Here is a 105,745-nt window from a genome sequence, read left to right as displayed (position 1 = left end):
AATGCTCACATCTTTGAAAGGGGAGGTATCAAGAGCACTAGGTGATCCTGTGCCGAACAATTCTCAATAACGTCCTCAAGAGCCCTTGGGTGACTTGTTTTTTGGGCATGTCTTTGTCGATTGGTCTCGTATGTTCCCCGGCCCTCCTCTTTGAGCCTGGTTCTCTCGTTCTTTTTGCTACTCGGGACTCTAGCAAGCTCTCCATGTCTCGACTCAGCTCACTGATCTGTCATAGATACGAGAACATGGCATCCGACCCTAAGCAACTTCGGTACCGAAAACTGGGACAAACAAAGCCATATCGTCCAATTCCACTTCCGATGATTGATGGAATGTTTGCTTCAGAAATTGAAGGAAAGTCCTCAAGAAAGCATCGCAGTACTGCACTCATACAATGAGCTCCAAAGATGTATGGGAAATGAGCCTGGGTTCGAGAATGACTTGATTTGTGAGCTGACTGATTGGTTCAGATAACGTTCTGTCAAAGAGCTACAACTTCAGCGGCTACCTGATGTTTCCAGTACTCTGTGCGACGAACGAAGATCACCCAGAACCATCGGGTTTACTTCCGTCCCTGGGACGGATTGTCCATACCCTAGCCACCCCGAATGGGGCGTTCGCAATAAACGCCACCTATTTCTGGGATGAAGTATTGCTTCCAGAGCTTCAAGCCCTTAACGCCATCACCGAGATCTTTCCAACTAAGTCATACGTCATGGCGCACCCGTACGGCTCTGTGGATTCTGGACCCCGACTTTATATTGGGTACGACCCTGAATATCCGGATGAGTCGGACGAGTATTATTCGTTCCATTGGGTTGAGGATTCTGATTCTGGCCTTTTCTACCTGAGAAGGCTCGGGGTGGAGAGGGATGTTGTCGCAAAGGACGCCCGGGAGCACAAAAAAGACGACTCCATGGTCAAAGTGGAGGTTGTAGCGTATTCCACTGGTGAGTTAAATACATATCTTCTAGGGGCGTCCCCTCAACTGTTGACAAGATGGGCTGGCAGCGCAATCACGTCCCTGGATTGTGTACAACCCTGGGAGAGCAGAATCTCAATCCAAGGGGAAAGCACCTTCATCTGGAGAACAGAACAGCTGGAACGTCTAAGGGGAGGGTCCCTCTTAGACTGGTTCCAGACAACATCATATAGGGAGCGAACGGAAGGCGAGGGACGTTTAAGGGACAGATTTTCCCATGATGCAAGGTGAGTCCCGATTTCTGTGTTCTGCAGTAGCAGTCTCGTGAATTTACCCATCTGCCTAACACTGACTTTCGTGCAGGTTTACCATCAAAGCCAGGTGGCATATAAACGTTGCCCTAGACATTTCTAACCGCAGCCTGCAAATCATCCGACTTCCAAACCCCGAAGGCATTGACCAATGCGCCTCGGAATCCAGAAGTCCCTCCATTGGCGAAGATTGGAGGGTTTATTTGGCAGATGTCAAGGACTTGGTCTGCGATCACATTAACGGACAGTTGAAAGAACATCTTGGAGGCATGCTTGAGAGGATCCAACAGAAGCTCCAAGACTTGACCAAAGCCATTGCTCCCAAAGACAGGGCTCTTCTCGTACACAACGTCGAGTTCCAACGCCTGGGGGACCTCGTCGTCACTTTATCCTGCCGCGCGTAAGTGACTTGACTGCGAAGAAAACCTTGCCCCCGCTGTCTCTCTAACAGCATAGAAAACAGCACCGAAACCTCTGAGCAGAACGCGGAGAAGGAGCACACGCATTCCAAGTCACTCTCGAATCTCAATCACCCACAGTCAAAGCGACGTCGAAGAATCCGGTTGAGTCATATTGTGGTCCAAGAGTTCGCCTATTAGACCAAAAAATGCAAGAGGGATGGACAGTTTGGAGATCACCGTTTATAACTCATGAGCTCCGCCTTTTTCCAGTCCTTGAGGATGAAGATGATCCGCTCGTCTGGGACACGCCTCCAATGGTGTTCAAGACAAGCTTGTGCCCAACCCGGTTAGGGTGGATTGGTTCACGAAGCAACTCGACAAAAGAAAGAGATTACTCGCGAAGAGCAACGTTACTTCTGCGCAGCCCTCGAATAAGTTGTCATCACATCAGAGGAGGCCTCACAGAAGTTAAATCCTGATCACTCCTTACGTGTTGATGAACCAGCTGACTGGGGCTCAGTTCCGAGAACGGAATATCCACACAGACTTCGGGGAGAGACTCTGTAAATGTCACCAAAGAGGGAGTACCAGAACGTAAGGCATGGGCGTCCAGTTCTCATGACGATGAGAAAATAGGAGCGGAAAGGGGGGTGAGGAATCCAGATCAGCAGGTGAGAATGCATGAGAAGCGGGAAACAGAGCAGAAGAGAGGAGAAGAGCAAACGGCCATGGAGGATGAGACGACGAAGAACTTGTGGGCAAAGAGGCTTGCAGAGTTGGTGGCCCCAGAGAGAAGACAGAAGCGGAATGCGGAGCGTGCGGACAGACAGAGCAAACAGTTACTATAAATGAATTTTCAGGCAAATATGCAAAATAGAGCTCGAGCCTGTTCGGCCACCCACGATACTGAGTTCATCACGACTTGACACTACCTGGTAGGCAAGTCAAGTTCTCAAAAGACAGTAATGCAAATGAAAAGAAACAAGTCCGACAGACATCATAACTCGACCCACCGGACTCAACTTGACTCATTCACTGACCAGAACTAACACGACATGGTAGTCGAGGTCCCCAACCACACAGCGCGGGAGACAACCATACTCTTCAAGACAATTCATAGGCATATCCCTGAATCTTCATAAACATAACAGGCCAGCAGGAGGTCAGGGCTATCATCATCCATCCAACGACCTCCTAACTTTTTACTACCTCTTCATTTCTCTTCACCCTCCCAAGTTCCCACCAAAAAGGTATGTACTGTTAGCAACGGCAAAAAAGAACACTTGTCTATCAAAACCAACCACACCATCGCCATGACCATCATCATTCCAAAACTATCTCTCTCTCCCTTCCAGCACATTCTTCTCACCCTCCTCCCCAGTAAAAAAGGGAATTATCACAGCCTCAAATCCATCCTCCATTCGCGTCTTCCTCCTCCCCCATCGTAGGTACACCCCAGACACATCACAACCGGCAGCTGACCCATCCACAACCTGATCTCGCTCGACCAAAGCAGCAACAACCCAACAACCTATAGTAGTAGTATGCATGATGATGATGATGAGACGGACGCCACTCCTCCGGGATATCTAGAACAAGATGGGGTAATCAAAAAAGAATAACAGAAACCTGAAGAAAAAGAGACAGGCAGAAAAGAAGAATGATACTAAAGAAGAACAGTAAGAGAATTGGACCGGGAAGGGAAAAAAGACTCAAACCACCACCGCTCCAACACCATCCACACCGACATTACTCCGTACCGTTAACTTGGCCCCATCTCATCATCAAGGATCAATACTCTTCTTCGAAAAGGCCGATAACCCCCTCTTCCTGACCGTCGTCAAATTAAACCTTCTCTGACCATGCTGGCCCTGCGCAGAATGCGTCGACTCGATCCTGCTCAACCGCGCGGCCGAAGTGAAATCGTTCGACGCCTCAAAGCTCGGCCTGACGCGATCCATCGACCGGCGGACGCGATCGTACGAGGGACGAGCGCGGTCGATCGACGGCCTCGTAACCGTCCTCGACACCTGCTGTTCGATTGGAGTACCCGCACCGGATGTGGTCTCGAGTTGTGGCTGTTGTTCCAGCGCGGCGGCCGCCTGGCGGCGATTCTCCTCCACGCGCTCGCGCTCGAGCTGTTCCATCTCGCGCTCAAACTGCTCCTGCCTCTGCCTCGCCAGCTCCGCGCTCTCGCGGCTCTGCATGATGTACGTCGTCCCGTCGCTCGCGTTTTGCGTCCGCGTGTTATGCGTAGCAATCGACGGTGGATAGATGGGTCTGCGGTCCTCATCGACCGAGGCGTACTGTCCATGGCGCGACGGGCGATGGCGGCCGCGGCCCGAGAGCTTGCCGGTGCTGGAGGACGAGGAAGTTGCGGACGCACCCTCGGTGGTGCCGTCGAGCACGGCTGCCTGCTTCGCGGCGTCCGCGTCGGCAAACTTGCCCAGCTTGGCCTGCTCGCGGATGATATCCACATCGTAGGGGAAGCATTGTTTCTGCAAGCACTTCACTACGATGCGAGGCATGAGGCAGATGGCGGGAGTGATGATGAGGCACATCCAGAAAGTCAGCTCTGAGTAGATTTGAGGCGCAGCTTGGTAGAAGCCCTGAGCGTAGGTGAAGGCAGTCCAGACGCCGGTCCAGAAGAAGATGAAGACGTCGCTAATGCCGACGACCAGGAGCATGAGCCAATCCCATCGGTACGTGTTGAGAAGGATGTAGGAGTTGATGGTGAAGATGGCGGGGTGGGCGATGTATGCGCCTAGTCGCAGACGCTCGGCGACGTCCATACCGTTTCCAGAGGCTGAGGTCGTGATGACGACGAAGACGTAAGGAATGAAGAAGCTGACAACGGACTGATAGATACCATCGAGCATGTACAACCTAGGAGCCACAATGTTAGGAAACCAAATCAAGATTCACGCACGGGAGGCTAACACCCACCAAAACTTGGTCTGCGTCCACTCCTTTCGCTCAATCCCGCGGCGGTAGAGCTGAGGAACAGCCAGCGAAACGGTATCGCTCACATCCTGATCCAGGACACCCATAAGAATCACGGGTACAGACGTGAAGAAGAGGTTGAAAGCCAGGATATAGGTGTACTCGAAGATGTACGAGACGTCGAAGTTGCAGTAGATCTGGTACCAGAAGATGGCCCAAGTCCAGACCATGTTCTTGTAGAAGAAGTTGCTGATGGACTCGCTCAACCGACGGTACGACCAACGACCGTGAACAAGCACCAGGCGCTGCAGGAAGCGGAACTGGCCGATGGCATAATCGGATGACATCACGGCCTGACGACCTTCAAGACCGGCAATGCCAACACCGACGTCGGCCTCCTGGATCATGGCCACGTCGTTCGCTCCGTCACCTATGGAGAGGGTCATGACATCGAGGCCGTTCTTGACCATGGACACCACAGCAGCCTTCTGAGCGGGACTGACACGGCAGCAGAGCACCGACTTGCACCGCTTGCAAAGCAGCAGGAACTTTTGCTTGAGCACGTCGCTGAGCGCCCACCGGAGGGTGAAGCCGTCGATGACAAGGGCGTGGGTCTGCGCCGGCGGTTCGTGGTCCTTCTTGGCCCTCTTAAGTTCCTCATCGCTGCCCGTCATTTTGAACCGCTTGAGCCCGACGTTGAGCTGCCCTTCGAGGTTGGAGATGTAATCGTCCTCCGTCAGGAAATCGTCCTCATTGACCTGCAGGCGGATCAGATCCATATCGTTGTTGAGCAGGTTGCACGAGAAACCAATGTTGATCGCGGTCTCGACCTTGTCGCCGGTCAGCACCCAAAGCTTGATACCAGCATCACCCAGCAGGGCAATGGTGTCAGGAACGCCGTCCTGGAGACGGTCCTCAATGGCGGTGCCACCGAGAAGGCTCAGTTCGCACTCGATCTTATCGGCCACCTCCTCGAGCTTTTCCTCGCGATTCTCAAGCGCCGTGGCAGCCAAGTCATGCTCCTTCTTCCACTCCCGGTACTCCTCCTCGCTGAGTTCACGCTCGGCGATGCACAACGTGCGCAGACCTTCGACGGCGAACAGCTCGAGGTGTTTGGCCGTCTCGCGGCGGAGCTCGGCTTGCTCGCCCTTCTTGAGACGGGAGTAGATGACGCTGTCGGCGCCTTTGCAGAAGAGGATGATCTTGCCGTCAGGCATGCGGACGATGGAGCTCATCCTCTTGCGGCTCGAGTTAAATTCGATGGTTTGCAGGATGGGGTAGTGGCGGTCCTCGCCCATGACGTTGAGGTGGATCCCATTGTTGGACGAGCCCAGAACGGTGAAACCCATGTCACGAGCCGTGGCCACGAGCGCCGCCTCGTCTGGAGACTGGGCCTTGTACACCATCTTTGGCGGGTCGCCGGGCTGCTTGTCGGCGATGACGGAATGACACAGGGCCAAAGCCAGCATGAAGCGCTCGTTGGCCGCCTGTTGCTCGGGACCGTTCTTTCCAGCGAGGTCATCAACAAAGTCGGGGGCGATGAAAGTCAGATCCTCGTCGTGGAGATAGGGGTTGTCGTGCAGCTTCCGCAGCTCCCGGATGGCGCGCACTTTGGCCTCGGCGATCTCGGCACGGATTTGCTTGGCCTCCGCCTCGACATCGATGCCCATGCGCTTGTTCATACCAGCCTGGGCCTCGGTGTACGCTTCCCCATAAGGCTGACCGTTGATCGTCGCTTTCTTGAACTCCATCACGTTCTGGGTAAGGGTGCCCGTTTTGTCCGAGAAAATGTACTCGATTTGGCCGACATCATCGGAAATGTTCCACGACTTGGGAATGCAGGGTTGGTCAATCTTGTCATGGTACATGCCGACGTCACTGTAGATGAAGAAGGCCTGTAGGGTGCGGACGATTTCGAGCGAGATGTAAAGAGAGATGGGCACCAAGTTCTGGAACACGATGACGGCGGCCCAGAAGGTGATGAAGCCAGTGAGACCCGGAGTGCCGCCAATGGACCCGTACTCGAACCACGCCTGCGAGGCGTCCGTCTTGCCCCAATAAATACCATTGGCGATGCCCGTAATCAGGCACATAATGAGCAAGATGACGAAGTTGCAGATGACGTTGAAGTTGAGCTCCCTGGCGATGCGGGCGCGCTTACTGGGCGTGATGCCCGCGTTCATCATGATCTTGGTGTCGTGACCAGTAAAGACGACGACACCCAGAGCCCACTCGGTGTTGCGCAGGTTACAACCGCGCAACAGCATGTTGTCAATTGTGACGGGCTCCGACATCTCGCGCGGCTCACCATCCGGGTCCCAGGGGACCTTCTGGCGCCACTTGATGGCACCGTTGTACTTGTAAAGGTTCGGCTGGGGCGCCTCGCTCTCGATGATGAACTGGGCACGCTCGCAGTCGCGGGCATGCTTCAAGGCACGGCCGCACCGCAGAGCTTGGCGAACCTTGAGATTAGTCTCGCCATCCAAGTTCTTGGTCTCGACGTAGCAAGCACCATCCGGGTCCGACGTGGCCAGGATGATGACGTCGGCAGGCAGTTCGTCGTCATTGTAAATGCGCACAAAGTCCCCCACAACCAAATTTTTCCACGCATCCCGCTGGAACCTGGCTTTACCAGTAACGGGCAGTTCGGGGTTGACGAGGTTGCCGGGAAGTTTCTGGAGCATGATCGCCTCGTCCATGTTGGCTGAAGAGCTTCCGGGTTCGCGCGGCATTGGCGAAGGGACGGGCGTCATCTGGATCTCCTCAGGACCAGCAAGCGAGCGGCGGGGGTCGGCGAGGGAGCGACGGTGGGTAGGCGAGCCGACGCCATCACCCCAGAATGAGGTTCTCGTCTCAATCGACATGCGTGGATCGGGCCCAGTGAAGACACGGCGAGGGGGTGGTGCATCCTTGTTCCATAACCGCTGAATGGCGTGCCACAGGGCGCCAAACAGGCGCGTGTTGGCCTTCTTGAACCTCCGCCACAATGACACGTTATCTTCCTTCACGTTGACATTTTCCCAGCCGACGAGACGATGGACGGGCGCATTGTTGAGTTCGTTGTCGAGGATGGTTCTCCGGTAGTCTTCGATGGCGTCTTTGATGGCAGTGACGCAGACAATAAATATTAAGGGAACACTGTTGAGGCCAGGGTTGATGCCGCCAAAAATAGGGAAGAACTGGATTATTGGGGCGCGCCGTCAGCTTTGATCTCCGGAGCCAGAGCCGCTGTCTGGATAGATTGGGGCGAACTTACAACCAAGATAACAACGAAAAGGAAGAATATGTTGGCGACATTTTGAAACTGGAAAAACAGGTTCTTGGGGATGAAGGATAGCGGTGTGTATTTCGCGGTTCGGATCTTGTTTCGTGTGAATTGTTGGATGGGCTCCCCGTCTTCGTCCTGGAGCTCTGGCGGTAATGGGAGTCCGAAGTACAATTGTCTCGGTCCTGGACCGTCGGTGTGTTCATGTTGTTGCTCGGCCGGTTCCTTATTTAGGTCCTCGGGAGACTTGGACATGTCGGTCCCTCCTGATGCCCTCTTCTTCTCTGTTGACGAACCTCTGTGGTGTCTCCCCTTCAACGACAAGCGTTTCTTTGCACTGCTCTTTATCGTCAATTTCCGCGTCGCCCAGCGCGAGCGCTGCATCGTGATTTCCGGGCCGGGGCCATCGGCGCCGGCGGGAGCATCTCCGTCGCCGGGTCTTGATGGCTCCATGGTGGGAGTTCAATGGGCTGGCAGGCGGCGCCCAGTCAGGGTCGGATGGCCGCCACGACCTGGCCTCAATGGGCCCCTCGTACAACCCAAGGCACCGAGCTCCAGATGTTCGTGCTCTCCAGACGAATCAACAATCAATGGCGTCGTCGAGGCTCAATCAATTGCGCAACGGTTCGCCTCCAGAACCACGGCCGCAGTCCAGGAGTGACGGTGACGTGCAGCGCAGGCTCGGAACAGGAAAGGTCGGCGGTGCGGACGACAGCAACGACGCGACGGTCGGGATAGGTTCGCTCGGCCACGGATCGCCGGGCAGAAGATTCGTTAGGGAGAGAAATTGATATCGGTCGGCGGCGTTGGTTGAAGTCGGCAACGAGCGGGCCGGAAGGGCCGGGGTTTTGCAAGCAGCGAGAACGAGAGGACCATGCCCACGAGCATGGAACAGGCCGGGACTCTTCGCAGCGCGCAAGGCGGAACAGTCTGGGAAGGACCCGGCAGCGTATTTGCATGAAACCTAGACGGAAAGGGGCGAATACATGATCGGGCTGCTGAGGCCTGGAGCGTACACACAAGGCCGACACCTGATTCTGCGAGTTGCCTTGTGGTTGTTGTTGGAGCAGGTTGGCTGACTGGCATCCGCAGTTCCCGGTTTAGGGGCAGCGAAAGACGACAGTGTGTTGTTTGCGAGATGGGCTTGGTAACGCGGCGAAAAAAGCGAGCCACAGAGACGACGCATGCTCCAAGGACGGAAAGGATGGAAGGGGACAGGATGCAGGGGGGAATGGATCTGGGAGACTTTCTTGGCAAGACGGTGGACTGCCAGCGTTGGTTGGTCAGCGTCATTCATTTTGGGCATTGTTACGGCACGAGAGTGGGGTCCAGCGCTGGTTCTGCGCTGTCCATCCCCCGGCCATGACTTGCCAGCTTGGGCGTGTCCACTCGCTGCTCTCGCTGCTCGCCCTCAAGGTCCTGTCCGTCAACTTGACAGCCCGTCTCATCATCACTGCCCTCCCTCCCGCAGTCTCTTCAGACAGAATCTTCCCCGAATTTCCATATTTTTTCTAGCTTTACTCAGCAGCATCCCCCGACACAGCGCTGTACTCATATACCTGATGCAGGACAAGGCTTCCAGGTTGTCCATGCTTGGGACGCCGTGGCCGGATCTTTGAAGCACGTCCACAGCGCAGCAAGGCGCCAGCGCACAGCCAGGTCAAGTCTCGTCGCCGATCTCAACTCAGCCTTGCTCACGGGGGTGGGATTCCATTGCGAGGCGGCAGTGCTCCAAGTGCCGGTTTGCGATTACTGTGCACTTCTAAATAGGATCGAGAAGGCATGCGAGACATCGGAAGTGCCGGCGCTTCACCTTGGATGGGTTGGTGTCTCCTTTTTCAAGTCTCGAGTCAAGTGTGTTTCCCATCAACCCAGAACCTAGGTTTCTGTCCAAGTTCTGAGGTAGTACCGTGTAATCTCTGAAAACTATCCATACACATGAACCATGCAGCGGATTCGCAAGTTCAATGGACTCTGACGTTAACCTGAGTTCTGGCCAGCGGGGTCCTGGCGGAGACAGTGCGACGGGAATATCCAATTTGGGATTTGGCCATCTCGTCACGAACCGGCATCCCGGGTCGGAGCCCCATCCTCGGGGTTTGTCTGCGGCCCGGCGGCCGACTCACCGGCGGGAGCTGCGCGCTGAGGTGAGGTGTTGTGGTCACCTCGTCGTCGCCTGTGGGGTTGTTGGTGGCTTCAACGGGCGCTTGTTCTCCTCTCCAACGGGAAGCCAGAAGTGGTTTCGATTAACTGAAGCGGCTGACGTTTCGGACAGAGCGCAAGGCTGACGTTGAGTATGGGCACGGTGCATTTTTACGCCGCAGCGCCGAAATGCCTTTCGCTGTGTCGTCTGATGTTGATTTCTTCCTGCACAGCCCCTGAATCAAGCAGCCGCTGGCTCGTTGCTACTCCATCCATAGCCGTCCATACATGAAATGTCGAGCCGCTGCAGGCTGGGGCGCTGAGTCAGTAGTGAAAGAGCAATTTTTCTTCGCCGCCATGAAGTAGGAATTGATGTTCACGTCAGGGAGTCAGCGCCGTCGTCCACAGGTACATGCTTCAATATTCGCGGCCACTTGCAGATGAAAATGCGCTTCGCCCCGACAGCCGACAGGGGCACGTAAGTGTGTGCATACTATAGGTACTATACTGACGGAGAGCTGAGCGACGGGACCAACAGCAGCATTGTTCAGGAAATGACTGCCGCCACGACCCCCCGCGCCCAACTCGCAATCATCGCCATGCGTGAGGGTCTCGGTTCCTGGATCCGCATCAAGCACAATGGAGATCTTCGGAACGTTTCAGCTCTACCAGGAAACCCAAGACCCGGTGTGCAACAGCAAGCAGAGCAGATCCGCAACGGTGTTTGCTTGGCGGATGAAGCACGCACCTATTAGTATACACATGGCAGTGTTGTCAGAGGCTGCCCGGTCTCGGGTTCCGTCCGGCCCTCCGGTGTTTAGCAAATTTTGTACATTGTAATTCGTCAACAAGTCCATGGAGACAATGGGAGCCTCCTTGGTCGACAATGGCTTCCCGAGCTGACGTTGCCTCGTTGCAATGAACAAAGGAACCACCTCGTATCGAGAAATGAGAAAAAGACGGAAATGCCGCGGTCCTGTTCGTTTCAGATCCTTCAAGAAAGTCTTGGTGTTTCTACTTTGTACACTTGGCGATGCCGTCGGCTTTGTTAGTTTCCGGGTACATAGTGTACGTCAGTCATTTCAAGGGTTTTGGGGGGGCGATGATGGGTTGCTGACGAAAGCCGAAAGACAACTCCCAGGCAGCACCCGCCCGGCGAGCGATTGCCCCAGAGGTCATGTGATCACGTACCGTAACTTTCGGGCTGTGGGCGTCTCCATGACGCGAACCTAACCCATCGACGCGTCGAGACGCCAAGAGAGGGGAGATTTTGCTTGGCTCACTTTGATGCCTCCAAAACGAGGCACACGCCATAGCACCAGTATCCGCCATGTCCAAAAACTCCAGCATCACCAACTTCTTTAAGCCGGTGCCGCGTGTTTCTGCGAGCCCGCGGCAATCGCAGTCCCAGTCGCAGTCAGAGACTCCGACGCAGACACAGTCCACGGCATCCACAGCATCAAGTCAACCCCTGTCCTCGCCAACCCCTCCCCCTCTCCTCCCTCACACCTCCTTCTCACCATCACCGGCTCCTCCTCCACCACCGTCCACAGTCCGTGACCGTAACCAAGAAATCCGGGGGTCCGACGACGAAGATGACGACAACTTCAGTGACTCTGACGATGACCTATTCCCGGATCTATTCGCCCCAGCCCCCGCCGCCAGCACCCTCCCAGCGCAACCCCCGGTGACACGAAAGGATCCCAATCTTATGGGAACTCCTCGGGCAAAGCGGCCGGCCGTTGAATTCCATTCTTCCCCCTTGACCATCAACACCCGGCACAAGTTCGATATTAATGCCCTTCTCAAACATGCCAAGGTTGACGACGCCATTGAAGTGAGCCAACAACGCACTGCTGCTCTGCTTCAAGGGTCACCGTCAACCACGCGGACTGCTGCACCAGGAGCGGCGCAGGATCCATTGGCCGCGGAGACTAGCCTGCACGACGCCATGTTGAACATGTTGCCAGACCCGGGTGATAGTCAGGACGAAGCCACCCGGAGCAGATTGCTTAGGGCCGTCAAGCGGACAGAGGCAGGAGTTGGGAAGAAGGAATGGTTCTTCTTCGACAAGCAGCCCGAACAGCAGCAGCAGCAGACCAAGAGGACGGAAAACCAGCACGTGCCGGCGGCATTCCCCAAGTCAAAGGCCACGGGGGTCTGGTTCATCCTTGCCGACAAACACCGGTCTGAGGCTTTCGAAGATGGCTTGGCGTACAACGTCCAGTGCAGGTTACAGAATCTTCCTGATGAGATCTTTGAGTGGGTTCTTCGGGAAGCACCCTGGGAGAAATCCCGCCAACTACGGGATGAGTACGTGCGGCTCCTAGGAGCGTGTTCGGACCAGATTGAGCGGCAGCTCACCCAGGACATGGTCATGGATCTGTTCCGTGATCTCGGAGCGTCTGACCGAGCATTGTGGGGGCCAACACCATCATCATCATCGGGTGCAGAGCCGGAACAACAAGGCGCTCTCTATCCAGAGCAATCCCGATACCGGCTGGAAACCGTCCTCCGCATCCTTGAAGCCACGGCACATGCTGCGAACGGGGAGGTCTTAACACAAACTGTTTCCATACTCCTTCGTCTCGGAATCGACAACCTCGTGCGCGAAGACCAAACCATCGCGACTGCGTATCAAGACGCCCTCTTCCAGCTCATCTCCTCTGTCTCCCCGCGAGCATGGAACAGCTTCGTAAGCCTCCTTCTACATCACTTTCCCTACCCCCGCTCTCAACTAACCTTCCCCCCCTCCCTCAGTGTGGCGACGTCACAACCTCTCTCTACACCCACACCTCAAGCGCCACCCTCCGCTGGAACGCCGTCTCCTCCATCCCCCTCCTCTCGGCACGCTTATCCGAACTCCGCCGGCGCATGGCCCTCGTCTTCGTCTTCGACGACCCCCGCCGCGCCTACTCCCCCGCGGCCGAAACCTTCAGCATCCGCTCCGTGATCGACCGCCTCGAGCATGCCGACGAATTCCTCATCGACCGCTCCGTCACCGACTACGCTGAGCTCTTCGCCCTATGCGAAATGCTCAGCGTCGCGGTCGGCGATGGAAACCCCCCGGAGCCGGATGCAACCAGCCCCGAGGCGATACGACAGCACAACGCCGACGTGGACGAGCTGACCAGGAAGGTTAAGCACATGGTCAGCAACATCCACGAGCAGGGCGCCGCGTACATGTCGCGGATGGAGGTGAGGGGACAGTTGAAGGATTTTGAGAGGAAGTTGCAGCACGTGGTCAGGACCAGGCCGAAGCCGAAGGAGGATATTTTTGGGCTGGTGAGAGGGGAGGATGAGGAAGAGGTGGAGAGGCCGAAGCAGCAGGCGTTTATGAAGAGGTTTCTGGCTAAGGGGAAGCAGGCGGCGACTTAGAGGCCTGTGACGCCTCTGGGGACGGACGGCAGATGACTGATCTGTGCTTTTGGGGGATGATCGGAATGAATAATGGCCCGTGGGATAATAGAACGTAATATTGGTATAGGCGAGGTGGGGATATCAGGAAGTTGCTTGTTGCTTGTGTACTTTGCTCGAGGGCCCCGGAGGAGGAGGAAACCGTTCTATCGCCGCCCGACCCAACACAGACATATGTGCTGAATTATCATACAAAAAATATCGAGATACCCCCTTACTCACCATCACAACAACCGCCGTTTCCCCAGCTGGACCGCATGCTTACTTGGATTCCTCCATGTAGAAAGCCGCTCGTCTCTCCCCACGAGATGTCATCCTTCTCCATGCAATGCGCAATCCCCCGCCACTTGGGGCGTGATGTTTGACATCTCCCCGTCAATGGGCGGGGAGACCTTATCCTGGAACTCTTTACCTGTGTCCCCAGATGCAAGAAACAGAACTGCCACCACCATCGGTTGTATGTTAAGCCAAAAGCAAAGCCCCAATTAGGTACCCTCTGTTGAGTGAATTTAGTCATAGAACTTGCGGTTAGGATTCTTCCCGAACAGGGCCTCGCGCATGGCGGGCAGGGCGCTCTGCTTGAGTAGAGCCAACCTCGCCTCGAAGGTGTTGTCAATCTCGATCTTGCCATTGCCGCCGACAATGATGACGCCTCCGGCGCTGTTCGGGGAATACGTTGTCAGTTGTTGTCGTTGATCTCCAAAAGGGAAACACGGTGGATGGATAAGATAGGGCGCAAAACTCACCTCCCCTCTGGTAGATCGTTCTCCTCATCAATCTTCGCCTTGACCTCGCTCCCCGACTTGTTCTTATATTCCTCGGCAGCAACCTCAATCACCTTCTTCACGACCTCATAATCCTGCTTCCGCGCCCGAATCTGCAGCTCCGGCTCGTTCATGGCGACAAACCCCTCCACCAACAGCCCCTTCAGCACTTCCTGGTACTTCTCGGCGTCCTTAGTCGGCTCCGACAGCCGCGACTCGGCCGTGGTGAAGATATCGTCCAGCAGCTCCTGGCGGGCTCCCAGCACGCGCAGTCGGGTCTTGTTGGCGAGCGTCGACCGCGTGATCTGCTGCGACATGGTGGCCTGCTTGAACTTTTTGGCGTAGGCAGCGTCGATGGCGTCCGTCTCCTGCCGGACGAGCTTGGACTTCTCGATGGCGAACTCCTCGTCGGCCTTGATTCTGATTTCGTGCGCCTTTTCCTCGGCTTCTTGCCTGATGAAGGCCGTCATTTTGCGGAGCTCTTGTCCGACCTGTGAATAGGGGGTTGGGAGGGTTAGCGAGGATGCGGGACATGGTTGGTTCTCTCTTTCGGGCGAGGAGGGATTTCGGGAAGGGCGGAGGAGGGGTGGTAAGATGCGGGCGAGCATTGGAGAGGAAGGTTGGATATTAGGTCTTCCTCTGGAGGCGTTGTGCCGGCGGTAATCCATACCTGAGCGTCGGACAAGGCGTGAACTTGTGACATTTTGGCGGTGTGTTGGTATCGACGAGGAAGAAGGTGGTTCTGTTCGGGGAGGGCAACGAGGGGCCGATTGAAGAGATGAAGGACGGCCGGTCTTCTGGTGGTGATATGATTAGGTCCGGAATGACAGACAGTTCGGTGCCAGCAAGGAAGCAGTGGCAGAATCAGCCAAGCCAAAGGCCGTCGAGGGTCGAGATGCGAGTTTGGAAGAGTGCCGAACTAGAGATTGGGTTTTGCGGCGTGGTCGATGTCAACCACCAGCCTGGGTCTGGGACTTGGGATCCAGTTGACGCAGTGAGGGTCCCCCCGTCCCCGACTGGAGCATGGAGCTTGCGGACCGGGCTGCGGACCCTGCCGCGCCTTGGCATTGGATGGCGTGCACGGCAGCTGGGGCATCACCAGCCACATTCCAGCCCGCCCCACTTGCCCTATCGGACATTGTAGCCACTTTAGCCACGTGCCTCTTTCTCTTCGCAGGTTTCATGTGTGGCTGGGATAGCCGAGACAGATAAACAGTGTAATTGCACAGTACGCAGTTCTTTTTGTTGAGGTCGGGGTCCTGTTCCTGGTCCCACCGTTTCGCCCTGTTCCCTTGCGTGACCCCAGACCGCCGTCATCATCCATCATCTGTCCGGCCTGGGAATGCGACAACGTGCAATCTGGACCTGTCCAGGTTGAGCAGCCAGGTTTCCCACATTCACGAACACAATTTCGGTGCACAGGTCCAGGACTGTTCTTGACGGGACCCCGAAGTGTCTCGCTTGTTGCTTGCGCCGTGCCGGACTCGGAGTGGACTGCGTCCTTGTGTCAAGCAATTGGCCGCTCTCAGGTTGTTGCGTTGCTGGCCACCAACACCTGAACCTCGAATGCTCCCATAGCCGTAACCGCCGCGCTTCTGGTCCTCTCCTCTCGCAATCCATCCGTCATCTGGACACGTAATTGCCGTCGACCTGAATCTCTCCTCTAGCTACGCCGACTTTATGTTTCAATTAACAACGAGATAACCTCCGTGGAAAGAGAGTATCGTGAGCTCGCGACGCACGTCCATCTTCGTTGGGTCGAGCTTGGCGGTCTGCAGTCTGGTCCGACCTGCATTCCCGCCCTACCTGCAGCTCTCCTGCGACAGCATTCGGTCCAACACTCAGACTAAGGCGACCTGCCCTGGCCACGTCGACTGTCCACCGCCGTCTCCCAGATTTCGCCAATTTACAAACTCTCTCCTCATGCCACTACGATAGAGAAAACTGCCGGTAGCCTCTCGTCCCCACCGCAATGGGCCCTGCCGGCGACATATCCTCAGGAGGGAGCATCGCGGTATGTTAAAAGTCTACCAAGCTGTACATTCCCATGCGGACGCGACTTGCTGACTTGGTCAATTTAGCTCGGCATCATTGTCGGCCTCATATCCACGAGCGTTCAGAGCCTCGGCCTCACCCTCCAGCGAAAATCACATATCCTCGAAGATGAGAAAGGCCCATACGACCTGAGGCGGCCGCCATACCGGAGGAGGCGATGGCAGCTGGGCATGGCCATGTTCATTTCCGCCAACTTGATCGGGAGCTCGGTCCAGATATCTACCCTTCCGCTGCCCGTACTGTCCACGTTGCAGGCGTCAGGTCTGGTCTTCAACTCAATTTGCGCCTCGCTGATTCTGGGGGAGCCCTTCACCAAATGGTCATGTTGGGGCACTCTGTTGGTGGTCTGCGGCGCTGTGCCCATTGCAGTGTTCGGCGCCATTCCCTCGCCGGCGCACAAGCTGGACGAGCTGCTGGAGTTGCTGGCTAGACGGCCCTTCGTCATCTGGATGTCGCTCCAGGCCTTCTTCATCATTAGCCTTGCCGTGGCCACCGATCTTGTCAGCTATCTCACGACACTGATGCAAGACCACCGCTTCCGCCTAGCCCGGGGCTTTGCGTACGGAATCATCAGCGGCGCCCTGTCGGCACATACCCTGCTACTGGCCAAGTCTGCTGTCGAGCTGATCGTCAGGACGATAGCCGACGGCGACAACCAGTTTGTCCACTGGCAGTCGTGGATCCTAGTCCTCGCCTTAGTCACCCTCGCTCTCACACAACTCTACTACCTTCACCGAGGCCTGAAGCTCGTTTCTACCTCCGTTCTCTACCCGCTGACATTTTGCGTCTACAACATCATGGCCATTCTTGACGGTCTCATCTACTTCCGCCAGACAGACCTCATCAACCCACTCCGTGCATGCCTCATTACGTTGGGGACGGTCATCCTTCTCTCCGGTGTGCTCGCGCTTTCTTGGAGATTAAGCGACGAGCAACACACGCCAGGCGTCGGACAGTCATCGTTAGCCCCAGGCCTGGGGATGGTCGAGGACACAGACGCCGAAGACATGGAAGAGGAAGTCTCCCTTCACTCTACTCTCCTTGCCGCCGACGAGGGAGAAACGGCAGTCACGCAGCCAAGCTACCAAACATTTGCAAAACCGCAACCGCCCTCCCTCTCCCCCAACCTCTCCACCACCCCGTCCTTTGCAGCTCGAAATCCTCCTAGGGCCGCCTCAACCCGTCTCCTCCTTGCTGAAGAGCGCGCTGAGATCTGGGATGAACTCGACGACCGCAGCAGTATTGTCGATTCTGACTCCCCGAATTTCGCTCGTCGGCGACGATGGACCGGCGGCCCGCTCACACCGCAGCAGCGAGCGTCCCGCCGCTTCTTGGGTGGTGATCCTACATCTACGTCAGGCGAAACAGAACCGCTTCTTGCTACCTCCCCGTCGTCGAGGAGAAGTCCCTTGCTCCGCACCAAACGCCGGAAGTCCACGGGTTTCCCAGGCTTTACAGCGCGCAACAGGACTGCGACGACGGACTCTGCGGGGCCTGGTAGGAGTGTATCAGGAGGAATTGCGGGCGTGGCGAAAGGGATGTTGAGATGGTGGGGTAGAAACAAGGCGAGGTCGGCGTCCGCGGACTGGACTGGGCCGGTTAGGCGGAGAGACGAGCCGGATTTAGAGGCCGGTCATGCTAGAAGGACACAGGGTCAAGGGCTTGGAATAATAGTTCCGGGTTCGAGTGATACACTGGTTTGAATTCCAGATATCGAGTTTGGTTCGGTTAACATCATGGGAGCATTGGATTGGTAGCCGGAGTGATCTGTCGCGGCGTTTTGAGGGGTGTATAAGGGATGGGCAGTGATTTGGGTGGGATGGTAATTTCAGACAGAGAGACAGATACCCTTTAGACAATTTGCTCTCGGGGGTTGAAGCTGTGCTGGGCGGTTGTTGGGTGGTGTGCAAGTAGCGATAGTGATTCTTGGAATCTTGATGATACCCTGTATATTCACGACGTAGGGAATAATTTGTCAAATAGATCATGAACATTGAATTAAGCAATTTCCTCTCCAACACCCACGCTACGCCAATAACAATATACACGGCCATGACAAGGTATATATAGAGAAACAAAAATGGAAACGGAGCTGGCAGGAGACTAGCAATCAGGTATCGACGAACGGCAACCCGGCCTCTTACGGGCATCACATCCAACATGCCTCATTCACCGTCAACCAACGAAGCCAACTGGCCAACCCCTTTGGTATCCAAAAAAACGAAGCAGGCAAACCCCAAGCATCTTCCTCCCTTCATCATCCTTAACCACCGTCTCATCTTGACACAAGTACCCCTTCCTCTTTTCAGACCCTCACTCTAACAACCTTTCACAACCCGTTCTTCTCGTCGATATGCTGGAACCTGGCCCTCTCCTTGCGATCCTTGAGCAGGCAAGCCGTGGCCACGATGAAGAGTGCGTCGAAGCCGACCACGCCGAACAGCGCCGTGAAGATGTTGTCGATGAAGACGTTGGCGAAACCGGTGATGGGCGCGGCGCAACCCCGCATCAGGGCCGCGGCCGCGGGGCTGGGGCAGGTGGAATCAGTCACGAAGGCGGGAGAGGAGGAGTTGAAGTAACCGCAGCAGTTGAACTTTTTTTTTCACATCGTTAGTAACTGATGGTTGGGAGGATTTGTGGGTCCGGGGGAAATGGAGGGAGACCAACCTCGATCTGCATCAAGCTCTTGATGCGGTCCGACTGCTCCACGAACCGGGGGAAGAAGTCGTTGCGGGTCTTGAGGGTCAGGATCCAGAGGTACAGGCCCAGGATGAGGGTGTAGATCATGCAGACGACACACATCCACCCGGCGGCCTTGAGCCAGCGGCGGGCGGTGGTGGCGAGACCCGGCAGCGTAACGAAGAAGGTAATGAAGATGAAGACGGCGTTGACGATGCCCGCGGTCAGGGGGAACCCTTGGTACAGCAGGTTGCGCGCGGCCTGCCGGCCGTTGGTGGGCACTTCATCCTTGATGTTGGTGACGATGACGCTGAAGGACAGGATGAAGATGCCCATCAGCAGGAAGAGGAAGTCGGCGATGAGGTAGGCGATTTGGACCTTGTTTGTCGCCATGGTGGCGGTGTGGTGGTTGTGGTGGCGGCGGTGATGATGATTCTCGGTCGGTTCCTCCGAAGACAATAGTAGCCCCCTCTCCTTCCGTCCTCCTCTCGAGACCCTTTCTGCAGCTCCTCTGAGCTAAGCGATTGACGTAGCGTATACTAACTGGACGACCGGCGCCGTGGATAGACTCGCGATGCTGGCGACGGGCGGGAAACGGGCGGAGATTGACCGGCAATTCCGGCACCGCAGACCGATAAAAGGACGAAAAGAAAGATTAAAGAAAGTGTCGTAACGAAGCGAAGATGGTGGAAAGACCGGCAATGTCCGTCTCAAGACATCGAGGACACTCGAGACCGGCCGGAGACGATATGGTGATGGCGGTGATCCGGCACTCGTCCGTTCGACGGAGGCGACCAAGAGGGAGGGGGAAAGGGGAAAAGGAGAGAAGAGAAAGAATCGGAAACCCAGTTCCAAAGGAGAAAGGAAGGCAACGCAGTTCCCAAGCGTGAACCGCCCGCTAGGAGAATTAGAAAGGATACGCCCGTCTAGGAGCCAGCAACAAACGAGTGTGGGAGGAGAGGAAGAGGAAACACAGAGCAAAGCTACGAAAAAACGGACCAGCAACCTGAGGCAGGCCGCACCCCAAAGGTGGAACACGAGGGAGCGCTACGAGAGACTACGACGCTGCTACGTCAAAATCAGGGGCACCGGGCCCAAGCATGCCACCTTGAACCATGCCCACCGTTCGATCCCAAGCAAAATCATTTCTTCAAGCAACCCGCCAGGGTTCTTGCCCGCGAACAATGGGGGAACAAATGAGCACAATGGGGCGAGGTGAACGCTGTCGCTGCGTCAGCGTCGTAGCAGATGCTTGTTTTGCGAGGAGGCTCGATCCGCGCGCCCTGACGGGAGGCGTTTCAGATGGTGTCGGGACGTCGAGGGCTGCGCCATGATTGGGCGGAGCGGCATGGGTAAGATGGAAAATTGTGGGGCTCGTCCCTGGACATCCGAGGTTGAGGCTAGTGCCCGGGCCAAGGCCCAGGTCCCGTCAGAGAAGGGTGCCCGAAACTGAAAAGACCCAAGCGCCCGGCCGTTCACCGTTGCAATGGGCGCCAGCCAGGCGGTTTTCGGCGAGAGCGTCCGGCTGTGAGGTGACAAGAACATCTGGTGATTGACGTCGTCGGCGGTTAAGGTACGGAGTATCTATTAGTAGATGACGAAATTGTGATCTTGCTGATCAACTCATGGCTTTCGCGAGGCTGTCAACGATGCATCTGATACCTAAACTCCGGTAGATATAAGGAAGCGATCATCTTGTCCTTCCTGGGTTGGATGACCTAGATCTCCAAGGCTCTTCTGGAATTATCGGCCTTAAACTTGTCCTGACAAGCCATTCTCAGAGGTGAATCGCGAAGCCCCACTGTTCACAATGCGTGTGTGTTCCGAGACCAAGAGCTGTCGTTTCTGAAAAAGAGGCAGCTTTCCGGCTGCTTGTGGCGAGTATCCTCAGGTTTGCAAAAGGTCCGTCTCATCATGGCCATGAGCGGTGAGAACCGGGAAGTGGCGTCCACATTGTTGTAGAAATGGAGGCAATGACTCGGCCATTGTGCAGTTGAGGATGATATCTGATGAATAATACTATCCAGTGTTGAATTTCCCAAATTCGGTGATTGAGTGAACGGCTGAGGCACTCCAACACGTGTCGCATTCCGGACCTAGCGAAGCATGCAGAAATCAATCGTCAACCTCCGTCCGCCGAAGACAAGCGAAGCCCGACGGAGACGGAGACGGAGACGGATTGGTTGGCGTGCCCGGCCCGGTAGGTGGGGATCATCGCAGTCCTTTGGGCCAGATGCCTGCATTTTTCTGAGCGAATCACAGCGCGCCTTGCTTCCGTAAGAAGCAGTCGTCCTTCCTTTTTCTCTTCCTGCTCGGTCGGTGGGTTCCTTGCGGGCATGGAACAGGTCTGTCAGCCTGGAAAAGGAAAGACTTTGTCGAGGTGAGAGGCTTCATCCACTGATCTTGTGCTTGAAACATCAACTCCAAACTCTGTTCGCAATGCTTGGATCGTGAGGCCTAGATTGTGACAGTCTGGGCCAAATTTATCTGTGCCGCGTCGATCAGAAAATCAGAAACCACGTTTTCAGGGTAGTTGAGATTCCTCACAGACAGTGCGGCAAGCTCAAACCTCAGCGTCCACGATCCTGAGGAAGACCGCGTTCCCCCAACTTCGTTTTCACAGCGATTCCTTTCCGTGGTACGTCCAAGAAAAAGATCGAGAAGGTGTCCAAGAGTCGAGAGAGTTGAGGTTGTTCATGACCTCGTCCTGATCGGTGCCACGGTTTCTGTGGCACCTTCAGCCGTCCCTCAAGAGCGTCAAAATTAACTATCGATCTGGTGTTCATGCTCATGCTCAAACCACCATATCACCTCGCCCCCTTTTCGCTTGACATGCAGAACGCACGTGTTGGTCCGTTGCCAAAATGCTGTCCCTGATCCTTTGTCTCGCCCGTCACACGCCAAGCAGCTGCTGGAAGGATGGCCACCCCCGCCTTTGTCTGCATGCGATGGAAGGACGGGCACAGGGGAAACGCGGGAAGCAAACGGACACCCAGGCGAATCCCGGCCGACGATGGTGGCTTGATGCGTCCGGGCAGTCAGTTCTGCGAAGCCCATCGACGCGAATCGAGTCCAAACGGACGAGTTTCAATGTTATGTACCCATCTCTAGAAGTACATACCTCCGTCGACCAGTGTTGAGAGCCAAGTCTGAGTACCTATCTGTGTATATGGTTTACTCCGGACGGCATATACTGGTGCTCTTGCCTCTCCCTCAATCCACCTTACAAGCTTCACGTCTTTCCCTATTTGAATGGGTTCGAGATCAGACCTGGGATCACCATTGAAACAGCGCCTAACTAGCCACCTGGCGTGGGTCAATAGTTTAATCCACACATTACCTATGATCGATCCAGAGAGCCGGCCATGCTGCTGCTTGTGATAGTCACTTGCAGGCTGCAGCCCAAACGAACGCTGAGAACCTGATGATCCTCTCTGGACTAGTTATCTTGGATTTCGTCCGCGCGGTCCCTCAAAGCTTGTCTCACAATGAGCCCAGAAAGGACGGCATCCATCTTGGGAATCCCATCAATAGTTCTGGGCTGGAACACCCCTTTTCGCACATGCATTTGTCTGATTGAAATGCGAGATCACAAAGCCAGCCCTTCATTGGCCGGGGCGATCAATATTCTCTGCCTCCCCCAGTCGCTGAACGTGATGCTCCCTGTCACTTTTTCGCGGGGCCGGAGAGCGACAAAGAGCTGGCGAGATGCCGCCCCTGCAGGACTCGAGCCCAGCAGTGGGCAGATTGCCCGCCTCGCGCGACAAGGAGGCTCGACGGCAAAAGCTGGGGAGAGACGGACGGGCTCCACCCCACACCCATGGACCACACCCACAAACCATGGCTTCGGCGATGTCAAGACAAACTGCAGTCGTCCGGGGGCACTTTTCTATCAACAAGAGGCGCAGGCCGGATGCCGGAAGCATTACGCGCAGAAATTAGTGAGAATGGAGCCCCCCCCTCCGGTCACTGCGTCTCCGCTCTGGCCAAGGGGAGGCCACTGGCAGCCCGCGGGTTGTGAGGGGACGAAGGTTCGGGGCCCGCCACAGTCCGGACGGCTTGACGTTGCAACCATGTGAAGACCTGAGGTCCTTTTTTCCTAGTGTACGGACACACAAGAATCTGAAGGACGCACAAATTGGACCCGACGCAAAAAAGCACTGATGGTGGAGGTCCCGAGGAAGGGAAGGAGGGCGGCACGGGTTCGGTTTGCCATGGTTTTTTGCTGTCATTCCCCCACACAATCCTGGCTGGTAGCTTCTTTTTCCCTCTGTTTCGCTCTCCTCAGTCCTCTCTCGGTTTTGCAAGGTCCGTTTGCACTGGGTGCAGCTGGTTCCTGGCCGCCAATCTCCGCCGCCGCTGGGAGCCGGTACAGTACATCGCTTGACATTTACACTGTATGAGCTAGCGAGGTGCGATCCGCACGGCCCTTGGGTGCTGACGGGTTTTGTTGAACACGGCTGGCCCACCCTTGTCCTCACCTTCCCAAATCACCTGACGCAAGAGGAAAGGTGTCAAACAGAGGGACAGTAGAGAGTCAGGGAAGAGAGAAAACGCTGCTCCGGACAAAAGTTGATTCCCAGTGCCATGGCCGTCAACATCAGATCCAAATCGAGATGTCGACATGTGCAGCAAACAGATGCTTCGCCTGGGCCGCATCGTGGAAGTCGCGTTGCACTCGGCCCTCAAATCAGCTGCAGCATCGTGCAGGGCGCCAGTGCCTAGCGCGTCGTAATCTCCACTTTTAAGCCCCACCTGCCACCAACCCCCTTCCCTTCCTTCGCACCGTGCGGGCAGCCGCGGTGGACGCCACCCCCCGCCTTCGTTTCTTTAACTGCCTGGTCAAGTCGCGGCCCGCAGCCTGCGTGCCACCACCTCGCTATCCTCTTTTCAACCATTCTGCAGTTGCCAAACCTGTTCGGTCAAGGTGCGGCCAGGACTCGACTTTTGGCTCTTCGACTTCACGTCCTTGACACGAAACTTGACCTGCCTGCCATCCAAAAACGTACATCCCTCCCCGATCAATCCTCTTCTTCCATTTTTCCCCATCCTCCGAACCCACAACTGCTGTGCACACAGCAATTCCCAAAGCACCCGTTCAGCCCGTCCACTTCCCTCTTTTTTTACTTTTGCCAGACCACCTTAACCAGTCCGCGTTGGGACGCTCGCGTCACACCGGCTCGGCAGCTGGCACTATTTTTTTGTCAGCAGCAAGCAAGCACTGCGACTGGACGTGGAACCCCCCTTGGGCTGCATGCCACAAGCAGCATCTCGTCTGGAATCACCCAGCAAATAAAAAATAAGGCCTGGAATTCCTCGCCTGCCTTGAGCGGAACACACCAAACTCAATCCAGGCAACGCCCAACCGGGTTTCTGCGACAAAAGGCGACCTCTCCGCTCGACACCAGATCAAGCCTAGGCCCATCGGCACCAGAGCTCAAAAGAGCATCTCCACCATTTTGCCATTTCTGGTTGTTCGTGATACCCAAACGGAACAATGGCCGACATCACGGATCAGCACGACCAAACCTCTCCCAACGAGCTCGACGAGACTCACAACGTCGGCAACGGCAACGCTCCCGTCAATGACACGCGCGGCGTGAAGCGTGCCCGCACCAACGACGACGATGATGATGACGACGAGAAGGGCGGTCGCGAGCGCCGCAAGATCGAGATCAAGTTCATCAGCGACAAGTCGCGTCGCCATATTACCTTCTCCAAGCGCAAGGCCGGCATCATGAAGAAGGTATGTTTGTTTGGCGCGCTGCATCATCGTTTCCGCCATCCCTCCACCTTGCGCGTTTGTTTGCCTCGCCTCGTGGCATCTCACCTGCATCGAGTCAACTCGACCGCTGGTGCACGACTGTCGCGAGGGTGCACGCGGCAAAAAAAAAGTCGCGTCGCATGTCGAGTCGTTCGACAGGATAACTCGGTAGCCGTTCGCTGACCACGTAAACCCTGAGTAGGCCTACGAGCTCTCGGTCCTGACGGGTACCCAAGTGCTGCTGCTTGTCGTGTCTGAGACCGGTCTCGTCTACACCTTCACCACCCCGAAGCTGCAACCACTGGTCACCAAGGCCGAAGGCAAGAATCTGATTCAGGTATGTTCCCAACTCGCCGCGAATGACCTCATTCGCGTCCTAACACATGTTCTCTCTCTAGGCGTGCCTGAACGCACCCGAGCCCCCTTCTGGCGACAACGGCGTCGACGAGGGCAACCCCGACCAAGCCCCCGAGGAGCCCGCGGGCGCCCACGGGCTTCCACCCCAGCAGGGCAGGCCTGGTATCCCTCCTCAAGGACACATGCCGCCCGGCTACATGCCCAGTGTTGGGATGGATCCCCAGCAGGCTCTCGCCTATGGCTACGTGCAGCAGCAACGGGGTGCCCAGTACATGCCGCCTTCGGGACTCCAGCAACACGCTGGCCATCAGTCTTAAAAACAACCGCCATGTCGTCGACATTCTATCATGACTTCCGCAACTTGTGCGCAAAAATACCCAATTACTAATGCATCTGTGAATTGTCACATTCCCGACCGACTTCTCTGCGCAACGGGATTCGATGGATTTATCGAGGCCTCTTTGGTCTGGCGTTTCTATCGGGGTATCTCTTTTTTTTCCTCACTTATCATTTTTTTCTCTCTTGCGGTCTGTTCGGCGGTTATCTCGTCCCGATTTTCGGGGATTCGCGGAGACACTGCGGTCTTGTGACGAGATTATGGTGTTCTCAAGCGCGCGCGACGTCTTTTCGGCAGAGAATGCCACGACTAACTAGCGAGGGCTTTTCATGTCTTTGCTCTGTGGATGGGGTTGCTGGAGCGAGGGACCAAATTGTCAAGGCACCTGGGTCAAACGGGGCGGACGGGCTTGAGCATGACTGGGCGCACGGCAGCTTCGTGATGCTCGAGATGCCACCATCTGGTGGATTGTCTCAGTCAATCCATACAGATGATCTCGGGCATGCCTATGATCGGGATGACACTTCAACGATCGGCTATGAGTGGATGCGGCAGCATTTTCTTTACCGGGCTAGGAGTCGGGAATGGTGGTTAGAGAGAGGTCGGTCGGATGAATGACTATTCACTTTTTCGTCTCTCATCTCTCGAGCGTGCCATAATCCTCCTCCCCGTCTTCGTCCACAGGAACTGGGACGAAGCAAACAGCCATTCTCTACTCGATACCGGCCAGCCACATAAGGTTGGCATACGTCACGTAGGGTTCGGATTGTTTGACAGGGTGTTGGTTTCGGAGAAACAGGGTGGCTCGAAATGCCCTAGTTGACTTTTCAAAGGGGGCCTTTGGCGTTGCGTTCCTCGCCTTGTACGATAGTCTAACGGTAGCCTAACTGCTAATCTAAGCTTTGTTTCTTTGCTACAAGCATGCACCAAGTGCGTCTGTGTTTTGCGATGATGAAACGAAGGACTGCCGAAACAAGACCTGCAACATCAATGCTCCAGGAACGTCATTATGTTTCTCATTTGCCGGGGATCGATATAACTGCTGCCATTCGTCTTCTTGCTCCACATTTGTCTTTGCATGTCCATACGCGGCTTGTAGACCCGTTTGTTTGCTCCTGATGGAGACTGACTCAAAAGTCATCACATATGATGATGCCCGGTGAAATCAAGGTCGTTGCCTATTTGGGGCGTCCCATCCATCCACTTACACGGCGATGGAGTTGCCAGTTTGGGACGACTGCCTCTTTTGTACAAGGTGAGGAGAGTCAGTTTCATCTGAGGTCTGGGTGCCCGACACATATTTTGACTGAAGAATAACACTAATGAAAAAAAGGATGTTTCCGTTGCCTGTTCTTGTTGTTGTGTAGAATTAGGTTTTGGTATTCTCCCCATTCATTGTTTTGCATGCCTGGGGAACGAGGTTGGGAAATGGGTTGTGTAGTGATGTACTCCAGACATGTGGGCGAAGGGTGGAGATTAGTTGTCTACTTGAATATACTTGGGCCTATGACCCAGGCCGGATGCAGTTCGAAAGGATATTCCTATTACTATTAATTTGCATAGGCAGATAGCGCTTCCAATGAGACTGGCGGTGAGCACCGTGTCGCCCGCCTCGGTCTGGCGGCTGACGTCCATCGTTCAAGTTCCAGGCCACATCGTGCTCCTGGAATGAAGCACAGGAGCAGATATGGTTGTTGACCCGTCAAAACAGGTATAGAGTTCTGCTTGCCTGGTCCGGAACATGGATGTCGGCGAGGTGCTACGCGGCTCCCTCACTTCGATATGTGGGTATCAACAATGCGCGTCTTAGGCATTCTTTCTACGGGTAGGAAGATTGGTAGCTACCTACGCAAGTATAGAATATGGCACCTGCAGCACTCATTAAACCCCATCTTTCTTCATTAAACCCCATCTTTCTTCATTAAACCCCATCTTTCTTCGTGGCGTACAACAAGAGGCGGACTACTGCATACTAGGGCTAGGAGGTGTCCTGGGCTTCTACGGTAGTAGTTGGCCACGTCGCGGTAGCCAGCGGAAGCAAGCGAATGGCGGGGGTGGCAATGAGAGGACGAAGGTAGGTATTTAGCTGGCATAGAGGCAGACGTAGATGTTTAATATAGATAGGTATTGCCCAGGACTAGGGCAGGCGGGCGCTAATGGCCCGGTTCCAAGATGCTGGGTTGTCATCTGGGGTTGGACCTGCGAAGGGCCATCGTGCGAAACAGTGTTGTTACAACACGATGATGTCGGCGACGAGAAAACACTTGTCCTGTTGGTCGGGGGTTGGAAACAAATCGAATTAACTGACTTGCTTCCGGTCGTCAACAGCAGATGCCTCAGAGAAAGAACTTAAATGCCACATTGGATACCTGGTGCCCTCACAGAACAATCGTTTTTTGAGGCCCAAACTCGAACGGCACCTTCAGAACGCAAGTTCATCACCGAGCAGAATACTCCGTGGAGGTAGGTGGTGTGCACTTTGCCCCAAATCAAACATCTTTTCCATCGCCGAATCTCAATCCTGGTACTTGCCCAACAATGGAATATCCCGGCTCCATGCCGTCGGGCCCCCTCCGGATCCATGACGACGGGGCCTCCATGGCCGCGTCAAGTGCCGGACCCGGGGATCTGGGCTGGCTTCCGGATCCGGGAGGGTGTCGGAGGAGGAGGCTTGGCAGTCCGTCGGAGGTGGGGAACCCCCGCGGCGGGAGCCGGCGGCGTGCGTTGGTTTGAGCAAGTTTTCCCACGCTAAATAGCCAGCCTTGCCACAGCAAACTTGAATGGCTCACATGCCGTTCGTTGTGTTTCATTGACAATTTGATGGGGGAGTGGTGGCAGAATGGTAGGAATGGGTCTGGAAGTTCGAAACACCATCGCAGAGGACCGCGATCTGTGGAGGATGTACTTATGTGAGGGTATGATTGAAGATTAAAGGCGTCATCGGAAGTATTAATTTAAGCATCTACATGGAAGAACGTGAACATGACCATCCCGATACATACCGCTCTGTTGAAACTATCCCTCCGCCCGCGAAGGGAGGTGTGTGTGGATGCATGTTACATACAGAGGGCTCATCGGGTTGGTCATTCCCAGCGAGTGCCTCCTCAGTGTTCCGTTGGCAAGATCCATCTTCCCACACCGAGAGTGCCAATGAAGGTGCCTGCCAGGACGGCGAGGAGGTAGCCATAGTTCATGCTCATGACAGCGATCATTCTGAAAGTCAAGTCAGCCACTGTCAACCCAAACAAACATTCAACCATGAGGGTAGGAGGAAACTCACAGCAAATAACCAACACCAGCAATCACCGTATCCACCAGCGCCCTCACGGGATCAACTGACAGCCTCCACGGCCTGGTCTTGTTCATTCCCACGCCCTTCCTTTCCACCACAACAACATTCTCCTCTAGTCCGTTCTCCGAAAGCACCAGGTTCGCCTTCCTCGCCTCAGGGTCGTTCGCCAGCGACTCGGCCAGGGAGCCCGATCCCCGCGCGCCACCCTCGACCACGACGTAGCGCCGCGCCAGCTCCTGCGCCAGCCACCGCCGCTCCAAGGTGCCCTTGAGCGCGAGCAAGCCACGGAAGATGATGGCGAGCACGACGAGGAAGATGCATGTCCCGGCGTACTGGGCGTCGGTTTGGGGCGTGAAGGCGGCGGTGAAGAGAGAGGTGGCGGGCGACGAGTGGAAGACGGCCATGTTGTGGATGGGCGCTGTCGATGTTGAGCCGGAGCCGTGGTCGTGGCTCGCGGCGGCAGCGGCGCTGCTGGAATGGTCGCCGTCGTGGCGGGGGAGGAGGAAGGTTGACATGGTTAATGAATAGCGGGTTTGGTGTTTGAAAATGCGGGTGGCGTTAGATTTGAGGTGGTGAATGTCGATTATATATTGCGGATTGATGAGCTCGGCTATCAAGTCAACTGCCGTTGATTTAACCGCAGAAACATGGGCAGATTTAACAGCGACTTTGTTGGAGTACTCTTCGAGCGGGGGTGAGAGAATTCCAAGCCCAAGGCTTTATTTTCTGCAGGCCGCCTCCAAGGCCTTTGAAAGTCCTCGGAGACTTGAGGATTGGCGCTGGAGCGAGGGGAATTGTGTTGATAGACCAGATGAAACAAATACAGCACCGAAGATCAGGCACGGAGCTGACGCCACCTTCAAATACTGCGAAGTCCTGTAAGTGCTCTTCGGCAGTGATGCGGTCCGCGTGGCACGCCGATCTATGGATGGTTACAATGGGAAACTTGCTCGCCCTAATGCGGAGCAACACGGCAGTCCGCGGCAGCCCGGCCCTGCAGTTCCACTGCCGGCGCGGGGGGCCCAGAACTGCGGCCGGGGGGAGGCTGCAACTCGGCAATGATGGAAGGAGCAGAGAAGCAACCCACGACATATGTTGTTTCAGCCTGGGAAAGACTGACGGTGGCATCGTCCGACAGATAAGCTTACATCTTCCACGAGACTCCGTGCAAGAGACTTCCAGATCTAGGTGTTTCCCCGGCACATGGATGCCGTCGCTTCATTTTTAGAACTCGCTGATGGAGTCGCAACCGGGCAAGTGGCATGCACGTGGAGATGCGGCACAACGGGAGGTACCTACTACACGGGCAGTTTTGTACCCGTCGCAGGCAGCTTGGACATGGCCTCTTTCCATATGTCTGCCATATTTCTTTCATTGGGTCCGTAAGAGCCGGGCTTATGAACTGCCGTTCTTTGGGTTTCTATATTCACGACTTACATTCGATGCCAGCCAGGTCCGAGACAATGTCCAGTGGCACCAACTGAAACACAACGACATAGGCAGCAGCAAACACCTAGGTCGAAGACATCGACTTAGGTAGGTATACAAGTGCGAGGCACAAAATTCCGCAATTGCCAGGCGGCTACTTAGACAATGGTGCGACCTTTTCAATGGATCGATCTCAATACACGCAGCGTTACGCTGGAGAGATCTGCCATGTCCGGCCCGGGTCCACCGCAGACCTGCCCGACGCCGTCTTTCCGGCCCGACCATATCAACCTGGAAGCTGCCGTCGGGCCGGATGTATGACGAGCTTATTTAGACGCCGGGTCCTACCTTGGCCCAGACCACTGACTAACTAGAGTGTAGCGTCATCGGGTCCAAAGGAGGCTCTGGGACATCTGGTGAGAAGGGTGGAAGGCGCACCTAAGGCCGGCGACAAGTACCATCTGTTAGTGCCGGTCAGTTTTTTCTATGCGGAATCAATCCTGTCGACTACCGCCTTTAACAACCGGTTCACGGAGAAGCGCCACGACTTGGGCAGTTGCCATTTTCCTCTCCGCTGCTTTACCATGACAGCTCAGGTGCCTCCAATCTCCAACCCATACCCTCGGGACTGTGCAGGAGGCAGGGACTCTGGTTGCCAGAGGATGGGACTCGACCCCAGAATCATCTTACCTGGCTGGGATATGTCATTCAACTACCGCGGCGCAGTGTGCCTGGGCACAGTACCTTGAATTGCTCCCCTCACCGACAACCCTACTCCCAGCTCGCATCACCACGTGAAGACATTTTTACATGCACCTGACGAGCCGGATACACATCCATTGGCGCCTCTTCTAGGTCCACACGATCATGGCAGGCACTTGATCTTCCGTCTCTTGACAAGTAAGGCTGGATTTCCGACAATGGGAGTTGTGATAGCTCAAGATAGTCGCTCTGACTAATGCGGAACAAACGTTTCCCAGGTATAAATTGGAGGTTTGGAAAGGCAAAAGAGAATGACAAAAGGCTCACCCCCAGCCCTACTCCCGCGCCGGTCGAGTAGAGGTGGAATGGTTACGAAAAACCCCCAAGATGGTTTTTACTCCGACACGTCTGGGGGTCGAACCCAGGACGTTTTCGATTTACAGCGTGGGCGTGCCTGGCGAATCTAGGACCTCCTCTCAATACGGCTCGGCCACACTCGGGTATGTGACCATTGAGAGGAGGCTTGTTGGAGAGGACGGCCAGCGCAGGGACTTATATTCCCCCGAATGCCAGGAAGGGGCATGAGCGTGGAATAATGTTCTCCCTCATGCTACGCAATATGCACAGAACTTTTCGATCGGCCTTGAATGAGGCACTCTAGAGATTCCGGTCTCTCTACATGACTCCGTCCCTCGAAACTTTGCGAGCACGAGTGTCAGCAAAGGTCCTGAAGGAGAGTCGCTGTTCTTGACCAACATGGGCATCTCTTTGAGAAGAGTATAAGGAAGAAAATAGGACGCTCTCATGTTATCCTAATGAAGTTCATGGATTCGGTATTCCTAACTATTTGTACTTACTTGACGCCGAGATTGTTTTTTTTTTTTTTTTTTTTTCTGTTTGCTAAGTATGTACATCAATGGCCGATGTTGCACACGGTGCCGTCGAACTACCCCAGAACCAGCTACTCGGAGGTGTTTAAGTGGACAGGTAAGACTAGAACTCACTGGCTGTCAACCGCAAAGACAGATTCATGAATTAGACTGACAGCGTGGTTCACAAGGGTCGTGAACTCGTGGTTGAGCTTGAGCTCTCAGCCTGCTGATGAGGCCTCTGTACGTGAGGAATCACACAAACCAGGCATTCTGGACTGCTCACTGAGTATCAGCACCTCAACCAGCACCTCAACCTGTCTTTATTAGTGGAAACACCATCTCAAGCCGGATTCTTCCTTGGTATCTCTGGATGTCCCCAGCCGCTTCGACGTATGTACTTTTTGTATCGAGGACCTGCACTTGTACGAACCACAAGAACGATGTTAAAACGCCTCCTAAGCCTCACAACAGTCAAGTGGCGGCGCCTAAGCCGCCCGCATCTCTTGGGGCATCAGTTCTGGCGGCGGGGAAGAGAGATGGGTGGATCAACCTCCACAAACCTTCGTCGGATTCTCAGCTCCGAACCCCTACCTGGCACACTTACCACCTCCTCCACTATCTGTCTGTTTGATATCTGCCACTGACCGGCACAGACTTCAGCTCAACTCCTGTTCTCAGGATGTCCTCTCATGTTTGGCGTCCCATTCTTCTCCCTTCGCACACTCCCCACCAATTAGGCAAGGTGGCTTACTTACCTGCGTTGACCCACCCAGCAGCAAACAGGCCGCTGTCCCTCCACAGCACTCTGTTGTTGTCCTTTTCCTGATCGGGGAGGGGTTGAAAATGCCACATCTCTTGGAAAACCGGGGAAGGATGAGAAGCTGGGGTGTGATGGGTCCGATTCTCCAAGCACCTTGCATGCAGAATGCAGCGGTTCTCGGGCATCTCGATGCCTTTGCTTTGCAGGACCTACAGAGCAAAGCGCGAAGCTGATCGAGGAAGTGTGTGCCGAAGTGATCAGATCCTCGGCATGGATTATTCCGTTGTGGCTGTCGATCTATCCGTCGCCGCAAGTAGCTTCAATGATTGCCTTCTTGGTCTGTTTGTGTGTCAGAAAGGATACGCTGCCTCGAAATGTGGTTGGCCCCTCCAGGTCTGTGGATAGCTACGTCTGAGTGGCTGTGTAGGAGACATCTGCGAGGTGGATGCTGACAGATACCAAGGCGGCCACCTCTTTCATGATCCAGCTCCTTGCTCGTGAGCATGGGAGTCAGCTGTCAGGATGACACAAGTCGCAAATCTTGGCTGAAGGAACTGCTCCCTGCTTACCTAACGATTCCGATGAACTGACAAACCATCTTGTCCATGACTGCCCCAACTGGACTTCCTCTTGTCGAGTGGCCTGCCTCCCGTCGAACCAGTAACTTTCTTCCCTCCATCCCCCTTCCTTACCACTTAGGAGGTCTCGATGGGGTTCAATGGAGAGAAGACCTGGCGATGTACCCGGTATGTATGTACACTCCCTGCGCAAAGCCACCTCGTGACCGCTCCTCTGCATGGAACAAAGCTTCTCGTTTGCTCGAGTCATCTCAACATCGGAGCTGAAGGCCAGCCGGAAAGATCCGCTCCCGAGCTTCAACATAGCTCAACATCCAACCACAACACCCAGAACTACACCATCTGCTTCGTCGCTCTCCACCACTCCCATCCCCTTGACGCCGGAGTATCCTCCATCAGCCCTGTCCCTCCTTCCCCCCTCAGTTCTCCAGCATCTCTCCCCCTCACGTCCCAAACATTCTGGGTGTACCCCGTCTCCCCGTGTCATTCTGTTGTCTGGAATATACCCCAGACACAAGCTACAGTAGTAAGACAAACGAGTTATTCCACGTACAAAGGGGTGTGCGTTATGATAGACAAACCCTCAGCAAACATGCCTGTACCAAACCGGCGTCCGGTACTGATACCACAACAATCCCTTCGTAATTCCTACCTCTCTCAGGAGTACTAGCCCTCGTCCTCTCGTAGATCACCACCGTTCCAGCTCACATGTCGACCGAAGCAACTTGTCGGGAGTAGCGCTCGCCCCTTTACAGAACCCCTCCTTCCGCGCTGACAAGCAGATAAGGTCATCAGCTTCTAACCAATCCCAGGGGTTCCAGCCAGCTCGCGGGGATGGTGGCGGCGGCGAGATGACTCAGGGTTAGGGCTGGCTCCGAGTTGTTTTGTTGCCTAACGGTCTCAGTCTCACTGTCCGGTGTCCACGATAATACGCTCTGTCCAAACCCACAACGAAAACTTGGAATCCAACGCTTCATCTCCGACCTGTCACGGCACCTGTGTTCAAGACAATGGAGATGCCTTCTGCGCAGTTCAAGTATTTTCTCTCCCTCCCGGCCGAGATTCGCATCAAGATCTATGACTTGGTACTGCTGCAGCCAAAAATCGTCGACCCGGACTGGTACAATCGACCAAAGTAAGAAAGCAATCCTCGCCAGACAACCTGACTTGCTCTTACTGGATGAATTTCCTGAATTAATCCCTTCCATTTTAAGTACTCTTTAGGGCGCATCTGCACTGGGACCCGGTTAACAGCCTGGCACTGCTACATGTCAACAAGCAGCTCGCGGCCGAAGCTGCTGAGCGCTTCTACTCCATCAACTCATTTCAGATCATCAACTTCGATTACGAGGTTTATAATACCGACGGGAAATGTCGTAAGTTCAACCTTGTAACCTGGTATGTTGTGCCTTTTCTCCTCGACAAGACTCGAAACCACAAAGCCACCAGGCATCCATTCTAAATAATGAATGGCGGGGATCATGCAACAGGCTTCAGAGTATTGGGCGGAATGCTCAACATATCCGCAAATTCGGCAAGGCTCTGCCAACGTTCTACATATGATATTAGTTACCTCCCTAGTGCGGTGGGCAACAGAGTTTCCCCTCGAGATTCTCACACTTCGTGAACTGGAGGAGTGCGCCTTTGCCATCATTGAGACACGGCCCTTTCTCCCAGGTCTACGAAGTTTGGTGATACATTTCGAACTTGATTCTGATATCTATGATGACTGCGATGCCGAGTTACAGCGCGCTACCAAGCTCATCAACGACACGTTTAGTGGGGTTGAGGAAGTATTGTGTCTGAAAGAGAGCAGGTGTTTGCGTGTTCCTTCGTTGACTAAACTTTTTTTTGTTGGGGGAAAAAGGGGTGGGGGAACAGGGGGTTCACAGTCAGTCCAGGAATACACGATGTTAATAAACACCATTCAGGACAGCATGTACATCCGTATGTACTAAACCTCTTCAGGCACACCAGCAACGAAATACCGCGACCACACATAAGTGACACTCTGTGCCTTAAATGAGTATCCCGAGCCCATCTCCGACCCCCGCTCTCCAAGCTGACAAGTTGCTGGACGTGGTCTCACCACACAGGGGTCGGAGTGGGTGGATTGTTGCCTTGTCCAAACCACCCGTCTCCTCAGTGCTCAGCGCTTAATACAGCTTCCACTGCCCTTCTTGACCACAAGGAAATCTTGGAACCCAACGTCAAATCACCCAGTTTGCACGGAATACACAGCATTTGTGGTCAAATGGGCAAGCAGCATGAGCAGTTCAAGTACTTTCTCTCCCTCCCGGCAGAGATCCGCATCAAGATCTACGACTTGGTGCTGCTCCAGCCGTATCCGATGCAGCCCAGCTGGGGCGTTCAACCATGGTAATTAGACGTCGTCTTTTCTGCAGTCCTGTTTGTCTTGGCTGTTAAAAAGTCTAGTATCTTGGCCGACAATCTTTAACACTACTCCAAACTATTCTCTAGGGTACACCCGAACTGGACCCCAGCTACCGCCTTAGCACTCCTGTATGTCAACAAGCAAGTAGCGGATGAAGCAGCCCAGCGCTTCTACTCTATCAACACGTTCCGTGTTCCCTTTCTCGGGTGGTCCTATTGGGACGGGAAGCAATGGTGCAGTCTAAGCATCGGAGCCTGGTAAGTTTCTCTCGTTTGCCCTTGATGTGTTGTTCTTTGAACAGGACCGAGTGAGCTGCGTCACTCTGTACTGGTTCCTGCCGAACCCACCTCCTGTAACCCATCCGTCGTCCAAACCTTGATGAACACCTGAATTAATTGGAATTAAAAATCCAACCACTCAGGCTCAAGAGCATTGGCCCAAATGCCCAGCATATTCGCAAGTTCGGTTAGTCTTTGGCCCCGTCGACAACTCCCCGCCACAATCCCCCTCTGTGAAACGTCACTAACGCCATATAACAAGCAGAGTTCCAACTTTTCTCGGGTGATATTGGTCCCATTGTCGATTTCTCCCGCACCATTGCCGAGACCAGGCCCCTTCTTCCAGGCTTGCAGAGCCTGAGAGTACAGTTCGAGCTTTATGAACAGGACTACTACGGAGGCGAGGCCGAGCTTCAACAGGCCAGGCAGCTCATCAAGGATGGGTTTAATGAGGTCGAGGAAGTAGTGTGTGAGAAGTTTCTTGTTAAAAGCTATCCACTCTTGGGATGCACCTTATGAAATATGTCCAACAGGCCACGGTTTCACAGAGAGGCCACTTGACAATGGACGATGAGGCCTTTTGTGGAAGAGAACAGGATAAGGGATTGGTGCACATGACATACCACGATATAAATGTCGGCACCAGGCGCTATATAGAGAAGACAGAGTTGAACTGACCAGCAAGGTCTAAAAGTCCCGCCATGTTGAAACGCGACTTGTAGATATTAATACACACAAAGAATCCCTTATTTTGAAATCCGTCGAAACTTAAACAGCATAATAATAGTAATAAGGATAAGATAGGACATGGTTAAGCTCCAAAACACACTGTCACTCCACTTTCCACAAGTCCATATAACCCCTTATTACCCATCCAGATCCACCCGCAGTCATAGACCCTAAATACACAATCCGTCAATACCTGTTTGAACGAACAACCATCCCCCTTTGGATTCCCTGATCCCGGAACCAAGGTGCCCAATATCCCATTCCAACAAACCTACGCTACCTGAAAAAACAAACCCAAAATGGATAGTTGGATATAATACCCGAGATCCCACCGCCATATGCTAATGGTAGAACATACATAGAAACGCCGAGTGGTATCAAGATATAAACAACAGAAGCAAATGGACAACAATTAAAAAGGATTAGAACCAGACCCGCTTCTCCTCTTTTTCATATTCCTGTCAACGCGTGTCAAGTGACAGTCGATAATGCTGGCTTTTGCTGCGTTGTTCTGCGCCGGTTCTTCTCAGACTCGAGACTTCTCGTCGAAGCATGTAGTTCTAGACGATAGCGGCGCTGAAGAAGCCGGCATCATGTTCCCAAGCGGCCAGCTTCTCCGGCCGAGAACAACGGGCGATGGATTTACGTTTCATCTCCTTCATCCCGCGCGACTCTGAGCTTCAAGCCTCCTTCACTGACGCTGACGAACCACCCGGGACGATGTTGTTACCGGTGTTGGAGTCGGTATTCGCTGCTGTCGACGCGGCGGTGCCCGGCTCAGTTTTTGTTGATGTCGTATTGTTGTTCGAGTTCGATGAGGCGTGAATGTTGCTCCCGCACCCCTTGACAAGGCGATGACGCTGTGATGGCGTGACTGTTAGTACATCTAAACACTACCGAGGCAACCAGGCAAACAAAATAAAGGGTCAAAGGAATCAAACACCAAACAACCCCCTATACACATCGCCCAGAATGAAATATGAGAAAAGGAAGAGAAAACAAGCAAAAACACAAACCTTCAACGCATCCTTCCTCGAAAACCTCTTCTCGCAATCCTCACACGCAAACGGCTTCACCGCCAAATGAATCCTCTGATGCCGCTTCAAATCATGATTCCGATTAAACGCCTGCATGCACCCATTCTCGGTGCACTTGAACGGCCTCTCAGCGGGCGGCGTGGGCGGCGCCGCCGGGTGGTGCAGGTACAGCGAGTGATGCGGATGATGGTGGCCGGGATGGTGTCCCAACGGCGGCGGCGGATGGTGTCCCGGAGGATGGTGGCCCGGGTGGTGGTGATGGCTGTAGCTCGGCAGCGCGGCGGCTCCGCTACTCGGTCCAGCCGGCCCCGCCGGCCCGCCCACCATGGTCAGCGCGCCGCCGGGATGGTGGATGTTGCTGAGGATTGGACCGGCCGTGGGGTACGGGCTGTAAGGGCTCGCCGCCATGGCTGCGGCGCGAGGGCCGGTGGCCGTGGAGTAGCCTAATGGAGAAGGGTTGGGGACGGTTCCGGCTGCGGCGAGCGCGGGTATGGAGCCTGACGGCCGCGAGAGGCCTGACGGAGCTGAGGATGTTACTGGTGCGAGGGATTGTGGCGGAGGAGGGGCGGAGGAGGGGTAGCCGGGGAAGGAAGTTTGTTGTTGTTGCTGTTGTTGTTGGGGAGAGGAGGTCTGCGGGTAGTAGCTTGATGGTCCCCCAGGTGGTGGTGGTGGACGGTAGGCCGAGGATTCTGGCGCTGTTGCATTCGGCGCTGGCCCTTGACCTGGGCCGGTCGTGGTTTGAGTTGATGCCGCCTGGCGAGCGGCTTGGTTCGCAGCTGCGAGAAGGGGATGGCTCAGACCCGAGGGCTGGTTGCTTCCGGGAGCGTTGAGGGGAGACCCCAGTCCTGTTGCGCCCGTGCCGGCTGCTGCTCCGCCGACACCCAGCGGACTAGCGAAGCCCTGCTGCTCTTGATATGGCGTTGGAGGTTGTGACGCGGCATGGCTGTCTGAGTTAGACGCGGATGACGCACCGCGGCCGGGGAAATGCTGTTGAGACGGCGATGGAGCGGTAGATGCGTATGATGGGCCGCCGGCCGCGGCTGCTCGACTGTATGGCGGAGGAGCGAGCGGGCCCGAAGCCGGACCCGTCGAGCTGGAACCGCCGTACGTGTACGCCGAGGGTTGTGATAGCCCTGGCGTGGGCCACGATCCGGTCATATGGCCGGCGTAGTAAAGTGAGGATGGTCCGGGTTGAGAAGGATTAGGGCTGCTGGCGTGGGCGCCTGCCGGCGGAGAAAAGGGGTCCGAGACTGCTCCTGAGGCGGTCAGAACGCTGGACCTTGGGGCACGCTCGTCTCGTGCGGATACTGAGTCGGAGGAGAGAGAATGGGAAGGGAGGCCAGAAGCTAGCCCCGGTGCTTGCGGCCGCGGAAGAGCGGCGGCTACTGTTAAGGGAGAGCCTGGCCGGGCTCCAAGGCGGCCATCGCTCGTGATGGAGGACATGATTTCAGGAGAGTAGCTGGAATAATACCGCGTACTTTGAGGGTCCGGAAACGGGAGTGGTCTCTGGGGCCCAACGGCCGTGGCTCCCATGCTCCTATCCTCGCTCGTGGTGTGGCCGGGAGCGGCGGGTTTAGGGAGATGTCAGTGAACACGGAGGCGGCGAGATCGACGAAGTATCTTCCACAAGGCTGCCTGTAGTTGTCGCCGTTGTCGGGTTGTTGGAACCGTCCCGCTCGTCGTTCTTCTCACTCTGTCTCGACAACAAGCGGCTGTCTGGTAGGAGTGATGGTTGACAAACAACCAGCATAGGCGAGGACCCGAACGCAACCTCTTCGAAGTCTCTGGGTAGGATCACCAGCCGAGATGAGTTGAGTTGTCGAGAAAGTTGAGAGAGTCGCAGGGCATCAAGAAGGCTGAAGCCACAACGTTGGATGAACCACCAGGCGAAGAGGCGGCAGCAGCCGCATCCAGAGGTATAAAAGAGCTTCCCAGCTGGGTGATGGTGCCCAGAAATCCAGAGGCTCGGTCTAGGACACCAACAAGGTTGTGGAGTTGTCGATCCGTGGCCGAAATATGATTTGGATGTTCCCCGATTATTGGATCTCAGGGCTGTCGGTGTTCCGGGGACCCTGCTGTCGAGACACCAGGGGCGTCGGGGAAGAGGCGTGCAGACGGACAAGGCAAGCTAGAGCTGTGCCTCACCTTGTTCTCTCCTGCGCTTCCCTCCCTAAGTAGGTATGTGTGTACAGTTTTGTACCTACTTTCCAAGCCTGACGATGTCTCGGCGGCTTCGTAGAGTTGTAAGTGCAATAAGAGAGAAATAGATGGAATCTAGGAACTGCTTCTCCCGTAAAGTGAGAAGACAAAACGGTCAAGCAGATTGGACGGCAAGCAACTCTGCCTTTGGTGCCGGCACTTGAGAATCGCGGCTCCTTGGTGGTGTTGCGCGTGTGCCCTTGTCTTGTTGCTTTGTCTTGTCCAAACAGACAAGGGGGGTGTGCGGAAGTCCTTGTGGTAAGGGAGGTGTGAACGAGAGGGTGGGATGGGTCGGAACCAGGGGACCAGGGGACCAACGAGTGGGAGAGACAGCAGGAACGCAAAAGACAAGAGAGGAGAGGAGAGGAGAAGTGAAAGACTGTTGCTGAAAGAGCTTTGGACCTGGGAATTTTCTGGGTCAGACCCTTCCCCTCCCCCAGCTCGCCTGGCAGCAGCCCGCCCGCCTGAAGTGAGCTAGCGCCGAAGGGCTGAGAGGACGCAGAAAGGTGGGAGCCGGGCGCGCGAGAGAGCCACACACAGAGACACTGTGTGTCTGTCTGCTGGCTTGAGGCTTAGAAATTGTGAGATCTCAGAAACCTAGCATCAGACCGGGGGGACTTCCAGGAGCAAAGCAGACAATCCGATTTCAACAGCGAAAGCCAAGGAGCAGGCGTTTGCAGCCTGCCTGAAGCTGACCGAGTTCGAGAAAGAGTCTTTGTCAGCAACGCACTCTAGGCTGCCTGGATATGTTGAGCGAAGGAGAAACCTCTTTAGTCACTCCGCATCTCAGTCCTCCGAGCTGCGCCCCTGAGAATGCTTGTGAGGCGGTGGCCTGGTCCGGAGTGCTTTATATGTATGTACAGGACATACAGAGAGGAGGGTGGTTTCCCGAGCATGGCAGATCCAGGTACCTAGTCAACTAACTCCCCAAGGTCTGTGCTGGCTGGCGATGGCAGCGGGAATCACACTTTGTATGTACTATTTGCCTTGTGGGAGTTTTCTTCCTCTCTCCTTTGAGGCAACTCACGCATGTATGAAGCACGTACTGAGAGACCTCGAGTCGTCTTGAGGGCGCAGGTTGCTGTGGGTATCTTCTCTTCATCCGTTGGCGTACGGAGGAGGACTTACTAGGCCGGGGCTTGGTCTTCCTTGATCTTGGGAGTTCTCACCGGTCCAGCTGAGCCCCAGAAAAGAAAGGGGAAAAATACTCAATGCGTTCGGAAGATGCCGACAACTCTGGGGGAAACTCCAGGCTAAAAGGGTTGTATTCTTGTTTTTTCCAGTTTATCTCTTGGTCTCTCGGTTTCTTTTGACCCAATTCACTCCCCTAATGCGGGATTAGTGTAGTAGTAAGCCGCGACATCGCAAGTTTGCTGATAGGAGGTCTCTTGGCCTGGGTCAGTCGGTGGCGGCAATCGGCGTTGTCCCTTGCGTTTGGAACGTGCCTGGAACCTGTGCCTCTTGTCGAGAGAGGAAAAACGACAAGACGCTAGCAAATCACCCAGGAGGGTGGGTGTGAGTCTAGCCAGAGCACCAAGAAGAAACACAAGAGCCCCAAGAAAAGGTCCCGCCGCTCGAGCCGGGATCCATATCCGGAATAGTCCACATCGTCTTGGATGCAGCGCACAGTGAGAAGGACCTGGAAGGGTTCTGAGTGGCGAAGGCGGGGGGCAGAACGGTAAGCATGTCACGTCCCAAAAGAGTTCTCTTTGAGCTGGAATGTTCGCTCGATGGGGCACGGGCGCTGGGTTTTCGACTCGACGTTCGTGCAATATCGTCGTCCAAAAGACCTCAGCAATGTACTCCGTAAGGATGAGTTGTCCTGTGGTATCCAGACATAGGAACGTTGTCTTTTCGAATATCAACCATCTCGTGATACTGTAGAGGCGCCAGCGACTTGGTGTATGTCCCGACTTCTCTCATTGGTGCCTCACTTCTGCTTGTTCCTTATGGCTCGAAACACGACATGACATCCCAGTAGCTTATCTTCGGCCTGGGCCAGTTGAAGGCGCCTCGTGTCTTCTTCCTGTGCTTTTGGGTTTGAATTTCGTGAGACATTTTGAGATCTGTCATCTGTCTAGACGTCAAGAGGGAGAGCGAAGTCGAGCGCTGAGAACCACCAGCGACGCAGTGAAAACCTATTCCTCACGTCTTCGCATGCACTTGTCTGCCCTTTCCCATCATTTTGCAACATAGGTCAGCGCTGGAACGTTTCATGACTGATGTTAGGGGACGCTGCCAATGCTTGTATGGTTTGCTTGGAACGAGATATGATGCAGTGTAAAAAACAGACACAAGAATGCAAAACGACACCATTGTGTCTGTACATACATACATACTTCACCCCTTGCTGTTCCGGTGCTCTGGAGGCGTCTGTGAGCCATCCCAAGAAGCATGATGCGCGACAGGGATCTAAATTGACCCTTGTTCACCTTAAATTCGGGCCCGCCCTGTGTCACAGTTTGTTTTAACCACGGCTCTGTCATGAAGGAAGAAGTCAAACAACCTCTGGTAGCCTGGCCGCAGGTGAGAGGTTCATACCGAAGTACATACTTGAGGGGGAAAACATTACTCAATCGACTTCAGAGGGAAACTTCGCCCTCAGAGAAGGCTTTGAGAGTCCCCGATGTTCGACAGCTTACTCCGCATGTATGTACGTAGTAGGTATGGAGTACGTACCTAGAGTTACTTTTGTATGCTGGAAATTGCGAAATCCCTGTCCCCGGTGTCAACCTAACAAACATCAGCTCTAGCTTGGCGACTTGGCAGCCCGCTGTCCAATGGGGATCCGGGCGAGGGTTGCAGTGGTCGCCGACACGACCCATGGTGCGCTCCCACCAACTTTTTGCGGAGATGACTACTTGGCCTTCAACGGCAGGAAATGTCGCATCGGAAGTTCCCAGCTTGAGAAAAAAAGGGTGGGAAGGGATGGCATTGTTGAGGGATTTGGCAACTTCTGGGCGTGGAGAGATGCAGAGATGTTCCCTAGTCGCCTGCAGATGCTGGTGGTGGGCTGCGGAGGCGTTGTGTTCCCTCGACTGGACCGATCATTGATCCCTCTCCCACAGCGCTGGGCAGCCGTCAGCAAAACCAGAGGCGCGCCCCACAAGATGTCTGCGGCACCACACGGGGGCCAAATGCGCCTCCCGCCCGCCTCTCGACCGCTCTTGTGGAGCAGCGACCACCCACGAGCCTGGATCACTCAACCCGTCCTGCAGTTTGTCGTACGCCAAATGCCCCGGCGATCTTGATGCCCTTTCCTTCATCACCGAGAACAAGAGATCTGTTCCACCATACCTAAGTACTTGTGTTGTCCCTTCGTGCGGCGTGTCCCCTTACCTAGTCCGAAGGGACGCGCTCTGCAATGGCCTGCCCATCTTTCCTCTCTCACCAGCACCCCCGCAAATGATGCATGGGAAGCACATTCAGCTGATGCCAGGATGGATGCAGGGGGCCAGCTGATGGGAGGGTGGTGACCAGTTGGTAGTGGGTGAGTTCACTTCTCCCTGCATCCATGGATTGTGTCCGCTGATCCACGACGGTGACCACCCTCGTGAAGCTAGCGCGCACAGTGCAGCTTGCCTCTGCAGCCGCCCGGGTTGGGAGACGCTGTGTTTGCCGGTGTGCGTGCTCCGGGAGAGCGGCAGCAGCCTTGTGGATGCGAGCATCTGGGTCCTAGGGCACCACGCAAACATTGACTGACTTCGATGCCTCGACGCGTTTTCACTTGATGGAAGCGAGGCCAGCCAATGAATCGGGACGCGGATGCTGTGACTTTTGGGTGCCCTGCAGCAAGTGAGTCTTTTGTTGCGCGACGGCCTCGAGACGAATGACTAACAAAATGTGTTTGCTTTCTCTGGGAACTTTTATCGAGGTTTGGCTCAACCAGCCAACCTTGCCAGACTTCCTCTGCTCACTTGCTGAAGTTTGGACACAACACGGCGGGTTCCCGGTTTGTTTTTAAGGAGCCATCCAACCCGTCTCCTATTTTGGTCGTTGGCTTGCAGGGGCACATGAAGTTGCCGTTGCATTCGGCTTGCAGAATGCGACCCGGACTCTCGTGGAGGATGCGTCGGGTTCACGGTGGTGTCTTGTTCATCAGGTTCGCCTGTTCGTTTCGCGGGTGGGCCTGGAGTGGCGGGACCTGCGTGGCGTCAACAAGGTTAACGGCAATCAGCGACGCTAAGATCCGTTGTGAGATCTTGGGGAGGTGGCGGCGCTTCGGGCGTTTTGGTGGATGCTGTCGACTCCATCTTGACAGTCGAGCAGTTTCCCTGAGCTTGTTTTCGTTCCGGATATGTGACTTGGTCTGCAGAGGAACAGCAGTTTTGTCTGCCTGACATCCACCCAAAGTGAAGCAAAACTTAAGCTTGGATGTCAAACAAAAATAGCTTTGCACTAAATTGGCTCAGTGCTACTCATTGTCCGGAGTATGGGTTCGTCCGCCGCAACGTGGTTTTGATGCGACGTACTAATACTTACCCGCCGGTTCGGGACCCGAGCCCAATCGACACATTTCACAACTTGAATTTTTTTGGCCGATGAACCGGCCGGGGGGGACTGGGACAGCGGCGATCAAGGTGGTGAGAAGTCCAGAGTATCGCGATTGGACCGGAAAGACATGCCATCAGTCAGCAACGGGCCTTCCAGTCTGCCGGTCCTCACCTCACCTCCTCCCGATCCGATGGTGACGGCCAGCCACAACGCCTCGTGGTTTTTCACTTGACGGCGGGTTGTGCGAAAACGAATCCAGGGGGATCTGCACGGACCTCGATGAGGCCCGCACAGTGCGCTAGAGAAATTAACCTACCGGACCGTGCGGCTAGTGGGTTGGCGACCTGATCGGGAACCAAAGAAAGACGAACAGCCGTCTGCCTTTTGAGCGGCAGATGCCGAAATTTGATGCTCCAAAAGGGACGAAGGTGAAGGCGGAGCCAATATTCGGATGCAGGTCGTCGGGAAACAGTGAATGTGCTGGAAAGCATTCACCCGGCCGCTGGTCTACTAAGTAGGCCTGTGCCATTTCATCATCGTTGTTGGCTGAAGGGGTCACAAGAAAAGAAAAACCGGGATGGACTTCCAGGTTGGTTTTTTTTGGGGGGGGGGGGGATGATGTGAAATGTGTTGTGTAGCCAGGTGGCACTTCGCGTGGTGGAAGCGGCAATGGCACCTTGCGCCTGCCGTGGCTACCGGCAGTCTGGTTGAGTTGAAGCCATTCCCGGCGAGCGCAACCCAGAGACAAGCCACTTTCCACACCTCGATTGTTTGCACCTGCCCAAACAGGACAGCTCTCCACCCATTGATCTGGGAAACGCCTTCCCGGGACGCAGCCGAACCTTGTGTCGAGAGACGGCACTTGGGAAGGTCCACGGATGATGATGATGCATGACGAGATCCAGATTTGGATCTGGATGTGGCAATCTTTCTTGTCATGAAAACCGACACACTCTTGTCGAGGTCGAAATCGAGATTTCCCCTGGTGGCAAGACGCCGGGCCCAAGAGATTCCAGCTTCACAGCCTGATTATGCTCAGCCCAAACAACCAACACTTCACTCCCCAGCCTCGTCCATCATTGTTCGAGATACCAACCTGCCTATCGGATTCCGAAGCCGCTCTTTCACCTCGTGCCTCTCCATTCTTCTGACCCGACCTCCAACTGAGACGTCACCAACCATCCCGCCAACAGGACTCGGAACCAACCGTCGTTCTGTCATGTGTGGTCCTCGAAAACCACTCTGGCAAAAACCCGAGAATGGAACTTTTCCCGCTCCCCATAGGTAACTCGGCCAGCGGCATGGACGGGACATGACAATCCCATCCTCCTGGTCCATAGGTACGTAGCCGGTTGCCTCCAAGTCCTCCCCCACGTTGCACGACCTCCCCAACGCAGCCTCAGCGGCCGCGGACAGACACTCCCATGTGTGCATCATGCGACCTCGATGCTGTGTTCCCGATCCATTTCCCAATCGAGTACTTCTTTTTTCCCTCTCTCTTTTGCCTTCCACCTTGTTTGCCCTCGAGGACTGCTGGTGCTGTTGCCGTCGCGGTCGCATATGCATTCAGGCGTTGCTGCCCGGTTCAAGTCACCACTGCCACCACCACCAACGTGCGCTGCGTGTCAAGTCCCAGCTCGCCTGCACGCTGCCAAACAATGCACGCTTCCCACCTGCATGTGCGCTGGACTGGATGCATGAGAGAAAGAAGAGACGGCGGTGTCCATCCACGCACGCCTTGCCTTGCTTGCTCCCGACGATTGCCAAGATGGAAGGTCGTCGATCTCCTAAGCATTTGGAGCAAACAGCACACAATTCTCTAACTGGCCCTAGCGAGAGGTAGTATCATCCCCTTGCGGCGCAGGAGGGACATGCTCAGGCGCGGTGAAGGGGAAATACACATCTCACAAATCAAACACCTATATTTCCACTTCCTGAAACACGTTTGTTTGCTTCGCTGAACTTGGGCCGTCGGCGATTCCGAGAACGAGGCAATGGTGTTGTTGCAGAAGCCCCTGGATGAGTAAACAAATCATCCGAAGTTGCATAGCGTGGGAACACAAACTTGCCAGAGTCATTTCATTCCTGGCACTGCTCATGAAACATCAAGGACTCGTACATACATCACAGAGCTGTGATGAGTGGATTCCGTTGTGAATTGAGGGGGTATCGCATTCTATATCTACATGTCTCTGAAGTTCAGGCAATGAGAGCAAACAATAGTGGTTAAGAAGAGGGTGAAAATAGGAAACAAATAACAGAACAGAATCAGTGAATAAGAGGGGGAAGAAAATAGAGACCAAATGAAGGTGCTGTCCTCGCCACAACACAAAGCCCGACCAGGACGAGGTATAATCTGAGTCACGAAGAAAACAGGCAAGAAATAGAAACAGAGAAACAGTCGAGAACAGAATGTAATAAATAGGCAGAAAGCCAGCAAAAGAATAATAAAAGGACTGAGTAGGGAGAAGAATTAACCACGAGAAAAAATGGCAAAACGCACAAAAAAGGCAACGGCGAAATATCCACAACCAGAGACAATCTTGCGTAAAACGCTCAAACCACCTCCCCCTTCCTAGTCATCTTGCCTTCACTCATTCAGTTCCAATCTCAGATACCTCACCCAACCATAAGCCCGCCGTCCATCCATCATCAATCCACCAAAACACATATTCCACCGCCCGTGAGACACAAAAGACAGGGGAAATCAAACAAAAGAAATATTCCCGCCGATCCCATCATCAGTGAGTTTGTGACGGTGATCAGGGTTATGTTCAGCTCAGTAGTAGAGTATCATTGTTCGTAGTTAATCCGTTCATGGCAATCGCAACGACAGTCTCGTTCACAGCTCCTCCTCCTCTTCCTCAAAGAACCCCGTGTCATCAAAGTCCTCCACTTGCGCGTCGTCATCATACACGCTCGACCGCATCATGGGCGGCGTGACGGGCCCTGACCGACCCATCATGGAGGCGGCAGGGACCTGCTGCTGAAGCGGAGTTTGGGGCTCCTCGAGCGCGTCCTGGAGGACGGCGGTCGCGGCCACGGCCTTGCCCTTGGAGGTTGAGGTCAGCGCCGACGGAGCACGTGGCCTGTTGGCCAGGTCTTGCGGCGTGAACCGTCTCCCGGTGCTGGCAAACGCTGTGGGCTGCGGCTGCTGTTGCTGTTGCTTAGACTGGGCCGAGGACGCAGGCGGCGTAAGGAGTCCTCCGAGCAAGTTACTAGCGGCAGCTGCGGCGGGGCGGATCCGTGACGGGGTTGAGTTGCTGCCGTTATTGTTGTTGTTACTGCTCTTCGTAGCATTCGGTGCCGGAGACGCCGTGCCGCTGCTGGCAACGCGAGCCCTGCGCCAGCTGCCAAGGGCTGCAGCGAGGGGGCCGACGGCCTGAGCGACCCGGGGCGTGGCGGCATCGCGGATGGTGGCGGCGATGTTGGGCAGGGAAATGGCAGAGCCGCCATTCATGGCGCGCTCGCGCTCCTGCTCCTCCATCTGCAGGTTCGCCTTGAGGCGAATGGCAGCGTCGCGGACAGCAGCGCGGTCGAAGTCCTCGCGGCTCAGGGCGGTGATAATGTCCTGAAGATCCGAGTGGCGGACCGCGAGCAGCTCGCGCAGCCAGGTAATCTCGTCGTCGCGCTTGGCAATCTTGGTCTCCGCGTCCGGATCTGCCTTGGCGAGCTTGGTTTCGAGGTCCTCGATGCGCTGCTCGCGCTCTTGGAGCTGCTCCTGGAGCGCCATGATGGACTCGCGAAGAGCCTGCGGCGAGATCTTCTCCGGAAGACCCAGCTCGCGCGACGAGCTTCCCGCAGACTTGTTGAAAGACGCGACCTCGGGGGCAGCGGCCGACTTTGCGGCTTGAGCCGCAGCCCGCGCTGCTTCCTTGGCGATCTCGAGCTTCTCCTCGAGGTGCGCCACCTTGTCCTGCAGGTACTCCGACTTGGAGGTTGAGATGCTGAGACGCTCCAGCAGGTTCTGCTCGGAGCGCTGGGCATCCTCGGTGATGTTGCTGATCTGGCGCTCGTAGCGGGCTTGCATGTCTTCGATCTCGTTCTGGTGTTTGCGCACCAGGGCGTCGAGCTCGGTCTTCTTCGAGTTCTGAGCCTCCTCCAGGAGCATCTCGTGGCGTGCCCGGGCCGTGTCGGCATCGAGGCGAAGCTGATCGAGCTGGGACCGGAGCCGGGCCAAGTCGTCTTCGAGCTGTTCGCGGATGACGTTGACCTGGTGGTTGGCGCTGTCCACCTCGGCTTGCATGGCGTCGCGGGTGCGCTGAACCTCGCGCGCAGCCGACTCGCGGGCCTCCTGGAACTCGGCCTGGTAGCGGAGCGCCGCCTGGTGCAGCTTGTGGTTCTCGGCACGCATCTCGGTGAGAACGCCCTCGAGCCGCTTGCACTCGGCAACGGCACGCATGCCCTGGCGCTCGCCCATCTCGAGCCTCTGCAGCTCCGTCTCGATGCGCTCGCGGGTCCGAGCTTCGGCCTGCAGCCGTGCTTCGAGGACCTCTTGACGGGCAAGAAGCGCCTGCTCCTTCTTGACATGGCGGGCATTCTCCTCGGTAATCTGCTTGGCCGCCTGAGCCATCTCCTCCTGCATCGTGAGGAACTTGCCGCGCCACGTGTCGCGGATGCGCTCGTTCTCCTGGAGCTGGGTGCCCAGGGTGTCGATGAGCTTGTTGAGAGCGGCGTTCTCGTCCCGGGCCTGCGCCAGATCCCTATCGCGCTGGTGAATGATGGCGACGATGCGATCCGTTTCCATCCGCCAACGCTGGGCCTCCTGGCGAGCTTCACGGGCCGCGGCCTCGAGCTCGCTGATCCGGGCTTCAACCTCGCTGCGCGCCTGCTGGGCCTGAGCGTCCTTAGCCTCAAGTTCTGCCAGGCGCATAGTGCTCTTAGCGTGTTCGGCCTGGATCTCCCGGAGGGTCTTGTCCTTCTCGTCGACGAGTTCCCTAAGCCGCGTCTCCTCTTCGGACGAAATCCGAAGAAGACGCTGGACCTCCGAGAGCCGATCCTCAGCTGCCCTCCTTGTCTTGACTTCCTCCTCGGCCTGGCGCTCAGCATGATGTGCCCGGTCCTCGAGATCCGCGATGCGCTGGTTCTGTGCGCTCTTGTTCATCATTTCCACCTCGATCCTCGTAGCAGCGGACTGCAATTCCCTGTCGATATCAGCCGCGCGCTTCTCGGCTGCATTCCTAGCCGCAACCTCGGTGGCAGCGTTCTCTTCGGCAACTTTGAGTCGCTGCTCAAGATCGGCGATACGGCTCTGCAGTTCCGCCAGCTTCTCATCCTTGTCCGTGGTTGGCGGTGGGGGAGGCACGCGGCGCTCCACCACCTCCTCAACGATGCTCCTGATATCTTCGCTACGAACCGAGGGCTGGAGCGACTGGCCGAGCTGCTCGCGCATATCCTCAAGGGCCTGAAGGACGACTGAGTGGTCGACCTGTTGGACAGTCGAGGCTGGAGACTCTCCCTTGGATTGGTTGCGGCGGTGGGTAGCCAGAGCGTCCAACACCGCAGCCCGGATCTGTTCCATCTTACGGTCGCGGCGCGGGCTGAGAGCGCGCATAGCTGGGGGAATTTCGTCGTCTTCATCGTCCGCATCACTGTCTTGTCCAACGGCCGAGACACTGCTCCTTTGCCGGCTGGATGTAGGCCGTTTAGCAATGCCCGAGAGAGTATGATGGATGCTATCCAGGCTCCGCTCGAGCGGATGAAGACGCGCTGCGAGCAGGTTGCCAACAAGCTCGTTAACACGGCCATCGAAGAAGGCAATGCGCGACTCAAGCTTCGTCTTTTCATCCTCGCTGAACGCACCCTCCCAGTCGCTAGCGGGAAGGCTGCCGTTCTCGTTGAGGCGGCGGACCGCACCTTCAACTGACTGACCACTACGCGGGGGATCGATGAAGGGATCCTCCAGGTAATCGCCAGCCTGGCTGGGGCTCGGAGCGCCGCTACGCTCATAGCTAGGTGGAGGCAGACGAGACGGCGACGACTCAGCCATGGACTCGAATGGGATTTGACGCACGGGGCTGCGGTGCCACTGAGGTTCCTCGTCGTATGTGCGGTTAACGCCCATATCGGGATTCTCATCCAGACAGCGCATGACCTCATCGATATCATCCATGGTGGGTTCAGCAGCCAAGGTTTCAACTGCCGGCTCAGCCCGAGAAACGGGGGAAACGTCCTCCGGCGGAGAGACAGACTGCTTGGCGGGCTCCTGGTCCCCAGCGGCAGGAGGAGGTGAAGGAGGAGCAGCAAACCGAGAGGCGGCCAGGCCACTGCGTTTGGGCTCCGGCGGTTGCTGGGATGGGGAAGCGAATCGAGAGGCGGAGAGGCCCTTGGAAACAGGGGCAGCGGGGGACTCGACAGCTGGAACAGGCGCTGGCTCCTCTGCCGGAGCCTGAGACTCGGGCTCTGAGGCCTTCTCTTCCACAACAGTTGGGGCGGTGTCGACGGCTGGGGCCACTCTTTCATCAAGCACAGGGGTTTCCTCCACGACAGTGGCAGACTCCTCCGCAGGCTTCTCGGCGGGTTTGTCAACCGCAACATCAGCTTCGGGAGCAGCCTTCTCCACGGGGCCGACCCAGGCAGCACCTGGAACAAATTCCTTGGCGGTAGCGGACAGCGACTTCTTGTGCGAGGGCTTGAACGTGTCAGTGAAGGGCCTCGCGTCGTTGAAGGCCTGGATCTCGAGATTGTCCTTGAGTTCAAATGGCGCCCAGTTCATCGCACCAGGACCAGGCGAGGGCACTGATGGGCTTACAGTGGCCTTGGTATCCGTCGTCTCAGAGACCATGGTGGACGACATGGTCATGTCGAGGCCGAGATGAGACTCGTCGAACGACTTCTCCTCAACCGGCTCCGCGTCTTCGACAACAGGGGCCTCCACACGAGGCTCTGGGACTGGCGTCTTCTCCTTGGAAGGTTCAGCGAACAACGGCACGGAATCGCCGTCGTCGTCCGCCTTAGCCCTAGCCCGCTTGACACGAGATTCATCAGCCGCCAGACGACCATCAGCATCCACACGTTCACCATCCTTGTCGCGCGACCCCTGCTTTGGAGGCGGCACAATCGGAATGGCCTTGGACTTCTTGGGAGGCTTGACAACGTCGGCGGTATTGATATCGATGTTGCCAAAGATGGAGCTGGCACGCTTGCTGCCGCTCTCGGCACCTGACAAGACGGGGCTTGTGACAGAGGTGGCATAGGAGTTAGGCGTGAAGGAGGGAGCGTCTGGGCGGAACTTGGGACCGGAGGTCGAGAAACTGAACTCGCTCTGGCCCGGAGAGAAGACCGGGGCGTTGACATTGATTCTTGATGAGGCGGCCGAGGAAATAGTGGACTGAGCCGGCTCAAACGGGTTGACACCCGCGTTGAAAGACGTGGGCTGGAAACTGTTATTGGTAAAGTTGAAGGGAGTAGGCTTGAAGGTGCTTGTCGGGTTGAACTTGAATTCGGGGGCCTCGACATTGAACTTGGAAAAGGACGGGCCGTCGTGGTTAGGCGCGGGCGGTAGAGGGGCAGCAGCAGCGGGCTGGCTGGGTTCGCTGTCGAGCCAGGGATTGCTGGCAATCGTGGAGAAGCCACGCTGGTGCATGAGGTTGGACAAATCCAGAGGTTGGACAGGCGTTCCAAGATTGCTCGGATTCGTCTCGATCTCGTCATCTTCAGCCGGCTGGGCGTTGATCTGCTGCAGAGTAGGCTGGAAGGGACCCTGCTTGTTGGCATCGTCTTCGGTGAAGTATCTTTGCGACAGCGAATGCCCGCGACTGTGGGGCCGGGGGTGATGCAGAACAACACCATCCGCGTCGCGAGTAAACCTGTGCTGCTGTGGCGCAACGGGGTGGTCGTTGTGCGGGCTGTAGTCTTTGTCGTTGTCGAGCGTGGAGCGCATCTGCTCCTCCAGGTGGTACTCCGCTTCGTCAATCTCCTTCTGTAAACTCTCGCTGGCGTTGTGGCTGATGAAGCCCGGCGGGTGCTGTTGCGGTGGCGCATTGTCGACGAGCCCCTCTTCATCGACCTCACGCAGCTCCTGCAAGCGAGGCGATGCCCGGACTGGCGGCGGGAACTGATGGGGCAAGGTGGGAAACTGGAGCGACTGATGCCGCAGGTGACCCATGGGAGCCGCCGGTACGCCATCAGAGAAGGGAGAGCCAGGCGACATGATGGCGCTGAGGTTCGCAAGCGACGGGGAACCAGCACGATGGCCTTGGTGGAGCAGCAGTTGGGGAGACCATCCATGAGGCGAAGGGATGGAAATAGATGCGCGAGGATTGAACTTGACGCCGAACGGCACAGGAGACGCGCCGGCCGGGATGCCGGGACTCTGGGAAGTGGTCGTGACGAACTGGTTGGGGAACGGGAACCCGGGCAAGGCGTGGTTGCTGGACGCCGAGGATGTCGGGATCGGCGGAGAGAATGGCAACGGAGGGTACGGCGCGGCGGACGGCTGCCGGCTCAGCGTCGAGACTGGAGAAATCGATGGCGGCGGCGGGTCGTCGTCTCCAAATGAAACACCAAGGGCGCGGAGCTTCGCCTTGTTCAACTCGTCGACATACCTCTTCCATGCTATGGCAATTGTGAGCATATTCCAATCCAACCTGACACCGTCACAATCCGACACTTACCATCAAGATCAGGAAGAACCACTTTCCAATTGCGATCCTGCCGCTCCTTTGCCATGTCCTCTGGGTCTGGCCAAGCACCTTTGCTCTGCGAATAGTCCTGGGAGTGGCCAAACTCGGAAGGCGGCTCATAAAGGTCAAATCCGTGGATGTTGTAGCCCCGCTCTTGCCAGGTCCTCATAATATTCTCAACTTCCTCCTCAGACAATGGGATGGGTGGCCGGCCAGGTTGACCACGTTCGTCGTCCCGCGGGAGCAACACCATGACGCTCTTGCCTTTCCACGGCACCTTCTTCTTAACACGAGGCGTGGCGGCGGCCGCAGCCTTCTTCACAGCGGCTGCCTTTGAGGGTGTCACGGGTGCTTCCGACGGGGCGGCATCGCGGCTGGGCTGCGGTGTGTGCGGCCTCGAGGGAACTTCGGTCGCGGAAGGCTTCTCTCCATTGGGCGTCAGCGCCCTATTATCCGTGACGGCGGCCATCGTAGCTGGGGCCTCTCTCCTCCAGCCTAGGTATGATGATGGGCGCAAGGTCTCGTTGCTGGACTGCTTTGTGACGGTGCTAGTCGAGGTTTTCCTACTCCGACCAGAAACCCTTCTCTGGCTGCTGCTCCTGGGGGCCTGGATAGCCTCGTCACCCAGCCAGGCAGCTTCCTCGGCGGTGATGGAGTCACTCAGAGAGGAGTGCTCGCTCTCGCCGTCGCTGAACCAATGCCGCTTTTCCTGCTCGGCGCCGCCCGCCGTGTGTTGGCGGATCCAGCCCTCGGTGATGCCCTCAGTGATACCGTGGGCGATGCGCCGCGCTCGGTTTGCGAGGACGGCTGCGGCGGCGCTGATGCGCGGGAGGCGGACCTCCAAGTGGGACTCCTGCGCAAGAGGCGGAGGGCGGAGGAATGGGGTCGGCAATTCTAATCGGTGAATAGGGGAGTCCTCGGAGGAGTCGCTAGCGGCGCTTGGGCTGCTGGGGCTTTCCTGGCGGAGGTGAGGTGGATACGGGGAGCCCCACGGGTTGTTGCCGCGCTGCGTGGCGGCGTCGTCGTTGTCGTCGTCGGAGTCTACACGGGTCTCTGGAGTCCGCAACAGACCGCGCACGCGTTCAGGAAGAGAGGGTGCCGGGAGAGGCGGCAGGTCAGGAGAAGCCTCTCCGTCGGCGGTTGAGGCGTCCGAGAGAGCAGGAGATGCGGGGGGTGATCGTCGGCTGTCCCGGGAATATTTGCGGCTATGGCGAGCCGACGACGCTTGAGGGGGCGTCTGGGGGGAGAGCTTCGAGGGCGACGTTTTTGCGGATTCTGGGATGCCACGCGGGCGTTGTTAGATGTTTCATATTCGACGCCATTGGACAAATGCGGCTCAACAGCACCGGCAACAGCAAGACAGGGGCGAGGACTCACTGATAACGAGATCAGCGCAGACGAACCAAGTATCGTCTGCACTGATTCTCTATGAAGACAACTCCCGTATCCCAATCCTGTCGCAAGCACCTGTCCGGGCGAGGCTCGTCCGGGGGGGCTTGATTAAAGTTGTGGTGATGCGATCAAGCAGGGCGGGACGCGACGCGTGTTGGACAAACCGCGGCTAAGGAGTTTCAGTGTAAGGGCGGTGTGTTGGTTCGAAGAGAAAAAAGAGAAGGGAAAGGAGGCAAACAAAATTAAAAACGCTAGTATTGTACGGAAACACACGTCGGCGTGGATTAAAAGAAAGACAAAAGGACGAAAACCCAACGGTTCGCGACTCTGAGGCACATCGAGGCGCGCGGGTGCTGTTTGCTGCCAGACGAAGACCCTATTGTCGAGGTTGAGCGATGGCCGACTGCTGCTGCTGCACCATGCACAATGCGGCAGCTGGCAAACGGACAGTAAGGCGACGGCTGACTGGGACGAGCGCGGGGGATGGCCGACGAAACAGGTCTGCAGAACTGGGTTCTGGGGGGAATTTTTTTCTCTTTTCGTGGGGAATGGGGGATGGAGGAGAGGAGCCCGGAGGCGCAAGAAGTGCACGAGAAACAAAATTCAAGCGCGTTCCCTGTCGTTGCCTTGTCTGTGTCCGTTCTGGTCCACATGCTTTGGCTGCTAATCTCGCTCTAATTTGGCACATGGTCAGTTCCTGGAAGGCGCTGACACGACTGGACGAACTGCCACCTGGGCATTTTTTCCCCTGACACGGTTCTGGAAACCCCAGGCCGCATTCATTGCCTGCAACCACTTGCAAAGTGCCGAGCAGGGAACCTAGAGAATAAATTCGATTCTATTTTATGGTTGCATGCGTTGTACCTCGTTACAATGTTGCCCAATGTGACACAATGGCATCCAATTCTTCGCCCTCGTTGCGCAACCACAACCACGCCCATCCCATTCGTATTGTCAATGCCCTTTATTCCCTCAATGGATTGATCTCTCCTGACCAGTGGTGCATGCGGGCACTGTGGCCTCAGGAAAAGGGGATCCGGGCCTCCCCGGAGACACTCGACCGCAAAACCGCCAACGGAGGAGCCACGACAACGCATCGTGCATGGCAATGTGGGGATCCTGCGTGCGCAGTCCAAGCAATGGAACGCCGAGATTCGGCTCCACCGTTCCGCCGGCGCCGAGTGGCGTTCTGCAAAGACCACAGAGCAACGCTCGGCCATCCATCGACAGCCAATGCTTCGAGACGAGCTGGGGAAAAATGTGACGGCGATATCATGGTCAGGTACGCCGTATCTGATGTTGAATATCCCCCCCACAAGGTCTTGACTCTGGCCATTGCTTGTCGAAACTACAGCAACCTTTGTTCATTGACAAAAAGACAACAATCTCTCTGGTACAATGCCTTTGTGGGAGACCTTTATAAGGGAGTCAAGGACACCTCCGCCATCCAACCAGACGCGCTTCCATTCCCGCGACATCAACACGACCCCGACCCGCCTCGCGTCGCCTATGGAGTACGGAGTACATGGTGGCCAAATCACGTTGATTGAAGGTGCAGTTGGCAAAAATTCGACTGTTACCCCGCCCCAAGCCGAGATACCTGTCTGAACCGCATGTGGGAAGACATCAGCACGTTCACTCTTGGGTAACTACCGTCAATAACAATCAATTCTAGCAAAAGGGGTCGAGAAAAAAAGAAGACAACTTAACCCTTGAGAACGAGCCCACCAGAACCCCCAACTCCAGCCATTCCAGCATCAAGAGAAACAAGAATACCACCCCATATTGCTCTCCATCTGTTCATACTACCAAAGACATCCAGCTGGACCAGCCACCTCTCACCTCCTAGTGCCTCTCAACGTTCGCTCTCATGGGTCGCAGAAGAAGTCAAATTGGTCATCCGAGCCCACTAACACCGGCTCCCCCGCGGCTGGGAACTCGCGGACCGACGCAGCGGCAGCGGCTGCTTTGCACCGTTCTGGGTGAAGTGTTAGCCCCATCACATCTGACACGAATCCACTAACGACGCATGTATCCGAGATGAACTCATGACATCACGAAGTATAGCACCCTTCTAGGTGGCAAGGAAAGGAACTAGCGTTCGTTACTCACCATTCTGCACATCACAATCCCCCACCTTGAAATCCCCTCCCCCGTTATTCGCCAGGTTAGCGCATCTGTTCTTCTGGTTATCACACGCCCTGTTGGCCGCGGACTCGAAGTCGTTCTGTAGGAAGGTATTCTGAGTCAGTTCCAACCCTCTTGAAATCCGAACCAACACCCGTCCTCTCCATTCCATACAGAAGAAAATAAACAAAAGAGAGGCGGGTTAAACATACAAAGGTATCCCCATCCACCTCGAACGGCCTCTCGGGGTCATTTGACTTGATAATCGCCGACGCAGCCGCCCCGCCCAGCGCCCCGGTGAAGGTCTGCAGGTTGAGCCGGCCGTCGCCGGCTTGCCGGACGAGGAGCATGCCGGCGGCGTTGAGGCGGATGCCGACGTGCTCTGGGCCGGCGCCTGCCATGGTCGCTGGCGCGAGTATCGCCGGAAGGAGGAAGGCCGCAGTAAAGAGGTGCATCTTCGAGACGGAGCCGAGTCAACGCGATCGCGAGATGTATAAAAGGAGGATATATCGAACGAGAACAAGCGGGGGAAGATAGGTAGGTTGAACCTGCTCGGCCAGGTAAGACGGTTTGTTGGGCGTTGCGCAAGGAGACTCGAGGGACGGAACTTCCCTCCGCAATCCAACTAGGTAGGTCTCGATTCGTACTCTCGCTGGACTTGGTCGCCGTATCAAGATGTGTAGAACGGATCTCGTAGCCGTTGTAGAAGCTCCTCAACGCAAACTCGCCGTGATCGATCTTGGTTGTCTTCGAGCAACAAACCTCCGCTCAACGTCAGGCAAATCAGGTAGATGAAAAGCAGCAAAGACCACCAACCAAACCAAGAAAACCTTCTCAACGACCGAAAAAAGACTAAACTATCCCACCTCGCTATGTCATATCATGTCAAAAGCCGAACAAGAAGAAAACAAACACCACTTCCGTTGTTGAGCATTCCCCTCGGTATTTCCGCATCGTCATTCCCACACCAGACCCAGGTCAAGATCCAAGTCAAGCCATCCCATCCCCTGCATCACACACAGCGATCAACGGATAGGTCCCACGGCATTCCCACTTCCCGGACTGTTCTGTGCGCTTCTCTCGCCCTGCGCGGCCCCAAGGTCCCAAGATCAGGTCCGTGGTACGCACGTCAAACTCTTAGCCCGGCATCTCTGCCCAGTCAGCAGACGCCGACACGGCGGAGCGTCATGTCTGCTTGGACAAGCCGCGGCGGGATGAAACCATGATGAGACGTGAGACGTGAGCCTCCGCGCTGGACGCTCAAGCATGCGAAAAGCCAAAAAGGGGTTGGTCTGCTTTTTGGATGACGGGGATCGACGACGATGCACGTGACTTGCGGAATGGCCAGCCGGGTCCAAGCGAGGGAGCGAGCTTGAGGACACGCACCGTCATCGGGCTTTCGGCACTGTGTTCGGCTTCGATCTCAGGGGCACGAGATGAACAAAGCTCGGATGACGGCAAATCCAGGCACAAATAACCACCTTCGTCTGATGGGTGTCAAAAGTAGTTTAGACAAGAATCTCAAAGTGTACACATGGAACAAATCTAGGTTTAGCATTAAAGGTCCTACACAGATCGCTGGCATCGGCCACCTATGTGCTCCGACCAGGTGATTGTTGAACTTCGCCACCGAGAACAGTTAGAAAAAACAGAGAAACAGCCAAATGAGGAAAGAGTTGTAACGTGCAATGCTTCCTTCCCATATTGAGAAATAGAAACCCAGATGCCTTCGTGGTCGTCGTTGACGGCCGACACCACCTCCAACCCACCTCCTCCAAACCCCATACCCCCACCGCCGATTTCATTTCCCGTAAGACGTAATTGATGTCTCAAACGAGAAACCGAGAGAGCCTGGTATGTGTGATGATGCCCGACCAGATGCAGAATGCAGGGACGGAAAACAACGCCGTAACGTGCCGAAAACGCGTGACAGAAAAGACGCAAGTGAGAAACCCCAAACTCCATGCTTGATCCATGGTTTATCCGTCGACGGTACGCTCAGAAATTCGCTGCCGTGTTGACTTGAGTCGGCGTGTGGTAGCTCTCCAGGGTGCTCTGGAAGGGGGTTCGGGTGGACATGGAACCGACGGTCTGGGGGTTGCTGTCAACGGCGCTGTGGTAATCCATAAGGCCGTCGTTTTCCTCCTGGTGTTTCTTGCGGCCCCAGATGCGCCATGCGACGAGAGCCAAGCCGCCGAGGATGATAGCGCCACCAACGCCCACGACAACGCCGATGATAGTGTTGCGCGTCTGAGGGCTCAACCCAGAGTTGCCGTTGTTGCCATTCCCAGGGTCGGCGAGCCCCGGCGTTGCCGTTGTCTGAGTCTCGGTGGTATATGTGACCTCAGAGCCGTCTTCGCGCGTCGACGTGACGACTGTGGTGATGATATACGTCGTTGGCGTCAAGGTGGTCTCGGGCGGTTCGGTAGTTTCTGGCGCATCAGTCGGCTTCGTGGCGGATGTGGAGGTTGGCGTGGTCTTGGTCGTTGTGGCATCGGTCGGCTTGGTGGTGTCGTCGGTGGGTTCTTCCGTCGGAGTCGTTTCGGTGGTCGAGCTGGTACTTGACGATGTTGATGATGTGGTCTCGGTAGAGCTTGTGCTTGTCGAGGTCGTCTGAGACGTGGTAGAGCTGGTGGTAGAATCCGGCTCGTCCTTGTCTTGCCGCTGTTGCAGGGCTTTCGCGTCGCGAGCAACAGGCTGGACGTTGGGAGCGATGGCCTCAGCGACGGCCATGGCCGAGAGGCCAACGACAAGAACCCGAAGGGCCCTGCGAAGCTGCATCGTGACAGATGGGCCGCAGTCGGGCGGTAGGAACGCGAAGAGGGACGCCTTTCGAGAAAGGCGTAATTCGAAACGAAGGGGGTAGAGCTATAGGTAGACAGCTACTCGTCGATGCCGTGATCGATCGATTTGGTGTTGTTTTCGCAAAATGTTTCAAAGTCTGAGTTGGGCCGGCCTAAGCTGGCGGTTACGTCTCTCCGCAGGAACGGATGGTTTCAAGGCAAACGAAATGAAGGGTTACGGTGCGACGGAGGCACGTCAAGCACCAGACAAGGGGTAAGCTCCAAAGGATGGAACCAAAACGCTGGGTAAACGCTGTACAAAGACCGTGGAGGAAGAGAGTTGAGCGAGAGCGGGGAAAGGAAAACAGAAAACGAGCGGATTTACGATGGAACGTTGGACTCAAAGGAGAGAAGGAGTTCAAAGTGGTGGGATGGGTTGAGAGTGTGCAGGTGGAAAATGGGCAGAGAGAAAAAAAGCGTTTTGGCCGCCAATTGCAGGACTGCGACCGCCAGCAACGGCGTTGATTGGGCCATGGGCAGCCGGAGGAACGCGGGCGTGGGGAAAGGAAGGGGCGGTTTTGCAGGGGTCCCAGGGGGGAAAGGGCATTCAACAGCGAGGTTGATGGGGAGTTGCGCCACGGCACGGGGTGCTTCCCGGCCTCGTATCCCACGAGGCAGCCACGCCGAGCATCCAAAAACGGCCATGTCACGACGGAACGCTTCATTTCTCCAAAGTTTTGCACGGCCACATTTGAAAGCTACGCTAAGGAGGGATCCGTTGGTCCGGTCTTACAATTCTCCAGTTTGTTGTGTTCTTCAATTGAGGCCTCAAGCGGGTTGAGAAACAACCTCAATGCGCGCCTCTGAAACTCGGTAGGGTATGGATAGAGTAATGTGTGCAGAGTAATCCGGAGATAACCCGCGTTGTTCGTCAGAGAATGGCTCTGTCTCAAGCAAGGGCCCAGCTGGATTACTTACTGGATCGCTCATGAGTGTCGAAACGCCTCTTGCTTGTGGCCCAACGGCAACGTTACTCCGGCTGTCCCAACGTCTTACAGCATAAGTTGTGTCGCGTGGCGTAGCTCTGCAGAAATGCCATGTGGCTGCAGAAGCGGCAGGTGCCGCCGTCTTACTGGTGTTCGAGGTAGGTGGGATGACGGTGAGCTAAGATCCTATTTTATGTAAGGTACTCATGTACGACGTCATCTACCGAGGATGAGGCCGATCAACTTTCAAGTATCCGATCATCTCGCCCTCGTTAAGGACACAACTTAGAAGTGAACCATGATTTTTTCGACACGTGAAGCTCACTCATCTTGAACTAAAAATCGTGTTCAGGGGAAAGCTACTGGTGGTCACCAGCCGTTTCCCTGCAACTGGGATTATCCCATGACAAGACCGTTGGATATTTAGAATTCAATCCTTGGTCCGAGTTGGGGAAGAGATTTGGGGAAGATTAGGTCTCCGAGTTGCAAACACTGCCGTATCCTGGGGTTCAAGATCTTCTTCCGCAGCCTTGGGCACCATCATTGTAGTGTTCATTGTGACCTGATGGCCTTGTCGACATGACTCTCGTCACTTTGTGGACAACTCCAAGACCGGGAGAGCTCGGAAAACCCCCTGTGGACGAGGCAGCTTGGTCGAGGACAAGATTTGTTCCCTTCCCACTCTCACAGCCAAACTGTCATCTGATCAGACCTTTGCCCATCCCTTGGACTCACGTCATGGCGGGTTCGACCATATGCCCGGTCCATGACAAATGAAGTTCTAGGTTCGACGGGGATGTGATATTGTGGATTCTTGAGGTGGGCGTTGTCAATATCGGTGGGAGACAACATGCCCCTGGGCGAGAGAGTGGCACATACGCTCTGAGGTTCTGAACGATGAAGTTGGTTGGAATTGCTGAGGGTGGAGAGACGATCTGACCGGCTATCGTAAATTGAAGGCATCATCTCTTTAGATATCTGGAGGGTGCATTCGGACGTGGACAGAGTCTTCGGCAGTCAGCCCGAAGCAAACTTTCTTCCAGTCTCAGATGTGCCATGCGTTTTGAAAACTTCGCAGATGGTTGGTTGTATCTGTCCTGGAGGACTGGAGCTCAGAATTCCGACATCATCCATGGGGACATGGAGGTTCTGTCATCTCAAGCACAGTCTGAATGCCGCTTTCTCACCGCTGCTGGGGAAGTCAGCAGGCATCATTCTCATGGGGTCTGGGAGGCTCGGGCAGAAGCCGGACACTACCCAAGACACTGAAGTAGGTGCTTACGGAGAGGAATCTCTCCTGGAGGCTTCGGGCTATGGACATTGTGATCTGAATGTGACTTCATCCCCACCGGTTAGACAACAGCCTAGTTGACAGAAACATCATCACAAAGCCTGAGACTCACCCGACGAACTCTCATGTTGTCCAATTCTACACTATCTGAGAGCACAACCCTTGATGAGCTTTCGTAGCCAACTTGGGGCTTCTCTTGAGGCAGGTCCTTCATTCATCCAACCCAGACCACAAAAAGCTCACCAACTCCAACCTCCCCCATCCCCCTCACGCGGGTGACCGTCCTAATACTGCGGCTTGAGATGGGCAAGATTTTCATCACTGGCTACGAAAACCCCCACTTAAGGGGGTTTTTCTTGTCGGTTTGGGAATCCTAGGTTCGGGGGTTTTCGGGCCTCCCCACTACAGGGGGAGTCATTTTCATCATATCATCCCATGGTGTCGCTCACCATGGGATGGTCGGTTGGTCGGTTGGTCGGGGTCGGGAGCAGGATTTTACTTTTTTTATTTTTATTTATTTATTTATTTATTTATTTATTATTTATTTATTTATTTATTTATTTATTTATTATTTATTTATTTATTTATTTATTTATTTATTTATTTATTTATTTATTTATTTATTTATTTATTTATTTTTCACCTGCTCATTTTTCGGATTCAAACTCGGGACCTCCGGGTCTGTCCCCCGTGGTGATTTCTTTGTCCATCGTACTTGACCGCTGCGCTGTGCTGGCGGGCCCCCAAGTTTGAGGGGCCCGATGAGCATCTGCTCCAGGGAAAATTATGTACCCCGGTGCCCTACCGATGGCATTCGAAACCTAGATACATTGCGGATGAACCCTGTGGGTGTGTGAATGGCTGCCCAGGCACCTCTGTGGTATGGGTGGGCGTTGGAGTTGGCCTGTGTTTGTCAACCTCCTTTTCGTTCCTAGCATGCTTCTGGTGTGATGGCTTCACTTGCTCGTTTTATTTCAGCGATTCGCACAAAACCACGGGATGCAGCACGATGAGAGCGGAAGAATGTGAGAAACAGACCTTTAAGCCATCACTATCTTTGCCCAACAATAACATGTCTGCCACAAGGATCGGAACACAAACAATGTTCTCGTGACAGACATGTCTCAAGACTCCTGGAGAGTAACAAGGCGCACCCAATCCCTTGATCATGGCTCTGTAGACGCCCAGAGTCAGAAGCATCAAAGCGCCGCGGTGGCTGACGGCTGGACCCGGGCCGCTAACCATCGCAGTGATTGCCCAGTGAAGCAATGTTGTACTGAATGGCTGCCCTGGGTTCATCACGACGGCTGTCAGGACTCCTACCAATGACGGAAGGAGAATAAGGAATATCTCTGCTGCAAGGAAGCAGGTGCCAGAGAGCGCTTGGATTCCATCATGGGTTGAGGTTTCACGACAGCTCGTAGACATGCGGCCGAAGGACGCTGAAGAAATAAACAACTCCAAAGCGGACGCAAAGCAGTGGCACACCACGACAGGACAGCCCTTCCATAGTCGTGCTGGTGGTGGTGACTGCATCTGCGAGTACATCAGGGGCTCGGGTATGGGAGCGTGCGTGTCCCCGTGATGATGACGTCGAGAAAGACCACACGGAAGACTTCCATCTTCCTGCCTCGCCATTGCCCCCCGAGTAGATGGCCACCCATGGCAGGTTCGCGATCATGCTTTGAGACCTTGGTGTCCCAGGCTTGTCGAAATCGCTGTGACCATGACTGGTCCTCAAGTCATCCGGGAGCACCGGGAGCGCCGGGAGCGCCACGAACTCGAATCCGTCCCCAATCCCCCTTTTTGCTGCTTTCTGTTGCCACCAGCCCCAAAGAAGAACCTCAACAAGTAGTAAGCGCCCTGAAGGGAACTTTGATCATGGGACATCATTCACACCGCTGCAAGCCGCGTTAACAACGTGTTCACATGTTCCCCTTCCATTCCCACCCAATATGTGCTTCGGAAAACCCCCTATGTTAGCGCTGGGCCTCGCCTGGTATCAGGGTGACATTCCCACCGTCGAGCAAGAAGACAATCTCGGTCCCATGCGTCGAACTTGTGTCCGCCCCCATGAGACAATAACGGGAGGTTGGTCCCGCAAGCTTCAGCCGGCTCCCACGATGTTTGTGCTCACTGCTTCTGCTGCGGTATCTTCTGGTATGGACCATGAAGTTCAACAACCAGCCGTAGAAACAGAATTCAGCAAACCTTCGTCCTAGGTAGCAGACTGGGCGAGTCAAACAGCCTTCATAATATCCACTGGTTAAGCATTTGAGGAGAGGTTCACGGTGTCGATTGAGGACGTTATATGCACTGGCTTGTCTGCCAGAGTACGCGAGCCTCGATTGGATCCCACGATGTTGTTTGCTCGAGCGGGTATCCCGGGGGTGGCATATCGGGCCGCAGAAGAGAACATCTGGCGAAGAGTTAGCACCGAGGAGTCAATAGCCTTTAACATCATGCTAATTAATTATTCCAAGTGTTGGGGGCCAGTATTCATATCCGTACAGACAAAAAGATGGAGTAATGGGTATCTACTCCCCGATTAATCGCGTTTGTTTGAGCGTATGAACATGAAGGTTGGAGGTTATACTACTCCATCCCAAAGAGGAACGAAGCGTCAACCTCGTTACCAATCTTCTGGTATGCAAACCGATCTTGAATCCCCGATCGGTTGGGCAAGATTCCAGAAGGAGAGTACCAAACGTCGTGCGCGCCGCATCGCATCACACACATGTTGAGGCCTACAGCCAACAGTCGAGAAAATATGGGGCAAATGACGAATAGAAGGTGACGCAGGTCCCAAAAATAAGACGCGCCAAGAGGTTTGCTTGACCGAACGGCGGAATTATTCCTACCCTCCTCTCCAAATTGGGGTATTCCCCTGGCTGGTGTTACTCAGCATTGGGCAACCTGGAACCAACATCCAGGAACGGCGTTTTCTTCACTGAGCCCTATCGCAAAGGCGAGCCGGGAACTTCGGACGACGTTCCTGCATAATGCCCGCAGGAGATTTCGCCCCCAACACCACGAGCGCAGCAACGAGCGCAAACCCAGGACACTAATGCGAGGTCAGCCATTTCCCCCTCCTTCCTTAACGGTCAGCTAACGATGATAGGAAAGGTATTAGGATGAGTGGATGACATCTCCAACATCCTCGAGATCTGGTGGGCCATGTGGGATGCGGGTTATCGACATCGACGGCGAGTCAGTCTCGACGTTTTTCAGAGAACGCACTCGGTCAAGGAACTCCATTGACTCCGCCCGCAAGACAAGACGTCCAGGCAGCAACCCGTCTCTTCTGCATTGAGATGAAATTTTTGCTCAAGAAATGGGGACGCGGGGAACTTGTGCCCGTACAACATCGGCCTGCGATACAACCAACGGTCACGCAAACCAACCACACAGCATCAGGCTTGGCAGGGGAACGAGCACGAGCAGGCAACAGAGGGCTATGATGTGCTTGATGATCTTGCTCTTCGGCTTCGCGGCTGCTTAACGCCGTTTCGCATCCCTCCCACCCCTCCTCATACCCCGGGGCTGACATGTGGCCAAGCCGTGCTGTGCCGCCGTGATGCTTACCGGGGAGGAGGGGAAAGCCTCGGGAAGAATGGAGGACAGCATGTGTTCCACGACTTTACGACGCAGCACGACGCGAGATTGATGAGATGTCAAGGAGGAGGCTCTGACATCAAGATCGAATTTAGGACAGAGGCGAACACATCATGGAGACAGATGTGGCATGGGCGTGAGGTGACCGTTCCTCTGATGGTCTGCGAGTCTCTATCGCGGCCACCACACCCTCGGCGTGACATATCGGCGGCGGTTGGACACTCCCGGCGCCTGAGAAGGTTGTGATGCATATGGTCTAATTTCTCCTGCCTCCGCCCCCACGAGCTTTCCTGCCCGTTGTGTCGATGCGTTTCCCTCGGGGAGTTCCCGGGGATGGGGCCCAAGAATCACCGTGGATGTGTCATGGGTCGATGGAGCCGTCCCAGGTGTGCCCTTGTTGTTTGTCATTCCTCGTTGCCGGCCCATCTGTTGGAGGGGGCTGTGAGTGATGGTGGTGTGGGTGCTATGAAAGCCCAGCAGTGTCCTCTCCGGGTTGTTCTTCTCTTTCCCTCTTGTTGTGTTCAGCCCAAGTCAACACCATACGGCCTCGATCTCCAGCTGTTGCAAACTTCGCGTTTGCGTCCTCTCGTTGCGTGCGTTTCGCACTGCGTCCAGTCACTCCTTTTGACCCGGCCGTCTTTTGGCCAGTCACTCATTTGTTGTGTGTATACACTCCCTTCACCTTGTATTCATAATATTACCCCTATTCTCCCGTAATGTTCACCAAGACTCTCGCCGTCACGGCCCTCGCCGTGGCCCCTACCCTAGCCTCTACCGCCGTCAACGTCTACTGGGGACAGTCAGGCACAGAGGAGCAGAGACTCAGGACCTTCTGTGAGACCGGCAGCTTCGAATATGTCACCGTCGGCTTCATCAACAAGTCCCCCGAGCAGGACCCGTCGGGTCTGAACTACCCCGGAAGCGACTTCAGCGTTCATTGCGGCGGTGACGTGTACAAGAACTCCAACGGGGACCCATCGTACCTTCAGAACCGTTGCGGTCGGATCGCTGCCGATGTCCGGTACTGCCAGAGCTTGGGAAAGAAGGTTCTGCTCTCCATCGGTGGCGACTGGAATCCTCCGCAGGCCAACTACACCATCTCCAGCCCTCCTGAGGGAGAGTACTTCGCCGACTTCGTCTGGAAGGCTTTTGGTCCCTACGATCCCTCGTCGACCACGCCTCGGCCGTTCGATGATAACTACATCGCGGATGCCGGTGAGGATGAGCACTTTGTGTTCGATGGTTTTGACTTCGACATCGAGCACAAGTTCGGTAAGCAATCTCCGTTCCAACGGTTGGTTAACTGTGATAATATGAAACTAACTGGCCACAGACGACCAAACCGGCTATGTCGCCATGGTCAGGAGGCTGCGTTACCTGATCTCCCAGGAGACCAGCAAGAGCTTCCTTCTGACGGCGGCCCCTGAGTGCCCCCTGAGCGACCAGTGGTTTAAGATGAAGACCATCATCCAGGAGGGCGAGTTCGACGCGCTCTTCGTCCAGTTCTATAACAACCCGAGCTGCCATGGTGTTGATAACAACAACTTCGACGCCTGGGTCGCCCACCTGCAGTCGACGGCGAGCAAGGATGCCAAGGTCTTCATTGGTATCCCTGGAAGCAAGGATGCCGCTGGCTCGGGCTACCTCACTCCCAGTGAGGTTACAACCTTGGTCAACAAGCACAAGAACAAGGTTGCCTTTGGTGGTGTCAGTATCTGGGACGTCGTGTCGGGCAGCGAGAACTGCAATGGCCAGCCGTACTACGAGTTTGTCCACGACCTTGTTGTTGGCACTCCTGCGTTGACTACCAGCAGCGCCGCCGCGACTCCCACGTCGCTGCCCACGGGTTGCGTCCGGTATCACACGGTGGTGGCGGGCGAGTACTGCTACCTCATCATGAACGCCTATGGCTTGATTGAGGCCGAACTGCGGGAGCTCAACCCATCCCTGGATGGAGGCTGCTCGCTTTTCCCTGGTCAGCAACTCTGCGTCAAGTGGGGTGTGATCACGACCACGTCGACGACCGCTGTGCCGACGACCAGCACTACAAGCACTTCCTCGTCGAGCACTACACAAATTACTAGCAGCAGCACATCGAGCGAAGAGCCCATCACCACGTCAACCGTTGGGTCGACCACTACTTCGGAGGCCGAATCCACCACCACTTCGGAGGCCGAGTCCAGCACTACGTCGGAGATTGAGTCGACCACGACTTCGGAGGCTGAGTCGACCACTACTTCCGAGGTTGAATCGACCACGACTTCGGAGGTTGAGTCCACCGCGACTACGGAGGTTGAGTCGAGCACCACCTCAGAGGCCGAGTCAAGCACTACGACCACCTCGTCTACTTCGACGACCCCTGAATCAGTCCCAACCGAGACTCCCGCTGATGGTGAGCCTGAGACATCCTCCACTTCCTCGTCAGCGACGACCACGTCTTCCACAACTACTGCGGCCCCCGTGGAGACGGACATCACTGAGGACCCGGAGGAGTCGGAAGAGGAGGACCCCCTGCCTTCAACTACGACATCTGCTGTGGAGACTACTAGCTCCGAACTCCCGAGCTCTACCCAGAGTGTGGAGGAGATCAGCAGCACGACTACCATCGACGTGCCTTCCAGCACTCCTTCGTCCGAGCCTGAGGAGGATGAAGAATGTGAAGAGGACGAGGAAGAACCCCTGCCCTCGACTACCTCGACCCCGGCGGCGACCACGCCCTCTTCGACGACCGCCGCACCTGTGGAAACGGACATCACCGAGGATCCGGAAGAGTCAGATGAGGAAGAGCCCCTGCCTTCGACAACCTTGACGTCTGCTGTTGAGCTTACCAGCTCTGAGCTCCCGAGCTCTACCCAGAGTGTGGAGGAAATCAGCAGCACGGCGACCACCGATGTGCCTACCAGCACGCCGTCGTCCGAGCCTGAGGAGGGCGAGGAGTGTGAGGAGGATGAGGACGAGGAAGAGGAACCCACAGCCTCCAACTCGGTTGTCGAGACCGCGGCCCCGTCCGTCACCGCCTCGTTCACCATCACCCCATCCGAGTCCACCACCGCGGCCGTCTCTCCCTCTACCACTGAGTCCGCTGCTCCCATCGAAACCGTCGACGACGGTAGCGACGACGAAACAGACTCGGAGGATCTCCCAACACCCACGCCCAACCCGTCCTTCATTGTCTCCTCTTTCCTGCCCGAGGATATTACCACCAGCACCATCAGCTGGACCACCTCCACCATCTACTCGACCACGACCTACACCATCACCTCCTGCCCGCCGACCGTCACCAAGAGCTGCTCCACGGGCCAGGTCGTGACCGAGACCATCGCCGTGACCACCACCGTCTGCCCTGTCACCACGACTGCCGCGCCTACCACCCCTGAGCCAACCTCCCCTGGCGGTAGTGAGGAAGAGGAGGAGGAAGAGAAAGAGACGGTGACGGACACGGAGGCGCCTCAGCCGACTGCCACCACGACCCCTGTGCCTGGTGGTAGCGATGACAGCAACGATGACGAGGAAGAAAACGGAGATGATGTTGAGGAGAGCACGTCGACCGCGGCTTCGTCGTGGTTTGTCGGGATCCCCTCAGTCTCGACCAGCTTCACCACGTTCACCGTTCCGGCCGAGACTGCCGTGCCGATCGTGAGCACGGGCAGCGTGAAGCCATCGACCACGACGACGCTGCCACCCCCGGTTGTGACGGCCGGGGCTGGACGGAACGTTGGCGTGGTTGGCGGTGTTGGAGTCGTGGTGGCGGCGGTTGTTGCGGCGGTGATGGCTGCTTGAAGATGACATTTTTTGGTTTAGTACGTATATGGATATTTGGTGGCATTTTGTGAAGGAGTTCTTCCTGGCGTCTTTCATTTGGGTTGAACGAAAATCTTCAGGACATTTTGGTTCAAGTGTAAGACACCAGGCCCTCCCTCTCTATCTGGAGCCTTACCCCCAAGAAAACATGGGCTCAGGGAGGGCAATTTTTGCGATTTTTGTAATTTGCATCGGGATTTAAAAAAAAAGACAAAATACGGTGGAATACTCCTATTTCTTTTGTTATTACGAGCACGCTTGTAGTAAAGAATGGAAAGACAGCCTGGTGAGGTTTGGTGGTTCGTTACCTACACCATGACGGTCATGACGGTCACACCACAAACGCCATTCCTGGCCTTCCACTTCTGGCAATGACAATCAGTCTGTGTGCCTGGCATTTAGCCAATCAGAAGACAGAATGGTGCCAAGCCCAAGGCCGATGTGACCCGCTCGGCCCGGACCTGGCTGTGAAGTCACTGGATGACTGGGATCACTTGGACGGAGGTGCAGGCCCAACTCTGGTTCCGGTTTCTCGTCTTGTTCTGTCCCCCCCAGAATCCATGCTGCTGTTCTTCCACAGCCCGCATCCCCTCCATCGCCCGCGGACCTCTGTCCGAGGCTTCGAGAAGCTGGAGCCCGGGGCGCTGAAGGATCGGCGTTGCGTCCTGCCTGCTTCGTCTTACACGCCCCAGTCTTGTTGAGTCCGGCGTGGCTAGGTTCTCATAGATCCCGTTGTCCTGTCGGGATCCTCTCAGACTCACTCTCACTTATCTGTTGTCCTCAACTCGACCCCCCTCCGCCGAGTGAGGACCACCATCCGACTTGCCTGAGCGTCCTCCGCACTTTCGTCTCCCATCACCTCCGCACGCCCGACGTCACCCCGCCTGGCCAATACCGTTCGTCGCGTCTCCCTTTGGGCACTCGCCCTAGACGACTTCCCAATGCCATCGCCGACGCCCCAGTCGTTCCACGATGGCCACCATCGAGCCATGGCTCACCAACCTCCTCAACGAGCCGGCATCTGATCTCCCACCCATTCAGCCCGCTCCCGCCAGCGGCCCTCCGCCCCCTCAACCTACCATTTCTCTGCCCCCGCTTGGCCCCGAGTTTTGCGCCGCCCACCGCCCCGAGAGACCCTCTGCCGCTGCTCCGATCTCCGCCCTTCATCCCTTTGATAACCCCGGCCATCCGAAGCCGCCGCCACGGCCAGACGACCCGTTCCCGCTGCATACAGCTTCCATTCCACCATTGCAGCTCCTCCTCCGCGGACCTGAGTCGTCCTCTCAGCATATCCCCTTGAGCAAGATCCTCGATGATACCCCGGGCAGTCCGGAAGATGCAGCGTCCAAGAAGCGCCAACGTGCGCTTACTACCAAGGAAGATTTCGTCCAGCTGCCTAAGCTGCCCAAGAAGCAAAAGTCGGCACAGCAGGTCGTCCCGCCCATCATCGCTGGCCTCCACGAACCGCCGCCTGACCCTGCTGTCTTCCCGCCCATCACTTCCGCATCGTTTGATGATGCCGAGTCGCGAATCTTGGGGTCTTGGAAGGATATAGGGTCTGGGATTGAGGAACGCCGTGTTGTGCAACCCGCAGCAGCGCCTCTAGAGGCTGAGCAACCAGCCAACCCTCCCAAGCCGAAGCGGCGGCCGATGAAGCCCAGGAGGAAGTGGACTGAGGAGGAGACAAAACACCTCTTGTTGGGGGTGAGTCGTCATGGGGTTGGGAGGTGGACGCAGATCTTGGAGGACCCGGACTTCAATTTCAATGGGCGGACTGCGGGGGATTTGAAGGACAGGTTCAGGACTTGTTGCCCAGAGGAACTTCGCCAGGACACCACGGCCGAGGAGGAACGCGCAAATGCGGATCCAGCTGTATCGACTTCTGAGGGCACCTCTAGGCCCAAACCTGGCTTTCACCTGGAGGATATCCTGCTCCCCACTAACGAGGATGAACCCGCCGGTGACAACAACGACAGCACCTCTCCTGCAGCAGGCCCCGATTCAGATGCCGCGCCCAAATCGGATGCAGGACAACAACCAAAGAAACGCAAACCCCGCGCGCACCGCAAAAAGTTAGAGGACCTTGCTGAGTTGGGCATCCACGGGCCGTTCGAAAAGTCCCACCGCCGCAAGCGCCGACCTTTCACCAAACAAGACGACGAGGAAATCCTCGACGGTCTCAACCAGTACGGGCCTTCGTGGACCCGCATCCAGCGCGATCCCAAATACCACCTCTCCAGCCGCCAGCCGACCGACCTCCGGGACCGTGTCCGGAACAAGTACCCGGAGATTTACGCCAACATCGAAAAGGCGACACAGCTCCTTCGTGAGCGCGAGCGCGAGGCGGTGGCGAGGATGAACCCGACGACGACGACGACGGCGACGACCACGGCTGCGAAGGCGGTACCGGTGCTGGAGCCGTCGGTGAACTTGGGTTCTGACCCGGGGAGGGGTGTTTCCGTTCTTGGTCCGGGAGCGGGGAGTTCGATGGATCATCATCAGCAGTTGAATCGATCGGGATCGAGGGAGGATATGCTACGGAGGCTTGGGACCACGCCGGCGGGGTATGAGTCGGTTGAGTCATTGCCTGGGTCGTTGCCGGGGCTGGCAGATCTGTTTGATATGGGTACGGATGGCGGTCATGGGCATGCTTCTTCTTCCTTCCTGGGTGCGGGACCTTCGGAGACGGAGTTGCATCTGAATCACCTCCTTCTTGATGAACCGCAGCAGGGGGTCGAGAGACGGGTTGGCCAAGGGAGATAGTGATTGACGTCCCTCCTTCTTGAGGATGGGTAATGGGACTGGGGCGGCATCTTTGGGTGGATTTTTCAGTGTTCGTTCTGGGAGGCGTTTTGTTGTTGTGGATACTTTGTTTGGTTCCGCTTCTCGTTGCTTTATCGTTTCCTTGGGCTTGGGAGGGTTGGGCTCTTAAGTGCCTTGCTTTTGTTTTACGGATCTTTTTTCGGTTATCTGGTTTTTTTGCCATGAGCCAGTACACCCCTTGCGTCTGGAGTCGACGCGGGCAGCAATGCCAGAACTACGGCGGAGCTTCAGTCATGCTTTTCAAAGTTTGCTTACAGACTAGATACGAGAGCAATCTCGAGGTCGGACGGGAATCACTTCTCGGTTTGGGTTATAATATTGGGAGGCTGTAGTTGATTCAATGTCATTTGACTTCTCTGGTGCTTGATGATGATCATTGATGGTCCAGTATTCTTGTGTTCCGTCAGGTGACAAGTCCAGTGCCTCGTGGATGGAAACGGGAGTGGGTTTGTTGCATCAAGTATAAACCCTAACCCTTAATTCTCTGGACAAGACGCCCCGCCAAGACCGCTCCAATTCTGCCGCCATTCACCGCCTCTCATCCCCACCGAACTTGCTAGGGTTTCAAAGCACAAAATCAAATTTCCCATTCGATTTCTACGCTTCCTGTCCGCCGAGCTTCGACCATCGACTTCCTCTCGACCACCACATCGACAACCAGACAAAATGGCCAGGGGACCGTAAGTGACTCCCTTTCCATGATTAAACAGCACTCACGTCCTCAATCGAGATTTGAGATGCTCTACTCGGTCGCTCGCTTTCAATCTTTTTGCATCGCCATGCTCGACCCGAAATTTCCAATGCTAACCCACAACCAACAGTAAGAAGCACCAGAAGCGCCTCAGCGCGCCCTCGCACTGGCTTCTCGACAAGCTGTCGGGCGTCTACGCCCCTCGGCCGTCGACCGGTCCGCACAAGCTGCGTGACTGCATGCCGCTGATCGTCTTCGTGCGCAACCGCCTCAAGTACGCCCTCAACTACCGCGAGACCAAGGCCATCATGATGCAGCGCCTGGTCAAGGTTGACGGCAAGGTCCGCACCGACATCACCTACCCCGCCGGCTTCATGGACGTCATCACCATCGAGAAGACTGGCGAGAACTTCCGCCTCATCTACGACACCAAGGGCCGTTTCACCGTCCACCGCATCCAGGACGAGGAGGCCAAGTACAAGCTGGGCAAGGTCAAGCGCGTGCAGCTCGGCCGTGGTGGTGTGCCATTCTTGGTTACGCATGATGCGAGGACGTGAGTTCTCCCGACATCTGTCAGCCGTTGGACCAAGCTTTGGCGGGAATCGCTGGGGTTTCCTCGGTCACCCTCTCGTCTTGCTCGCCGCCGCTGTCAGTCAGGCTGGCGAACGAGCTGGAGGAAACCGGGGAGAACCAGCGATCCAAGACGAGCAGGGATATCTTACGGCTGGTATGTCCCCAACTCTCCCTCCGATAACTGACTCGTGGGAAAACAGCATCCGCTACCCCGACCCGCTCATCAAGGTGAACGACACCGTCAAGATTGACCTCGAGACGGGCAAGATCACCGACTTCATCAAGTTCGACACTGGCGCCATTGCCATGATCACTGGTGGTCGTAACATGGGCCGTGTTGGTGTCATCACCCACCGTGAGCGCCACGATGGTGGTTTCAACATTGTCCACCTCAAGGACGCTCTCGACAACACCTTCGCCACCCGTGAGAGCAACGTCTTTGTCATTGGCACTGACAAGCCCTGGATTTCCCTCCCGAAGGGCAAGGGTGTCAAGCTGACCATCGCCGAGGAGCGCGACCGGAGGCGCGCCCACCTCCTGGCTGGCCACTAAATTGGGTGATTTGCTGAGATGGGGGAAGAAAAGATGAAGTAAAACAAAACAACGGATTCGGGTAGGCAGGGCAATCAAACTGGGTTATAAACGCATCGCGTGTTGCATGCGGGAACATAGGAGTTACCGGATGTCTTTAGCTTAGGCTTTGCGATCAGGTATACCCCGGGTTCTCTCTTTCTTCAAAAGACCAGGACCCGTGAGAACTGAACTGCCCCCTTCCGCATGAGACATGACCAATTGCCACCCATTGCCGTTTTTTCCCTGATTGTTGATTGACTTGTTGCATCCCACCTTGCAACCCGTTGACTTGAAGCGCTGGAGGTGACACCATATCAGCTATATGATATTGTCAGCGGGGATCAGCACTGTGCGCAATGGCATGGAGTCCTTGAGTCACGGCTGCTATTGCTATTGCTGCTGCTGCTGTCTCAGCAATGCCCACATCCACCCCACGCTGCCACCGCCAACTGCTGTTCTGTTCCGGAGCGGTGAGCACCTCGATGAATCCGGAACATCACCCCGCGCAAGAAGCAATGCGGTGCTTGGTAAGCATCAGCCTCACTCTTGCGAGGGAACGTGTACGAGATTGAGTTGTGCGTGTGTGCGCGCGCGTGTGTGTGTCAAGGATTGTAAGCATCCAGCCTGATGCGTGGTGTCTGGTGCGCACGTGGTTTGGATGATTCGTTACACAATAATACTTAAAACGTTGTTTGATGGGGAATGAGATACCAAAGGTACCTAGGTACCGATGCCGGTGCTCAGAAAGTAGAAGAAGGGAACAAGACATGCATCTGCTTGGCTCACAAGTAGGTATCTAGGTAGGGAACAGACTTGATGTCCTGTGCGTAGGTAGGGACCTGATCCTCGTTCTCGGGGCCGGTACCGGAGCTCTCTCTACTGTAGGTAGGTATCTATCACGACGACAACATATCATGATGTGACGGTAAGACGGGATGTGTTTAGTGAGTGGTGATAACCGGAACAGGAAATTGTGGGTTTTTAAGCCTCATATTTTTGGAAGAGCGACCTAGTTGGCAGGCTGGATGGAGGTGGATAGGTACCTTATATCGGAAGGGAGAATGGGAAGAAGGGCATGAGGAGCAAGCAGGAAGAGGAGAGCAGGGGGGGGGAGGGGGGGGAAGCCTCAGTTACAATCAAGTCTTTGTGTTGGGTTGATCAGATGGGCTTTTCCTCCTTTGTTCTTTTTATACAGCTACTTTATTGCATGCATGCCATATCTGACTGGAGCAAAGCAATGGGTGAGTATTTTGAAAAAACTCATTTAAGGTCCGATGAGGCATGGATGGACCCAGGCCGTGGGCGTGGGTGTTATCCGTCCGCAGCAGTCACAACCTCCCGATCTAACTACAGGTGCGGATGTATGTGTCTGCACGGAAGAAGATTGACGGTACGTGTGACGTTACTGAAGCGTGGCGGGGGCGCACGGGATGGTTCGGTTGTTGTCGGTATTCGGGCGTGAGAGGGCTGGGAGAGGAGGTTTCTGGGCTAGCAATGCGGTCTGGCATGAATAGGAGTAATGTGGTGTGTTGATGTTGGTGGCTGGTGGAGGGGTAGAGGAGGACATCTTGGGAGGAGGGGTATGTTGATGAAGCTGATGTATGTTGGTGTTGGTCGACGCTGATGGTGGTGGAATTGTAGTAAGTTTGTATGAGTTGTCCTTGAGGCTTTGTTCCGTGTGTCGAGTTAAGTTGGTGGGTGAGGATAGGAATAGATGATGGGAACCCGCTTGAATGAGTTCGTGCTGAGGGCTCGGTCTGTCCGGAATCTTGGTCCACCAGGCAAAGGAGGTCGTCTTGACTCCTGACAGAATCTCAAGCTTGCAAGTCGCAGCCGTCGTCGATATTCAACTCAGGCGGGACTTGGAGAAACGAGACGTTGTGCGACGCAAAAGAAAAAGGTTGTTGTACGTTGTGCCACAGACGGACCGTAACCCGGAGCTGTATGGCGATACGAGCGGGTGTGCACTTGAGTAGGTAACTCGATGACTCCAATGCGGACTCTTCTCATGTTCGTGGATGCTCACGAGAGACAAGGGAGAACTGGGAACCTTTGGAAGCCCTGTCGATTTTTTCGGTGAGAGACCGGAGAGTTCGGAAGTATCACCGGCGGCAAGGTCGGCAATGGAGCGTGACGGAATCGACCGTGATGGTGGCTGCCACCCACAGGTGTATCACCTGCTGGGCCTTAATATTTGCCGCGCTTGACGAAGTGCGAAACGCACGTGTGCCTGCAGGATGGCCTCTATCACCTGTTGTGCACTCATACCACACAGCTCTCAGGTGTATACAACAAGAGAGGATACGGGGTTTCAACGCCAATATTCACTGGCGGCGACAGCTGACGTTGGTGAAATTAAGATTCACGGCTCGAGTTGGGAGATCAAGAACCCTCACTTCTCTTGATCGAAGTTGCTCCAATCTCACGGCCGCTGTAAGATCCAACGCCGACTGTCACTGGACAGCAAAGCTGCAAGAAGCGTCACCAACCGCCGAGCATCCAGCCCCACCAAGCAAGCCAAGCGCCAGGAAAGAGACCATACCTCGAGGAAATCATCGGGGGCCGGCTCGCCCCTTGCATCTTCTCAGCCCAAGTTCAACCAGATAGACACTGGCATCCAGGCGTTTGGGAGGTGTCACATTACTTCGAGCGGGCATAGCAGTGGGAGGTTGGGAATCCTGAGGGATTTCGTCCCTTTCCCCCTCTTCCTCCACTTGAGGCACCAGCACACACCTCATGCGAGTCTGGAACACTTTAACGTCGTAAAGCGCGGGGGCGCACTTCGCAACTACCCGTCCAAGCTTGGAAAATGCGACGATGCATGGGATGGTGTTGTCCGAGATGTGAGATGCATGTGTAGCGTGGGGTGGACGCAGCAGATGTCTACGATCGAAACGGAGGCTCCCTTCTCTCTCTCTCTCTCTCTCTCTCTCTCTCTCTCTTGTTGATTGACGACAATGGCGTGTTTGTTTGGGGGTGGAGGAGAGAGGATGTTGTCATTGCTCTCATTCTTTTTGGTGCTCTGGGCTTCTAGTTTTCAGTTCAGCAGGCCTGGAACCTGACAATGTAAGACCCACTTGCCCTTTTTGGCCCGAGGGTTAGTGGGGCCAACATTCCAGGCTGTCGACAGGACTGGGTTTGTCGGCCAGTTTTGAGGCTCTGTTTTCCAGGTGTGAATAGGAGGCTATTTGACGCCTTGAGCCTGGATATCAGATGAGTACAAGATGCGTTTAAGCCTCTCGTAAGAGAATGACATAGTTTGAATCCCGATTCGTTGCACAGAAGCCCGAGGTGTCACGATCATGATCTCACCTCCTGCTTGTGCTTCTTCCCCGCAAAATCTCGGAGCAACCCGCAGCTTCATCAAGCCATTCGGCTTTGTTGAACACCAGCCTGTGATAGACCGAGTCTATCATCAGCCGTGCCTATAATCGGCAACCAGGCTCATGACCTGCAATGGCTTGTCGTTGCTTATATCACTCACTGGCCGTCGGAAGAAGTGACTCGACGTTACATGGCCAACCATGGGCAATCTTAATGAAGTCTTGATTAACTCGAAAAAAATGTCTGGGCCGTGTGCCCGGCGCATGGCTGACCGAACCCGTGACGCCCCGCGTCAAAGCCCTTACACCGCATGATTCCAGTTGGACGGAACAGCGAACTGCGTCACCGCTGGGGCATAGAGGAACGAAAGACCACTTGGAAACGATTTAGGTTCTGGAACATAATCTTGATGTGCAGTACAGGGTTACACGGTCAGATTTTCTGTTGAGTCTCGTGAGCAAAGTTAATTCGGCGAAGTCGCAGGCTTCGGGAGAGTACCTGACCTGATGGTGGTATTTAGACGAGTTTCGTGAAGACGGTGTTGTTGGAAAGAAACCCAAGCCTGCATCCCTCCTTGAGAACCCACCCCTTGCTCGTAGCTCTCTGGCTTTCCCCAGATTCCATCCCTCGACCTTCGCATGAAAGTGCGTCCTAGCACAGCAGATCTCCAGATCCCCCTCAAGTGCCGCGAAACGATCTGGGTCCGGTCCATGGAACTGGACCATTTTTCTCCGGAACACGCCTCTGGCCGAACTGATTTTCCCGTCTTCCAGGCCGTATGCTTCTCTGTGCTCCAAGACTTCCGGGTTCTTACAAGCGTTACCAGTACCGTTTCCTGATGCGTCAACCAAGTCCAGCGTCTTTCTTCCCGTCCAGACCCCATGTTCTGCAGTTTCTTCCCAGTGAGGGCTAGCACTTACTCCGTAGTTGGCCAAGCTTTGCCATTTTCCATGATTTCCATCCCACTCCGTCCACTTACATCCGCCTCCTCCGCCGCCGCCGCACCCACGCAACGGAAGCTAGGTAGCTTTGGAGGACACTGCGCTTTGTCGTTCTTGAAACCCGCCGTGGCCTCCGCCGCCACGTACCCTGATGGGCACTGGCTTCTTCCTCGTTTACTCGTTGTGGCGTTCTTCTTGATTGGTGCCGGCAGCTGACTCCACTGGGCGCTGCATCCCCGTCCGAATGGGGCAACTCAGAGGTGTTTATAAAAGAAGCGGTTGAGGCCCTGAACGGCCACATCCATCCCAATCCTCCCTCGTGTGTTCTTCAGGGAGAGCAAGAAGGACGACGCCCCCTTTTTCTATATACCTGGCGGTGTGGTGAACGCCTGCGTTACGTCCTGCTGCCCACTATGGCCTTGCCACAGCAGTCTGGGTAACGTATGTACTGTTGTTCGCTTCCTCTTCGGTGCTGTCTTACACTCCATCCGTCCGTCCGTCTATCCCGCTGCCGACAGGAGCTATCCCGTCAACGTCTCAGCCGAGAAAGAATAAGCGTCAGACAAGAACAGATACGCGCAACCTCAACAATTCACTTCCGCCACCTGAAATAGGAAGTGTGGTGTGTCAGGTGCCAGGTCCGCGGGTGGGTAAGTACTACTACCCAGTTCAGCCCACCGTCTGCGGTGCAAAAGCGTGGCTTGTCTCGATCTGGTTGTGGTTAAAAGGCACAGTGACTGCCGGCACATCACCTGCGCGGGAATTATTGTTGACTCTTGAAAAAAAAAGTGGTACCGTCTGCGTGGTGCTGGCCCCCTCCCACAACGCTCGCTTGAGGAAAGCCGGCAGCAACAGCAACAGTGTGGGCATAAGGGCGCACGAGGGCTCCGGTCACTATCCGAAATTTCCACCCGACGCCGAGCAGCGAGAGCGGACAATAACACGCAAGAGAGGCAAGCGACAGCAGCAACAGCAGGATAAGCCTCGGTGGTCTTGGTTGTGTCTCTCAATCGTCCCATCTCCGCGGTAGCCGCCGCATCAGGCCAGCCCAGCAGCTCGATCCGACAACCAGGTTTTTAAAGATCCGTGCCATCAGCACCGCAAAAAAAAAATCTCCCTTGCACGCTGTACTGTGTGCTGTGCTGCAGTTTGCTGCGGATCTCCCGGCTCCTTTTTGCCCCTCCCCTCCTTCGCTGGACCCGTCCGTCCTGCATGTCGGCAAACGGTTTTAGCAGGGCGGCGAGGCCCTTGGTCGCTGCCGGCCGCTGCGTCCGATTCCCATGCTCGAGGCTGGGTGTTCGACAACATCAGCACCAATGTTTTACGACCACGACCACGAGAAGATCGGCCGCTGGTGGAAATGCGAATCCTTCCGGTGCACCGCCGAGGATGGCTTCGGCGGTCGGCGCGGCGTGGTCACTTCCCGGAGTGATTGGCATCGCCGCCGCCGCGGGGATCGCCGGGTGGGGTCTCTCGGAGCTCCGGCATCGCGGACTTCCCGGGACGGTGCTTCTTGATGGTGTTTTCCCACCACAAGGGCAATATGCGAGTATGAGGGAGATGCAGCAGGTATGTTGTTGTTTTGTGAAGAGGTGCTTTGTTGGCCCTTTTAAAAGGAGGCATGAGCATGGCTGGGGGGAATCACAGTCAACCTCCTTGACCCCCCCTTTTTTTTTCACTTCCACACCCGGTCATCCCTAACATGAATCTAGGCCTTGGACGAAATCCGCCAGGCAATCCCTGACGAGGACATCATCTCCACCGATCCTGATGACCTCCACGCTCATGGCTACTCGGAATGGTCGACGACCAATCCGGAAGGACTCCCGGTGGCCGTGGCCTATCCGCGCTCAACGGAGCAGGTGTCCACCATTGCACGCATCTGCTACAAGTACCGCGTGCCCATCATCCCGTATTCTGGCGGGTCCAGCCTGGAAGGGAACTTTTCGGCGCCCTTTGGTGGGATTAGCGTTGACTTTGCGTACATGGATAAGATTATCCAGTTCAACAAGGAGGATATGGATGTAGTGGTCCAGCCGAGTATTGGATGGCAGGATCTGAACGAGCAGTTGGCGAAGATGGGGAGTGGGCTGTTTTTCCCCATTGATCCAGGTATGCTCTTTTTCTTTCGTCGGGGGTTGTGCCATCGAAAGGGGGTAAATACTAACGAACCCTTCCAGGTCCGAGCGCCAAAATCGGCGGGATGATTGGGACCAACTGCTCTGGCACCAATGCCGTCAAGTACGGAACCATGAAGGACTGGGTCATCAACCTGACGGTCGTCCTGGCCGACGGCACAGTCATCAAGACTCGTCGGCGGCCTCGCAAGTCATCCGCCGGATACAACCTCAATGGCTTGTTTGTGGGCTCCGAGGGCACCCTCGGCCTGGTTACTGAAGCGACCCTCAAACTCGCGGTCGTTCCCGAAGAATTCTCCGTCGCGGTGGTCACCTTCCCGACGATCCGAGACGCTGCTGCAGCCGCCGCGGCCGTCATGCAACGCGGCATCCCTGTAGCCGCCATGGAGATTATGGACGAGGTTCAGATGAAGGTGGTCAACATGGGCGGTGCGACGGCGCCGAGGGTGTGGAAGGAGATGCCCACGCTCTTCTTCAAGTTTTCGGGGACCAAGGCCAGTGTGAAGGAGAACATTGCCGAGGTCCAGAAGATTGCCAAGGCGAACAAGGGCAGCAATTTTGAGTTTGCCAAGGACGAGAGGGAGCAGAAACTCCTTTGGTCAGCGAGGAAAGAGTCGTTGTGGTCGATGCTTGCGCTGCGCAAGGATGGCGAGGAAGTTTGTATGTTCACAGCCGAATCCGCCTTTTTCTCAGGTCCCTCACTAACACAGGATCTTTTCCAAGGGAGCACCGATGTCGCGGTCCCCTTCAGCCGCCTCCCCGATTTGATTGAGCAGAGCAAGAAGGAAATGGACGATCTTGGCCTGTTTGCCAGCATTCTCGGTCACATCGGCGACGGGAACTTCCACGAGAGCATCATCTACAACCGGCAGGACCCGAACGAGCTCAAAAAGGTCGAGACTTGCGTCAAGAACATGGTCAAGCGCGCGCTCGAGATGGAGGGGACGTGTACTGGAGAGCACTCGATCGGCTGGGGCAAGAAGGAATCGCTTGTTTGGGAGGTTGGGCCGGATACGTTGGGGGTGATGGTGAGTTTCAGTTCTGAGAACGGGGTAGCTCTGGGTATACCGAGACTGACGATATATGACAGAGAGCAATCAAGGCTGCGTTGGATCCCAAATGGATCATGTCCGTTTCCTCCTCCCCCTTTTATCTCTCCGTCTTCAGAACCTTTCGTTCGGTGACTGACCCCAACCCTGCAGGAACCCGGGCAAGATCTTTGATAGGGTGCCGTCCACCCAGTGAGATACGTATCTAAACCACCAAGGCTGGGGCGCACCTCCAGTATCCATTATATGAGACAAGACGGCTTCTTGCGTACTTTTTCTTGGCATTCTCGCATCTGGGCTCTAAGGTTGGAGGAAAAGAGAAAATCGTGGGTTGAAGCATTTACAGCAGAGTGACTGGACGATGCATGGTACTCGGATGACCATACCCCCGGGATGTATTTACGGTTTCTGGAGCATTGGTTGCATGTTCTGGAGCACAGGACGATCGGGGACAACGAGCGAGCATTGAACGAGCGGCAGCATCATGTGACAGAGTGGGCCAAAAACGGACAGAAAAGAAGATGAGAGACGTGTACAGGAGATGCTTGGTCGGCGACGTGGCGCTGGCGCTTCGGGCTCTAGCATTTTTGCACATATTATGTCTCGTTCATTTTCTGGACACGGATTTGTTTGGCTGTTTGGGTCGTCGTTGAAGCAGCAGTATATCGAGTGAACCCCAAGATCTGGATGTTGAAGACAGACAGCCGGTTGTCTTGAATTGGAGGGAGTTTGCTCGTTTTGTTTTCCCAGGCTCGCAGCACACAACATCCAACAACGGACCTCGTCTCACGTAAGGTACTTAATATCGAATATTGGGGTTGACCTCCGTGGTTCCCACCTCAGGCATTCCGCGTTGATGCCTATGAGAGACAGGGCCGACTTTGGTGAGTTCCCGGACGGAGAGGACGTCTCGGATCATCTGGAAGTTAATCCGATTATTTACATCGCGTCAGGCACTTACTGATTCTCCGAAGCAGCCACGACCAGCCTAGGTACTCGGAAATTGTACCTCACGTTCACTTCTTTCTTCAATCTTCTCTCTTCCCTCTTCCCTCTTCCCTTTCCTTTTTATTCCATTCTCGACGGGAATCTCGACGGCGAAACAAAAATTCCGGTACCCGACCGCCGGTTCGTCTCCTCATCCCGGGTAGCTGCGCTCAACACCAAGTTTGCCCTCGCGTGATTCTACGCCCTATACAAACATCTTACCAGTTTCCACAATTTCTATCATTTCTCTCCAGGTGCACAGAGTTCGAAACTCTTGCTGCCTCAGCTACCGCACAGTCAACTGGAAACATACTTCTCAGTCCAGAGAGTCAGATCCAGATTGACTCCTACGTTTACCACCTTTCCGTCGGCAGTGGTAAGACCTGATCGAGGTCCTAAATTGTTTGACTCGTGTCAGCCACTTCGAACACCATCTCACTTCTGACCTTGAACAGATGCTCCGATCGAAACACCGTTATCTGTCGGATCTCAAGACAGCCATTCCCATCTTCCACAAACAAGCAAACAAGTCCACATTTTCTCTCAGCCTCAACCTCATCTCAACATCCACGCCAAACTAGGAAGGAATTGGTTTGACAAAACAACTCTGTGTTCCGCAATCCATTGGCTTCTCCAGACAAAAGTGACTTTTACCTCCCATCATCGCAGCTACAGCAACCCGAGTATCTCACTCAGACTGCGCCCTCAGCTTCGGTGAGCCATCTCCGACCCTTGTACTGCGTTGATTGCTTTAGCCCTCATCGGTTTAGGAGACCATCACCTTTGGCGGATTTCTCGTTTTCTGTCTTATATGTGTTGGTGTTAGTAATTTGATCCTTTCCACCAATTTCGACCACGGTCTTGGACTGTTTTGCTCGTCTCTGGTGTTCAGTACTGTCGCTCAATCCCCTTGAGAGTCAATAGAACTGGTGGCGACGTTGATACCTTCGTTTACGTCAACTCCTTGTGGTCCGCTTACTGATTATAGTGTTCTCTCAGTGCTCATGGCCAGAACCTGAAGACGCCCGCACTTACCATCTCTTGCCGTATCTCTGGTCAGACGGCTGGGTGTAAGCAGTGAACAGCCGCCTACGTCATAACCTTAAACGACCTCCCTTCACTTTTACCAACCATGGCGAGACGGCCCAGGGTATTCAGGGACACTTACACGCCCGGTGGTGGTGGACTGCTTTCAGTCATCGTGCCTCCTCATTGGGCTTCTCAGCGAAGCGCTACCATTGTGCTGAGGCCCATCCCGACGGAAATACAACCATGGGATATCAAGCAGTGGCTTCAGAATTACGGCAATGTCCAATCCGTCGAGTTTGAGCATGGCGGCCGTACCAGTTCCATCAAAGTGCGCTTTGAACCTCCGCCCTCCGACTTGGGGTTCATCCGCCACGGCGTCTGCAAGATACCCATCAACGACAGCTACTCCGTTTGTCGCGTTGAGTTCCCACACCTGCCGGGAGAGACCCCGACCTTGAGAACACCACTCGGCAACTTTTGTCCTGCCTGGGCCATGTTGAGGCCTGAGAAATTTGCCTTCGGCGTCATGCCTCGGCCCGCGACATTCATGCCCAAGAGAGAAATCCCTCGGTCAGGAAGCGAGCTCAATTTCGCAGTGGACTTTCAGCAGATGAAGTTCATCATTGGTTTCCCGCTCTTGGTTGCAGGCGCAATACAACGATACCGGCTCAGTATCAAGTTTGGTATTGTCCGCCGCATCTCTCGGACAACGCATGAGGGACAACCCGCACTAGTGATGACACTTTCCGATCCTCCGTTTGTCCAGCTCAAAGATGAGAAAGGGATTGCATCGGACACAGGCCAGAGGTCATGGAGAGAACTGTGGAGAAGGGCCATTGATGTCAAGCCCGCGGGTTCAGATTCTCCGGCAACACCCGTTTCCATGGTTGAGGAGAACAGTGAGGTTGACTTTGGCCGCTGGACCACTTATTGGTTCGACCTGGATGGGCCGGCCACAGAGGCGTGGTTTCGGATTGAGTCCCATCTCTCAGACTGGAATCTCTTTTCGGTTGCTCGAGCAAACTTTGACAAGGTCCCCAATAGGAGCCCAGAGCTCTGGTCTTTGCTAGGTGAGGTAGGCCCACCCCCCAACTCCTCTGACCTTCCCAGCAACACGGCGCTGCTCTCATTGACGCCGATAATATGTCTTCCATTCGACGTCCGCTACCAGCTCGAGGTCTGTATCTCGCGAGGCATCTTCTCCGAGTACGAGATTGGCCGAGAGTTTCTCGAGAAGCTCGTGGAACTCTCCGAACCCAACATGGCTGGTCTTTGCCGGGCACGGGCGGCTTTGGAGTATGCAGCAGATCAAGGGCATCCGATCCACAATCCCATGAGCCTGTTCGAGGATCGCGGGGCGATGACGTACTACCCTACGTCTATGCATATGCCGTCCTACTGCGCCTTGATGCGGAAGATCACCATCACGCCGACAAAAGTCTACTTCAGTACGCCAACTGTGGAAACAACCAACCGCATCATCCGCCGCTATGGGACCGTCCGAGACAACTTCATCCGCGTACAGTTCACAGACGAGCTGACTGAAGGTCGACTCCGGTCATCAGACCCTCACAATCATGAGCATCTTATCAGGGTTTTCCGTGTGTTTCTGCATGGGATCCGCATGGGCAGGTGGTGCTGGAAATTTCTCGCCTATGGCAACTCACAGCTTCGAGAACACCAAGCGTTTTTCTTTTGCGAACCCGATGACGGCTCAATAACCTGCGACGCCATGCGGCAATGGATGGGAACCTTCGACCACATCCAAGTCGTTGCCAAGGTTGCCGCTCGTCTTGGGCAGTGCTTCTCGACGACTCGTCTTCTCACCACAATCTCGTCCCCCTCTATCGTCAAAATCTCCGACGTCGAGAGAAACAAGTTCTGCTTTACTGACGGCGTCGGGAAGCTCTCGCCCACATTGGCCAAGCTGATCTCTGTTGACTGGGGCGTCACGCCGACCCCGTCGGCCTTCCAGTTCCGCATGGGAGGGTGTAAAGGAGTTCTCGTGACGTGGCCAGATGCCAAGGGCATTGAAGTCCATGTTCGGCCATCCCAAGAGAAATTTCCGGCTCAATTCAATGGATTGGAGATTATCCGTTGTTCTCAGTTTGCGAGCGCGACCCTGAATCGCCAGACCATCGTTCTCCTTTCGACCCTGGGCATCCCAGATAAAGTCTTCACCGACATGATGGCTGAGCAGGTAGCCAGCTACGAAGAGGCGATGGTCAATGAAGCAAAGGCCGTGGAGCTCCTCACGAGCTTCGTTGACGAAAACATGATCACGAACACCATGGCTTCCATGATAATGTACGGTTTTATGCAGACCAACGAGCCCTTCTTTCGAAGCGTGCTTCAGCTGTGGAAGGCCTGGATGTTCAAGGGCTTCCGAGAAAAGGCGAAGCTTGTTGTCTCCCAAGGCGCGTTTGTGATGGGATGTGTCGATGAGACGGGAATCCTGAGGGGTCACTTCGACGACAACGGAACCGAAAAGGGGATGCGGGACAAACTTCCACAGATCTTCCTCCAGATTCCCAACGGCAAGGACAGTGGCACCTACCAAGTCATCACGGGCGTGTGCCTGGTGGGACGCAATCCGTCCCTTCACCCAAGTGACCTGCGCATTGTCGAGGCCGTCGACGTGCCGCATTTACGACACCTCCGAGACGTGGTCGTGTTCCCGATCACAGGCGACAGAGACATTCCGAGCATGTGCTCCGGTGGTGACCTAGATGGCGATGACTTTTTTGTTGTCTGGGATCCCAGGCTGATCCCGCGCGGTCCAACACCCAAGGCCATGAGCTTCGAATCGCCTAAACCTATCGTTAAGAAAAGCCCAGTAACAGCAACCGACATGGCTGGCCATTTTGTGCAGTACATACAACATGATAACCTGCCCCTGATCGCGCACGCGCATCTGGCCCTGGCGGATGATATGCCGGATGGCGCATGGGATCCGAAATGTAAGTTGTTCTCCTGATTATTCTCCAGGGAGAGTGTCTGACAGCCTTGTCATTCATAGGTCTCAAGCTCGCGGAGCTACACTCGACTGCTGTCGATGCAGTCAAGAGTGGGCGGTTCGCGGTTTGTGATAAACGACTTCAACCCTTCAGGTATCCCCATTTCATGGAGAAACCGAGGGCGAAGACGTATCATTCGACCAAGGTTCTCGGAAAGCTCTACGACATGGTGAAAAAGGAGACTTTTGACAACAGCGAAAACTATAAGGTTCCGTTCGACAACCGCATCCTGAGGCGTTATCGCTTGGACAATACCATCCTGAAGGAAGCCCGAAAACTCAAAACCCAATACGACGTCGCCATGCGCCGTGTCATGGGACAACACGAGATCCGCACCGAGTTCGAAGTCTGGACCGGCTTTGTCATGACAAAGCCCCGAGTTGGGTCAGACTACAAGGTCCAGGAAAAGGTTGGGCGCGAGGCAGCCGCCTTGAAGAATCAGTTCCGGGACTTGGTCCTCAAGACGATCGCCGAGCACGGCTTTGACAAGCTTGAGTTTGTGGCCGCCATGTACCGGGTGACGTGGGAGGAGACACAGATTGCGCTGCATGAGTCCCGCCAGCCTCATGTAAGGCCAGACGGGACCGTTGCCCGGCGGAGGGTTACTGCCAGAACCATGCCGCTTCTCAGCTTTCCCTGGCTGTTCCATTACGAGCTGGGGTGCGCCGCTCTTGGGAGGGATAATGTGCTCACGACCCTGTCTGGGCGGGTGACTGCTCGTCCGGGGCGCGCTGCAAAAACTTCTGAAGCCCTAGGAGTGGGAGAGGATGGAGATGAAGCAAGCGGAATGATCGACCTTGCGAAAATGGGTTACACCAAGACCGACGACGGTCAGGTGATTCACCACGGAGAGATCGTACAATTGTTTCGGCACCAGGACGGGGATGATGATCCGGTTTCCAAGAGCTCCAGCGGTCCCCGCCGCCGTCCCTTCGCTAATGACGTGGATGTGAGAAGGGCAAATGTTGAGCTTGACTATGGTAGTGAGAGCGAAACGGATGCCGCTAACCCTGCGGAGACGATGAGTTTGGCATCGGAAAGCGTATTGAAAGCCGCTGATGACATATCCTCGCTGGTGGATCTGAGCACGACCATGGATGATATTGACAATGGCGATGGGCAGAACGAGTCATCTGAGACAGTGAATGGAGGGACAGGTTTCTCGGGTCATGCTGCGGATATGGCGCTTCTGGATCCCACGATCTGGGACCTGAATGCTTTTCAAGGGGACGACGACAAATGGGTGGAAAAGAACGGGGTGGTTACCGCGCCGGCAGGTGTCTCGAGCGCCACCGCAGGTTCGATTCCAGCTTCGACTGCAGCGTCGACTGTTTCGACCCACGACGGCAAGGCACATTCCGAAAGGGCCTCCTCCCCGAATTTACGCTCAAGCATGCCCGAGACAAGCACCAACGGCACTCTGACCAGCCCTAGCAAGACATCGGCAGAGAGCGACGAGAACGGATGCCTCTCCCCGGTCCGATACATCCCCATTGTTCACCTCAGGGATGGCTGTTACGGATATGGGAAGCCCATAACCGTCGCTGGATTGTGGGAATGGAGGACGGGTGACGATGGCCAGGTTCAGGATGGCGATTACTGCGATGATGGTGACGGCAATTCAGGCGACGAGGTCTGGGATGAGTACTTGCGGCTGAAGAGCTTGGGTCATCCAGTCAACAGTGGACAGAACTCTCAGCTCAACGGCAAAGCCAACCACGAGGAAAATCAGAGCCACATGAAGGAGGAAGAGGGTAGCGGCGAGGACAAGGAATCTCGCCACCTGAGCGAGACTGTTGCCGACCGATCCTCCGACTCGGACTGGGAAGGGGCGGAGTTTGAGGAAGACGTGATCGAAGTAGTGGAGGAGACAGTCCTTGAGAGGGCGGCGAGGTTTGTGGCGGCGGAGTGAACGATCTAGGCACCCATTTCCGCTAGCCTCCTTGTTTGCCGAAAGGCCCTGGTAAGGCGTGCCCACTGCGGTGGGAGGCCATTTGAGGATCCGTTCTTTGCAAAACGATCCCATTTCTTTTTTGGAGTCAAGGAGCAGCTATTATTACTGCTTGCTCGTAGTTAAAGATGGCATGGGGTTCATCGAGAGATGGGGGGAGGAAAAGAAGGGATTGAGGAATGGCTTCATGCATGCCTTACCTTACCTTGGTCCTTGCAGCAGGTGGATTTGGAGGCAACGATTTCTATCTGATATTGTTGGCGAGGGGGGATTATTGAGTCGAGCCCTGGCTGGCTGGTTGGACGTGAGAAGGGAGAGGTGGTGGTGAAGCGGTTGCGCGTTGATACTGTAATCATCGCTAGTGTGTTTCTCTCTCTAAAGACATGGAATGGATGAGATACCAAGTCCGCAACTCGATCACCAAGTCAACTGATGTCGTCTCTTGTTGTCATGTCAACTGTGTGTTGTATCCATGACAACAGTGGATCCAGCTACTGCGAGTACAACACAACATCGCAAGTCAATATAGGCATCTTGATCTCACAATGGTTGTCCAGGAAAGCTTAACTTGATAGTTGTTGATCCAGACTTCTATAGGGTGTAGTAGTATTATGTAGCATCCTTGAGAAGACCTTATGGAATAACAGAAGCTGGCTGATCACCACCTCTTGACACAGAGGTCCGTACGTATCACCCATTTCTCGCCGGCTGTTACCTCTCTTGCTTCGTGCTGTTTTGACGGATGTTAAAAACAGTGTGTTAATGTTCTGGATCTCTTGGCTTTTGTTTGTATGAGTCGGAAGAAACGAGGAGGAGGGACAACAAGACTAAAAACTAAAGATTTATTATTTTGAGAACAGACACAGGCCGACTTACCAGCAAACAATCTTGCCCATGTTTGTGGAGGAGGAGCATTCCTGTTTCGAGGCTAACGGCGATCTCCTCTTTGGCGGAGCGCCGGTCGTGGGGATAGAAGACGGTCTCGCCGCCGATGCTGAGAGCAGAGAAGAAAATTGAGAGTGTGAGCATGGACGCCAAGTGGAAGTAAAATTTTGGGATGAGGGAAGTATGGAAAATGTATGCAAGTAAGCTTACCAGCCGTCTGCGGGGGACGTGAGATAAAGGAGCAATGTCCATGTTGTTTTAGCGGAGAGGGCAGGGGATGAGCCCGTGGAGAGAGTCACATTGTTGCTGTCGTCGTCTGGTAAAAAAGGGTCAGCATCTTGAACGATATGTAGGTTGGTACGTAGGTAGGCATGTATGCATGGCAGATAATTATCCCCGATCAGGGGGGATCTGGACGAGCTACAGGCTGCGCTTCGACATACAGTGGGCATCAAAGAACTGTCCCGGAGAGTACCGGTAGATTCGAATATTCGGGTTAAGGCCAACGACCTCGCCACCCCTGTTTGCGTGTTTGTCAGGAAGGTGTTCTATGCCGGGACTATAAGCGTGATATTTGTTTATCAATCAACTCACCATAAATGCGCCAACTCGTTTCTCAACACCACCTCCTTCAAACCCGTCTCCGTCCACAACCGGTTGGAAAACGTTGGGTCGTCGATCTGGTAGCGGTCGTTGACCCGCACCGCCTCACCGCGCTTGGGCTTGCCGGGTGTGGTGACGAGGGGCAACTCGCTCAGAAAGGAAACATAGTCGCGGCAGAGAGACCGTGGCCAAAAGGAGCGCAAGACGACAATGGTGCCTTCAACTATGGTCTCTACCTCGAGATCGACGACGGGAAGAGGTGGTTTGAAGGGGGGCCAAGAGGGTGGGGTTTTGACGGGTTGAGGGGCGGAGGAGGGCGGGCCGGATGCCTTGGAGCGTTTGTCTTTTTTGTCTTTGGCCATGGCTATGAGGTGTAAGTTTGGGAGGTGAAGTCTCCAGTAAGGTATTAGGTCTTCTCAAGGTGAGCCCCAGGGATGGTCGCAGCTGGTTGATGTTTCGTGGCTCAAGGGAAGGAGTAGAAGAGACAAATGATGGGACTTGAGCTGTTGAGATGAAATGAATGCTGTGAGTTTTGATTCAAGATCTTCAAGCCCTTTAGAACATTCCAACCCAAAATCAGGAACTTGACACACCCCTCACACATATACGTACGGTCAAAGCCACACTTCGGGTGGGATTCATTTTGACTTTGAGCAGAGAGAGGCTCGAGGTGTGCGGGGGAGGTTGCATCTTGGCGCCAAGACGGGCGCTAACCAATCCTCATATCTCTTGGCAAAGCTTGGCCGGTCAATTTTCAACCTCATCCAACTTCAAATCGAGAAAACTCACTGAACAACATTTCCACCTCTTGGTGTGAGACTTGGTTTCTAAACTCACACCGAGAGCCGAGCATCGACACAAGTCACTGCTTCATTACTAGTCACAATGATAATCAAGTGGCTGGTCAGCACAGCCTTCGGGATAGACACCAATCCTCCAGACAAGAACAAAACACCGACCCCACCAACCTCAGTATCCTCATCAACCTCGACACCACCCTCAGCATCAACAAACCACTCCACAACCTCCCAATCCACAACCACTCCTCCTCCTCAACACGTCCTAAGCCATGCTGACCTCGACGACCGCCCTCCCTACCCTCCCGTCTTTTCGGCGCGCTCCCTGCGCCAGCTCGGCCTCATGCTCAGCGGCGCCGGCTTCTTCTACTGGTCCGTCATGATCTCGCGCCGGGCGGCCGTGCGCCACCACCTCGCCTCGCAGCTGCGCTTCTTCACCGGCCACCACGAGTACCTCATCCTGCGCGGCGTGGGTCTCAAGGACCTCCCCGGCTACCTCGAGATGCAGGCCAAGCACTACCCGTCGCTGCCGTCGCTCGCGCAGCGCCGGGAGCCCATGCTCGCGGCGGAGGCGCTGTCGCTGGCGTCGCTCAACTTGATGAGCTTTGCCATCATGGCCGCCGGCGGGTTGAGTTGGGCGTTTGATATCTCGTCTTTGGAGGATTTGCAGAGGTACTCGAGGAGGTCAGTCGCGAAGTCGGTGGGGAGGAGGTTGCAGAAAGAGGTTGAGAAGGAGGAGGATGCTGAGATTGAGAAGGCTGAGCAGGAAGTGGCCGAGTGGTTTGGGAGGACGTTTGGGTTGATTGGTGTACCTCCGGCGACGGAGGAGGGACAGGAGAAGGAGAGGAAGGAGGAGGAGGGAAAAGAAGGGACGGGGAAAAAGAAGGGGTGGTGGGGGTTCTAAATAGGAGGGAAAAGAGTCAGGTCATCGAGGATTTGTGTACGTGGTGTAGACTGTTATGGCATTTGTACAATAGATAAACCATGTGTCTCTCTTCTTGCGAATGAATAAATACCCATCTAATGGCTCGGCCAGCGTGGCAGAAAACAACCTTCTCATCACTACTCTCAGGGTTTGGTTCGTGATGAGATGAGCTCGATTTGCAACGGAAGTAGAAAGAAATATCGGATCAAAAAAGAACAGCGAAAACCACAAAAAGCTCACCCCCAGCCCTACTCCCGCGCCGCTCGAGTAGAGGTGGAATGGTTACGAAAAACCCCGGTGGTTTTTGCTTCGACACGACTGGGAGTCGAACCAAGAACGTTTTCGATTTACGACGTGGGCGTGCCTGGCGAATCTAGGTGCCTCCCCCCAATACCGCTCGACCACACTCGGGTGTCACCATTGAGGGGAGGCGGTTGGTGAGTGGTGCGAGACGTGTGGCTTAAAAAGCGCGGAGGCCAGGAAGGTTCTCAAGGTGCCTGAGATTCCAGGCTGTGGAGAAAGCTTGGACATTTACACCCACAATTTGGGACACGGCCTGACTTACAGTGCCATGAGGCAGTCCAGATAGAAGGGCCTTCGATTTGATGATAGGTACCCTTGAGAAAGAATATGGGTTGGGCTCACATGTCGGAGTGACTGTGCCATCTGTGTTCTGGTAAGCATAGGGCTCGGGACTCTCGACACCCAATATCAGTGTCATCCATCCCTGGCTCTATTTGGAGGCTGAACAACACAAATGATGGCTACGCAACACAACTACCATAACATATCTAACTCATCTCAAGCGTCCAACCTCCTGTCCGCGTGAGTAAGTCAGAGAAAAAGCTCAGATTACCGTCCTCGATGCGAGGTAGCAACCTGAACCTCCAAATGCCGTTCAGTTTGTCTGTGCACAACTTCGAGGTGCTGCACGACTTTGGATTTGTTTCAAGTCCAAAACTTCCTTGCATGTTCCGTGTACATCACTACGACGACTTTTGTTTCGATCGTGTTCGGCTCATTCCGAACTCCGGGACCATTTCGGCGCAGCCTGGCCGGCTCTCTATACCTGTCTTCAGGGTCATGAACCATGTGTTGAGCTGATGTGCTGATGTTTCGAACATCGGTCCGCTAGCTCTCCTGGATGTAATACTTAGTTAATTTCCCATCTTGGCAGAGTCAATGGAAACTGAGGACACTTGAGGGATGATTCCATGGATACATCAAGGACCTCATAGCTGTGTAGCATGAAATCCTAATTGACAAATATGAAGGGAACCCGAACAACCTCTCATTCCATTTCATCTCGGACGAGTCAGATAATGACAACCAGCACAACTACCCCAGTTGTATGAGAAGGAGTAGACATAAAGCGGGAGAGAGATGATACCCAGCTCTTCAGCCCCTTGCCGGTATGGTTCGGGGAGACATTGCTTCATCATGCCACACTCACGGCAGATGCTGCTACTAGGTAGTACTACGTAATCGGCACTTCCCCAGAATGTAATAAGCCGCGTATTATAGCCCTAGGGTCCCCGCCTCACGCTACAGCCAACGGCCGCCATGTTACCTACCTGCCTGCAGCTACCGGCGGCTCTGTCTGTCTGGATCGATCACACCACGGTTGAGCGACCCGCGTCTGTCTCATAGAGCATTTTGCCGCGTTTTGACTCCGTAAGACTTTCATGCTGCGGGGCCAATCAAAGCCTGTGATCCAGACGGTTTCACTAACCAAACAATTCCAGCATCCCTGAGGCGGATTTCAATGAGCGCATCGGAGATGGTTGGATGCTGGGAGGATCGAATGAGGAGGAGCATGGAAGGACATAGCTGCCTTGGCCTGCCTGCACGTCTTCTCGCCTCCGAGGCCTAAGCCATCTCTCTCTCCTGACCGAACAGACAGTGGCTGACGGCGGTGGTGTAACGTTAGATACCTGATTTTTGTGGAACTTGACAAAAAAGACAATCTTCCTGTCAAAATGGCCTGGTCAATTGCCGGACGGGCCGATGATGGTAGGGATCAAGGGTTTCATGACTTGGTGGTTGTGGAGATGTTGAGATATGGGGAACGCGTTGAGGTGATGGAGGGGATCTATGTTGCTCTTGAGATATCTCCATAACTGGTACCTATGTTGTTTACTTCTCTGGCTACCTCACGACTCAGATGACATGTCTCTGGCTGGCATTGCGTGGCTTAGACCCTCCGTTGAGAACCGCACATACAAACCCTTACTTCTAAGACGTGGGCTCTTTGCGTCGTCGTGTGTCCCATTACAGCCGGCCTTCTAGACAGGCCGGGCTGGCCTTTGATCTAGGCCTCGCGTGGGAAAACCTTGTACTCATAGTGACACCTGCGTGGCCTTTTTGTCAGGGGGATGCTGTACATACGATTGACAGCTCATCCACAGAGACAGCCGACGCCCAGCGCGTCAGTGCCTCTTCGCGAGGAGATTCAAGGTTGGGCCTTGCGTCTGTTTCCGTTCTGCAGGGAGAACGGATTCTGGAGATCCGTCCAACTACCGCTGGCACCGGGGCGTCATCGACTTAGATCCGACTGACTTGCGGGGGAACTCTGTCTGCCGTCTAGATGTCCATCAGCTGGCTGAATCGGGCAAAGATGGCCAGATGTCGAAACAATTCCCTCCGAATCTCAACTTTTTCAATTGGCCTTCCCGTTGCAGGCTCAGTTTGTGACCTCATGGCCGCTCTATGTGGTCGATGACGTCCGCCTGCTTCCAACGTGTCTTCGCAGCGTCACAACCCGGCTGGGGCGCGTCCCTTCGGAGCTGTTGCGGAGGTGCTGCATCCCCGCGATGCTCACAGAGAGGGTCCAGCTTACTGTGCAATCAACTAAGTGGCTGGCCAACCAACTCCAAGCGTGTTCGAATGAGAGGGCGGTAATGGGAGTATATTTCTGACATTTAGCTTCCTTCATGCCCAGTCGTGTCCCACCCGCAACGCTGAGGTATCCGGATGGCACAGAGCGGAGAGCCGCAGAAGTCATGAGCCGATTTTCAATTGGTGGTACGTAGCGACGAGGATGGACTTGTTGACTGTCCGAGCGGAACTAAGGGTTCGCCCTAACTTGGTCGGCAATCTGAAACACCCGCCGGGGCAAAACGACGCCTTGTCCTCAGCAAGGTTGCGTGGGCGGTTTAAGCTCCTTCGTCGAAGCCGGAAACAGGTTCTAGCGTCGATGATCGAGAGGTGGAATTTTCTGGGACAGCAACCCCAGATTATACCTGAGCTCATCGGCCATCGGGTGCGATTCGTGACCAGGTTGCTTGACGTCGATGAATGCTATGGCTGCTGGTTTTGGTGCTGCCGCTGCTGCATGCAACGTCAGACTTTGTTTGTCGTGCTTCCAAGGTTTTGGCGGGATTCTGGGAAATGCAGCCTCTGACGACAACCGACATGCGATCCAAGTTATGCGCACAAGAATGCCGAAACCAGGAGCTCGGGGACAGAGATCACACACTGGCCGGCTGCAGGAGGGGGCGGCGCTGAGAGCCAATGTGTCCAAAGTTCACAGTCTAGATTCCCAACACACCAAAGAGAGTCTCCTGGTTGTCTCGAGGGATGCAACCTCGAAACAACCGGCCGCAGCGGCTGTGGATGTTGTCGATGTTCGGAGGCCAATGGATTCGGAAGCGTCCTGGTGAAAGCGGCCAAGAGCCAAAATCGCTGGATGAGGGTTAACGCGGGAACTTCACCCAGGTGGGGCATGGGGCTTTCAGGATTCCTTCCGGATCGGGAACTTATCCACGGGTGGAGCTGACGCGCCTGCCCCTGCAAATCCCACAGGAAGGAAGCTTCATCGCGCTTGCAACACCTGCAACAAGGAAAGCTTGGCTGGGTCTGACCCTGCTTGAGGCAGGCGCAGTGCCGCTCTGCGCTCCACCAAGTCCCATCCGAGCCTTCCCAGGCATCGGGGGAATCTCAAATGACGACAGGAGCAGTCGACAATTTCCCAATTTGCGATTTGATTGCAGCCCGTACTCCATACGTCCACCGCGACCGTTTCCGGGCGGAAGCTGCCAGGAGCCGCTTCTCGGCCTCATCCGAGTCCATCGACTCCGTTTTTGGCCCCGTTCCTTTCATGTCACGAGCTTCCTCTCTTTCCTCAATTGCTCGCCAATCTCGCGTCCCCGCGTCTCGCGCATCTTAGCCGTCCGTCTGTCGGCGTCTCAGATGTATTCGGCGGGACTGGCAACCTCACGATGGTCTACGCCTGGTGAAACAACACGGGAAACAGGCCGCCCATCCATTCATCTACCGTCCGCTGAACCACTATCTCCTCCGGACTAAGGGACTGGATCGAGAGCCGTGCTTGTTCTGCTGTTTGTTGCCATCCTGCTGGCTGGCTGGCGCGAATTGCATTTTCCTTGTTTTCTACTTTCCGGATCCAATTCCCTCTCTCCGGATCGGAGCTGCTTCCGGCCTGGTTTTCGTCACTTTTTCACCCATCCACCCACACCTCCTCTACTCCTTGGAATTCTGCCTTCGACGGCACCCCTGCTCCCCTTCTCGTTGTTTACCTACCTCCCACTTGTCCATCTTTGCTCAATTCACTTCCCCGGATCTCTCAACTTTTCCTACCGGCCCTTTCAACGACCTCGTCCTGCCAGGCGTCCGTTGTCTTCCGGCCTGCCCTCCGGCTGTACAGGCTGGTCTCGCCAACTTCTTCATATCCACGCGTGAGGTCCCGGCTGTCTGCGGTATGGATAAGCAGTAGCAACCTCCGAAGTCGTCACCCACAGCCGCGCGACCATGGGCAACGCCCAGTCCAACGAGGCGCCCCGGAGGACAACCCAGAGGCTGTCGAAACCGAAGACGGGCAACCCCACCTCCTCCGGCCTCCTGAGCCCTGGGTTCTCCAGCAGCACAAGCCGCCGCCGTTCCAAAGCTCCTCTCCCGAATCCCCCGGCACCGTCGCCGACCAGCGCGTCGACTCCAACTACAGCCTCCCCAGCGGACGCAGGCGATGGGTTAGGCCGGCAGTTCGACAACATAGACTCTGTTCGTTCCGCCCCGGCCTCCCAGAGAGAGTCGAAGCGACGGAGTTTGTTCCTTTCCTGGTCATCCAAAGATGCCGATCCCACTTTGGAAGGTTTCGGGTCCGCGCCATGCTCCCGAATGCTGGACAGGTTTAGCAGGTCGAGCAGCTCCATGACGTACGAGGCTGCGGTCGCCTATTATGGCCAGCAGACGTCGGAGAGGTAGGTTCCGCCAGCCCAATCTTGACGTACATAATATTTCGTGGCTGACTGTGACATGTTTACGCAGCCGCCTGACAAAATCCGAATCTCGAGTTTCGTGGAACTATGATATGACGTCGTACGAAGCAAAACGCCTGCTCAGCTTGGCTGATGATACAGGATTCGAGCAGGCGGCAACCATGTCAGAGAACAGGATGGCTGGAGTTTCGGAGAATGCATGGAACACGTCAAACCCGGGGCAAGCTTCGAGTCTCAGTCGCACAAGTTCTGAGGTTTCGTTGTACATGCCGGTTCGCCGGCGCTCGATAATCCAGACGCCTGGAGTGGCCACCCGCTCAAGCCCGGACCCCGAACCCGAACTCCCACCATTACCCCGGCCAAACGTTCGTTATAGTCATCCCCCAACACCCAGCTTGTCCCGGCAACACTCAGTCGAATCGTACCGAAGCGGCATCACATCAATGCCGCCGCGACTCGAGGACCCCGAGTCCACACAACGCGTGCTGACGCCATGCGAGGACAAATACCTGTCCATCGGTGCATTTAAGCTCGGGTCCCTCCGCATTACAAACGGCTCTCCGCCTCGGACCCCAGACGGTGGCAGAGGACAGACAGGCAACACTTCACGGTCTGGACAACTTGATGCGCTGCAGGACGGCTTCTTTCCCGTGGTACAAGCTTCCGGGACACAAAGTCATGGAACGGATGTAACAGCAGAGGCAGAGCCGCAGGCCCGCCTCCAATATTCAACTCACATCTCATTGCCCAGCCAACCTCCGTCTGAAAAGCCCCGGTCGACTAGCCCGACGCTGCAGACGACATCCAAACCCACAGCTTTGGAGGCCAGCTTGTTCGACGATGAGACCCAGCCAGAGTATTCATCAGTCGAGGTTTTGGATGTCCGCTTGGACCCAAATGCAAAGTCTCCCCACTCCGAGGTTTCCAGAAATAGTGCGGCCAGCAGTGTGCAGAGAACCGACAGTGGTTTCGTCTCAACCATAACGAGCCCAGCGTCCGATACCCCTAGCAAGTCGCTCACTAAGGCAGACTCTGGATACAGCTCAAATGTGTCACTTCGGTCATTTCAGTCTCAGAGCCAGCAACGCGAATCCCCGAGTGAGGAACGGGAGCCCACGCCGCCGCCTGTTCCTCCAAAGGACCCGATATGGCTTCAGGCGAACCTGGTGAAACAGGATGGTGTCATTCGCAAGACTCCGCATAACCTGAGGGAAGTCCAATTGGCAAGCCCGGTCAGGTCGGAGAAGCAATCTCCCCAATCGGCTCAGAACCGGGGGCCGGTGTCTCCGCTCCACGATATGCGCAGTCCAACCAGCGTCAAGTCCGCATCGTCAGGACACTCCAGCTCCGTGATGAGTGTTGGCGGCACCACCAAGAAACACAGCAGGCTGCACCGGTTTCTGAGCGGTACTCGCAAGGCAGTTTCTAGCGTGCCTGCCTCCCAATCGACTATCGTCTCTGGAAGCGACAGCAGGACCCCTTCCCCTCAACAGGATTTGAATCGGAAAAAGACCAAACACGCTGTTCGTGACCCTCTTAATGCCGCGAGAAAGCTGGGATTGAGGTCACGTCCGAGCAAGGAAACTCTGAGGACTATTTTCAGCGTGGGAAGCCTCGAGACAAAGTTCGAGAACGGATCCAGCTCTGCTCTGAATGCGCGCGGCGGTCCGACAGACACGAAAGACGGCCCTCGAAAGCCCGCTGCACAGTCCATCCCGAGAAAGCCGGTCCCAACTCCCAAGGAGCCAGCGTCGGACACAACTAAGGGATACGAAAGCGACAGCGGAGCCGCCAGTGCGATGGCTACGGTCCCAACTGACTACAGCACACCCATCCGCTCCCCAACACCGAGAGGCAGGAACTTTCCGCGTCTCAACGCACGAGAAACGCCAGCGCGTAGCGTTTCCGAGATCGACCTCTCGCGCGTGTCAATGACCCTTCCTTCTCCTCCGCTTCCCAGCCCCGTGGCCAAAGCCCTCGACGCCGAGAGTAAAAAGGCAGCCCAACCTGCCCGAACCACCATGCCGCCCGTGTCACTCCGAGTACCGCCTCCGCTGCGGCCTAATTCCATTGCGAGTCTCAGCCGGAGAACCAGCGTGGAGAGTCTTCGGAGTCATCCCACAGGGCTGCATAGCAGGACGAGCATGGAGAGTATGCGCAGCTACTCGTCGAACCAGCCAAGGTTGCCAAACAGCGCGAATCTCCCAAGGCCAGCCAGTGAGGTATGGGTGTCGGATCCTCGCCGCCTCGACGCTTCGCGGCAAAACCAAAGCGTACCATCGTCGCCGTATTATTCCGAGGGCTGGGAATGGCGGATGGGTGACGGTGCCAACCGCCCTACATCCCAGATGTTTAACGGCATGACCAGTCGACGCAACTCGATCACGTCCGTCCACAGCGAAGGAGGTTATTACCCCGGCGCCGGCTCCTCGTCGTGGAGCGTCCGCACGTCTCAGCCACCTCTGCGTTACCGCGCGAGCTTCGACAACGGTCAGCCTGGGTATTACCCGCATCCTCAACGAGGATACCCGCCGTCCATGTCCAACGGATACACAGCAAAGCATCTTCACAACTACTCTTCATCCCAAGGGCGATTTGACCCGGCATCCGTCTGGGTTCGAGCACAGGCCGCTGCTGCAGCCGGGCAGTGGTACCAGGATGGCGCCAGGCCTCCGTACGTGCCTCGTGGCCGCTACGGAAGCCGAGGCGCATATGGGTATGGGTATCACCCACCGTATCGCGTCCTACATAGCTACAACTCGCCGGCGTATAGGAATGCGCCAATTTGGGGCTGAGCGAGTTCAAGGCTGCGAAGATTTTGGATTTTTTTCTCATCATGATGCATCACACAGGACGCACTTTTTCTTTTGTCTTTGATTCACAAGGTTCAAAACAATATGGGATGGATTTGGGCCATCGCATGAATGGTATACCCCGAATTGCATGAGTGGCGTTTCGTGCGATTCTCTCTTTCGGCTTTATCTTTTATCTCTCCTTCAGTCTTGTTACGGCGACTCTTCGCTTGATGCGAACTGAGGACCGTCTTTTCCTTTTGATACCACCAACATTTTCGAAATCATCAGGTGTTGGTCCGCACAGACACGCGCACATGCACGCGAATACATTCCTTTTTACTTGTATCATTCATTTTGCCTATTTTCTAAAGGCCACGGGATACCAGATGGAAGGAACTGGGATTAAATTGAGGGCTAATAGATCCATTGGTACGTAGGCAGCCGGTGGTTTGCCTGGGATACGATCTCTTCTTGTCTTATATACCATATACACCTATATACCCCAGGAATGGTGGGCTCAGTTGCGTTCAGCGTTTCGGTTGGTTTGGTTTGGTTGAGGTTTGCTTGTGACAATCTGTATGGGCGAGGTCACGGGTGTTGTATCACTTTTTCAAAAGCCGTCAGGAGAATCTGAGAATGAAAGCTGATTCCGATTCTGCTTCCCCTGTGTTGACGAGCTCTCGCTCTGTCTTTTGAGGTTTTAGCCAGGTTCGTGATGTTGCTGGACTCTTGTTCAGTTTTGTTCTCCCACATCCCCTGCTATTTTCGTCATGTTCCGTTATTCTGACGCCGCACATGCGCCAATCACACTGATATGGGTATCACTCCTCTCGTTTGCCTGAGTGCCTAGTCAGCGGTTTGGTTGTTTGTGTGTTGTGTATCACGATTTCTCCGGTTGAGGGATACAACAAATAAGGCTGGGGATGCTGTTGAGCAAAATGCACCGTTGAGCTTCAGTTGGAGGCTGAGAGCAGTAGCACGAATGACAAGCCAGTGCTTTGCCATTTCATGGTAACCTGCGTAAATACATATGTAGAAAGAGACCAGTGTTGTACCAGCGAATGCTGTGAGGCCCGTGTTGTGAAGAGCTGATGTGTGTTTGCTGGAATTAAGTCTCATTAGTTTGTTGATGGGGACACGTAATCTAGCCCTCAGCACCTTTGAAGGATTCAATCCGACTCCTGAGAGCTGATTGTCTGTTTGCTCCTGTGGATGTGGTTGACGTTCCGACAACGGAGGGAAAATTTTTCTCCCGGTCTTTTACAAGCCTGGGGCTCGTTGCCCAAAGTGGAATTGTGAAAAATCAATGGCGCAACGGAAGTGGGAGAGTTCTTCGTTTGATGGTGTCGACGTGCCCAAAAAATTGAGTTGCTCAATCATATGATATCACACCGCATCTTGGGCTTGAGGAGGTTGGTTGGGGGTGGGCTTCTAGAAGGCTTCGATGAATAGGTCAGGGATCCCCTCCCTGTCCTAACGGGATTTGGCAACCTGGCCGTGGGGGAACAAGCTTCTTTTTGCATAGAATGGGGAATTGTGACGAGTTGCGCGAGAGATTTTGTCTTTGGTTGGGTTACGTATGAGGTGTATGGACGCGTGAGCTATTAGTTGGTGGCGTCGAGGTGGTTGGTGAGTTGGCAAGCCGCCATTGACGTCCTGGGGTGGTCCCGACAGAACACACGATGAGAAAGTAACGAGAAAGGAGATGGAGCAACCCAGCCTGATTGTGCTGGCGGAGTGGCTGTGTAAGTGAAGATACCGTTCCGGTCAGTCAGGTTGCAACATCACCACTTTGACGTTGCGCTGTGTGGTCCATGTGGCTAGCTATCTACCTGGTAGGTCAGGCACCTGTAGGTACCTAGCAAGGTGATGTCTCGACCGGGGAAGAGGCGGGCACAAGAGCGGGGCCGCGCCGGGCGCGGGGCGATGCAACGGGTGACAGGTGAGTTGAGGCATGTCGAGGATGGCTGCGGTTGCTGCTGCTGCTGCTTGTGCTTGCTTCCAGGTTGAACCGTTTCGCAACTAGGGCCACGAGCCCATCGAGGTTGCGTTCTCCTGAGTTGCTGTTACACAGGTTAATTTGTGCAACCTGGCGCAGCTGCGCGCGGAACAGGTGAGACGGGAGTCGGTGGTATTGCTGGGGCGAAAAAGTTGTCCAATCTGCCATCGGCACTGGGTTCCTGCTCAGAGATCTTTGGGCGACTCAGTACTGCATGGAGTAGTTCCAGTTAACACCTCACGTTAGTTCACCTGGAATTATCATTGGACCTTCAGATTTTGATCAAGCGTAATTGATTCGTGGGCGGGCTCAAAATTCATCAGCATGGCCGCAAAGAGCTGGCTGGTCGACTTCCACGTCGCCGGCAACCTGATCTCTTTTGGTGTGAGAATGCAGTCACGTTCCGTGTGGACAGCACACAGCCACAGCCGGCTCCGCGTTTCCCGCAGCGGGTTTTGGCGGTCGCTGTGATCCACGGCGGTGCCGAGACCACCCAGGGAACCAAATTGGCGATAGGGCTGATGGCGTCCGCGTTTCCCGTCGGATGCAACCCCCTCTTTGCTGTGGCCCTGAAGTGCCCAGCCGTGCCCCAGAGTCTGGATTGGGTGGACATGCTGGCGTCGACGGTTGACCGAGTCCGCTCTGTTTGCACAGCCAGGTTTGGGTCTTCGCCGCTTGAATGGGAGTGCAACCTTCGATGACGGGGACTGATGTGTGGGTGTCCACTGCTCGAGATTGATATGGGAAGGATGGAGTTGGACGGTGTATTGATGAAATGATAGGGGCTGAGCCGAGACAAAAACACAACCTGTGTATTAGGGCTACACTGGGAAATCTCAAACATATTCGGTCACTTTATTCTTTTTGTCCACGGCGACGGGAAGATTGATGGCCGCAACAGTGCGGATGCTGAATTCGAAGTCCATATTCTTGGACTCGGCAGACCCAGAACCCCGGAGTCCCCAGCGAGGAGATCGAGGCCAGCCGGCAGGAACCCAACAGGGGCCTGCTGGCCGCTGGACAAATCAGGACAGAGCTTGCTCATCAATGGCTGCCCAGAACGGGAAGCCGCCCCACACTGCCGGAATCTCGTAACGGGTCGCTGGTGCTGGGATCCCTGCTGCCTGGTTGCACTCTGGACGCCATCTTGGGTCAGCACCGGCTTCTTGCTTCTGCTTTTCCCCAGACCTTTTTCTTCCTCAGGCTCTCCTCAAATTCAACCTTATTTTTTTTTTCAGATCCAATCCTATTCCCATCCCTTTACATCCGACAACTATTGTCCTAGCAACGCTGTGCCGTGAGGTTGGGTCCGGTGCTGTTGTGAGCAGTACCTTGAGGCCTAAATCAGTGTTCCCACCACCACATCCCAAAATTTAGTAGAGAAGCTCCATGTTCTGACGTACTCAACACCTCGACTCCTCGTCCGTGAGGCTGCGGTTTAGTCGAGGACTCGGCCCGGCTGCCAATTGATATCCTGCCGTCAGAATGGTGGGTTTCAAGGTACGCATCCATTCCCGTCTTTCGTCCATAGCAGCTCTTTTTTACCTATGCTGGCGAGAAACTGACCCTGCGCCCACATGACAGTTGCGCCGCTATGAGGAGAAGAGGTCGAACTTCATCCGCCGCATGACCACCCTCGGCTTCAGCTCCCCCAGATACAGGCGCCATGCTATGCTCGAAGTCATCATCGCCGCGTTGGCGTGTAACCTCAACACCATCACGGGTGTGGCTGCCATAGCCAGTTTCCACGAATGCTTCAAGCGCCATGTCCGCCATGTTTACGACAACCTCCGAGGCAACGACCCACTACTCTCTCGGGAAAAGTTCGAAAACTTCATGAGGAAGACCCAGGGACTTGCCGACGAGGAGATTATGGACTCCGCCGACTTCGAGGCCTATACATGCGACGAGTTCTTTTGGCTCTGGAGCAACAATGAAGCAGCCTGGCGGGCAGGAGGGAAAAAATACCATGAACCCGTGGACGACTCCCACCCCATCAGCAACTACTTCATCAGCAGCAGCCACAATACCTACCTCGAGGGAAATCAGCTTTCCTCAAAAAGCTCAGCAGAGGCCTACCGAGCTGTAAGTGCAACTTTCACCATTTTGATATCTGACCATCGCTCACACAGTCACAGGCTTTAAGCAACGGATGCCGCTGCATCGAGATCGACGTTTGGAACGGGCCCGTTCCCCGCACACCGTCCAAATCGCCACATCCTAGCGAACGAAGGCCCTTCTCTGCCGGATCCGTGTCTCGTTTAGCTGGCGATACCCTCGAGGTCATCATGGGGGCTCGCCCCAGTCGGCCGCATAGTCGCAGTCCGAGTGCCGCACAAACAGCGTTTCCTCTCACATCCCCACGCGAGAGCGCCACAACTCTTGATCCGAAAGACCTGTGCGAGCGTCTCGAGAGATCAAGGGACTCGCGGTCGTCCAGGTCCATCCATAGGGTCGAACCTGTCGTCCATCACCACGGAACCATGACCTCTACCGTTGGCTTCCGTGAAGTTTGCCGCGCCATCCGGGAGACGGCCTTTGTAACCAACCCGCTGCCCGTCATCGTCAGCCTCGAGGTTGGCGCCGATCGGGAACAGCAAGAGATTATGGTGGAGATTATGAAGGAGGAGTGGGACGGTCTGCTATTGGATGCCCCATTCGATTTTTGCGATCCCTACCAACAACAGCCTCGGCTACGCGATCTCTACAACAAGATCTTGATCAAGGTCAAACGCCTGGACGATACGAAAGCTGACGGAGAGCCTGAGAGAGGCCGCAGTCGCGGCATTTCGTCGATCCGCGCCAAGCCCCCTATTTGCGAAGCCCTCGCAGCCCTGGCCATCTACACGCATAGCGAGCACTACGAGGATGAAAAGTCCCTCGGCTCTAGGACACCAAGTCACATTTTCAGTCTCAGCGAGGATAGCTTTCTGTCGCTGACCACGGACACGTCAAAGCTTCAGAAAGTCCTTGCTCACAACCGCGACTTCTTCATGCGGATTTACCCCAAAGGTTTGCGTGTGGACAGCAGCAATCCAGACCCCAGCTTCCACTGGCGGCGCGGGGTTCAGATGGTTGCCATGAACTGGCAGAAGACGGACGAAGGCATGATGTTGAATCACGGCATGTTCGCCGGGACCAATGGTTGGGTTCTCAAGCCCGCCTCGTTGCGCAGCGACAACACAGCCGAGGAGCGGAAACAGGAACCACGCATCCTGGACTTGCGCATTACTGTTCTCGCTGGACAGTTCCTGCGCAAGAACATCGGGTTTGGTGTCACCTGTGATAAGAAGTTCCGTCCAAAAGTCAAGGTTGAGTTGCACGTCGAGAAGGCCCAGAAATCCCTGGATTATTCCAAGGAGACGATTCCTGCGCGGACGGACAACCCCGATTGGGGGACGAGCCCTCCAAGCCTGGACTTTCTGGGCGTCCACATCGCGATGGAGGAGCTCAGCTTCGTCAGGTTTAAAGTTACCGATAGCGCAAGCAACTTTGGCACCGAGTCCGTCGCATGGGCTTGTATCAGGCTTGACCGCCTGCGCCCAGGGTATCGGTGCGTCGATCTCCTGGATCCATTGTCACGCCGACCTTCGGGCGGCAAGCTGCTTGTCAAGATTGACAAGGTTTGGAAGTGAGGCGGCCACTCGGTGGACACTTCCTTGCTTTTTTTGTCGTTTATATTGTGCTTCATGTTTGGGAGTGGGTCGGGTTGGCTGTGCTGGTCGCGGACAGTCGTCATTCATGGATCAGGCGTTTGTATGGAGATGTGTTCTTCTCGTTTTTTAGAGTGGTTCTCGGGCGGGTTTTGGATACCTACATGCGACGGCGTCCTCGGTTCACACCGCTCTTTGACTGGTACAGAATGTCAGCGAAGAGGGGGTTTTGGCAAGAATTTCATCATGATCATGGAGTATTGTTTTTGGTCTGGCTTTGGTGTTGAATCAATAACCTACCTATCACTTCATACAGCGAAGGATACCCACAGCAACAATGGCATATTTTTTTGGTAACTACGTCACAGATTGTCATGTTTGCTTTTGAATGTGACTGCATCTTGTCTGGACTGACGTCCCTATGCCGTGTCTCCGTTTGCGTTTACTGTGTGTCTGTTTGCTTTCCTGCATGCAAGATATGATGGTGTGGTTGGTTGGCTGGTATTTAGGTAACCCCCTTGATATAGATACACATTATCAAATGCAAGATCGGATCGGTATGTTGCCATGTGTCTCGTGTTGTCATCTGCATGTGTGATAGCCTCTTGTTCGTCGACCGGTGAGGGAATGGCGTTGGAGGATGAGTCTATGGGTAGATTTCCGACGGCCTGCTTGCCGCTTTCAGTTCCAAACAAGAAGTGGTGGACGACCAGGCCCTGAGGAAACGGTGGATAACTGATCTCTATATTGGTGAGGCAGTTGCATAGAATGGTTGTCCAAGACGCAGCCTCTAATGGACAAATATATAGATATAGATATATATATATTATTTCTCCTACTCCGCCATGCCCTTGGTCAGGGCTCGTCGGTCCTTCTTCGGCTAGTATACAGGAAAACCGTACCCGTAGGCCGGGTGAAAAACCTGTAACCCTCCTTTAGAACCACAGATATAGGAATCCAAAAAGCTACAGAAGAAAAGGAAAAGAGTGGCTAGGCCAGTGCCGGCCTGGGGGCT

General features: G+C 55.3%; 35 protein-coding genes across 35 annotated transcripts; 21 read left to right on the top strand and 14 right to left on the bottom strand.

Annotated features, from left to right (window-relative positions):
• Nucleotides 1-715: 715 nt before the first annotated feature.
• Nucleotides 716-2,951, top strand: VTJ04DRAFT_2537 (uncharacterized protein; the record flags this gene model as incomplete). The annotated part of the gene is made up of 6 exons (XM_069360337.1): nt 716-950; nt 1,012-1,033; nt 1,156-1,209; nt 1,286-1,633; nt 1,697-1,744; nt 2,786-2,951. The coding sequence occupies 6 exons, from the start codon at nt 716-718 to the stop codon at nt 2,949-2,951; spliced, it is 873 nt and encodes a 290-aa protein (XP_069221058.1).
• Nucleotides 2,952-2,968: 17 nt separating this feature from the next.
• VTJ04DRAFT_2536 (uncharacterized protein) lies at nt 2,969-3,384 on the bottom strand (the record flags this gene model as incomplete). The annotated part of the gene is made up of 2 exons (XM_069360336.1): nt 2,969-3,223; nt 3,313-3,384. The coding sequence occupies 2 exons, from the start codon at nt 3,382-3,384 to the stop codon at nt 2,969-2,971; spliced, it is 327 nt and encodes a 108-aa protein (XP_069221057.1).
• Nucleotides 3,385-3,418: 34 nt separating this feature from the next.
• On the bottom strand, nt 3,419-8,295 carry VTJ04DRAFT_2535 (uncharacterized protein; the record flags this gene model as incomplete). Its single annotated transcript, XM_069360335.1, has 3 exons — nt 3,419-4,520; nt 4,581-7,756; nt 7,834-8,295. 3 exons carry the CDS (start codon nt 8,293-8,295, stop codon nt 3,419-3,421), a joined length of 4,740 nt encoding a protein of 1,579 aa, XP_069221056.1.
• Nucleotides 8,296-8,429: 134 nt separating this feature from the next.
• VTJ04DRAFT_2534 (uncharacterized protein) lies at nt 8,430-8,928 on the bottom strand (the record flags this gene model as incomplete). Its single annotated transcript, XM_069360334.1, has 2 exons — nt 8,430-8,806; nt 8,859-8,928. The coding sequence occupies 2 exons, from the start codon at nt 8,926-8,928 to the stop codon at nt 8,430-8,432; spliced, it is 447 nt and encodes a 148-aa protein (XP_069221055.1).
• A 1,496-nt stretch (nt 8,929-10,424) lies between these two features.
• Nucleotides 10,425-10,739, top strand: VTJ04DRAFT_2533 (uncharacterized protein; the record flags this gene model as incomplete). The annotated part of the gene is made up of 2 exons (XM_069360333.1): nt 10,425-10,462; nt 10,523-10,739. The coding sequence occupies 2 exons, from the start codon at nt 10,425-10,427 to the stop codon at nt 10,737-10,739; spliced, it is 255 nt and encodes an 84-aa protein (XP_069221054.1).
• Nucleotides 10,740-11,314: 575 nt separating this feature from the next.
• On the top strand, nt 11,315-13,362 carry VTJ04DRAFT_2532 (uncharacterized protein; the record flags this gene model as incomplete). The annotated part of the gene is made up of 2 exons (XM_069360332.1): nt 11,315-12,679; nt 12,745-13,362. 2 exons carry the CDS (start codon nt 11,315-11,317, stop codon nt 13,360-13,362), a joined length of 1,983 nt encoding a protein of 660 aa, XP_069221053.1.
• Nucleotides 13,363-13,910: 548 nt separating this feature from the next.
• On the bottom strand, nt 13,911-14,868 carry VTJ04DRAFT_2531 (uncharacterized protein; the record flags this gene model as incomplete). The annotated part of the gene is made up of 3 exons (XM_069360331.1): nt 13,911-14,061; nt 14,148-14,656; nt 14,836-14,868. 3 exons carry the CDS (start codon nt 14,866-14,868, stop codon nt 13,911-13,913), a joined length of 693 nt encoding a protein of 230 aa, XP_069221052.1.
• A 1,269-nt stretch (nt 14,869-16,137) lies between these two features.
• VTJ04DRAFT_2530 (uncharacterized protein) lies at nt 16,138-18,542 on the top strand (the record flags this gene model as incomplete). Its single annotated transcript, XM_069360330.1, has 3 exons — nt 16,138-16,179; nt 16,247-17,917; nt 18,291-18,542. 3 exons carry the CDS (start codon nt 16,138-16,140, stop codon nt 18,540-18,542), a joined length of 1,965 nt encoding a protein of 654 aa, XP_069221051.1.
• A 7-nt stretch (nt 18,543-18,549) lies between these two features.
• VTJ04DRAFT_2529 (uncharacterized protein) lies at nt 18,550-19,292 on the bottom strand (the record flags this gene model as incomplete). The annotated part of the gene is made up of 2 exons (XM_069360328.1): nt 18,550-18,813; nt 18,888-19,292. 2 exons carry the CDS (start codon nt 19,290-19,292, stop codon nt 18,550-18,552), a joined length of 669 nt encoding a protein of 222 aa, XP_069221050.1.
• Nucleotides 19,293-24,396: 5,104 nt separating this feature from the next.
• On the top strand, nt 24,397-25,337 carry VTJ04DRAFT_2528 (uncharacterized protein; the record flags this gene model as incomplete). The annotated part of the gene is made up of 3 exons (XM_069360327.1): nt 24,397-24,645; nt 24,866-25,000; nt 25,062-25,337. The coding sequence occupies 3 exons, from the start codon at nt 24,397-24,399 to the stop codon at nt 25,335-25,337; spliced, it is 660 nt and encodes a 219-aa protein (XP_069221049.1).
• A 30-nt stretch (nt 25,338-25,367) lies between these two features.
• VTJ04DRAFT_2527 (uncharacterized protein) lies at nt 25,368-25,610 on the top strand (the record flags this gene model as incomplete). The annotated part of the gene is made up of 1 exon (XM_069360326.1): nt 25,368-25,610. The coding sequence occupies one exon, from the start codon at nt 25,368-25,370 to the stop codon at nt 25,608-25,610; it is 243 nt and encodes an 80-aa protein (XP_069221048.1).
• Nucleotides 25,611-25,657: 47 nt separating this feature from the next.
• Nucleotides 25,658-25,975, top strand: VTJ04DRAFT_2526 (uncharacterized protein; the record flags this gene model as incomplete). The annotated part of the gene is made up of 1 exon (XM_069360325.1): nt 25,658-25,975. One exon carries the CDS (start codon nt 25,658-25,660, stop codon nt 25,973-25,975), a length of 318 nt encoding a protein of 105 aa, XP_069221047.1.
• Nucleotides 25,976-28,461: 2,486 nt separating this feature from the next.
• On the bottom strand, nt 28,462-29,164 carry VTJ04DRAFT_2525 (uncharacterized protein; the record flags this gene model as incomplete). The annotated part of the gene is made up of 2 exons (XM_069360324.1): nt 28,462-28,570; nt 28,638-29,164. 2 exons carry the CDS (start codon nt 29,162-29,164, stop codon nt 28,462-28,464), a joined length of 636 nt encoding a protein of 211 aa, XP_069221046.1.
• Nucleotides 29,165-34,066: 4,902 nt separating this feature from the next.
• On the top strand, nt 34,067-34,552 carry VTJ04DRAFT_2524 (uncharacterized protein; the record flags this gene model as incomplete). The annotated part of the gene is made up of 3 exons (XM_069360323.1): nt 34,067-34,124; nt 34,204-34,387; nt 34,480-34,552. 3 exons carry the CDS (start codon nt 34,067-34,069, stop codon nt 34,550-34,552), a joined length of 315 nt encoding a protein of 104 aa, XP_069221045.1.
• Nucleotides 34,553-35,243: 691 nt separating this feature from the next.
• On the top strand, nt 35,244-36,181 carry VTJ04DRAFT_2523 (uncharacterized protein; the record flags this gene model as incomplete). Its single annotated transcript, XM_069360322.1, has 4 exons — nt 35,244-35,368; nt 35,471-35,641; nt 35,806-35,849; nt 35,928-36,181. The coding sequence occupies 4 exons, from the start codon at nt 35,244-35,246 to the stop codon at nt 36,179-36,181; spliced, it is 594 nt and encodes a 197-aa protein (XP_069221044.1).
• An 890-nt stretch (nt 36,182-37,071) lies between these two features.
• VTJ04DRAFT_2522 (uncharacterized protein) lies at nt 37,072-38,871 on the bottom strand (the record flags this gene model as incomplete). The annotated part of the gene is made up of 2 exons (XM_069360321.1): nt 37,072-37,251; nt 37,408-38,871. The coding sequence occupies 2 exons, from the start codon at nt 38,869-38,871 to the stop codon at nt 37,072-37,074; spliced, it is 1,644 nt and encodes a 547-aa protein (XP_069221043.1).
• A 7,456-nt stretch (nt 38,872-46,327) lies between these two features.
• VTJ04DRAFT_2521 (uncharacterized protein) lies at nt 46,328-46,869 on the top strand (the record flags this gene model as incomplete). Its single annotated transcript, XM_069360320.1, has 3 exons — nt 46,328-46,346; nt 46,431-46,535; nt 46,586-46,869. 3 exons carry the CDS (start codon nt 46,328-46,330, stop codon nt 46,867-46,869), a joined length of 408 nt encoding a protein of 135 aa, XP_069221042.1.
• A 94-nt stretch (nt 46,870-46,963) lies between these two features.
• Nucleotides 46,964-54,790, bottom strand: VTJ04DRAFT_2520 (uncharacterized protein; the record flags this gene model as incomplete). Its single annotated transcript, XM_069360319.1, has 5 exons — nt 46,964-52,677; nt 52,737-54,020; nt 54,123-54,158; nt 54,213-54,306; nt 54,443-54,790. 5 exons carry the CDS (start codon nt 54,788-54,790, stop codon nt 46,964-46,966), a joined length of 7,476 nt encoding a protein of 2,491 aa, XP_069221041.1.
• A 1,215-nt stretch (nt 54,791-56,005) lies between these two features.
• Nucleotides 56,006-56,719, bottom strand: VTJ04DRAFT_2519 (uncharacterized protein; the record flags this gene model as incomplete). Its single annotated transcript, XM_069360317.1, has 3 exons — nt 56,006-56,115; nt 56,250-56,364; nt 56,477-56,719. 3 exons carry the CDS (start codon nt 56,717-56,719, stop codon nt 56,006-56,008), a joined length of 468 nt encoding a protein of 155 aa, XP_069221040.1.
• Nucleotides 56,720-57,830: 1,111 nt separating this feature from the next.
• Nucleotides 57,831-58,229, bottom strand: VTJ04DRAFT_2518 (uncharacterized protein; the record flags this gene model as incomplete). Its single annotated transcript, XM_069360316.1, has 1 exon — nt 57,831-58,229. One exon carries the CDS (start codon nt 58,227-58,229, stop codon nt 57,831-57,833), a length of 399 nt encoding a protein of 132 aa, XP_069221039.1.
• A 33-nt stretch (nt 58,230-58,262) lies between these two features.
• On the bottom strand, nt 58,263-59,045 carry VTJ04DRAFT_2517 (uncharacterized protein; the record flags this gene model as incomplete). The annotated part of the gene is made up of 1 exon (XM_069360315.1): nt 58,263-59,045. The coding sequence occupies one exon, from the start codon at nt 59,043-59,045 to the stop codon at nt 58,263-58,265; it is 783 nt and encodes a 260-aa protein (XP_069221038.1).
• Nucleotides 59,046-62,750: 3,705 nt separating this feature from the next.
• Nucleotides 62,751-63,179, top strand: VTJ04DRAFT_2516 (uncharacterized protein; the record flags this gene model as incomplete). The annotated part of the gene is made up of 2 exons (XM_069360314.1): nt 62,751-62,893; nt 63,029-63,179. The coding sequence occupies 2 exons, from the start codon at nt 62,751-62,753 to the stop codon at nt 63,177-63,179; spliced, it is 294 nt and encodes a 97-aa protein (XP_069221037.1).
• Nucleotides 63,180-63,279: 100 nt separating this feature from the next.
• On the top strand, nt 63,280-65,634 carry VTJ04DRAFT_2515 (uncharacterized protein; the record flags this gene model as incomplete). Its single annotated transcript, XM_069360313.1, has 4 exons — nt 63,280-63,484; nt 64,258-64,398; nt 64,451-64,462; nt 65,465-65,634. The coding sequence occupies 4 exons, from the start codon at nt 63,280-63,282 to the stop codon at nt 65,632-65,634; spliced, it is 528 nt and encodes a 175-aa protein (XP_069221036.1).
• Nucleotides 65,635-65,655: 21 nt separating this feature from the next.
• VTJ04DRAFT_2514 (uncharacterized protein) lies at nt 65,656-68,719 on the top strand (the record flags this gene model as incomplete). Its single annotated transcript, XM_069360312.1, has 2 exons — nt 65,656-66,211; nt 66,273-68,719. The coding sequence occupies 2 exons, from the start codon at nt 65,656-65,658 to the stop codon at nt 68,717-68,719; spliced, it is 3,003 nt and encodes a 1,000-aa protein (XP_069221035.1).
• Nucleotides 68,720-69,712: 993 nt separating this feature from the next.
• On the top strand, nt 69,713-71,503 carry VTJ04DRAFT_2513 (uncharacterized protein; the record flags this gene model as incomplete). Its single annotated transcript, XM_069360311.1, has 1 exon — nt 69,713-71,503. One exon carries the CDS (start codon nt 69,713-69,715, stop codon nt 71,501-71,503), a length of 1,791 nt encoding a protein of 596 aa, XP_069221034.1.
• A 726-nt stretch (nt 71,504-72,229) lies between these two features.
• VTJ04DRAFT_2512 (40S ribosomal protein eS4) lies at nt 72,230-73,379 on the top strand (the record flags this gene model as incomplete). Its single annotated transcript, XM_069360310.1, has 3 exons — nt 72,230-72,243; nt 72,385-72,807; nt 73,028-73,379. 3 exons carry the CDS (start codon nt 72,230-72,232, stop codon nt 73,377-73,379), a joined length of 789 nt encoding a protein of 262 aa, XP_069221033.1.
• A 5,675-nt stretch (nt 73,380-79,054) lies between these two features.
• Nucleotides 79,055-81,048, top strand: VTJ04DRAFT_2511 (uncharacterized protein; the record flags this gene model as incomplete). Its single annotated transcript, XM_069360309.1, has 6 exons — nt 79,055-79,234; nt 79,378-79,777; nt 79,846-80,463; nt 80,527-80,831; nt 80,894-80,931; nt 81,006-81,048. 6 exons carry the CDS (start codon nt 79,055-79,057, stop codon nt 81,046-81,048), a joined length of 1,584 nt encoding a protein of 527 aa, XP_069221032.1.
• Nucleotides 81,049-81,057: 9 nt separating this feature from the next.
• On the bottom strand, nt 81,058-81,447 carry VTJ04DRAFT_2510 (uncharacterized protein; the record flags this gene model as incomplete). Its single annotated transcript, XM_069360308.1, has 2 exons — nt 81,058-81,145; nt 81,197-81,447. The coding sequence occupies 2 exons, from the start codon at nt 81,445-81,447 to the stop codon at nt 81,058-81,060; spliced, it is 339 nt and encodes a 112-aa protein (XP_069221031.1).
• Nucleotides 81,448-82,971: 1,524 nt separating this feature from the next.
• Nucleotides 82,972-87,797, top strand: VTJ04DRAFT_2509 (uncharacterized protein; the record flags this gene model as incomplete). Its single annotated transcript, XM_069360306.1, has 2 exons — nt 82,972-85,828; nt 85,888-87,797. 2 exons carry the CDS (start codon nt 82,972-82,974, stop codon nt 87,795-87,797), a joined length of 4,767 nt encoding a protein of 1,588 aa, XP_069221030.1.
• Nucleotides 87,798-88,494: 697 nt separating this feature from the next.
• Nucleotides 88,495-89,686, bottom strand: VTJ04DRAFT_2508 (uncharacterized protein; the record flags this gene model as incomplete). The annotated part of the gene is made up of 5 exons (XM_069360305.1): nt 88,495-88,566; nt 88,713-88,830; nt 88,932-89,037; nt 89,165-89,241; nt 89,316-89,686. The coding sequence occupies 5 exons, from the start codon at nt 89,684-89,686 to the stop codon at nt 88,495-88,497; spliced, it is 744 nt and encodes a 247-aa protein (XP_069221029.1).
• A 523-nt stretch (nt 89,687-90,209) lies between these two features.
• Nucleotides 90,210-91,025, top strand: VTJ04DRAFT_2507 (uncharacterized protein; the record flags this gene model as incomplete). The annotated part of the gene is made up of 1 exon (XM_069360304.1): nt 90,210-91,025. One exon carries the CDS (start codon nt 90,210-90,212, stop codon nt 91,023-91,025), a length of 816 nt encoding a protein of 271 aa, XP_069221028.1.
• A 3,964-nt stretch (nt 91,026-94,989) lies between these two features.
• Nucleotides 94,990-95,781, top strand: VTJ04DRAFT_2506 (uncharacterized protein; the record flags this gene model as incomplete). Its single annotated transcript, XM_069360303.1, has 2 exons — nt 94,990-95,136; nt 95,215-95,781. The coding sequence occupies 2 exons, from the start codon at nt 94,990-94,992 to the stop codon at nt 95,779-95,781; spliced, it is 714 nt and encodes a 237-aa protein (XP_069221027.1).
• A 35-nt stretch (nt 95,782-95,816) lies between these two features.
• On the top strand, nt 95,817-99,078 carry VTJ04DRAFT_2505 (uncharacterized protein; the record flags this gene model as incomplete). The annotated part of the gene is made up of 2 exons (XM_069360302.1): nt 95,817-96,265; nt 96,333-99,078. 2 exons carry the CDS (start codon nt 95,817-95,819, stop codon nt 99,076-99,078), a joined length of 3,195 nt encoding a protein of 1,064 aa, XP_069221026.1.
• Nucleotides 99,079-100,936: 1,858 nt separating this feature from the next.
• Nucleotides 100,937-101,690, bottom strand: VTJ04DRAFT_2504 (uncharacterized protein; the record flags this gene model as incomplete). Its single annotated transcript, XM_069360301.1, has 2 exons — nt 100,937-101,215; nt 101,478-101,690. The coding sequence occupies 2 exons, from the start codon at nt 101,688-101,690 to the stop codon at nt 100,937-100,939; spliced, it is 492 nt and encodes a 163-aa protein (XP_069221025.1).
• An 872-nt stretch (nt 101,691-102,562) lies between these two features.
• On the top strand, nt 102,563-104,712 carry VTJ04DRAFT_2503 (uncharacterized protein; the record flags this gene model as incomplete). Its single annotated transcript, XM_069360300.1, has 3 exons — nt 102,563-102,577; nt 102,662-103,162; nt 103,216-104,712. The coding sequence occupies 3 exons, from the start codon at nt 102,563-102,565 to the stop codon at nt 104,710-104,712; spliced, it is 2,013 nt and encodes a 670-aa protein (XP_069221024.1).
• Between the last annotated feature and the right edge of the window lie 1,033 nt (nt 104,713-105,745).

The sequence above is a fragment of the Mycothermus thermophilus genome, assembly GCF_041956435.1.
Source record: "Mycothermus thermophilus strain CBS 625.91 unplaced genomic scaffold VTJ04scaffold_2, whole genome shotgun sequence".
Lineage (NCBI taxonomy): Eukaryota > Fungi > Ascomycota > Sordariomycetes > Sordariales > Chaetomiaceae > Mycothermus > Mycothermus thermophilus.
The sequence above is the reverse complement of the archived record's forward strand: the minus strand, read 5'-3'. Positions and strand labels throughout refer to the sequence as shown.